Source organism: Eumetopias jubatus, unplaced genomic scaffold, assembly GCF_037043125.1.
Source record: "Eumetopias jubatus isolate StellerSeaLion01/CBP00866 unplaced genomic scaffold, mEumJub1_p1.0 scaffold_2, whole genome shotgun sequence".
In the NCBI taxonomy this organism is placed as follows: Eukaryota; Metazoa; Chordata; class Mammalia; order Carnivora; family Otariidae; genus Eumetopias; species Eumetopias jubatus.
Window position 1 is genome coordinate 147,099,094 of NW_028274808.1, and position 144,179 is coordinate 147,243,272.

Sequence of the window (144,179 nt, forward strand, 5' to 3'; positions counted from 1 at the left end):
GTAACATTTATAATGAGAAATCTGTGTAACCTCTCTTCAAACTTTTCCTTTTCGCCTCTCTTCCCAGCCGCCCTCCCGTCCTCTCCTCCTCCTCCCGCTCCTTCTTCTTCTCCTCTCTCCTTCTTTCCCTGAAAGGTTAAACGTTATTTGTTCTTGTCACCCTCAAAGTATGTTGCATCAGCTAGAGACGCAATAAACAGATATGGAAACAAATATATTAAAAACTTGGAAGTATTACATTTCCTGGATTGAGATACACCATAATTTTGCTGTCTCAGAGACAGCAACTACCAATCTATAATTATGGATTTGAGGTTGGAGGTGTAAAGCGAATGTGATAATACTATGCAAACAATAGCTATTCACATATTTTCCTCCTCTAACACATGTCATTTTTATCAACCAGAAATATTCAATGATTCAATCATTTAATGATGAATAACCTGAAACTTGGTATGTGTGTTAGCCAATGAAGAGAGCAGGAAATTAAGGCGAAAAGAGATACAAAAAATAATAAGGTAAGAGAAGTAATCCATGGTAATCTTTGAAAGTTCTAGTCAGCATTCTATGAAGACCATTTAACTATTTTGTTATAATAAGTTGAACTGCAGAGATGAACCCAATTGATGATACCATAATTAAAATTTGAATTGTGCTATTGGCCGAAAAATTTGCCACTCAGAATTAGGTTCTAGACTTTGTTGGGATGGTAGATAAACAGGAACAGCCCTTTAGTATTTATTTAAAACCAAACAGATACTATTTCACATGCATATACTTAATCCTAGAACTTGGAAGTAACAAAATAAAGGTGATAACCTTTGAAACATGAGTCCATGTGATCGAATCTATTCTTTCAGAAAACATTGTTTTACCCTGGTGTTAGATAGACTTAATTTTGCAGAAATACTCTGTTACTTGAAGTCGTAAATAAATTGGTAGCAAAGGGAATTACATTTGCCATTTGACAAATGCCTTCTGTGTGGCAGGTGCCTTATTCTCACAAGAGGCCTTCACAGCTTTCTTCTTCCCTGACCATCTTACCATACTGATCCCCACTAGCCTGCTTTATTCTTTCCTTTTCTTTTTTAAAAAGATTTAATTAATTAATTAATTTGAGAGAGTGCACGTATGAGAGGCGTGCATGAGTTGGGTGGGGCGCGAGGGAGAGAGAGAGTCTCAAGCAGGCTCTGAGCTGAGCAAGCGGAGTATAGAGCCCAACATGGGGCAAGGCGGGGCTGGATCTCACAACCCTGAAATCATGACCTGAGCCAAAATCAAATCGGACACTTAACCTACTAAGCCACCCAGGTGTCCCAAGTTCTTTTTTTTTTCCAACAGCCTGCACCATATTCTAGTGTAATGTATAATTTGTATTATGTCTATTAAAAGTTTATGTTCTGCTACATCCCTATAGAATTCAAGTACTACAAGATAGGCATCTTTGCCAGCGCTGTTCATTAATGTACCCTAAGTACCTAAAAAAGTGCTTGACCCAGAGTATATAGCCAATAAATAGAATTTCAATAGTTAAAAAAAAAAAAAACATGGTTACCAAATGGTAACTTAGCGATTCTTAAATAATATAAAGGCTATTTTGCCCTATACTAATATGCCATACCTTACAAGTCTACTCTTATTCTAAGAAATCAAATTTAGTTTTCCCTTTCTGACTTCTGCTATTGATTTAAATAGTGTTTAGCACTGGGCAATGCATGGAAGTGTTGAATCACTATATTGTACTCCTGAAACTAATAATAAACTGTATGTTAACTAACTGGAATTTATATGAAAACTTAAAAAAAATAAAGTTAGAGTTTATTTATTTTTTTTAAGATTTTATTTATTTATTCGACAGAGAGAGATGCGGCAAGAGACGGAACACAAGCAGGTGGAGTGGGAGAGGGAGAACCAGGCTTCCCGCTGAGCAGGGAGCCCGACCTGGGACTGGATCCCAGGACCCTGGGATCGTGACCTGAGCTGAAGGCACACGCTTAACAACTGAGCCACCCAGGTGCCCCCAAAGCTAGTGTTTAGATGTGTACATTTCAGGAATACACTAATTGCTTTGTGATCTCTAAATATGTTAAGTTTATGAATATTTCTTTATAAAATTATATGAGTTTTATTAAAAAGCATTAAAATATAGATAAATGATGAGGAAAATAGTGTACATTTTTTGGCACATAATCATGGCATGAGTTTGAAATAATAAAAAAGATTAAAACGAGGCACTGGGAAATTAAGATGTCACAGATAAAGTGCCTGGAAAATAAACACCGTACAATTCTGAGAAATGCTTTTTTTTTAAGGTTTTATTTATTTACTTGAGAGAGAGAGAGCATGAGTGGGCTGCAAGGCAGAGGGAGAAGCAGACTCCCCACTGAGCAGATAGTTGGATGCAGGGCTCGATCCCGGGAGTCAAGGATCATCACCTGAGCAGAAGGCAGACACTTAACCGGCTGAGCCCCTCAAGAAATGTCTTGAACTAACTGGCAACTATTTAAATAAAGGTGGACTTAGAACCAGGGAATTCTTTGCTAAGTATATTTCAGTGACATGAGGTCTATGGTGTCAAAATCTTTCTTCAGCCAAGATTAATGTGTAAATTTGACTAAGAACACACTAGTCTTTGACTCTATAACACAGACTAATCACACTATAATCAAAAGACAGACTGTAATCATTTCACATGTGCTCTTTAAACTTGGAATCTCAGAATATTGGAGAGGAAAGGACTAGAAAAGTATTATCTAATTGAATTATATAGTGTAATGGAATTCATTTCTCCTACTGATCTGCTGATATTGATATATCAGTTCTCACGATTAAAAATATAATTTGGCAACTTTATAAATACTTATCCTTCTCAGGATTTGAAGCCATATTGAGCTCAGAAAAAAAAATCTATATTTAATTTTTTAATATTTAGAAAAGAAACAGGCACAGAAAAACGTTGATCTTAATAGATAATACTATTATGTCTTATGACATAGAATATGGGCACTGATCAATGGCTTAGGTAATGGGAAAAAAGACATTTGCATTTTGAAAATATATTCTGAAAGTGATATTTATATTTATTATTCATAAAACAAATGTGATTGTTAAATATGGTTGAAATTTCTAATTAGCAACAATACATCATACCTAACCAGTAAATATCAAACCAGTAAATGGCTAGCATGGAACCACAGTAGCTACTGAGGCCCCTGGCAGTCTCAATCAGAAATTAGTTTCACCGAGTTTTTGATTTTGGACTTAGTTCTTTCTTTTTCCTTTTTTTTTTTTTTTTGAGATTTTATTTATTTATTTGAGAGAAAGAGAGAGATCGAGAGAGAGAGCACGAGCAGGGGGGAGGGGTAGAGGGAGAGGGAGAAGCAGACTCCCAGCTGAGCAGAGAGCCCCATCCAGAGCTCTATCCCAGGACCCTGGGACCATGACCTGAGCCAAAGGTAGACGCTTAACTGACTGAGCCACCCAGGAGCCAGTTAGTTCTTCATTCTTAAAATGTATTTTGTCCTGATCTCATTGTTTGGTCCGTGGGGTTCAAACCTATCCTTTCCCCTTACTAACCAGATGAAATTTGTACTATGCTTCATCCCCCCAATTCAGCTGATGATCCCAAGTCTTCCTTGATCCCTTGAGACTTCATCCTCAAATTACCCTTTTGTAACCACCTCTTTGCCTCAGGTATTTGATTTTGTGAGTGGCTAAATGGTCGTAATGATCCTAAATAGGCTTACCTATGCCTTTGGGCTCAAATTCCGAAAATATCAAAGATGGAAATAGAAGGGAATTTAATATGTTAGAGGTTGTGGGAATTTAGAAGAAAAGAACATCAGAAATAGGAGTCATGGGGGGAAAGCAGAAGGAGAGGAAATAGGGAGGATAAATTTTTGAACCTCTGCCTTACTCAGCATACTTTGCAGTATCTAATATGGCTATCTAGTATCCCAAAGGCGGAATATTTCCTTTCACCTAAAACATCTAAATGTTTGCAACATTAAAAAACTTCCATACATAATTCAGTAATTGTAGCCTCTCTAGATATAGCAGATAACTTGACAAAACTGGGTCTACATTCCCATAGGGCTAAATTGACAGAGACTGGGTTGTGAGTGTGTGCTTTATAGAGGGTATGCACTTTCATTTAACACACTTACTACTAGACCCTTTTAAGTTATATGCAGCCTGCTTCATTCATTTCCTTTTGCTGTTAACTGCCTAGACCCATAGAAATTTGAGTCTGCATAAAGTCCAACTAAAGTGCCATTTATTTACTTATGTATTCAAAAATTCTTATTAATGATCTAGACTGCAAATTTTTGTACAAATTATACAAAGATATTTTAAAATATGGGCCTTATTTTTGTAGAGCCTAGAGTATAGGAAGGGAGATAAATGAGTGCCACATCAGCTATAATAAAGGTCGAAGAAGATAAGCATTCCAAGAGATCTTATCACCATACAGAATAGAGATAATGTACTTCCAGTTAGAATAATCAGGAAAGACTGATGAACGGAATAGAATCAGAACAGAAACTTGATACATAAATGGTAGATAGATATTATGGAGTGAAGTTGAGAAGGTAAATCTTGTTATGTCTCTATAGGACTGTCAGTATTAGGCATTAGATGAAAGTAATTTAGGTTTATTTATATGATATGTGTATATGTATATGCATAGGTATGTAATTTATGTGTGTGTGTTATATTTAATGACACATTTGTATGGTCTATAGAGATTATATTGATATTAATCGCTTGTGCTTGTGTGTCTGTGTGTGTGTGTATTGGAAATTTTACTGGAAAATCTCCAAGGTTTTAATGATTATATTGTACTCTCTTCCATGCGCCTAAAAAAAAAACACCATTAGATTGTTTACTAAAATAATAATCCATGTTTGTTGAATAAAGTTCCAAGTATTTTACATAAATTATGCCTTTTAGTCCTTATAACAACCTATGAAATTATGTCTAGTTTGTGGATGTGGAGTCTGAGTCTAAGAGAGGGTGAACAATTTGTCCATGACAAGATAGAAAGTGGCAAAGCCAGGATTTGAACCTAGATATGCAGCCTCAGAGCTAACAGTACCATGATATATAATGACTACATTTGCAATAGCAACTTCTTTTGTCAGTGCAAAAGAGAAAACATTCAAATACAAGGCCATCACAATTCAATAACTCAAGGACACATACTTTTCTCATCTGGTTTGTTAATAACTCTTGAGCCTTCTTCTTAGAAATGAATGGCACCCTCACACTCACCTGAATTCTCCAGGTGACTGTGATTAAAAAAGAAAAAAACCAAACCAAAACAAAACAAAAAATGTAAAACATAGAAGAGTTTGAAATATTCTGGAACCTATCCTGTTAAACATTAAATTATTCGCTTGAAATAAGAGGAATTACATCTTAATACAACATAATATGACATGTTAAAAAAATAGAAATTTAAGGAAGAAAATCATGTATTTTATTAGTCAGCTGGGTTAGTAAAACTGTATCCTTTATGGTACTATTATTTTTTTAAATTTTATTTATTTAAAGTAATCTTTACACCCAGTGTGGGACTTGAACTCCCCTGAGAGTTCAAGACTCTTGAACCCGAGATCAAGAATCACATGCTCCTCCAACTGAGCCACCCAGGCACCCTCTTTTGATACCATTCTTAACAATGAATGTCCTCAGGAGGCCAAGGGATCTTTGAATCGTCACTTTTCAGTCACCCCTACATTCAGTTAAATACAAATTTATCAGACCTACCCGTTTAGTCTCTTGCAAATCAGCCTCTTTTCCATTCTCTTCAATGTAATCCCCACCTTCACACAGCCTCCATCTCTCTCTATTTGCTGGAGTAACCTCCTGACTGGACTTGACTTTATCATCCCGCAGCTTCTGTAATGTATCTAAAGCTTAAATATGAAAATGTGACTCTCCTGCCTAAACTCCTAAACCTTCCATAATCCCTAAGGCTATTTAGGTGCCTCTCCTCTGTACTCTTAACCTCTCGTGCTTATTCTTATCACAACATGTATCTCACTGTATTGTCTATTTACTTATTTTTCCAGGACTGTGAATTTCTTTGGAAGAAACAATAACAACAAAGGCTTCTTTAATCCCATATCCTACTGCTAGGGCTCCAAAAGTTTCTTGGAATAATGTCCTACACTTACACTGCTTCTATTCTTCCTCCCATTCCTTAGGTACTATAAATTTGCCCTTTGCCTCATTATCCCCAGAAACTGCCTCTTCCGGGGTCACTAATGACCTCCCAATGGATACTCCTAGACTATCCTGCTAAATTTCTGTTCAGTATTTGTGTCACTGATTCTCCTATTTTCAAAAACCACTCTCTTCATATGTCGTCCCTAAGAACACATCCTTCTAATTTTCCTCTTCTCTCTCTAGTTTCCTTAGCTGGCTCTATTTCCTCAACCATCTCTTAGATATTGATATTTTCAAGGTTTTTTTTTTTTTTTATGAGCCATTGTAGGAGATATTTCTTATGTGTGAGTGATACTCAACTTCTTTGGAATGCTATATATTTTGCTAATTTCTCATCTTATGACTCCTCATCTTCTCATGGTGGAAACTTAAAAATTTACTTTGTGAGCCTCCTTAGCTACTGCGAGGCATGTGACCTAGGTCCTGCCCATCAGAATCACTCTCCAGGTGCTACAGGTGGAAATTCAGTGAACACGAAGAAGCAGGTATCTGGGGAATTAACCTCTTAGTGAGGATGATGGCTGAGGGCTCTAGCTCTTTGCTGGCTGGGGTGGCAGACCTTCTGGTGTTTATTCTCCAGTATTGTCTACGTGAACTCTAAGTCCTCAGGGGGCTGACATACGCTGTGTGAGCTTCAGTGTTTTCCCTAGAAATGCCATGTTTGAGGTTTTAGCACTGCTCCTGTCTAGTGCTAGACCTGGATCTCCGAACCAAATTCTGTAAACTACTAAAAATCTTTCAATACATTCTTTTCCTTGCTTAAACATGTAATAGGTTTTTGTGTCAGCAACTGAGAATAGTGATCAATACAGCCTTGATTTTCTTCCTTCTTCCCTCCCTTCCTATCTTTCTTTCTTTCTTTTCCACTCTGCGTGCATTTCTTGAGTGATTGGATTCACTTCCATGACTGTGATTGTTATTTTTATTTTAAAGACACCTGAATCATATGACCCATGCAGACTTATTTCTTAAGCTTCACATCTGTACATGAAGTATGCTCTGCACCTCGCTGGTTCATTTCTCCATTCAACAAGTAAGAAGTATGTGTTCACCATCTGCCAACATCAGACTAGGTTCTGGAAACCCAAAGATGAGTTAAAGTCAGACTCAGTCTTGTCCTCATGAAAGCTGACACTTAGTGGGTCAGGAGACACGATCAGCATAAACATATGGAAAAGAGCAATTTTGACCTGTTCAGCAAAGGAGAGGTACATGGGGCTCTGGGAGCTGTGAAAGAGGTGCTTGATCTAGACAGGTCAGTAAAAGCGTCTTTCCTGGGGAACTGGCTTTTACAGCTGCAGTCAATAGAATGAGAGAATTGAAATGAGTATTGAAGAGCATTTCTGGCAAAAACAGAGCGTGATGTGCAAAGCCTGTTGAGGGAAGATCAAGAGGCAGCTGATGACCAACAGCACCAGCTGTTTGTTGGAGTGGAGGCGAATGGGGGAATGGGAAGCAGAAAGGTGATGTATGATATATGAGCTTGGCCATTCAGGGATTTGTAGGCCAATTTAAGGATTTGGCCTTAATCCTGAGAACAACAGGAAGCTATTGAAAGGTTTTAAGTAGGATTATGGCGGGAGATGACAAGATTTTAGCTCAGTCTGTTACACGCAAACAATGAATCATGGGACACTACATCAAAAACTAATGATGTAATGTATGGTGATTAACATAATAAAATAAATTTAAAAAAAAAAAAGCTCACTCTGGCTTCAGAGAGGCGTGAAAACAGGTAGACCAGTTCAGAGCCTTTTGAAGTTATCCAAATAAGAGATGGTAATGCTTAAATAAGAAGGTTGGTGGGGATGGAAAGAACTGGACAGATTAAAGAGACCTCAGAAAGGAATATGTACATTGAACTTTGCAGCAATGTTATGGAGGGTAAGGGAAATAACAACACGCATGGATGTTAGAGCCTTTCACTCACATAGCCAACTCTGAGGTAAAGATCAGGAAAGCCTTATGGGCATGTCAAACTCAGGGTCTCAAAGGAACATATCACCTTCTGCCTGAGCCTAGCTCTTGTTTCTCTAGATCCTTCCCTCGATTGCTCAGTTCAGACACCTCTATCTCTTTCCCCAACTGCCAATCTAGCTCTAAATGGTTTTGGGTCTACCTACCAAATGTCCCAGGTCTCGGTGAGCGTCATGTGCATGCTACGAAGGCGCACACACAACTTGTGTCTTTCCACAATGTCAGCTTTATTCAATTGTAAAGCAAAGTTAAGCACAATTACAAAGCAGGTTCAGGATTCCAAGCTGAAAAACATTTTACCATGTGGTTAAACTTGGCTTCTTACACAGCACGCAGAACAGGGCATAAGATAAACCACACAACCATCAAGATAACAGGAGGATGCAGGAAGTTAATGAAGCAAAGGCAGAGTCAGTCTGTGGGCCCACAGTTGAGATAAGGCCTCTGTCATCTTGGTACAGATCAGCTCTTGGCACTTACTGCTTCTTATGTTCAAGCAGTGAAGGATCTCGGTTCTGTTCAGAGAGCAAGTGGGCAGAGCCTTGGGCGGCAGCTGCCTTTTTTAAGTGGTCAGACATAGAGAGGTCACGTCTGACAGTTCGCTGCCAAAATCCTCCCCGTTTTAAAGGGATTTAATGGGTCTCAGGCCCCTACAGACCTCCTCTGGTTCTGCTTGGATGTGAGCTGATGCTGGCCCCAGCAATATCTTGTAGCTGCAGAACCTTTAACTACTTGCGTCATTGCTTGACACGGGACCCTACTTGACATGAGAGACTCCATTTTGCTCTCTACAGTAAGCCACCATCAACTCGCTGGAGCTCTCGTCTCTTCACTCTTCTCACTGTCTCTAATATTGTTCCTATCTGATCTGCGTGCCACTTCTAGGCAACAATGAGTCTCTCAATATGCAAAGCTGATCATGGTACCTGTTTTTCCACTGCCTCCCCATTGCTTATAGGATAATCGTTCATCACCTAAACTCACCTATAAATCCCTGCATGATATAAGCTAAAGAAAGCTCCACCTCTCACCAACCAGCACACTCAATCTTTTCTGAAGGACACATCCACAACAAACTTCTTTTGGTTTCAAAAATGCATGAAGCTTTTACTCCTCCATCCCTATGCATGTTATTTCCTTCACGTGGAATGTTTCCGTGTTCTATTACTACGCTACCTCCCTGCTTTTCCTCGCCTACCCCAGTTTTGTCACCACTTCCCCGCCACTGTTTAAGTGACCCTTCTTTGAGGTCTTTCGGACAGTGTTTAATTTCCACGGGATCAGCATATTCTATCAGCACCATATTTTAATTGCTTACTTACACTTTTGTCTTCCCTTCTTATTTGTGAAATCTTTGAGGGCAATGACAGACATCACTGGTTTATCAGCAACTTACAGCACTTGAAATATAAATTGAATTAGCTACTCATCCCTAACCCCATAGCCTTGACATAAACTCAAGGAAACAAATAAGGACATGCATGAAGGTAACAAATTCATTTGTGCATTTTGATGTCTAGTACCTAATGATTTTAAATATCTAGGACCCGATCCATTGATAATAGAAATATCTAGACAAATTCAAATTAGTAATGTTTATTTTCTAGCAAAGATAAAATAATTCACATGATTTGTAGAATTTTTAACTGAAGTATTCTGCTATGATCTTTAGTGATTGACAGGTCATATTTCAGGAAATTTTAATAAATCTGTTTAATATTATTTCAATCTAGTCCTGCCTGCCTAATTAAAGATAATTGATTGCAGGACCTGTTCCGCTTTTCTCCGACTTTACATTTATCTGAGTATATTATGTTGCTCTTTGGTGCCACCTAATGATCAAAGGGGGGAATCAAAATAAAAATAAATCTATTGTCCCTTCTCAAATCTGGAGGGTAGAGGGGAGTGTCTCCCTGTGTGTGTGTGTGTGTGTGTGTGTGTGTGTGTGTGTGTGTGTGTGTGTGTGAGAGAGAGAGAGAGAGAGCGCGTGCGAGAGAGATTGAGAGAGGGAGGGAGAGAGAAGATGAGAAGGAAGTGGAAGGGAGGAGGGGTAGTACTTGGTAGTTTCCCTTAGTCCATTCATGTAACATTGCTTTGCCACCACAACTCTTCCCCAGACACAAAACTCAAACATCTTCATTTAGAATGGTCAGAAAGCACCTAACGTAGAAAGCAAAACTCGGCACTGCCTCAAGACTTGTAGTATGTTTCACAAAGATGTGTGGAATTAAATCTTGAAGTCTGGGTTTCCCCTTAGCTTTCAATGTTTCTTCTGACGCTTGCATTTAAAATCCTTAGGTTTTACCTCCTCCTACTGGAACTAAAGAGAATATCACTTGCAACACCATCAGAATTTGAAGTATCAACAACTATTTTTATCTTTGAATATTTAGTAGACCTCTTCTGTGAAACTGTCAAATCTGATACTTGTTTTCTTTAAAGTACTAAATCGCTTATTAAGTTACTTTAAAGGCTATAGTATTATTTAATTGCTTATTAAATTATTAAATTTCTTAATGTGGTAATATAGTATTCAATAATCATTAAAGAAACGTAATCAAAACAATGTTTTTGATGTTTTCTTTGTATTTGTTGCTGATTAGAATCATATTTTGTCAGGGATGTCTCCATTTCATCTATTTTTTTTAATTTACTGACAAAAAGGTGTTCATAGATGTCTTCATCACTTTCATGTTATAAATCACTTATTCTCATTTCCAATATTGCTTATACGTGTGATATTTTTATCTTTGTCCATTTTGCTTTGATTTATTCCATTTTAATCTTTATCTTAAAGAGAAAGTTTGTGTGCCCTTGTTTCTCCCCCCTAAGTACACTTTCATTTTCTACTCTTGTTTGTAATTGGGTTCTGCTATTTGAAGTTTATTCTGATACATTATTCTTTTTTCTAACTTTTAAGTTGAATTATTATCTCATTACTTGTTTATGTTGTCTTTTAATTTTAGAACAATTTCATATTTATAGAAAAATTGTGAAGATAGATTTCTTACATAACCCAACCTAATTTTCTCTTCTGATAACATCTTGCATTACCATTGTGCATTTGTTACAGTGAATAAATTAGTATTGATACCTTATTATTAACTGAAGTTCATATTTGATTCAGATTTTCTTAGTTTTTACTCAATATGCTTTTTTCTGTCCAGGACCCGATCTAGGATACCAGATTACATTTAGCTCTTAAGTCTCATAGGCTCCTCTTGGCTGTAATTGTTTTTCTTGTTTTTGATGATCTTGATAATTTTGAAGAATAATTGTCAGGTAGAATGTAGAATGTGGGATTTGTCTGATGTTTTCTCATCGTTAGACTGGAGTTGTGAGTTTGGGGGAGGAGCACCACAGGTTAAGGACTATTTTCATTTCAGCATATCAAGGATATACACTATTAACATGATTTATCACTGTAGATGTTAACTTTACAAATATGACACATGCTTTGTGCTTTGGATCTCATCCCCTCCTGAGTTTCTGATTCAGTAAGACTGGGGTAGACTAACAAGTTTCCAAGTGATGCTGACACTGCTAGTCTGGGAACCACACTTTGAGAACCACTGTTGTAAAGAAAAAGGATGAATTATGGGCAGTGACTGGACCATAAAAGATGGTGAATTTCACTGTCTATGCATTATGCCTTGGCGCGAGCCAAGCTACTCATGCTGTTTGGGTCTACCTACCAAAGTCGAAGTATGGGGGAAAATCCTGAAAATCAGGAGACTCCACAGCTGGCTCCTGCTACTTCCTTTCATTTTATTTGTGGCAATCTTTATAATCATGGGATTTTTTTCTGGGGTTTCATGATAACATGATTTGTAAATTTAGTTATGCCTGTGTAAGCAATCACAATGAAAGTGATTCCAAAAAGGCTGATGATGGGCCAAGAAGTAAAAATACCCAATGTCCTCCAATCCGTAATTCATCTAACATGAGCAACGCGGAGTTCTTTAATAAGTTTCGCTTAAGGGAGCTGTTGGATCCAGGCCCAGTAAAAGTCCCTATTGATGAGATTCCTCAGGCACCTCTGAAACATCAGAGTTCTAGGAAAGGAAAATCTCATGTCATTCCCACAGTACAGGGACCTCCTTATGTTACTTTGATAGGATAGGGTGCACACATTGTAAGTTGCCTTGGGAGCAAGAATAAACTTTAATCTTTAAGCAAGAGTAAAAATATAACTTTTTCCACATTAGCACACAATAGCAGATAGGTTACGCTTCGTCTCGCACGGTCACACTCTGTCTAGTACCTTTGTTTTTAAATCCAAAATGATTTAAGATGATTGTAATAAGATGTAAAAAATAAAATCACGTGTTATGAAAGAATGGAAAAAACAAGGAAATATTCTAATGTATAAATAAAGTCCTCCGAGGCTATCAGTAGGAGATGCTTGCAACCTGATCCTGTGTCCGTGTCTCCTCACTCGCTGACGCCGTCCTTTCCTTCAAGGACCCTTTCCCTGATGGAGCTGGACTCCGGCAATGCCTCACTAAGCCTGATTTAAACAAACAAAAATAAATTTTAAATATGGATTCTGGAACAAGCATCCTGGCTCTCTTACCTTCTAGGTAAAGAATTTTGCATGCATTCTTTATCACTTCTGTGCCTCTGTATCCTTATATACAGAATGTAGATGATAATTCTGTTGACTTTATAGTGTTTTCCGAGGCTTGAAATAGTACGTGGCACATGGTAACATTCAATCTATGTTAGAGTAATATAATACAGTGGCAATGTCTCATTAAAACGAAAGGGAAAACTATTAGGTGAGTATGTTTTCCTAGTAAACCCCAGAAAAAGAATAAATCTGATTTCTTTTTATTTTTCAAATACAACCAGGGTTAATAAAGTGATAGAGCAAATTACTAACCATGGTTTTATTCTTAATAAAATAGATGTGGAAAAATGTAAATAAGATTCTATTTATAACTGAGTTGTATTCATGGAATTGATTATGCCTGAAATTGCAAATGGCAAGTTTTACTCAAGTTTGTCCTTACCAGAGCTGTTTGATGTCATATAATTTGACTTGATATATGATATAGACATTCACAAATAACTCTAATTGTGACACTGCTGAAAAAATATTATCATAATGCCTTGAGTGGATTGATACTAGGCCTCAATTAGTTTCTCCACTTAATTTACCTGTTGATGTGATCTTTGGAATGAGTTAGGCTGGTGGTTTTCAAACTTAACATGCTTTAGAATCATCTTGAGGAATTAAATAACCTCGAGCGCTAATTTAATTAAAACACAAATTATGGACCCCACTTTCGGAGTTTATGATTCACTGGGTTTGGGACAGGGTCCAAGAATTTGCATTTCTCAAATCGGTTGATGGTATTGATGCTGCTGGTCCAAGGATATCACATTTTGAGAACTGTTTGGTTAAAACTATGTGGGAAGACTATTAGAAACGTGTGGCATCAATAGCCAAACTGTGGAAAGAGCCAAGATGTCCATCGACAGATGAATGGATAAAGAAGATGTGGTATATATACACAATGGAATATTATACAGCCGTCAAAAGGAATGAGATCTTGCCATTTGCAACGACGTGGATGGAACTGGAGGGTGTTATGCTGAGTGAAATAAGTCAATCAGAGAAAGACATGTATCATATGACCTCACTGATATGAGAAATTCTTAATCTCAGGAAACAAACTGAGGGTTGCTGGAGTGGTGGGGGGTGGGAGGGACGGGGTGGCTGGGTGATAGACATTGGGTAGGGTATGTGCTATGGTGAGCGCTGTGAATTGTGCAAGACTGTTGAATCACAGATCTGTACTTCTGAAACAAATAATGCAACATATGTTAAGAAAAAAGAAAAAGAAGATAGCAGGAGGGGAAGAATGAAGGGGAGTAAGTCGGAGGGGAGACGAACCATGAGAGACGATGGACTCTGAAAAACAAACTGAGGGTTCTAGAGGGGAGGAGGGTGGGGGGATGGGTTAGCCTGGTGATGGGTATTAAAGAGGGCACATTCTGCGTGGAGCACTGGGTGTTATGCACAAACAATGAATCATGGAACACTACATCAAGAACTAATGATGTAATGTATGGTGATTAACATAACAATAAAAAAGAAACGTGTGGCATCTTATAATCCTTTAACAATTCATGAATGCCTTTTAAGGTATGGGGTCTTTGAATAAAATGCCATATCAGAGAGTTACAAAGACGTTTCTTATTCACCTACTTCCACAACCCTCTGGGAGAAAACCCGCAAGGTAACCATCCTGATGTGTTGTTACTGTAATGGGTGTGTTCTCTGTGTTCTCACTTACTCTTCAAGCTTCTCTTGCCATTGCTCCAAGGAAAGCCCTCTATCAAAGGCAGCCAGTGATCTCAGCTCTCTTTCCCTGAACTCACAGTCACATCACAAATGAGTAAGGGTCAAGCCTTTTGCCTCCTACCTCAAACTTCTCTATTCTATCCAGAAGTTGGTCCCAGGGTCACTTAAAATGTCAGTCTGAACATTCAACTTCTTGCTTAAGAACCCTAAAAAACCCTCCTGAATCTCCTGCCTATAGGATACACACAGACAACTTCACATTTTTGTCTTTGCCCATAAGACTTGCTAGCCTTGTCTTGCATTATATTGATCCAAGTTGTGTGAAGTTCCCTTTATGCCCTGGTCTATTTTCCTCACTGCTCCTTATTCACATTGTTTCATGGCCTGGGACGCTGTTTCTCTCTCATTCTCCATCCAACTGGTGAGGGCCTTGAATGCCGATTCTTGGCTTGGACTTCATCTACTGCATGATTCTCAATTCACCAGGGAGAAGTCACCTGACCTTGTGCATAGTTCAATCTTAGATCTGTAACACTATTTTATTTACGTGTGTACATGTCCTGAATATCTCTTCTGAAAGAAACATGGACACCAGGTAACAGCTGCAAAGAGGACTTCTTTCAGATAATAAACACTTATTTGTCCACATTTACAATTTTGTGAGCCTGTGTATCTTACTAATGGAGCATTTATGTAACTTTGGGTATGTTGAATGTTTTTGTTTCTTTTTTCAAATGCCAAAATTGAAGCTGAGCTGGGAGAATCTCTTTTCTTGTTCTTCCAGTCTGGATCCTTCAGCAGACTGAATTCTAGAATCATTTACCTATCCTGGGCTGAGTCATTGCAGCTCTGTCAGTCAATCTGCCTGAGGAAGAATTCCAACACCACCATTCCCCAAAGTTTTAGTTAAGTTATCCCAGCGCCAAATCTTACATTACAATGTTATACATGGGGCTTTACCCTTTACTGTGATGCCCACAAGGCTCTCTGCTCTGAATTTTTCTCCTTGATTACCTTCAGATGCCCTACATCTGTGTCCATGTTTATAATTCTTCCATATGCATTGCTATTTTTTTTTTAAATTTCACTATGGAAAAAACATTTCTGTGGGTGTGCTAAATGTGCATATACAGAGAGCAATTAACTTTCTACTTAGCCATTAGAGGAAGTTGAACAGACCTCTGCCTTTGGACGTCACAGAGTCTACAAAGTGACTTATAATTTGCCCTTCTGATTTCTTTATACCCATGTCTCACGTGGAGAGAAAGGTAAGACTTAACAAAAGATGCTTACTTATCAGCAAAAAGAGAGATGAAAGTCCTTGTGAACAATCTAATCAGTTTGTTTCTAAATATATTCATGAAAGTTTCTTGCTTAGCAAGATGTAGATAAGTTCTGTTTTGTTCTGCTTGTTTTTTTCATTTTTACTTCTTGTCACTCTAATGGCTCATTCAAAGAAACCTATTTTGTCCCGGTTTATTTTTCTATTTCCTTTGCATTGCATTTTCTCATGTCTAGCTTTCTGGAATACTTATTAAACAGGTTTTTGAATATCTAGATACATATTCAGTATAATTCTTCTCCTACATTTTATGTCCTCTTGACCTTTGCACTAATCCGTCCAAAAAAATTTCTCTTTCATCTCCTAGGTGGCTGATTTGATATTTTATTTTAATATATAGAGAATTTATTTCAATAATCATGTGATTAAGTTCTAGAAGTAATAATTTTTCCTTTTTCAAAGCACTCGATATTAAAATAGGTATAATATCCTACTGAATAATGATGAGCATACCAATTATTCATTTTCTAAAGTTTTTTTGAGTTTTCTGCATAAACCAGTTTCCTTCAGGTATTAATGCTTCTTTTTGTAACTTGGGGGCCTCTCCATCATGCTTTTGGTTGTCTGTTTATCCTAGAACACAATTCACTATATTGCATATCATTAGTCTCTATATTTAACAGTATTCTTGATGTATATCACACAATTAACAGCTAGAAAGAGTAAGACATATACTCAGTGTGCTTTTCTTTACAGTGTACATTTAACTTCTGTTTGACAAAGTCAGTTTGTTTTCCTTAGTGGTTGTAAGTTCCCAGGGTTGTACTTCTCCATCTATAGTATATGTTCTAGAAATTTCTGTTACTAACTAAAATTTGATTATTGTAAATTCTGTTGTCAATCGAAATTTGTGTTGGAAAATCCCATTTTAGATAGCTTCACTCTCAGCTTTTGTCCAGGAGGAATATCCAGAATCAGAAGCAGAGCATTAGGACTACCCATAGGTTAAATGCTATCTTTGAAGACTCTCGTCTCCAGGGGGTTGTAATTCTACTGACAATACAATCTCACTTGTTTTATATATTCCAGATAGTTGTCCCTATTTTGGTCATTTGGTGCTTATCAGAATTTGGGGGGATGTGTGCTTATAGTTTTTCTATGATTTCAATATTCTTTAGGGAAAGTGAATATGTAAAGATATATTTTCAATCAGCCTTCTTGACCCAATGACTGTTCATTCTTTTCCAGATGTTTAAATATTTTAACATTCTGGACATAAGACATACAAAGGCTTATAGGACTGATTTTTTTTCATTCTGCTTAAATACACTCTTCAATGGCTTTGGGACATAATGCATGCCCCTTGCCAACTGGAGCTACTACAAAAGAATTGGGCTGTAATAGTAATCATCCAATTTTATTTCTAAAAGGATTTGCCTTCCAGGTAATCTCTAGAAAGCTTAATCTAGAAGTTAGTTGTTTCAGCATTTAACAAACATCTTTATTACTATCTAGCTAAATACTGTGTTCTTTTTCTCTTTTTAAAACATGAAATTTTTTCCCCCTTACACACCACACCACAAATCATCATAAATATGTTCATGTCCTTCCTCCTTCCCATTTCAAATCTCATATTATTTTAATGCTTTGACCATGTTTTTTTTTATTCTAACTGATTCTACACTTTGTTCCTCAGTCTCCCCTAAACAAAAAACAAAACAAAACAAAACAACTCATAATATTTTTCTTCTTCTACATTCATACCTGGAAAAAAATAAAATTACAAGTGCCTCACATTGAGTATAGAAAACATCTCAGTATCAATCTTGAGAAACAGTCTCCTATTGGTTGCAAATTCTTTCATTTGGGACTGAATATATAATAGCACATCTTCAAGGGCTTTTCGATACTTGCAGATAATGTATTATTGTTCAGAATGTAAAGGATGTGATCTTTTCTTACCATTATTTCTACCGAAGGGCAAAGAATCCCTGATTCGAGCATCTGAGATGACTTTCTAGACAAATTTAGGACTGGGAAGGGTAAAGCTTACATATCAAGTTGATTTCAGAGTTCTGGGAAAAATGTTTAAGGAGGTTCGGTTACACCTTCTGAATTAAGAACTTTGTTAACAGATAACTGTCAGTGCAGTGGGCTCCTAAGCCTCCAACACAAGCTTAAACATGACCTAAAAAGATGTTCCAGAACATATAAAAATCTCAAATATAGGTATAGAATCAGGAAAGCACAAGGTTTGTGTAAAATTAAGAACATACCAAGTCAAATGGAGTTAAGATTTTTGCAAAGTGCATTGGAAGTAAAGTTGAGGTAATGACCGAAACATATTACAGAAAGAATTAAACACCAAAGATTTTTAAAAGTATTTAATATGAAATTTTAAATCATACTCAAAAGTAAAGATACAACAAGATCCATCTACCCATCACCCAGATTCAGCATCATTTTTCAAGGCTTGTTTCACCTACCCCATCCTCAGTTTGATTTTTCTTGGAGTATTTTATTCTTTTTAAAGATTTATTTATTTATTTTAGAGAGAGAGTGTGTGTGTGTGTGTGTTTGTGTGTGCAGGGAGAGGGGCAGAGGGAGATGAAGAGAGAGAATCCAAGCAGCTTTCCTGCTGAGCTCGGAACAGGTTGCAGGGCTTGATGTGGGGCTCGATCTCAGGACTCTGAGATCACGACCTGAGCTGAAACTAAGAGTCAGACACTTAACTGACTGAACCACCCAGGCGCCCCGATTTTTCTTTGAGTATTTTAAAGCAAATCTCAGATATCATACCATTTTGCCCCTAAACATTGTAGTGTGAATCTCTAAAAAGTATTTTCAAAAATATAACCACTACTATAGACTGAATGTTTATATAACTCCAAAATTTATATGTTGAAATTTTAATTCCTAACATGATGGTATTTGGTAATACCAAATCCCTAATATAATCACCTTTGGGAAGTGATTAGGTCATGAGGGGGAAGCCCTCGTGAATGGGATTAGAGCTTTATAAAAGAGACCCCAGGAGAGCTTTCTTGCTCTTTCTGTCACAAGAGGACACGACCAGGAGACAGCTATCTATGACAAGGAAGAGGGTTCTTGCCAGACACGGAGTCTGCCAGCACCTTGATCTCGGACTTCCCAACCTCTAGAACTGTGAGAAATAAATTTCTGCTGTTTATAAGCCACCCAGTCTATGGAAGTTCGTTATGGCTGCCAAAATGGACTAAGACAGCCACAGTACCATTTTTACACCCAAGAAAATTAACAATATTTTATTAATGCCATTTAATGTCAAGTACTTACTCAAATGTTTCTGATAACCTTTAAAAAGTCATTTTTTGAATCTATTTTTCAAATCAGGATTCAAATAAGTTCCATTTTTAGTATCTCAGTTTTTTTGAGTCCTTTTTTAAATCTAGAACAGTATCAACTATTTTCATCATTGTTATTGAAACATGGAAAAATATTTTTAATTATTCTATGGATTTTATTATATAGAATACAAATTTTTCCTTAAAAAATACTCTTTGAGTTCTCTGTCACTGATAACATGATTGAGATACTTATTTTATATATTCAAGTCTTCTTGTGATCTGGTACTATTTTGTTATAATGCATCCCAGAAATAAAAATAAAATAGTTTTAGGAACTCATGTATTTCCATCCACTAGTATATTTATAAATCATATGAGATACATATCTTCAATGATATCAGTTCATGACATTTTTACTAAGGTAAAGTGGCAAGAAAGATTTTATGGAAAAATAAAAATTGAAGGGGAAAAATTACTTTCAACTTAAATTTCTAATGTCTTAAAATAACATCAACTCTACAAATCACATTGTTCCCCTTCCAATCAGTCATGTTAATAATAAGACATAAAAATGATTCTGAATATGATAAATGGATTTGTTACACTTTAAACCATTTTCTTAAAATAAAGCATAATTTAAATCCTATTTTACATCTCTACTTAAGGTAATATCGCATTAAAATGATTTACATGAAAGACTAGTTCTATCATGGTGGTAGTGTGTCTAAGAAACTAAGAAACATTCTTTAGCATCCACATAACTATGTGACGGGTATTTCAAATTCACTTATGTTTTCTAGCATATACCAAACCTTCCAGTAACAAGGATAAAATTTGACAATGCTAATCTCTATCTTGAGAGCAAAGATATTTAATATTTATTATTACTGCCTTTGGAAAATACATTGACTTTCAAAAGCATATGTAAATCACCCATAGTAACTGGTAATAAATTTGAGTAATACTCAAAAACTTATCACTTGTGGTTGAATCTCTACAAAGCTACTTTTTGTTTGTTTAATGGACAGTTTTTCAAAAAGAATTCTTAGGTGTCCAGAAAAATTGCACAGAAAGTACATAGAGTTCCAATAAATCCTCATATAGTTGGAATCATGCAGGCTGCAGCCATTTCAGACTAGTTTCTTTCAATTAGCAAAATGAATTTAAGGTGCCTCCATGTCTTTTCATGGATTGATAGCTCATTTCTTCTTATTGCTGAACAATATTTAATGGTATGGATGTGCCACTGTTTGTTTATCTGGTCACCTATTGAAGGACATCTTGACTGCTGCCAACTTCTGCTGATTATTAATAAAGCTGCAATAAACATTCATGCATACATTTCTGTATGGACATGTTTTTTAATTCATTTGAGTAAATACCTAGCATTGTGATTGTTGGCTCAAATGGTAAGATTATGTAGAGTTTTGTAAAAAATTGCTGACCTGTCTTCCAAAATGACCACATTATTTTGCACTCCCACTGGCAATGAACAAGAGTCCCTAATGCTCTACATCCTCACCAGCACTTGGTATTGTCATTGTTTTGGATTTTTGCTACCCTAATAGCTGTGTAGTAGTATATCTCACAATGGTTGTAATTTGTAATTTCTTAATGTCATGTAATGTTGAACATTTTTTCATATGCTTATTTGTCATCTATATGTCTTGCTTGTGGAGACGTCTGTTCAGATCTGTTACCCATTTTTTTTTTAAAACCAGGTCATTTTTTTTTTATTTTGAGTTTCGAGAGTTTTTTGTACATTTTGAATAATTATTATTTATATGGCTACCTTTTATTTTATTTTATTTTTTAAAAGATTTTATTTATTTATTTATTTATTTATTTATTTATTTATTTATTTGAGAAAGAGAGAGAGCAAGCTCAGGAGCATGAGTAGGGGAAGATCAGAGGGGAAAAGAGAGGGAGAGGGAGAGAGAAAATCCCAGGCAGACTCTGCACTGAGCTGTGGGGCTTCCTGGCTGGATCTCACAACCCTGATCATGACCCTGAGATCATGACCTGAGCTGAAACCAAGAGCTTGGTGCTCAACTGACTGAGCCACCCAGGCACCCCTATGGCTACCTTTTCTTGTTTTTTTCTTAAAGCAATATTCACTTCTGTTAAAAATGTTAAAAATATGTTTTTTAAAAAGGTGTTCTCTTATCTAGTGAAGTATAATTATGAGAACTAAGAACAGTATTTCAATGTTAGTTTCTAAACTATGTTTTACTGAACTTAAAAATTCAGCTCTCACATTTTTTTGTTGATCAGCGCTCATATTTCTGCTGCAACACAACCAAACCTATTTATTTTCATATTTTTTTTTAAAGATTTTATTTATTTGACAGAGAGAGACACAGCGAGAGAGGGAACACAAGCAGGAGGAGCTGGAGAGGGAGAAGCAGGCTCCCCGCCAAGCAGGGAGCCCGATGCGGGGCTCGATCCCAGGACCCTGGGATCATGACCTGAGCTGAAGGCAGACGCTTAACGGCTGAGCCACCCAGGCACCCCATATAACATACAACATTAGAATGTTTTAAAAATTGTAACTATAATGAAAATCTTGGAATAACATTATTGGCTAACGGCAACACTTTGACATTCTACTTCCACATAGCACTTTAAACATTTTTCTCAAGAAAAAAAAAGACAAAACCCCTAGTTATCTGGCATCAGCTTAAGGATTTTTCATTATCCTAAACTGCAACTTATGGAATCAAAAAAAGTTTAGGAAATATGTTTGATTGGTGAGGAACAAAGAAAGGAAGAATAATAAGGAAAAAAACGAAGAAAAAAAGGACAAAAATAGCAGTGGTTCCTACAGCCTGGTAAATATCCAACTAAATGTTTCATCTAAATAACATCTTATAAAGTAACATCTTATCTCTCTCTCCGACAGTTTATTAACTTATTAACGGGGTGTAGGGGTGGGAGGCAGGATATTGTTTTTAGTCATGGTGAAAAAAACTGCTTCATAAGTTCATATGTTATTAAAAGCCAAGCTTACGAGGGAATGCCATGAATGTAATTAAGAGATAAACCAGGTTATAATCTTTTTGGGATTCCATGATCTCCACAGTCATAGTCCATTTGTTTCTCTCATGGTAAAACACTTCAGATTCTGCCAAACAGTTCCTAATTGCCTTCACCCACGTTTACATCAAATGCATAGAACACTGTCTGTGTTATTGCTCCAGCAACACCACACAGCAAATCATTCCTATTTTGGGGTGTTCCCCTTCCACTTGGATTGCTAGGTACCCTGACCATGGCAAGAAGATAAGTGTCATATCTCAGTGGATCCGGTGACATATCTGTGCCCACAACCAGAAACCCCCAGCTTTGTAGTAGTTAATGTTCTATAATGTTCAGACACCAGAAATTGCATTGAGCTATAGGGAAAGATTAGAATCATAACTGCTTCCTTCCCTCCATATGATGTCAGGTCCTGCCTTTTGGGGAGCAACTCACAATGCAGAAAACGCCAGGAGTGGCATCATGGGAGGGGGTCAGCTGGGGCTGCTGCTGACAGGGAACTGCAGTGGCCACGGCATGACCCAAGGCCATGGTTACAGGCTGCTTACCGCCTGATGCTCTAGGCAACCCACTTACCATTCCCAAATCCCATTAGCCCTAGGGTCACTTCTTAGCAAATCCCTCACTTTAATTTTTGTCTAAGTAAACGAACCATGGCTTGGATAGTTGCAAAAGCTCCAACTATTCTTTCTGCTCTTCTCTCATCCCACTTCCAAGCTCATCTTTGTTTTCGACACAGTGGCGAGGGTAACTCTTTTAAAATAGAATTTGGATCTCTAAGTCCTTTACTTAGATTCCTGTGATGAGTTCTCTCAGAGGAGCTGAAGAAGTTGCCCTGGGCTACAAAACTGCATCTGGCTTCCCATCTCTCCGACCTGACCTTGTGTCTTCCCTTCTGTCCCTTTTTCTCCTGCATCCATAGTAAGTGGTTGCTGTTCCCCACACATACTGGCCATTTCCTTGACGTGGCACATTTGCATTAGCTGTGACCTCTTCTCTGGAAATGCTCTTCCCCAAAATATCTGCAAGGCTCACTCAATTTATTTGGATCTCTGTTCAAATTGGACGTCCTCAGAAAGGACCTTCCTGGCCACCATATTTAAAATAAATTCTTACCCTACTATCCTGCCTTAGTTTAAAAATTTAAACTATTTTACTTTCTAAATGTTTGCTGGTTTATCTATTGTCTGCCTCATCCCCAAAGATTTATTTTTAGATTTAAGCCTGTTTTTTTTGGTGCCTACTAAGCCCTCAATAGATACATGTGAAATAAATCAAGTGAAAATAGTGTCTTTTAATCTCTGTCCTGAAAATGATGAGATTTAAAAAAACCAGCTGGGAGACAGCCACCTTCAACACTGCCACAAAAGTTTCACTCTTCAATGGAATGAATACTAGTGCTGTGGTAAGTTTTTGATCCCTATACTTGTTTGTGTTGTCTGAAAGTAAACATGAAATTCTTGGTGCAGGGGTCAGAGGTACTATTACAGTGACGATCTTACCAGTCCCCCGTGCCTGCTCTCTCTGCCTTTCTCCTGAAGCAAAGTGACAGATTGCGAGTGCAAAGGCAATTTTTGCACTATAGGAGAGGAACCCCAAAAAGGATACATTTGGGAGTTTATATACGCGTCATCCTTCTCTGGTGCCGAGAGACAGAAGGAAGCTTAATCTCCCCAATCTAAACAAACGATAACTGGGACATGAATAAGAGGGTTTCAACGTACTTACCCTTTGGAATGTAAAGGATTTCTAGGGGGAAATAGGCCAAGTCCCGCAGTTTTGCAAACCCAGGAAAGTTTCCTGATTCCAGACTTTACTCCCCTTTGAAATGTAAACACCCAAGTCCAAAGGAGAGTGAATCTCAGTTCTCATTCTCTATTTAGCCATTTTTCAATTTCCAAGCCTTGTTTGTTAACCTACGTCCTAGATTTATTTGTTCAGAAAGCCTTAACCACACAAAAATATAAAAATATTTTCTCTACCATCCTGCCATCCAGTCATCTTTTTTATAATAATATTTTTTTAAACTTTTTATTTATTTATTCATGAGAGACAGAGCGAGAGAGAGAGGCAGAGGGAGAAGCAGGCTCCCAAGGAGCAGGGAGCCCGATGCGGGACTCGATCCCAGGACCCGGGGATCATGACCTAAGCCGAAGGCAGACGCTTAACCATCTGAGCCACCCAGGCGCCCCATCCAGTCATCTTTTTATCAATGCTCTTTTCTTCTACTGAGTATGTTTCTTCTTCTCTACAAGTTGTTCTGAATTTCCCAAGGAATACACTAATACATACACACCCACACACATAATTCTATTCTATCACAAAATATAAATTCAAACAATTAGATAAAGCAAAGTCACTATTCAATCCCACCCAATTTCACATCTTTTTTTGGAGGTCCTTGAAGATCAATTTGCAAACCTTTGTTTGTATGTATACATACACTAAGACACAGATACATATATTAAGAAATACTTAGTATTTTGTTTATTTTACCTTAAGGAGAATACACTCTATGAATTGTTTTTCCCCCAGGTTTTGTCACTCAAGAATATCTTGGAGAAAATTTATTTCAATAGATACACATCATTACTTTTAAGTACTAAGTCATTAGATGTCTTGTGTCTGCTCTTCTCCCTCATTAGAATGCTATTTCTCATTTTCCTCTTTGCCCTTTTAAGAGATCTGAGTTGCCCTTTAAAGCCCCGCTCAAAGACTCTCTTTTATGAAGGCTTTCCTTACCAATCAGTCCACATTAACTCTTGTTTTAACAGCCTGGGAGGTGGGAGGAATAGAGGAATAACCACAGGATTAAGGGAACTGAACCCTGTGCCGGGTTTGCCCCCTGGATGAGTGTTCATAAATTAAGGCATAGTCTAGGGGAGTGTGACAAACTGGCAGGTGATTGTGGGCAGTATTCATACCCGTGGGGGAAAAGGGTTTTAGGTGGGGAAACTGGGGGAAGGTGGTGTGTTAGGGTTCTAGGTCTATCCTTTTTTGAAAAAGGATTTTTCCCACTAATAGGAGTGACTAGGGAAACTACACTTCAGAATCTCTTCCGGTTAATCTGAAATTCAGCACAGAATACCAGTTCCACTATAAGGATTATGGAAGAAGTAGTTTCTTGTGGATAAACGCACTTTTGAGGTTAATGGAAAAGGTTGCAGGAACACAGTGAATAAAAAAAAACTTTTCTGAGTGTTAAAAAGCAAAGATTTATTAATTGATTAAATTTGATGATGAAATTGGTTTTATTCAACAATTCATGAATCTAGCAGCATCCCATCTAGCAATGAGCTGTAGAAAACTGAGCTGTAGAAAAGGAGAGACTTTCAAAGGTGGAAAAGGGGCGGAAAAAGGAAATTAGTTGCAAAGAATGCACTGTTTCAGGCAAGGTTGCCTTCCTAAGGAGAATGGAGGGCCTATGGAGTGGGTAACCTTACTAGTGCTAACAAGGTAATTCCAGGTTGACTGGTTCAAGTTACATTCCTGGCTGGGTGGGTGGGGGGATTGAAAGTGCAATTAGCTTAGGTAGTTAAGTCTTGGTTTGCTCAGGTGGCTTTTAGTACAGGTGACTCCATTCTGAACCTGATATCTCCTTTTCAACATAAGGAATAACCTAAAATGAGAAAAATAATTAAAACCCTCTTTTCCTCTACCAAGCTCTAGCAGATTTGGTTCAAAAACTAGACATTGTTGATGAAAATCTTTTATCGGTAACTGATCAAGGATGAGGAGAGTGAAGACATTTACTCTTCTCTGTACTTCCTTTGTACTTTACCATTACAATAAATGACACTTTCTGATAGTGTTATTATAGTGTGAGCTTCTTGAAGGTAACATCTACCACTGATCAAACTATGTGTGTTCAGTGACCAACATGATGTCTGGTATTTAGTTGATGCTAAGAAATTGTTTCTTGAATTAATTTTTAAGTAATTATTTGAATTACATCAAAAAATGAGCCTTAGATTCATTTGCTCTCAACAGAGCTTAAAAAACAACAGAGAATTAATCAAATTGACTACCTTTAAACTTTCTGTTCATTTTTGGTTTTTATTGTGCCCTAAGCCTGAAATTCAAAAATGAAACAATGTTGCCTCGTCAATCTAGCTGCAGATGCTCTGTGCCACTTGAGAGCAGCATGATCCTATACTGCGAGTGACAAAGCCGCTCTCCCTGACCAAACTTTGTTCAGGCTCCTTTGAGCCCTCTGCTCAATGAGGCATGGTCTTGGGCTTCATCTCAGTGCTTGTGGAGTCTAGTTTAGACAAGAATCCTGCCAAGTCAGTTTAGTAAGAAACCCCCATGCTTTCTATCTGATCACCCTCAATATCTGACAAATTCCTTATGGCCAACTATCCCCCAGGGTAACATCTGATCTCTCTGGCTACCTTCAGCAAGAATCCTGTTTGGTCAGTTTAGCTAAGAATTGCATTCTACCCTCTTAGGAATTTTCCATCCATTGACCCCTTCCCCCATAATGTGCACCTTATAAATCCCCATCTTTCCTTGCTGTATTGGGAGCTCTCTCACCTACTGCAAACCCCCATTGCAGTAATCCCTATACCCACTGCTCTGCATTCGTCTGTGTCTGCCTTATAGTCTTTAACAAGTTTCACAAATAATTTTTTTTTAAAAAAACATCTTAACCTAAAGCCTCAGAAAAATCTAGAGTTGAATAAAAATTAATTAATGAGGGACTGTTTCTGGGAAGTGTGAAGAATGTTTACTTTCCATTGCATCTATTAAAATGTTTTTGGTTTGTATGTTTTTTTTTTAAATACAGTGACTATGTATATCTTTTTAAATTAAAATATAAATGAGGGGAAAATGATTATGACATTTGGTGCCAACTTGTTTAAGCTAAGATTATTAGCCAAATATGATAGTGAGGAAGTAAATAGAAGGGCAAGAAGGGTGCTCACTGGCAACTGCTAGTAACCACCATGAATGTTCTACCTTCTAAGATGAAAGGCTGGCTTTGAAATGCATCAGTGCAAACACTTGCAAATAATCATGGAACCACCTGTTAGAAGAGACAATGAATTAAACCGGCTATTCACATAGCAACAATAATAACAAGAACAACAAAGATGAAACATGCCTACCCATACTGCTGGAATCATGTACGGCTTTGTGAAAAAACCATGAAGCCTACAAAAGGATGCAAATGAAGACTTGAGTAATTGAAAGATTCTATGATTTTACACAGGGAGACACAAACTCACACTTGACACTTTTCCTAAGGTAGCTAATGAAGCATTCAGTCTAAAATAATTCAGTTTAAGTACATAGCTCTTTGATGGCCTGGCCTAATCCAAGGGTAACATTTTAAATATCCAGAGGAACAGATAGAATCCGCTCCCTTCAAACAACTCTCCATAAATACTGCTTATCATAACCAGACTCTTGATAAGTACTGGACATCAGAGAATTCAAAGTTACTCTTTCTGGCAAGTTAAACTGAATTTCTTTTCTACTTGAGCAAGAGGTGGAGGCAAACATAGGGAGAGGAAACAATGTGTTCTAACAAACTAGCAAAGAGAGAACACGGGGCTCTACTTGGCCTCTTCTATCTCTGCACTCATTTGTTCAGCCAATGTTCATGCTACACACATTAAAATAACATGTGCGATGTTTTTCAGTTTACAGAAATATCAATAATAATTACCCCTTTCCACTTAGTAGGGGAGGTAAATGTTGTAATCTTTTATATTAAGAAATACTAATTAAAGTAATTACCTTGCATCACTCAGTTCATAGTAAGCAAGGCAGGCAGCCTCATTATCAGGTCTGTTCTTATTCACTATTCTGTGTTGTACAGTTACTAGGGAGGGCACTGTGACCTCTTGAACATTTCATTCCTTATCTCAGTGTATTTACAGTTTTGTGACACTGCTGACGATATTGAACTTTACCAGCACCACATTCCTGGAAAAGAGGGGAGGTTGAAGAAATCCCTCATCATTTTGTGTCCCAGAAAAGGGCTTACTCCAAAGAAACGCCCTTCCCCGTAGTACTCAGATAAGACTCAGGGATGGCCCCTTGTTTGCAGACAAGGCCAGACACAGACATTCCAGTTTCCTATTCTTTGCCATGTAAGTGATTAGCTGAACTGGTGTCCAGCTGATCAATGGGAACAAAATACTTGTTAACTAAACTTTGGTTAAGATTCCTCCTTCCAGTATGAAATAATAGATAATATATATTGGTTTCTGCTCCTGGTTCCTAGAATAGAGCTCTTAAAACCTTTATTTCCTGAGTGATAGAAGCATCTGATACACATCTCCTAAATCCATTGGAATTTCCCGGGTGATTGGAGCATGTTTTGTTTCTAATGAGGTGACTCTGGGTGGGTCCTGGGTGGCTCCTGGATGGGGGCTGGTTACCAGAAAGACCAAGCCATGATTAGAAGCTTGGATCTTTCAGCTCCACCCCCCCCCCATCCTCTAGAAGGGGGAGTGGGGCTGGAAACAGAGTTAATAATTGATCACAGCTAAGTGATGAAGCCTCCATAAAAATCCCGAAAGCGAAGGTTCATAGAGTTTCCAGGTTGTAAACAAATTCATGTACTGGGAGGGGGGCGCACCTCAAATCCATGGGGACAGAAGCTCCTGTGCTCAAGACCCTTCCAGACCTCACCCTATATATGTCTTCATCTGGCTGTTCATTTGTATCCTTTAAAATATCCTTTGAAATAAATCGGCAATAGCAAGTAAAAAAAAAAAAAAGAAAGAAAAATTCCCCGCTTCCCCCAGACCGCTGAACTTTCTCTTACCCTCAGCTTGAATCAATTAACAACCCCTCCCTTAACAGCCCATTCTGAGAATAGATAGGCTGGCTTCAGGATAAACATTCTGTTACCAGCTATTCCCTCAATGCCACCCTCACACCCCACTTCTCCATACATGGTTCTTTCTAGCCTTGTTTACTTATTTGTATGAAAGAAAAACCCTTTTTGTGTTAACTCCCCCCATCCCCATTCTCAGCTTTACTGAAGCATAACTGACAAATACAAATTGTATATATTTAAGACGTGCAATGTGATGATTTGATGTAAGTATACACTGTGACATGATTACCACAATCACGCTAATGAACACTTGTATCACCTCACATAGTTATCCCCCCTTTTCTGTGTGTGTCGTGAGAACACTGAAGGTCCACTCTTCTAGCACATTTCAAATATACAATACAGTGCTATTTACTATAGTCACCATCGTGTATGTTAGATCCCCAGAATTTATTCATTTTATAAACTGGAAGTTTGTACCCTTGACCAATATCTCCCCATTGTCCCCTACCTTCCAGCCCCCTGATAACCACCATTCTCCTCTCTGCTTCTATGAGTCTGACTTTTCAATTCCACATGTAAGATCATACAGTATTTATCTTGCCTAACTCTTAAAATGCTTGCTAGTCTCATAGAACTCAATGTTCTCCCTAGTGCAATAGTCCCCCCACCCCACCAAGGCCCCCCAGCAGCTTGCAATACTTTTTCAAATAAAGTCCCTCCTTACTAAGTCCAGATCTGTTTTTGGTTTGGGGGTTTCTTTTTTGACAGTACAATATTACAATCTAGAAAGAATATTCTCCCTGACACTGCCTGGGTAAATTTCTTTTTTTTTTTTTTTGAAATATTAATCTGACCTTGATATTCTCACGTTCCCATGCTCTAAATATTGGATTAATTGCTGTCGCCCAATCCTCAAATACCAGCCCTGAACTTTCACCGTCTTTTATAGCTCCCTACTTCTAAGTACATATATACCTTACAATTCTTAGATAAAAGAAGAAACTTTTGATGTACTATAGAAGTACGTTTTCTTTCTCAAATCTGTGCAAAGGCATAAAAGTCCTAGATTACTTTAGTGTCTTCTGTAATATTTTGCTAAAATGCAGTGTTCTTCTCTTAATCTATATCACATATCTTGGCCTATGTTGCTGAAACCTTTATTTAATCAGATAGGTTCATTTGGAAAAATTTAACTTTATTTTTTAGGACTCCTTTTTTAGCTGGCATTTTTGGAAAAAACAGACAACTGCAAAACATCAGTGACTTCCACTGAGAAAAATTAATTTCTTGATCATGCTGCTTGAGGGCTGCCACTCAATTATGGCATAGCTGGGCTCTGCTGAATTTCACGTGTCTTCTCATTGGGGTACTGAAGATGAAGGAAGAAATATTGTCTGGGACATTATGTTCTTATTGTAAATGATTAGAGCAAGAGTGACAGCCAAAACACGCAAAGATATTCCAAGCTTTTGTTCAGACATAGCCTATTGTCATGTCTGTTCATATTCAACTGGACAAAGCAAGAGGTCAGTTTTAAGATTATTGGAGTAGAGAACTATATTCTACCTGCAAGTAGCAAGGGCAGTACATTAGTTTCCTTGGGCTGCCATAGCAAAGTACTACAAACCGAGAGACTTAAAACAACAGAAATTTATTCTCTCCCAGTTCTGGAGGCTCGAAGTCCAAAATCGAGATGTCAACAAGGCTATGCTTCCTTTGAGACTGTGGGCAGAATCCTTCCTTGCTTCTTCCTTCCTTCTGGTGGTGTCCATCAAGACTTGGTATTCCTTGGCTTGCAGACTGTAACTCCAGTCTTTACCTCTGTCTTCACGTAGAGTCCTTTCCTTGTAGCTTTACCATTGTCTTCTTATAAGGACATTATCGTATTGGATTAGCCCTCCCACCCCCACTACGGTAAGATATTATCTTGACTAGTTGCATCTGTAATGACCCTGAAGTACTAGGGGTTAGAACTTCAATATCTATTCTGGGGAGACACAATTCAACCTATAACAGGTAGGGAGGGGAATACTTTCTTATAAACGAATTATAAATCCACCACCATTTTTCTTCCTTCTGCCCTGTCTCTGACCTTTCAAGAGTATAAACTATAAAATTTGCCAGAAATTGAGATAGAGAGTGGGTTGAGATTCAAGATGGAATCCTTTCCTAAGAAGTGGCTGAAGTAGTAGAAAGTGGGATGACTACAGAGTGGAGATCAGAGCAGAAACCCACAGGTGCTGGGCACTGGCATGAGTGTAAGCTATTTCTGTGGCTTCAGATCTTCAGGACTTGCCCCTGGAGTACCAGTCCCCTGGTCTAGTTGTCACTAAGAAAGATTCTTGAGAGGGTGGGTGGGTGGGTCAGGGGTGGGGGGGGCAATTCAAACATGGGAATTATACCCAAGTCTCTGCACATGGAATCAAAAGCCCTTAAGTAGGTGAGAATGATTTTGGTGCTATGTCTTACCCCTTTAAGAACTGACTCAAGTCTAACTAGGTGATTTCATCAGAGATAGAACTATAGGGAATTGGAAAAAGATAAGAGACATGACGCAGCAATTCAATATTTTTAAATGTCACCAGGTGCCACCAGGTTTGAGAATTACTGGACTAGACAAAGCAACTGGGAGAAGTCTGATAAGTAATCTGCTCCCACCCCTCAAAAGGATTTCTTATGTTTCATCACAGAGAACAACAGAAATCTGATAGAAGTCCTATAAGGATACACCTAAATCCCAGTCCAAGTCTTTCTGGTTTCCAGAGCTGTGGCATCTTCCCATGCCCTGAGGCCAATCCTGCTAGGGCTGAGGAGGAAGTGAGAAGTGGAGGGACAAAGCTAGGGGTGGTGCAAAGAGATTAAGGGTATTTAGCTGCTACAGTCCTTTGGCACAGGGGTCTATGAATGAGTTCTTGGATTAGTTGATTTAGGTTCAAAACCCAAGTCAGCCACCTAGTGGCTATAAATTTGTGCAACATAACTAACCTCACTGGGCTTCATTTCTTTGTCTAAAATGAGGATAATAGCACTAGTTTGTAAGTCTGTTGTGAGGATGAAAAGAGATAATCTATGTACAGTACTTAGCAGTTTCTGAGAAGCAATAAGTCCTTGTGAAACGTTAGATATTATTATCATTATTTAGCTATTTAACAGTTTAACAAATCAAGTAAAGGACTTTTTCTTATGACCCCAAATCTGCTTTATATACCAGATTTCTCACATATTTTTTTCATGTATTTGGATCTTCATCTGAGTACCTTATTTCCTCTCAGATAGGAATCAGACTTTCTTTCTTTCTTTTTTTTTTTAAAGATTTTATTTATTTATTTGACAGAGAGAGACACAGCGAAAGAGAGAACACAAGCAGGGGGAATGCGAGAGGGAGAAACAGGCTTCCTACTGAGCAGAGAGCCTGACATGGGGCTCAATCCCAGGACCCTGGGATCATGACCTGAGCCAAAGGTAGACGCTTAACGACTGAGCCACCCAGGCGCCCCTAGTCTTGCTTTTTTTCTTTCAGTCTGGGAATTAGTCCTGCTCCTGATCTCCAGGCTTGTTGCAACACGTCTACCACCTGCTTAGCATTTTCCCAACCTGTCTGGAGGCTGTCAACGTACTGCCTGACACTTAGAATACCATAGATTCTTCCATGCTCCAATTCCTGACTCCTGACACCCACATATCTATTACCTATTACACCATGCTCTCTCCATTCCACCGTCCTAGCACCTTCTGCCTATCTGATGTCTAATTATTATTACTTATTTTTATCAAGATATCTAACTCAAATCTAAATCATTTTAAAGATGAAGAATATACCTTATTGAAAGGGTTTATGATTAGCCCATCTTCTCTCTCTCTTTACCCTGAAGCTTCTTCTTATAGCTGGATTCCAGTACCACAGTATCATCACTCCAGTATCCACCTGCTGACCAAGTCTCAGAATACAGTTCTAGGACATACCTCCATGTGATAAATGTGATGATCACAGGTAACTCTACATAAACTGCGTAGCACATAGTAGGTAAAACTGCATGGCACATAGTAAGGATATTTCTATTTCTTCCTCTTCCAGTCATTGTTGCTGCCACAGATGCATGAGTAAGGAAACAGCCCAGTAACTAGATGTAGGTTAACATGGTACAGTAACAAGGTTGAGTTATTACAAAATAAGTATACTATTAATATTTTCTCAAAATATTTTATATTTTGCCAAGGACTTGGAGTAGAGAGCTCGAGAAGGGTTCAAGTGAAAAAACAAACCTACATATTGGTATTGTCTTCACGAATTAGACTCATTGAGGAGGAAACGAATCAAAACAATAAAAGAAAAATATGATTTCACAATCTTCCCACCTGCTGATACTTGCTTGAATTCAAGAGAAAGAAATCTCCACAAAATAAATAGATTCACAAAAAATTAGGTGATAATATGAGGATTTTCAAAAGTCTTTACCGAATGATGAGTGCCATTTTTTAAAATATAGCAATAATACACTAATTATGTGATGGCACAGGTAGTAAAAGAATGAATTATAGTCTATTTTACATGCAGTTTATTATTTTTTAAGTGTACAAGGTTGTTAAAATAATTGGATAAGTCTAATTTGGAATTAACAAAGTAATTTATAGGCCAAAACTCCTGTTTTTAGCTTTAAAACTAACTCTAGAGGCACCTGGGTGGCTCAGTTGGTTAAGCATCTGACTTTGGCTCAGGTCATGATCTCGGGGTTGTGGGATCGGCTGGCATCAGTCCTGTGTCAGGCTCCAGTGGGGAGTCTGCTTCTCCCTCTTTCTCTGCTGCTCCCCCCACTCATGCTTTCTCTGTCTCTCTCTCAAATAAATAAATAAATAAAATCTTTAAAGAAAAAAAACTAACTCTAACAATTGGATAAGAAAACTACATCTGATAGGAATGACAATGAAAAGATAAACTAATAAATTTGACATTGACAAAATATGAATTCAAGATTTTCTTTTACTAAGATTAAACAAAGATGCTGAGTTTTGTAATTTATTTTAAAATTCATGACATTAAGTTATCTGGCATTTCGAAGTACCCATATGCTCAATTACATGCTACTAAAAAGTTAGTGGAACTGGAGATCAACAGTTCTTAGACTTATCAGAGAAAGGGGGTCACAGGGCAAACTGCAGCCCCCAAAACTGGAGAGGCAGAATACATAGAATGAAAGCCAATGAGAGTAGAAGCCACTGGAACCTTAAACTGGTAGGAACAATTAAATGGTAACTGGTGAAATGCTGGAGGCTGAGTGTGGTTGAGTTTAAGAGTTAAAAACTCCAGGGGGCCCAGTCCTAGAGCGGCTCCATGCTTTCTGTGAATTTTACTTCTGGGAGTCTTGCCAGCTTATCATGGTGAAGAATGAATGGAGAAAAATCCCCCTGAGCTTCAGGCAGAAGTGGGCCGGGGGGGGGGGGGGGGGGAGGAAATAACCATTTAAAAATAAACCTAGAGTGTTCACCACCACAAAGTCTTACTCACTTCTGAAAAAAGATGTTTATCAGAGATTTATCTAACCCGGAAGAAGGGAAATACTTAACTACAGCCCCTCTGGCCTTTCTGTCTCATAAATGGGGAGACGGAAGACAAAAGAGAAGATAAAACAAGGACATTAGATAAAATTGAGATCTGTGACGCTACAACACATATATCCCAAACTGAGAACACTGAATGCTGGTGATGATGTGGATCAATGGTAATTTTTATTCACTGCTGGTGGGAATACAAAACAGTACAGCCATTTCGGCAGTTACTTACAAAGCTAAATGTAGTCTTACCATATAATCCAGCAATCGAACTCCCAAGTATTTACCCGAGTGAGGTAAAAACTTCTGTCTACACAAAATCCTGCACATTAATGTTTATAGCAGCTTTGATCATAATTGCAAAAATTGGAAGCAGCCAAGATGTCCTTCAGTAGGTGAGGGGATAAGCAAACTGTGGTATATTCAGACAATTGGATGATATTGAGCAATAAAAAGAAATTAGCTATCAAGTCACCAAAAGACATGGAAGAACCCTGAATGTATATTGCTCAAAGAAGCCAGTCTGGGGGCGCCTGGGTGGCTCAGTCGTTAAGCGTCTGCCTTCGGCTCAGGTCATGATCCCGGAGTCCTGGGATCGAGCCCCACATCGGGCTCTCTGCTCCATGGGAAGCCTGCTTCTCCCTCTCCCACTCCCCCTGCTTGTGTTCCCTCTCTCGCTGTGTCTCTCTCTGTCAAATAAATAAACAAAATCTTTAAAAACAAAAAACAAAAAACAAAGAAGCCAGTCTGAAAAGCCTACATAACTGTTTGATTCCAACTCTGTAACATTCTGGAAAAGGCAAAATTACGGAGGCAGTAAAAAGATCCGTGGTTGTCAGAAGTTCAGGGGAGGGGAGGCAGGATTGATAGGTGGAGCCCAAGAGTTTTTAAGGGGATGAAACTATTCCAAATGATGCTGTAATGGTGGGCCGAAGACATTATGCATTTGTCAACGCCCATAGAACTTTACTATACAAAAAGGAAATCTTAATGTAAACTATGGACTTTATTTAATATTAATGTATCAAATATTGGTTCATCAAGTCTAATAAAGATGCCACACTAATGCAAGATATTAATAAATAGGGGAAATTGTGCAGGGGAGTAGAGCTGTATCAGACCTCTCTGTACTATCTGCTCAATTTCTTTGTAAACCCGAAACTGTTCTAAAAAATAAAGTCTACTAACAATAATAGTTAAAAAAACAGTCACCTATTTTTTCACAATTAATATTGAAATCTTGTCATTTACAAAACAGACCCTCAAACTTGACCCAAAAGAAATAAGTATGTGATACAGAAGAAAAAGGGAAAGCTCAGCAGTCTCACATAAGGAGCAACTGTTGCCTTAGGAACATTTCGTCACTCAGATAAGCCCATCTCGCATTTGTTTTCAGTGTTTTGGAGAATGACAATGGTATGATAGCAATTCTGCCCAAATTCTATGAGTCAAGATAAACATTTAAAAAAATAGGTCCTTATCTGGGTTTTCATTTTTTCCTAGAATGAGGGTACAAAGGAGGAAAGCTCAGACCACGGACCCAATCACTTTGTAACTTCTGTACTCATTGCTCATGGAGAAAGATGAAGGTTACATAAGATGGCCATTTTGCCTATTGTTTTATTTTGATCAGCAAGCGAATCTTCATCATTCATAAGATTTTCTAAGGCTGAATGTGTTTTGGCCTTTTGAGGTTACCAACATCACATGATTTTGAATTGTTTACAAGTGAAAGATAAGAGAGATGGTTTGAAGGTTAAACCTGCTAAGGTTAGCTGGTATTTATATCCTGACTTTTTGGATAAAAGATTATTTTTGGTAAACAATAAAGGAAGTCTCACAGATCCTTATTATTTAAAAAAAATAGTAAAAAGTTAAGCTATGCAACAGGGTTAAAAATGATCAACTATATTAAATGTCTATATTTAATGATTAATTTTTTTTGAATGATCAAGTGCTTCTAACACACATTTTATTTAACTAAAAAAATAATAAATAAATAAAATGACCAACTACAGAAAACCAAATAACATAAAATCTATATTCGAGCCTCTATTACTCCTGCTGTACCTTGATTTTTGTATCATGAAAAGTCTCATTTCTCAAAAACCATGCAACTGTTCGTTTTTACTTTTGGTGGGGCTGGATATTAGTGACTTCTGTAAATAACAATTATGTTTTTTTTTTAACTTTTGTCTCAAACACATCAGCCACTTTCATTCAGTTAGTATGCATTCAGTGCTTGGCCGGCTCCATGCCATGCAACATGCTAATTACTAAGTAAAACCCCTTTCTCTAAGTTATGTCCTGTTAGGAAGCTGCACAAGTAAATTTTAATTACAGCACAGTGGTAAGTGTTAATGAGTAGAGTGTAGGGTTTGAAGGTCACTCAGAGGGATGCTCAGTTCTGCAAGAGTCATGGCAGGCGTTTTAAAGGAAGTGCCATCTCATGAAAATCAAGAAACAAATGAGAAGGAATCAGGTCTGAAACTAACTGGGTTGGAGGTACTGATGAGGTTAGAGAGGTGGGAGCAAGGGAGAATTTCCTCAGCTGAAGACAGAGCAGGTGCAGAGGCCTGAAAAGAAGAAAGGTGAAGGATTCTTGGGCTCCACACATCTTTAGACTTTTATTTTTCATATTCTCTTATCTAAATTCTAATGGTGTCAATGGTTAACTTTACATGGAAATTCCATACTATCCTGTTATGCATGTGACTGGGTGCAGAGAGAAGTGAGATTTTTAAAATAATAATTCAAAGGTGAGTGATGTCTACGCTCTTTCCTTAGCTGTCATCTGTTTTTGATTTTCAGGGCTGCTTCAGAGTTCAAAGTGAAGATCTTAAGTAGGAGGTGTTTTCCAATTGCCTTGTTAGGACACAACCAGGCACTACAAAGCCTTCTTTGACAGCTCTCAGTAAACTGAGCTAGGTCTCCTGCTCCAGCGTCCTCACTGCCCTCCTATTGCTTTTCTCCCCCCTCCTTTTCTTCTCTCCTCTCATTCCCCCGGGGAAGTTTATTCCTTTGAAGGTCAATTTCACTGTATTATTCATCAGAGAGTAAATAAAAGAACCCCCCCTTCCAAGCTCTCTTATATTTTGCTCCAAACCCCTTCTCCCTCATTTCCGCTTCATTTCCTCTCCCTCCCTCTCCCCAACCCATTGATTGCTGTTGGCAAATTTGATTATGAGCCAAGAATGAAAAATAACAGCAGAGGCTTTTCACATCTCTGTATGAGTGAGCATGACTCTGTGGCTAAATGCATCAGCAAGTATGTGTAAGTATTTGTGATACTCCACTGCATCACAGACGCTAGAAAGCCAAGACCCACAAATTTCTCTGCCTCCTTCTCTAGCATTGGGAATGAAAGCTCACCAGAAAATTTCAAATGCTTAAGTGGTTCTCATCTTTTTTGGCAGCCTAAAACCTGAGAGGAGATTGAAGAAAACTAAATTGGATCACCCAGTTTTTTCCCCAGGATCATCTGGACAGGTTGTATTTTTACTATTATTACTGATGTTAACATTTAGATTTTAGAAATAGGAAATTTAGATGCAAATTATGTATCACAAAGCTGTTAAAAATGGAAATACAGAGAGAATAAAGTCTTTATTAATACTTTAGTTACTTAATAGAGTAAAGCATTTTGAAGCCTTTTTTAAATCACTTGTCATAAAAAATAAATCTTGCATTATATAGTGCTTTGCTATTTAAAGAATTTTAACATAAAACTATGGTATCATAGTGACTCTGTAAGTTCTGCATGCTGGACATGTTCTCCATTTCACTAAGGAGGAAACAGCAAGCAGGGTAGAAACAAAGTGGAGACTGACTTCTAGTGTGGTGATCAGTTCTGTGAAATATGACAGAAGTAGTCAAATACCACCATGGGCCTATATATATAACTGTTATTTTTAAGTGAAAAACATCAAATAAATATAGCAGAAATCCAAGTCCTCGGCCAATCATAGTCAGGTATATTATTGGCAAAATAGTCGCTATTTTATCTAGGAGTCCTTAATAGAAACGAGAAAGCTCAGAGAGATTCGATCTAGCAATTAAATTTAACAAGTATTTTTGAGCATCTGCTTTGTGACATAGTGCTGAAGCTGGATATTGGCTACTTTCAACCATTTTCCCCAAACCTGAGTAAGTGGAAGATGGTAAGGACTAAGTGAGCTCTATTCATCAGCATTCACCATGTATCTCTGACACTTAACACTGTGTCTGGAAATGAGGTAGGCGCTCACACAGAGTATTTGCTGGGTGAGAGGCAGATTAGGGGATGGAGGAGGGAAGGATAGAGAAAGGGAGAAAGAAAACAGGAAGGAAAGAAGAAATAAGGAGGAAAAAGAAAAATTCTTTTTGAATGCAATTGAATTTATAAAGAACAGTTATAACAATTTTTCTTGGTTGGTGTTTCTAGACAATAGTGACCTTTATACTCAGAAAATAAAATTGACAATTTCTAACTGAAATGGATCTTTTGAGAAAGAAGAGAGCAGCTAGAGGATGAGTCCATACATTGTGATACGAGATAATTTACCAAGAGAAGTTAATAAAAAAAGAGATTTTATTATATGCCACTCAGTTTAACTCTGAGACCAAAATTGACCATGAAGGGGCAGCCAGAAGTCAGCCAAGTGCTGAAGGATAAATCAGCTACTCCCAATTGACTGTAAGCTAATATTTGCAAACTTGGCAGAATACCAAGAAAAATTGTTCACATGAATAAACAAATCAAGAGCCTGGGCAAGTAACACCTGTTATTCATATTTCTTCTAGTGAAAGATTCCTATTTCTGAGAGCAAGGAAGTTTGAGGGAACAAGCTGATTTATTTTATTATTTTATTTTATTTTATATCTCATTTTATTTTATTTTCTAAGATTTTTATTTATTTGAGAAAGAAAGAGAGAACATGAGTGGGGGGAGGGGTAGAGGGAGAGGGAGAAGCACACTCCCCAGTGAGCTGGGAGCCCGATGCAGGACTCTATCCTGGGACCCTGAGGTCATGACCTGAGCCGAAGGCAGACACTTAACTGACTGAACCACCCAGGTGCTCAACAAGCTGATTTACTAACAAGACTAATTTTTAATCAATATCTCATAATTTTGGTGAGATTACATCTAACATACCTGAGAGGGAGGTCTTCAAAAAGTTGAGTCTGCCATTACGGACTGGGATTTTTTTCATTTTTAGTTAGAACATGCAAGACTAGTATTCTGTGTTTCCAAAACACGTTAAGCCTTTCTTTAGTCAAAAACAAACAAAGGAAAAACTCTCTTTCATTGTGTCTCTCTTCTGGTGTGTGATCTGAGGCCAAAATGAAGTAAGTATCAGATTGGGTTGTCCCAATTTAGAGAAGCAAATAGAAGTCATGTTATATAAAAATCATATTGGACATTTACAGATTTGTGTAAAAATCATATTGGACATTTACAGATTTTACCCTCTCCAGTGAGAAAACAGATTACTAATTATCAGTTTGTCCAGATAATTTTATATTTATGAAATATATTCTTGGGAATTTTTTTCTCCATTCAATACATGCCCTCCTTAATACCCATCACCAGGCTAACACATCCCCCCATCCTCCTCCCCTCTAGAACCCTCAGTTTGTTTTTCAGAAGCCATAGTCTCTCATGGTTTTTCTCCCCTCTGATTCCCCCCCTTCATTTTTCCCTTCCTACTATTTTTTTTAACATATAATGTGTTATTTGTTTCAGAGGTACAGGTCTGTGATTCAACAGTCTTATACAATTCACAGTGCTCACCATAGCCATACCCTCTCCAGTGTCCATCACCCAGCCACCCCATCCCTCCCACCCCCCACCACTCCAGCAACCCTCAACTTGTTTCCTGAGATTAAGAATTCCTCATATCAGTGAGATCATATGATACTTGTCTTTCTCTGATTGACTTATTTTGCTTAGCATAATACCCTCTGGTTCCATCCACGTCATTGCAAATGGCAAGATTTCATTTTTTGATGGCTGCATAATATTCCAGTGTGTGTGTGTGTGTGTGTGTGTGTGTGTGTGTGTGTGTGTGTGTGTGTCACATCTTCTTTATCCATTCATCTGTTGATGGACATCTAGGCTCTTTCCACAGTTTGGCTATTGTGGACACTGCTGCTATAAAAATTGGGGTGCACATACCCCTTCAGATCACTACGTTTGTATCGTTGTGGTAAATATCCAGTAGTGTAATTGCTGGTCGTAGGGTGAGCTCTATTTTCAACTTTTTGAGGAACATCCATACTGTTTTCCAGAGTGGCTGCACCAGCTCGTATTCCCACCAACAGTGTAGGAGTGTTCCCCTTTCTCCGCATCCTCGCCAACATCTGTTGTTTCCTGACTTGTTAATTTTAGCCATTCTGACTGGTGTAAGGTGGTATCTCATTGAGGTTTTGATTTGTATTTCCCTGATGCCAAGCGATGTTGAGCACTTTTTCATGTGTCTGTTGGCCATTTGGATGTCTTCTTTGGAAAAATATCTCTTCGTGTCTTCTGCCCATTTCTTGATTGGATTATTTGTTCTATGGGTGTTGAGTTTGATAAGTTCTTTATAGATTTTGGATACTAGCCCTTTATCTGATATGTCATTTGCAAATATCTTCTCCCATTCTGTTGGTTGTCTTTTGGTTTTGTGGACTGTTTCCTTTTGCTCTGCAAAAGCATTTTGTCTTGATGAAGTCCCAATAGTTCATTTTTGCCCTTGCTTCCCTTGCCTTTGGGGATATTTCTAGGAAGAAGTTGCTGTGGTTGAGGTCGAAGAGGTTGCTGCCTGTGTTCACCTCTAGGATTTTGATGGATTCCTGTCTCACATTTAGGTCTATCATCCATTTTGAGTCTATTTCTGTGTGTGGTGTAGGAAATGGTCCAGTTTCGTTCTTCTGCACGTGGCTGTCCAATTGTCCCAACACCATTTGTTGAAGAGACTTTTTTCCATTGGACTTTCTTTCCTGCTTTGTCGAAGATTAGTTGGCCATAGAGTTGAGGGTCCATTTCTGGGTTCTCTCTTCTGTTCCATTGATCTATGTGTCTGTTTTTGTGCCAGTACCATACTGTCTTGATGATTACAGCTTTATAATAGAGCTTGAAGTCCAGAATTGTGATGCTACCAGCTTTGCCTTTCTTTTTCAACATTCCTCTGGCTATTCGGGGTCTTTTCTGGTTCCATGCAAATTTTAGGATTATTTGACACTGCCCACTTGGAGAGAATGTCAGATCCCACAGGTTAAGGGCTCAGTCCCACAAGACTTCCCCCCACTTCTGATGCCAATCAAGAGTAGTAGGTCCCTGGTTACCCACAACTTCTGTCTGACTTGGCTACAAATTAGAGGTTCGCATAACCTCCCCCTTGGAGTTAATTATTTGCCAGAGAGGCTCACAGAACTCAGGGAAACACTTACTTATATTTATCCGATTATTAAAGGATATGATAAAGGAAACAGATGAAAGGCAGATGAACAGATGCATAAGGACGGTCTGGGAGGTTCTGGAGTTCAGAAGCTTCTGCCCTCCATGGAATTGGGTGGCATTACCTTTCTCATCAACCTGGAAGCTCTGTGAACTCTACACTTTGGGGATTTTTGTAGAGGCTTCATCACTTAGTAGTCATTACCTATCATTAACTTCATTTTGAGCCCCTCTCTTTTCTCACAGAGGATGGTGAGTGGAGCTGAAAATTCCAAGCTTCTCATCATGGCTTGGTTTTTCAGATGACCAGCTGCCACCCAGGAGCCATCCAGGAGCTCACCCAGAGTCACCTCCTTGGAACAAAAGATATTGCTGTCGCCCAGAAATTCCAAGGGTTTAGTGCCCTGGGTCAGGACCCAGGGTCAAAGACCAAATGTTAGAACAAACTGGCATCCATACATGGAAGGCAAGAAGAGACCAAAGAAAAAGGCAGGCCCCTCCAGGTTGCATTCCAGAGTTCCATTCAGCTAATATGCAAAAAGAAGTAGGAAGAGTATTAAATTAGATTGGAAAAGTTTAATATGGCTAATGATAGCTTTGATAAGAAAAGAAAGTTCACTTTTTTGGGGAGAGGGGAGTAATTGGAGGATTTTCGAGCAGGACCTTAAAAATGAGAGCCATATTTCTGTTTTTTTAAAGATTTTATTTATTTATTTAAGAGAGCAAGATAGTGAAGAGCCATATTTCTTAAAATAAATGAGAATATTTCTTTAAAATTGTTTGAAAGTGTAGAAATTTGAAGAGTTAAGACAAGCCAGTAAGCCAAACCAAATCCAGTAAACAGCGAAGAGTCATGAATAGTCTTCCCTAATGGCATTGATCAGGTGCCTGTGGGAAGGAGTGGAGAGACCACAGGGATTTGGAGTTTATTTCTGCAGATCTTTTCCTGCAGCACTCAGTATCAGACCTAGAAGAGACCATAAAGATCCCAACCCCACTTGTTTATTGGACAGAAAATTTAGAATGAAAATTGGTGCTTTGCACAAGATGATAGAACTTTTTAGTGTCACACTGGCAATGAAAACCAAGGCTTCCTGATTGCTATTTCTGATTGGTGCTTCTTCTGTATGTAATATGGAAGCTCAACCATGTTGGTGAAGATTATATTTTTACTGAGATAAATGTGCATTTAGGAGACCCTCAGTAAACATGTTTTTTCCTCTAAGATTGCATGAAATTTGTGACATTAAAATGAGTTGTTATATGTGAAAATGGCATGAAAAATGAAAAGTGAGAACTAGCCCTGAGCAACTGTACAAAAGATGCTGTCACTTCAGGTTACTGAAGAATTTTTCTTCTTTATAATTTCATACATTTCATACACTTTCTACAATGAATATGTATTATGTTTGTAGTTGAAAACCTAAGCGTTTTCTTTCTACATCTTGATGAGACTATGTTTGAAAAAAATTAAGAGATTTCATATATAATTTCACCCTTTTAGATGATCTATCTTTGCCGGAATGCCAAAGATGTGGTCGTTTCTTCTTGTTATTTCTTTCTAATGATAACTGTTCATCCAGACCCTGGATCTTTTCAAGAGTTTGTGGAAAAATCCATGAATGGACAAGGTAAGAGCAGCTTCTTTACTCTCAACTCTTTCAAGGTAAATGATACAAGACAAATGACATCTCTGAGAAAAAAATTTTGTTGTCTGTTCTGGTCTGTTATCTTCTCTGATCCTTAATTAAGACACAGAAATTCTAGAAGCCTTTGAACTCCAGAGCGAGCATAGAGTTTCCAGATGTGGATGGCAAATTGCAGAATTTGGACACTCCAGTTCAGTGCCTAAAAATAAATATATAAAAGTATGTTTGGAGGTTGGAAGGAACAGATTTTCCTCTCTATGACAGAGATTCAGTGTCCAATTTTCTCTCATTTCTTTTTATTAGAAAAGTATTTCATGGCATTACAACTCTACTGAATAAGGGGGCAAGGAAATAGAGAAGAGAGAATGCCCACTTGTTTCCAAGGAAAATTTCAAGTGCTTTCTGGGTTCAGAATTCACAAAGAAGTCTGAATATCTACAAAGTTCTTATTCTTTCCACCCAGGGTACAGTCTGAATGTTTCAACTAGATTTCTCAGAACCATGTAAGAGTTACTTGAGCAGAAAATCTGGGAGATTTTACCTTTTTACTTAACTCCAGACAACAGCAACTATTTAAAGTTGAGGAAGAAAGGGTTCAGGAGAGTCCACTATTATCTAAAGAAGGCCATTCTTATCCTGTAGTAATAATTGCAAGAAAAATGAAAATAATATCATCTTTATATCTATAGGAAATACCATGGACTTAATAAAAGTAGAATATATGTACTTTGTTGCATTTTGGAAAAAAAAATTATGCTAAACAGTTGCCTCAAGACCATCAAAACCCCCATTGTGAGGCAGAGAAAGATAATGTTGCATCTCTGCAAAATGGATGAATAAGGCACTATAAATATAATCATATAACTTTTTCTGTTAGGAACAACTGTCAATAGAATCAAAGAACAGAAGGGGTAGGCAATGACAATGCAAAGCAGAATACTTTGACATGGACAACATTATATTATTCTGTCAGCTTCTTATTGGGTGAAACACTGGGATATGCATGAGACAAGATAAGAGAGGCAAGAGACAGAGAGAGACGGCATTTTAGCATATCATGTCATCATCAGAATCTTCTAACTTTTTTGAGATGAGACGAACACTAAAGGTCCCTAACAAAACACTCCTACTATATAAACTGCAGGTAGTATAATAAAAAATTGTATAGTTACTGGCTTTAGTTGCCAAAGATAATTTGTAAACAGTCAATTTGAGACCTAGACTGAATTCAGATTATAAGATCATTAATAGTTCCACTCACTGCACTCTCTTTACTGACAGTTTGATTATACACACACACACACACACACACACACACACACACACACACACACTTCAAAAATGTTCTTATAAAGCTCTGAATCAAGTTAATGGGAGGATATTTCCTTCACTTTTTCTGTGTCACAAACCATGTCATAATGAAAATTTAGAATATGTTTCTGTACATGGATAACTCAACATACTTTGCCTCTCTTGCTGCAGAGAAATTTGCTTAAGATGTGTGACAGCAGGGCACCTGCGTGGCTCAGTTGATTAAGTGTCTGCCTTCAGCTCAGGTCATGATCTCAGGGTCCTGGAATCGAGTCCCGCATCCGCCTCCCTGCTCAGCAGGGAGTCTACTTCTCCCTCTCCCTCAGCCTCTCCTCCTGCTGGTGCTTTCTCTCTCTCTCTCTCTCCTTCTCATTCTCTCTTTCATGCTCACTCTCCCCCTCTCTCAAATAAATAAATAAAATCTTAAAAAAAAGGATGTGTGACTGATCTCTAGTTTTAATTCCTTGATCATTTATTTATATTTATTTATTGCTACTGTTGTTTGAATACTGATTTTCAAACTGTATAAAGATGATATTATGCCCTTACATTGTTTTTATCTCTAACTTTAGTGCCATATGGTTCCTGGTATAAACATGCAAAATCTTGGTGGGAAAAGAGAAATAATCCACATGTGCTATTTCTTTTCTAGGAAGACATGAAGGACGTGAGAAATTGAAAACATATGGGCTATTGTACACCTGAGACTAATATAACACTTTATGTTATTAAAATAAACACTTTAGAAAAAGAAAACATATGGGCAACTTAGTAATTTCTAAAACTTTAGCATTTGACAACACTCTAGATATAAAAATCTGTCTTTAAATAGATGATGCAGCCACCTCCAAAAGTTATAATAATCCAGATACTTTAGCATAGATTTGAAGCTAATAAATAAAACTCTTCTGTGAATGAATATATTGAAGCCCAAGTCTCAAAAAATTATCAAAGATAAAATTTAAAAGAACCTGAGTTCATAAAATAAAACAAGACAGCAGACAGACAAGTAAATAAAATGATGAGAATAAAGACTTATATGGGAATTTACAGGAGCAAAAATAGGGTCATCTTACTCAAATTGGAATAGTCAGGGAAATCATGCCAAAGAAGTTAATACTTAAGCTGAAGTTTGACAGGCAAGTTGTAATTTGTAGGACAGAAAATTTAAGAGTAGCATTCTTTGTAAAGGGAACTATACACCAAAACAAGCATTATAGTTGGTATTGCGAAAAGTTGCATTGAGCGATTTAGCTGGATAATAGGGCACACAATAGAAGTGATATAGGGATGGGGATGTTTGTAGCTATGGTTCATATACATTGGATGTTCCATGTTGAGTATTTGAGTATTTATACCTTTTCTTAATCTTTTTGGTTACTGTCTTTCTTGGCATGTGCACCAATAAATTAGAAGAAAAAATGAAAACTATCTACATATTTTCAGCCCCAAACTTATTCTTTCACAGGGGACTCTAGTCTTTGAGAGTATATATTCATATTCATAGATAATGGTTATTGAGCATTTGCTAAGCATCAGGGACTACAATAAATATTTTATAAACATCATCTCATTTGGTGTTCTAACACTCTTTGAAGCAAATTTTATATCCATCTTATGGTTATGGGAAATTATGCCTAGAGAAGTTAAAAAAAACCCACTTCTCCAAGAAGTGTTCTTCCTTGTTAGAAGCCTAATTCCAATACCAGTGAGGACAAAAGGGGAAATTTTTTTCTCTCTCTCTCTTTTTTTTAATCCAAATAGTAATGAATTTAACTTTAGTAATTGAGTCTTCAAAATATTTTTTCCTTCCTAGGATATCAGAAAAGAGGTGATCAAAGTGATACAATTTCTGGGAAGGCAGCCATCAGAGGAGTTGTGGACAAGATTGTACAACATACTTCTTTCCAGGAGATGAAGAACAATCCATCTACCAATTATACAACGCTACCAGATGAAATCATGAACCAAAATTTTCTCCCTTCATGAGAAAGGGTGAGATAGTCATGCAATTTGCCTCAATTGCTATAGGAAGTCACAAGTTGAAATAGTTATAGGCAAACACCTATTGAAGTCTGTTCTTGCTTATGGACCCAGTTTGTTTTCTTCAGAGTTGTTTCACATTTGAGCAATCTTTTTCCCGAGTTAACAGTTCTGTAGAGGCATTAAAATGGTATTGTTAATACTACTACTACTAACTAAATTGCTACTATTTGCTGATTACTTAGTATATGCAGCATATTAAGAATGGCCAGAAGCCACCCCAGCCTCACTATCAGCACTAATACCACATGCTACTAGCTGTCATTTTTAAACTCTGTGTGCCTTGGTGCTGCACCATGTATGTTAAATACATGTATATAATTGTGCTATGGTGAGCTCTGTGAATTGTGCAAGACTGTTGAATCACAGATCTGTACCTCTGAAACAAATAACACAATATATGTTAAAAAAAAAAAAGAAGAAGAAGATAGCAGCAGGGGAAGAATGAAGGGGGGGAAATTGGAGGGGGAGACGAACCATGAGAGACGATGGACTCTGAAAAACAAACTGAGGGTTCTAGAGGGGAGGGGGGTGGGAGGATGGGTTAGCCTGGTGATGGGTATTAAAGAGGGCATGTTCTGCATGGAACACTGGGTGTTAGACGCAAACAATGAATCATGGAACAGTACATCAAAAACTAATGATGCAATGTATGGTGATTAACATAACAATAAAAAATTTAAAAAATTAAAATTCTAATTCTCTTGAAATTCAAATGAGACACTCAAAAGAAAACTTCTATTATTATCTCACTTTGAGATGAGGAAACAAGCCTAGAACAATTGACTTTTCCTTGACCAAGTGGCAAACATTTTTCAAGACCAATTGGCAAATATCCAAACTCAGCACATTGTACAAATATGTACAGTTCTTTGTTTATCAGTTAACCTCATTAAAGCTATCTTAAAAAGATTAAGTTTCAAAGCACTTACTGCCAAATACAGCCTTGTTTAGCAAAATATCAAAATACAACGAGGTGACATTCTATTGGGAGGAGGAATGGTCTGAGGAGATGTGATCAGTTTATAAATCCAAAGCCATGTGGAATATGTGGAGCATTGGGACATCGGTCTATTGATATGTGAAGCAGAAACAGAATAGAGAAAATCTTGCTCTTCAAACTGAACTTTCAGTGACAGATCAGGAATTTTGAAGATAATAAGAATAACAAACCTGTCACTGGCACACACAGAAACCCCCTGAAAAGAGAGTTAACATACGGATTATATTTTAATTGTTTAGTTCTCAGATGATCTCAAGTCCACATGTATTTTTAAGATAATATAATGGACTTAAAATAGTTGTCATGCTTGGAAAGGGCTGCTTAGTGCTATTCTCTTAGACCCTACCCAATTCTCAAGATACACATTTTCTGTCTTTTGGGGTTATTTCACTGGGAAAGTTTAGAGCTCCTTGAACTAAGGAGGCAAGTGAACTGCTAACTTAAAATACTCCTTCTGCCAGGGGAAGTTTGGATGTGATGAAATGCAAAAGAAAAGGACCTGCTAGTCTTGCAATAACACAAGATGGGACATGCTGAGAAGCTTACCTGTCAGTGGCAGCAAAAAATGGAATGGAAGAAATGGATATGAAGAAATCTGAATGAGTATAAAATTCGATATTGAGGTTGAGGGACAACTTCCATATTTATGCTTTGGATACCTGGTGCTGCCATTAATCAGGTTATGGAAAAGTACACAAAAAACCCCTACAATTTTGTGGGGGAAGAAAATGGATTTAATTTTGAACTAGTTGAATTTGAGATAGGTGGCAATATCATGTAGGCAGTTGTCTATGGAGACTTAAGCCTGGATTTGAGTGTTAGTATGAAGATGATATTTAATATCTAGGAAGTGTGGCAAAATGTGGATCTTATCTTAGGAACTCCAACATTTCAGGGGCAAATGGAGAAGAAAAATTAAATAAAGTAGCATAAGAGGAAAGAGTCAGAGAAAGAAATTTGCTGAGTTTTGTTTATTTGTTAACAATCAGGACAAACCTTTCTTTGCAAGCATACCATACTATGGTATATATTTTATTTTTATAATTGAATATTATAAGAATAAAATTTGATTAGGTGTTAATGAAAGTAATGAATATTAGAAAATTTCATGATTCTGGCTGGAAAAATATAATTATTATTTTCTATTTAAGCAATGTTGTTTTGCTTATGTCTCCTATTTTTCTGTATTTTATTGGTGATTTTTTCTTTTCTGTACTATGTTTATTATAACACTCAGTGCTTCCTTTCTCTAAATCAGGAGACACACAAGATCATGAAAAATTCACTATGTGCCTTTAGCAGAATATTATATCTCTAATTACTTTAGTAGAATATTATATCTTTAATTATTAAACTAAAAGGTCAAATCTAGGGATAAATTGATATGATTTGTATTCTTACACCTTGGAGAAAAGTCTAGGGATTTCTCAGCACTCTATTCAGTAATTATGATTTTTCAGAATCAAAGCTATTTTTAAAAAATGTGTAACACAGTTACATATTATGCAAAAATTGGAGAGTCTTGAAAATTATTAAGATTTGGTTGCGGTGAGATGAGAAGTAGAATTTCAATCTCTGAAGGGAACAATTGTTTATTTTTTAAATACCCATTTTGTCATGATTTTTTTCATTTAACATTATAGTTTATAATAACAGCTTTTTAATTTTGTAGTTTGTAAAACTGATAGTTGGTGTTGCCTACATATAACTTAACAAGAATAAACTAATGTATCTTTCTGACTTTAGCTGTTTAGTGAATCGGTGTATTGCAAATTGGCCTGACTGAAATTTAGATCAATCGTATTTCCCCACAGCTTGTCCAGAAATCTTTGTAACTTTCTTGGAGAAAGAAAGAGACTAAGATTTAATTTAAAATTCAGACAAGAACTTCAAACCCTCTGAGATTCTTTGTCATCTTCCCTGAGCTGGGCTTAACATCTGTGTGAGCTGGAGACAATTGAGAGCCTTGGACAGCATCACGTGGTGGGGTCACAGGGGTAGCCACTGTAGCTTTGGTTCTGTGCTTCCAGGAAAGTTAGTGTTTAAGGTTTCCTAATAATTAAATCTCTAGAACAATGCCTTCAGAACAAGGGCTAGATATTTAGAAACACTAATCCTTGTTGACTGACTGATTGATACCATGTAAAGACCAGAAAGTGCTTAGTAAGCATTTATTTATGACAGTTGTAACTGCACATAAATTGAACCATGCCATGCAGTTCCTTTATATGACTAAAGGAACACCTGAGAATTCAGGCTGGGCAACAAAATAAATAAAATAGTACTAGATTATAACCCACTGTATAAAATAAATATCCACAAATCCATGCTGATATAAATTAATTGAATAAGTAATTAAGTGTAGGAACATATATAAATATCCCATACAGAAGAATTCCATCTATGTATAACTCCCCATTCCATCTCTTAAGTGTAGGAGTCAATAGTGACTTCCTTCAAAAGAGTATGGAAAGGATGAAGGCTAGAATGGGGAGGGAAGTGTAACTTTACAGTGGAGAAACCTGGCAAATACTAGCTCAGCTAGTTGATCAATCTTCAATGATAAGACATATTCATAGAAAATACCCTTGGTATATGATGAAAATGGCTCTTAACCTTGCTGATCTTTCCCCCCAAAACCTATAACCATTGTATAACTGTAGAAAAAACATCAGATAAAACCAAATTGAAGGAAGGACAATACAACAAATACCTGACCAGTACTCTTCAGTTTTATCAAGGTGATCAAGAAGAGAGAAAATCTGAGAATCTTGTCCTAGTCAAGAAGACTCTAAAGACACATGACTCCTAAGTATAATACGGTACCCTAGATGTGATCTTGGGACAAGAAAAGGAATTCGACTAACATTTATAAAATTCTAATAAAAAATGGACTTTAGTAAATAATAATGTATCAATTTTGATTCATTAGTGTGTAACAAATGTACCATGGGAGTATAAGAGGTTAATAAGAGGGGAAAATGGTTGCTGAACATACAGAAACTCTTTAGATCTTTCTTTCCTGCAATTATTGTTTTGTTTTTGTTTTTGTTTTTTCTGTAAAAGTCCAGATAGTAAATATTTCCAACTTGCAGGCTATATGGTCATCATTGCAACTATTCAACTCTGTCATTGTAGCTTGAAGGCAGCCATAGACAACAACACATAAATGAATGAGTGTGCCACGTGGTTAAAAGAAAATTTATTTACAAAAACAAATGGAAATGTAGATTTGGCCTGAGGGCCATAATTTGCCAGCTTCTCCTCTAGATAATAACTTTTCTTTCTTCCATTTTTAGAAGTGTAGTGACACGGTCTATTTTTAGAAAGCCTAGGAATGCACCAAATGGTGTATTTCATGCATTACTTACTTGCTCTTTGTTGACTGTCTTTCAAAAATATACAAAACCATATTGCTAGAAGCAAGTGTCTTCTAGCTTATATTAAGTATACAAGTATATTAAGACAGTGTTGGAAGTTAAAATCTTTATCTAGAGTTAATCTGTACCAAAATTAAAAAACACATTTTTAAAAATACAAGTACTAAAATTAGAATGAGTACTATAGGGATTTTTGCTATTCTTTTTAATCACAAATAAAAAAATAGCTCCTCCACCATCAACAACAACTATGTCTATTTCCTTAAAATCTGAATTTTTCTTTTCTACGGATGAACAGTCTTTGGTATCTGAGTAATGCTAACCTCTCTACTGTGGACTGGATTCTTCAACTGTTATCTGTTCTAGCAATTGATACTCCTCCTCTGTATCCTCATTATTTTCTCTTCTTACATGACCAATTCCCATCAGCAAAAATGTTATACTATCTTACAACTTAAAACAAAACAAGTATTTGCATCAAATATCTTCCAGATAGTCCTACATTTTCCTGTTCTTTACGTTGGAAACATTCGAGAGTTATCTATAATCACTGTATCCAGTTTTTCCCTTTACTCTTCTCCTACTGTGTCTTTTTCTGAATGTTTCATTAAATTATTTTACTAAGCATTTACAAATATGAAGAACATAATTATTCATACACACATATGCATTTGTATAAATATACATATATTTATTTATTTCTAAGTCTGAGTATATATGCTATAAAAAATACAAGTTTATATAAATACCTACAGTTTCAATCCAAAACCTCAGGGTTATTGTCTAGCCTTCTTATTTTCCAAAATTGTGAATTTGTTCCCACTATTTTTAATGTGCTTGTTTGTTCAATTCCCCCAACCCCATGATTATGCTGGCCACCTTCTCTGTCTTTCCCCCTGCTTGACCCCTGGCCTCACTGCCACTTTCTCATTCTCCAAGCATGCTATTGCCTGCTGGACCCCAGTAGCTTCTTAGCCCTTAGCATTGCTACCACTTTCAAGAGAAAGAAAGAAAAAGAGGAATTTGCACTTACTTTTATGGCCTAAGGTTTTCAGGATTCATTCAAAAACACAGCGTTATACAAGCCTTCCCCTCCAATCCCATCTTTTTCTGGGATCTGGAATCCAACTTTTATATTCCTAAACCCACAAAGTTCTCAAAAGCTCTGTTCAGCTTTTCAGTCACCTTTTAGAGAATCAGAAAAAGGCCCATGGTCCTAATTCTGTAGATTCTATTTCTTCTCTATTTTGGCCCTTGATTTTAAAATTTCATCATTAGTTCATCAAAATAAAATAAGCCCAAAAGAAGCAGAAAAAAAGAAATAATAAAAACTAAAATCAGAAATAAATGAAATTGAATCCAGGAAAATAACAGAGAAAATTAAGGAAATCAAAAGCAAGATCTTAAAAATAAATTACACTGATATCTCTCTAGGAAGAATGGCCAAGATGAAAAGATACAAGATGTAAATTACCAATATCAAGAATGAAAACAGGAGATATCATCACAAATTTTACAGCCAATAAAAGAATAATAAGGAAAAACTATAAATAATTTTATGCTCATAAATTTCACAATTTAGAAAAAATGAACAAATTACTCAAAACGCATAAAGTATAAAAGCTCACATAACATGATATAACCTGAATAGTCCTTAACCATTTAAAAAATTGAATTTTTAATTAAAATACTCTTGAAAAAGAAATGCCCATTTTTAGATGGCTTCAAGTGCAGAATTCTGACAAAGATTTAATGAAAAGTTAAGATGAATTTTACATAAACTCATCTAGGATATAAAAGAGGAGAGAATACTTTCCAGCTCATTATAAAACCAGCATAACCATGAAACAAAACCCAGAGAAAGACATACAGAGAAAGAAAACTACGGACCACTATCTCCCCTGAACTTACACACAAAATTCCTCAACAAAAATGAACTGAATCTAATAATAGAAAAAGAATTACACACTATGCCCAATTGGAATTTTAGTCAGATATGTAAAGCTGTTTCAACACTTGAAAATCAATCAGTATAACCCACTATGTTAATAAGCTAGAGAACAATTACCATATCATTTGGTGCAGGAAAAGCATTTGATACAATTCAACTTTTGGTGGGGCACCTGGGTGGCTCAGTCAGTTAACCATCTGCCTTTGGCTCAGGTCATGATCCCAGGGTCCCCGGATGGAGTCCCACATCAGGATCCCTGCTCAGTGGGGAGTCTGCTCCTCCCTCTCCCTCTGCCTGCCGCTTTGCCTACTTGTGTTCTCTCTCTGTCAAATAAATAAATAAAATCTTTTAAAAAAAATTCAATGTTCGGTGATGATAAAAACCGCAATTTGGGAACAGAGGAGAACTACAACAACCTGATCCAGAATTTCTAAAAAGAATCTACAGTTAACATCATACCTAATTGTTGAAGACTGAATCCTTTCATCTTAAAACCAGGAACAAGGCAAGAATGCTTGTTTCCATTACTGAAGTCTTAAACCTAATAGTAGAAGTTTTGGACACAGAAACAAGGCAAGAAAAAAAAAGAAAGAAAAATTATACATATTGCAAAGGCAGAAATAAAGCTGCCATGTTGATAAATGGTTTTAGAAAAACTGCACAGTCAACGTCATGCAAAAGGATGAAACTGGACCACTATCTTACACCATACATAAAAATTAATTCAAAGTGGATTAAAGATTTGAACATAAGATCTGAGATCATAAAACTCCTAGAAGAAAATGTAGACAGTAAGCTCCTTGATATCAGTCTTGGGGATGATTTTATGGATTTGACATTAAAAGCAAAAGCAACAAAAGCAAAATAAACAAATGGGACTACATCAATCTAAAAAGCTTCTGCACAGCAAGGAAACCATCAACAAAATGAAAAGGCAACCTCCCAAATGGGAAAAAATGTTTGCAAATCATATATCTGATAAAAAACTAATATCCAAAATATCAATAGTCAAAAAACAGACAATTTGATTAAAAAATGGTCAGAGGATCTGAATAGACCTTTTTACAATGAATGCATACACATGGCTAACAGCTATATGAAATGGTACTCACTAATCATCAACAAAATGCAAATCAAAACCACAATGAGATATCACCTCACATTTGTTGGAATGGCTTTTATCAAAAAGATCAAGACATAGCAAATATTGGTGGATGATGAGGAGTAAAGGGAACTCTTATACACTGTTGTGGGATGTAAGTTGGTGCAGCCATTATGTAAGACAGTGTGGAGTTTCCTCAAAAATTAAAAATAGAACTACCATATGATCCAGTAACTCTACTTTTGGGTATTTATTTAAAGAAAATAAAAACACTAACTCCAAAAGATATCTACACCTCCATATTCATTGCAGCATTATTTTAAATAACCAAGCTATGGAAACCCAACCTAAGTGTTCATGGAAGGATGAATGGATAAAGAAAATGTGGAGATATATATATATCTTTATATATCATATATGTGATATATAAAACATATGAGTAAGTAATCTCTTTTTTAAAATTCTTTATATTTATGTATATATATATATAATGTAGTTTTATCTATAAAAAATAACATTTTGCCATTTGTGACAACATGGATGAGGTTTGAGGGCATTATGCTAAGTGAAACGAATCAGACAGAGAAAGACAAATACCGTGTGATCTCACTTATATGTGAAACCTAAAAAAACAAAAACAAAAACAAAAAAACCCACAAAACAAACCAAAAAAACCTAGAGAACAGATTGGTGGTTACTAGAGACAGACCTGGGGGTGAGCAAAATGGGTGAAAGTGGTCAAAAAGTACAAACTTCCAGTTATAAAATAAATAGTCATGGGGATGTCCAGCATGGTGACTATCGTTAATAATACTGTATTGCCTATTTGAAAGTTGCTAAGAGAGTACATCTTAAAAACTCTCATCAGAAGAAAAAATTTTGTACCTATGTATGGCGACAGATGTTAAGTAGACTTATTGTGATGATTTTTGCAATATATACAAATGTTGAATCATTATGTTGTGTACCTGAAATTAATATAATGTTACATTCAATTTTACTTCAACTAAAAAATTACCCCTGGAAACCATCTGGAAATCAAAAAAATTAAGCTGCCATATCATAAGTATGCTAAGCTCTGTAGACAGACCCTCATGGCAAAGAAATGAGGTTGCCTGTCATTGACTAGAATGGAGCTGAGGCTTCTTGCCAACAACCATGCAAGTCAAGCATCTTAGAATTGAATTCTCGAGTCCAAATCAAGCCTTTAGATTATTGGAGTACCAACATTTTGACTTAAACTTGTGAGAGCCCTAAGACAGAACCATCCTGTTAAGTAATATCCAGATTCTTAACCTTCAGAAACTGTGCAAGATAATAAATGTTTGTTGTTTTAAACCACTGTATTTTAGGGTAATTTGTTACACTACAATATGTAACTAATCCAATGTGGAATAAGATATTGCAAATACTAAGTGTATCTCTCCAGAGAATACTAATTAATTACAAAGAAAGAGAAACGGTAAAATTAAGATGTAATTATGGTAAAATGGTAAAATTAAGACTCCAGCTTGACCAAGCAACCAAGGATAACATTTATTTTGTCTCTCTCTAACCCAAATCAAATTAAACTCCATGAAGGCAGGGAGTTTGTTATTCACTGATCAAAACAAAGGGCATGGAAAGGAGACTTATTCACTGTAGTATTCATGAGTATTTGATGAATGAATGAATGAATAAATGTCTACCCAGGTACATATGTATATCTGTTATCAGAAGAATTTAAAAACAGCAATTCTTTACTCATTTACCAATGAAGAAAATGCTATTTTTTTCATTTATGTCAACTCGTGAAACCATTGAACATTGTTTTTAACTGAATTATTCAGTACTTTTGTCCAAATCTCTGAATATCAAAACCAAATTTATTTATCTTTTTTCCAAGTTTTTATTTAAATTCCAGTTAGTAAACATACAGTGTTATATTAGTTACAGGTGTAGAATTTAGTGATTCATCACTTACATACAACAAACACCCAGTGCTCATCACAAGTGCCCTTCTTAATACTTATCGCCCATTTAACCCATCTCCCCACCCACCTCCCCTCCAGTAACCGTCTGTTCGTTCTCTACAGTTAAGAGTCTGTGTTCTAGTTAGCCTCTCTTTCCCCTCCACTCCATGTTTATCTGTTTTGTTTCTTAAATTCCACATAAGAGTGAAATCATATGGTATATTTCTTTCTCTGACTGATTTATTTCACTTAGCATAATACTTGCCAGCTCCATCCACATTGCAAATGGCAAGATTTCATTCTTTTTAATGGGTGTGTAATATCCCATTATATGTATATATCCATATATTATCCATTTAACTCTCTCCATAATTTGGCTATTGTTGATAATGCTACTATAAACATCAGGGTGGATGTATCCCTTCGAATCAGTATTTTTGTATCCTTTGGATAAATATGTAGTAGTGCAATTGCTGGATCATGGGGTAGTTCTATTTTTAACTTTTTGAGGAATCTCCATACTGTTTTCCATAAAGGCTGCACCAGTTTGCATTCCCACCAACAGTGTAAGAAAGTTCTTCTTTCTCTGCATCCTCGCCAACCCCCGTTGATTCCTGTGTTGTTAATTTTAGCCATTCTGACTGGTGTGAGGTGATATCTCATTGTAGTTTTGATTTGTATTTCCTAGATGATGAGTGATGTTGAGCATCTTTTCATTGCCTTTTAACCATCAGTATGTCTTCTTTGGTAAGATGTCTATTCATGTCTTCTTCCCACTTTTTAACTGGATTATTTGTATTTTGGGTGTTCAGTTTTATAAGTTCTTTATATATTTTAGATACTAACCCTTTATCAGAAATGTCATTTGCAAATATCTTCTCCCATTCTGTAGCTTGCTTTTTAGTTTTGCTGACTGTTTCCTTCACTGTGCAGAAACTTTTTATCTTGATGAAGTCCCCATAGTTTAGTTTTGCTTTTGTTTCCCTTACCTCAGGAGACAGACATTTTAACAATATTTGTTGTTTCAATCCATGAGCATAGAATGTTTTCTGACTTCTTTGTGTCATCTTTAATCTCTTTCATCAGTGTTTTATAGTTTTCAGAGAATAGATTTTTGCCTCTTTGTTTACATTTATTTCTAAGTATCTTATGGTTTTTGGTATAATTGTAAATGGGATTGATTCCTTGATTTTTCTTTCCTCTGCTTCATTATTGCTGTATATAAATGCAACAGATTTCTGTACATTGATTTTGTACCCTGTGGCTTTCCTGAATTCATGTATTGGTTCTAGCAATTTATTAGTGGAGTCTTTTGGGTTTTCTATTTAGAGTATCCTGTCATCTGCAAATAGCAAAATTTTGGCTTCTCTTTTTGCTGATTTAATGCATTTTATTTCTTTTTGTTGTCTGATTGCTGTGGCTAGGACTTCCAGTACTATGTTAAACAACATTGGTGAGAGTGGACATCCCTGTCTTGTTCATGACAGTAGAGGAAAAGCTCTCAGTTTTTCCGCATTGAGGATGATATCAGCTGTGGGTTTTTCATATATGGCCTTTATTATTTTGAGGTATGTTCCCTCTATCCCTAACAAACCCTCCCGTTGTTAAGGGTTTTTATCAAGAATGGATATTATGTATTTTGTTGAATGCTTTTCTGCATCTTTTGAGAGGATCATATGATTCTTATCCTTTCTTTTATTAATATGGTATATCACATTGATTGATTTGCAAATATTGAACCACACTTGCAGTCCAGGAATAAATCCCACTTGATGGTGGTGAATGATTCTTATAATGTTCTTTGGATTCAACTGGCTAGTATTTTGTTGGGAAGTTTTCTATTCCTTCCTGTTTCAGTTTTGGTAGTTTATATGTTTCTAGGAATTTATCCATTTCCTCCAGACTGTCTGATTTATAAGCATATAGTTTTTCATATATTCTCTTATAATTGTGTTTCTGTGTTGTTGGTTGTTATTTCTCCTCTCTCATTTGTGATTTTATTTATTTGGGTCCTTTCTCTCTCTCTCTCTCTCTCTCTCTCTCTCTCTCTGGTAAGTCTGGTTAGGGGTTTATCAATTTTATTAATTTTTTTTCAAAGAACCATCTCCTGGTTTCTTCGATCTGTTCTTTTTTTTAGTTTCTATATAATTTATTTCTGCTCTAATCTTTATTATTTCCCTTCTTCTGCTAGCTTTAGGCTTTGTTTATGTTCCTTTTCTAGCTCCTTTAGGTGTAAGGGTAGATTGTGTACTTTAGACTCTTCTTGCTTCTTGAGGTAGGCCTGCATTGCTATATACTTTCCTCTTATGACCTCTTTTCCTGCATCTCAAAGATTTTAGATTGGTGTGTCTTCATTTTCATTTGCTTCCATGTATTTTTCTTATTTCTTCTTTAATTTCCAGGTTGATCCATTCATTCTTTAGTAGCATGTTCTTTAACTTCCATGTATTTGTGATCTTTCCAAATTTTTTCTTGTGGTTGACCAAGTTCCATAGTGTTGTGGTCAGAAAAGATACATGGTAAAACCTTAATCTTTTTACTTGTTGTGGCCTGATTTGTAACCTAATACGTGATCTATTCTGGAGAGTGTCCCACGAGCACTTGGAAAAAATGTGTATTCTGCTGCTTTAGGATGAAATGTTCTGAATGTATCTGTTAAGTACATCTGGTCCAGTGTGTTATTCAAAGCCATTGTTTCCTTGTTGATTTTCTGCTTAGATGATTTGTCCATTGATGTAAGTGGGGTGTTAAAGTCCCCTACTATGATTGTATTATTATCAATGAGTTCTTTTTTGTTTGTTAATTGTTTTATATATCTGGGTGCTCCCAAGTTGGGGGCATATATATTTACAATTGTTAGATCTTCTTGTTGGATAGTCCCTTTATTATGGTATAATGAATGACCATATTTATTGTAGATATTTTAGAGCAACTGCTCATAGGAAAAATATAAACTAGTCTCCAACTTAGGAACTATTTAGGGATTTTCTGTGAGAAGAGATTGTATTAGTCAGCTTTACTAAAGAAATGAAACAATCTCAAACTTCTTGTTAACTACAACAAAGTTATAGTTCCTTGTTCATGTTGTTTTTAGTCTGCCATGGTTCCAGACTTTAGACAGGCTGAGATTCTGACACATGTGTTTTTCATTTTGGGTCTCAGGCTGAAGGAACAGCCCTTTTATGGGACATGTTCATTCTCAAGGTAGACAAAAAAGAACAAGAGATCCATGGTAAAATGCAATGTTTCTCAAAGCATCATCGGCAAGTTCTTACTTCTACTCACATTTAATTGGTCAAGGAGATCATGACCTAAATCCAAAGTTGTTGGGCAGGAACATAGGCAAAGTGGTATTCATTTTCTTCTGGTGAAAATGCTGAATTCATCACATAAAGGCCTGTGAAATTCCCAATACCATACTTTACCATACCATACCTTACTATACCGTATCTTACCATACCATACCTTACCACACCATACCTTAACATACCATACCTCTCTCCATACCTTAAAGATCATCAGAGTACATACTACATACATACTAACATAGGAATAAGAAACCAGAGATTTAAGCTTTGAGATATCTTGCCTTAAGTTTCAGTCTTGTCCAAGAGTGTAGGATAGGATGAAATCCACTGATGTGTTACCACCATCCCTCAAACACTTATAGTCTCATGTTTTGCATAATTCCTTTTTAGACTAAAGCATGTTTTTACATTTATTTCAATCATGATTTATGTCTGTGTATGCTTTGTGTATAGTCACACATGTTACGTATAGTCATATATATATATGCATATATATATATATATATAAAAGCATACATTCACAAAGTTCTGCAAATTTGTAAAATGTATTCCAAACAATATTTATTTATGAAATGTATCCCTACAGAAAAGAATATTTAAAATATTGTTTCAGCAATCAAATTGACAATGCTTTTTAGACAATAATTAGAGTTTGGGAAAATAAATCCTCTGAAAAGTGGGGCAAGTTTACTATGCTGGATATCTTTAGTTTATTCCTGCAGATTCCATCCTGTTTTCTGCCCTGTGAAGCTGATGTGTATGGATTACATCAACAAGATGCTGGGCTCTCCAGTTTCTATTTGGCAGGAGCTCTGAGGGAGGGAGGAGAATGACGTTCAGTTGATTATTTCCCTGGGTCTTTCCCTGGATACATTTCCTACGAGATCAAATTAAATGGGCTGCATCCTTCTTATCAAACTAACTTGAAGGGTCTCATTACTTAATTCCATTCTTTTCATTAATGACACATTTTCCTCAGAAGCATCTAGTGACACTCAATCTTGAATCCCTAAACTGCAATTTTTCTAGAACATAAATCTCCAATCTCTTTCAAGGGACATAACTAGAGACATAATAAGAGCCTGAGAGTCATTGTTTTAGCTGCAAAGCCTAGGGGAAGGGAAACTAGAAATATTTTTATTTATATTATATTATATTATAATATTTTATTTATATTATTATTATAAATTTTCTCTGTTTTTCAGACTAATGTGTAAAAAGTATCTAATTGTCTCCAGTTATTTTGCCTTCCTGTATTACCATAGCAGTGTGACATTCAGGTTGTTTCTTAGTTTCTTCCTGGAAGCAGACTACAAGATAAAAATCTTAACTTTCCACAGGAGTCAAAGATACTGTTTGGGATGTTCACAGAGGATGATAATATGTCTTTATACTTTACATATTTATACTTAATTACCTCTTTATACTTTGTTGAATGAGCGGTTTCAACTTCAAATTCCATTTTTGTACAGATTGATAAACTCACAGATTTAAATAACTTCGCCCTTTGTCAACAGCACGATATAAAGACCTAGAGACAAAAAGGCACCATGTCATAGATAATATTTTGATCATATGAAAAATGGCAAGAGTTTCAAACCAGTTTTTTTCTTTTAAAGATTTTTTTATTTATTCATTTGTCAGAGAGAGAGAGAGAGAGAGAGAGAGAGCGTGCACAAGCAGGGGGAGAGTCATGCAGAGGGAGAAGCAGGCTCTCTGCTAAGCAAGGAGCCCGATGTGGGACTTGATCCCAGGACCCCGGGATCACGACCTGAGCAAGGCAGACACTTAACCGACTAAGCCACCCAGGTGTCCCTAAATCGGTTTTTTTTTTTCTATTTTGAAACAGTTTTTACTACCATCACCACTATTACCAGGTGGCTTAAAAAAGTGATATATAGATCTGCCTCTGGATAATACAGGCATCATTTAAGGAACAGACTATATTACAATTTTTCTTGGCTTCACATCCTTTTTCCCTTGCTCCTGCACAAGGGAAGGAGCAAGGTCTTGCTGGTCTAACTTGCCCATGCAGTTCTAGAGGTACAGATAAATCACCTTCAAGTGAGGGTTTCTAATAAGAGCACTGGAGCCATGAAACAGCATGTGGCTGTTTTGTATGGCTTTTACAGCTGAAATCAGAAGCAAAAGTAAAAGTAAAGGGCCTCCATTTACTACACACAATTATTGGATAGCAGTTAATTCTGGATGCCAGGCTTAGGAGATTTCCATGGGCTCTTTGTTTCTATCTATCTACCACCACAAGTAACAACAAAAAGCCTTCCTTACGTATTTAAAACTTAAACGAATAATAGACTTTCTACAGCTAATCATTAACCTCATACAGCTCTACAGACTTCAGCATTTGCCTTCCTAATGCTTAGATGGATTGTCTTGGTTGACTGAACAATATGCAGAGGGAAATTTCCAGTAATCACATTCTGTAGAAACAAAATCTTGACCTCTAGTTCCTCAAGACAGGCATCTGGTAAGTGATTTATCAACTCTGTCAAGTGCACAGATTTTGTACAAAACTAAATTTAACAACTGAAAAATTAGAAAATGAGAAATGGAAAATTCTAGTGTGGATGTTTTGCTATAAAAAGGGAAATATTTGGGGATTCTTGGGTCTAGATTTTCTATCAGAAAGTCACAGGATTATTTTTTGTATTTAAAATTGTGTTGAGGGGGGCGCCTGGGTGGCTCAGTCGTTAAGCATCTGCCTTCAGCTTCAGGTCATGATCCCGGGTCCTGGGATCAAGCCTCGCATCAGGCTCCCTGCTCAGCGGGAAGACTGCTTCTCCCTCTCCCACTCCCCCTGCTTGTGTTCCCTCTCTCGCTGTGTCTCTCTCTGTCAAATAAATAAAATCTTTAAAAAAAAATTGTGTTGAGGTAGTCTACTAACTTTAGCTTTGTAAAGCTAGAGATAGTTTTAAAGGTTATTAGTCTCCCACCTTCTCAGTATTTCTGTTTAGTTCAAAGGAATATTCTTGTATGGTCCACTGCTAGGCAAAGATACAAGTCAGCTTTTGTGTACTTCTTGAGATTCCCAAAGAATTCTATTGTATAGATATTAGATAAATGCATTTTCCATTTATGACTGCTTTATTTCCCTTTTTCAAAACTAATTTGACTATATGGCATGTTTTTCACTACAATACATCTATGATCTTTTTTTATCTTTAGAGAACCGCTACAGTGATGTGTTCTTCAATTTCTAGAAATTTATTACTTCTTAAAAGGTTTTGAGATAAGATTTGAGCTATTTTTTTTTACATGCCCCCTTCTATTGTCACTTTAATGAATAATCACTTCAGAATGGTCTCTTCTATATCTCTTTGACTTTTACCTTGGATTTATTATCAAAGCAATATTCTAAGAACCCCACATCAGTAAAGAAGGTCCTAATGAACCAAGAGTTACTTGATATCATTAAATTCTTATTGTAGTAATGAGAATATTTAGCATTATATTTTAACAAGAGATGAAAAAGCTTAATATATTTTAAATCCAAATACTTCAAATTAAAGCAATTCTAGTAAGTTGGATTAATGTATTTAGGAGTTAATGTCTGTGATCAGTCAGTACAAGTTTTTCAATGGATAAATGTTTACAGTCACTTTCTTTTTTCTAAAAAGATACAAATATTTTCCTCAGACTCATGAAAAGTTATAAGCCAATGTTCTGAAAATGTTCCAAACTATATTTTTACTTTAATGTTATGTAGATTTGTTAGCTATCAACATGTATAAAGCTATACTGAACTTTAAAATCACTACATGTCCCACTGAAAATGGGGACAATGTAGTTGAAGCCTGTAGTATCATATGATACCAAAATTCCCAGATATACTAAAAGAGGTATTTTATGTGGTTAAAAAAAAAAACAGTTCATTTGCGATCACATGACTCATTTAGTATTTCATGATGGCTCCGAGTATGCAGAGGGTATTTTTCAACAACAGTTAGCCTCTTTGTTTTCTCTGGAATGTTGACAAATTTGTATCTTTCTTCACTTCATCTAAGAGCAACTTTCTCTTGTGTTCTGGAACTTGATAAAAATAAACTTAAAAGAGTTTGAAACTGATTTCAAAAGTCAATAGGAAGTAGCTTTCCAAAACTTTTATACATTTGCAGAATATTTTCAAGGATCTGTGTCCAGGCAGAACCTAACATGTTCCTGTCTAAGATGCACAAGTGAGCCAAAGCCATCTATTTCTCTGAAGAACTGAAGCTTTACTAAGCTTTACAATGTACATATCTCATTGCATCTCATAGCACCATATCCTGAGAAAAGATTTCAGAGAGAAGGAGGAGTAGAGAGAACACTAATCTTTCCTAGAGAAAAGAAATTCATTGTTTTGGAGATTTGGTGATAAGGGATCTGACATTGCTCAGATAAATTTCTTTAGGTCTGATTCAGCCCACTATGGACCACTGTGCCCTTGGCAACATGGATTTAAGGCTTGATCTAACTCCAGTCTGCTCAAGTCAGCAGAAATCAAATGCTTTCCAGCCTATATAAATGTCATTATTTCTCAAAGACACTGAATTTTGTATCCCAGCCTCCAAAGAAAGTTGTGCTATAAAAATTACAGTACTCATAGAAGTTGTAGACAGACAAGAAAGAAGGAAACATTTTTTATTATTTATTTATTTATTTGAGAAAGAGAGAGAGAGAGAGAGAAGGAGAGCAAGCACAAGCAGGAGGAGCTACAGGCAGAGGGAGAAGCAGAAGCTCCCTGCTGAGCAGGGAGCCCGATGTGGGACTCGATCCCAAGACCCTGGGATCATGACCTGAGCCGAAGGCAGACGCTTAACGACTGAGCCACCCAGGCACCCTAAGGAAACATTTTAAAGGAGAATGATGAAATACTTCTGTTAACAAAAGTGCTCAATTGGTTTAAATATTAAAACAGAATAAACATGTTTATACACATATACACATATATATACACACATATACATACACATATATACACACATATACAGAATAAACATATGGTTATACACATACACACATACACATATATATACACATATACATACACACACATATATATACACCAATATTTCAATACTCACGCATATAAATTTTTTAAAGGATGAGTTAAGAAACAGATAACAAATATAGGCCAAAAAAAAAAAGCTAACAGTGCTATTGTCTCATAAGCTAGGAATCAAAACAAAAGGACCAAGTGTTAGGTGAATCTATAATAATAAATATTATATTCCATAATAAACACAACCACAATTTTATATTTCAGAGAGCATGTCTTCAAAGTAAAAACAAAAACTCATATACTGCATATGTTAAAATTTTTGAGAGAAATTGATAGAAACATGTACAGAGGGAAATCTTACACAATATTAATCTATCCAATAGATTAAATTTAAAAAAAGATTTTGAAGACTTAAAAATATATTGATATTGAATTCATTTGTACATATACATATATAAATACACACATTTATGCTTATATTATAAGCATAATAGATAACATATAGATAATAGTTAACATAACATAATAATAGATAACATAACTTGCAGCAAAATGATCATTTATTGACACAAAGTCACAATCAGATATAAAATACAAAATTTATGATGTTTACATTCTCTAGACCAGCAAATTAACATAGAGAATCTAATTAGAAATTGTTGTAAAATGCAACAAATTAAATTAACAAATCAAATACATTTTGTTTAAAATAATCTATTGGGTTAGCAGTCATCATATAATTAAATACAAATATATAGTAAATAATAAGAACTGGAAATATTAAAGTCTCTGGGATTTGGCCAAAACTGACCAGGGACAAATTCAAAACTTTAAATGCTTTCATATTAAATTAAAGAAAAAAAAAACCTAATTATTCAACTGAAAAACAAAAAAACAAAAAAGGAACAGGATGGTCTTCAGAATCCATAAAACTAGTTATGATTTTTTCTGAGTATAGATGACACACACTGTTACATTAATATCAGTTATACAACTCAGTGATTTGACAAGTTTATACATTATGTTATGTTCATCACAAGTATAGCTACCATTTGTTCTGTTACACTATTAAAATATCATCACTTGTTCCTTATGCTGTGCCTTTAACTCTCATGATATATTCAGTCCATATCTAGAAGCCTGTATCTCCCTCTCCCTTTCACCATTTTGCCCAACCCCACACTCCTCCCTCTGGCAACCATCAGTTTGTTCTCTGTATTTATAGTTCTGATTCTGCTTTCTGTTTCTTCTTCTTCTTCTTCTTCCTTTTTTTAGATTCCACTTTTGAGTAGAATCATACAGCATTCTCCGACTTATTTCACTTAACATAATACACTCTGTTCTGTCCATGTTGTCTCAAATGGTATAATCTCATCTATTTTATGGCTGAGAAATATTCCACACCATCTTCTTTATCCATTTGTCTATTGATGGACACGTAGGTTGCTTTCATATCTAAGCTATTGTAAATAATGTTGCAATAAACATAAGATAAGCATATATCTTTTTGAATTGGTGTTTTCGTTTTCTTGGGGAAAATACCCAGTATGGGAATTATTGGATCATATGGTATTTCTATTTTTAATTTTTTGAGGAAACTGCATATGGTTTTCCACACTGGTTGTACCAATTTACATTCCCACCAACAATGCACAAGGGTTCCTTTCTTTCCACATCCTCACCAACACTTGTTTCTTGTCATTTTGATTTTAGCTATTCTAACTGGTGTAAAGTGATAGCTCATTGTGGTTTTGATTTGAATTTGCCTGATGATTAGTGAGATTGAGCATCTTTTCATTTGTCTGTTAGCCATCTGTATGTCCTCTTTGGAAAAATGTTTATTCAGGTCCTCTGCCCATTTTTTAAACAGTTGTTTTCTTTGTTTTGTTTTTGGTATTGAGTTGTATAAATTAGTTATGTATTTTGGATATTAACCCCTTATTGGATATATCATTTGCAAATATCTACTCCCATTCAGTAGTTTGTCTTTCTGTTTTGTTGATGGTTTTCTTTGCTGTGTAATAGCTTTTTATTTTGATGTAGTCCCAATAGTTTGTTTTTGGTTTTGTTTCCTTTGCTTTAGGAGACATATCTAGAAAAATGTTGCTACGGCTGATGTCGGAGAAATTACTTCCTGTGGTTATGATTCTTTACTTCACTATGTACATGTTGTTTGACTTTGGGAATTGCTTATAACATCTCCAAGCCTCAGTTTCCTTTTCTGAAAGACAAGGATAAATAATATCTATCTCATATATTGTTATAAAGGTAAATTATTATTAAAGTTATTTTTATTGTTAATATTTTATTGATCTTTACTCTGTGTCAAGCATTGTTCCAAGTACTTCACTTATTTAATTCTTTTTTTTTAAAGATTTTATTTATTTATTTGAGAGAGAGAGAGAGCACACGTGCATGCACCAGCAGGGGGAAGGGTAGGGGGAGGGGCAGCAGGTAGAGGGAGAAGCAGGGTCCTTGGTTTTGATCCCAGGACCCTGGGATCATTACTTGTGCAGAAGGCAGACACTCAACCAACTGAGCCACCCAGGCACCCCTACTTATTTAATTCTTACAACTATTCAATGGGATGGGACCTAAAATAATTCCCATTTTATAGATGAGGACAATATGGCAAAGAAAATTTGCATAAATTATTCAAAATCACACTTGAAACATCCTTTTGAAAACTGGCTCCAATCCATTGTAGGTGCTCCTTAAATGTTTATTTCTCTATCTTCCTCCATTTGCCCTTGCCTACTTTTGATCTTACAAAACAGGAAACTTTCGCTCAACTTTCTAACCAACTCTGCAGATATTGACTATTTCTCTGCAGGAAAAATCCAAATCTTCTACTTTTCAGGTAAAATCATACAGCACCACGGTGACAGAAGAACCAAATTTTAAAGAAAGAAACAAAGACAAAATAGAGGTAAAGAAAAAAACAACCCATATACAAACACACACAATGCAATTATATTTTTAAGACACATGTTTGTTATCCTATTCCTAACATATATTTCATTTAGACGTACAAACAAGCCAGCTCTCTTATAAAGCAGAGTTGTTTATGCTTTCAGGAACTGAGATGATGACCTCACCAATCTCTTCCATTGCTATTTTAGCTGTTTTCTGGATTTTATTAGGCCCTGGGGATCCCAAATGGAGAAGAGTATAATTAACTCTTCACCATCAAATACTTACATTAAAAGACCTTGGCTATAAAAGAGTGCCTGGTAGCAAATGGCATCCAGTACTTCCTGCCTATGTACAAAGAACTGCCTGAGAATATCAAGTAACAGGGTCCATCTAACTTGGGAATGTCTGTATGAGATGGAGGAAAGAGGCAGGTGCAGTTATCTCCACTTAAAGGCTAAAGTTGCCAAGCACTTTCAGGGTTAATGACTTGCTCAAGACTGATTATAAAGCATAGATTAAATATAAAAACTTCCACCCGCAATCTCTTTTCATGTGACTGAATCAAGGATGGAGAATAGTTCTCCAGGTGAAAGAGAATGTATTTTTTTTTTTCTGATTTGAGTCAAGGTTGAAAAAAAAGAGGATGAATTTTGAGATTATGATGGTATAAATGGTGATAATATGATAACATTTTTAGAAATACATGCCAGACTGCATGCGGCTTTTTCATACACATTAAATTATTTCATTTGTGAGATTTTTTCGAAGTTTTATTTAAATTCCAGTTAGTTTCATTTATGAGATTATAACACTGAAAATGACACAATGACAATAAAGTCTATGAAATGGATACTATCTGGTCAGATGAAGTATTCTATGCTCAAAAAATGTTCATTTGCCCAAAGTTTCATAGTTGGTAAGTTCTAGATTTTTCTAACAGTGGCCTTTCCAGCAACAAAGCTGAGTGCTTTCACCATTAGATGTGTTAATACCCAGGATTTGAAATCCAATTTTACCATATATACATTTTGTATCATAGGGCAAGTTGCTTAAACTCTGAAAATTTCCAATGATAATATGAATTTCAAAGCTAGTATTAAGCTGAAGTGGAAATATACAATGTGGAAATTATAATGACTATAAGTGCTCATAAATCTTAATATTCTTCATATATTATGTCTTAATGTTAATCCACGTTACTTTAGCCATTTAATTTGATAATATAAACTAAGGTCATTTATAAGATACAATGTGTGGGAAAAAAACATGGCCTCATTTGTACATACAAAAAAACAACAGTCAAAAGGCACATAATTGGATAATTTATTACAGAAATAAATTGCCAAGGTCATGTGAGAAATGCAATACACTGTATTATTTTTGAGATTTCATAAATGAGAAGCTTTTATAAATGTGCACGTTGAATTTTAATAGAAGTGAAGCAGCATTTTAATTAGTAGTATCCTAACAGAATTTTTTAGCAATAGAGAAGTGTTCTGTTAAATATCTCCTTCCTTTCTTGTTTCTACTGTTGTGACATAAAGCATATATTTTGGTAACCAGAGAATATTCATTTTACTTAGAATTGTGTAACGTTAGAGGTGAAACAAACCAGAGTGACCATTTTGTGCATTTCCCACATTTTTTAGACAGGTAAAACACGGCTCAGAAATATGAGGTGAGTAGCTCAGGGCTCTACTGCTGGTATAGAGAGAGCTCTGAGACAGCTGCACCCAGATGTCTCTCTTCAGGTTCCCAACACTGCACTGAGAAGAACCCCACGAATACAGCACATGTATTGTTAAAATAGTTGCGTTTTTACACATTCAAAAAGGAGTTAGTAAAATCTGTCCTGTTTAGGTCAAGAATCTGTTAAATATCAAAATATTGTCAATTTCCAGGAGAATAATGTATTGATTATTGTGAGTTTAATATTAATTTTTTATGATTAAGGCACAATATATCCTCAGGTACAATATTTCATTATTTTAACTCATTAATGGGCATGAGAGTCAATTGTTTTGTTCAAGTTAACATGGACTAACATTGGCTTTTTTTTAATTATTTTATTTTATTTTATTATGTTATGTTAGTCACCATTCCTTACATCATCAGTTTTTGATGTAGTGTTCCATGATTCATTGTTTGCGTATAACACCCAGTGCTCCATTCAATACGTGCCCTCCTTGGAGTACCCATCACCAGGCTAACCCATCCCCCCAGCCCCCTCCCCTCTAAAACCCTCAGTTTGTTTCTCAGAGTCCATAGTCTCTCATGGTTTGTCTGCCCTCTGATTTGCACCCCCTTCTTTTTTCCTTTCCTACTATCTGTTTTTCTTTTTTTTTTTTTTTAACATATATTGTATTATTTGTTTCAGAGGTACAGGTCTGTGATTCATCAGTCTTACACAATTCACAGCACTCACCATGGCACATACCCTCCCCAATGTCTTTTATCATGCGAAGAATATTAAGTAGGGCTTCCAAGGGCTTATAATGATCTTCCAGAGGAAGTTATATTTCAAGGGACGTTTTCAGACAAGTAAACAAAAGAGACCTAAGGGAAACAATCATCTTCTTTCAACATATCCTGAGCTCTCATCAACTCAATTTCTCTCACATAGTAAGTTATATGCTACTCAAAGTTACCATTCTTTTAATGATTTTTTGGCTCTGATTCTTAACTTGAGGATATCCATTTAAATCTCTCGGGAGTTTAAAGGTAAGTTAAATTTGACTGCATGTTTTACACAAATACTTTTGCTTGGGGCTTTTTAGGAGTCATGATGTTAATTTAGGATATTAAACTCATGCAAAATCTGAATTAGATTTAGGAAATATTAAAACACACCACACCCATTGATTAATTCACCTTTAATGTACGAGCTATAATAACCAAATATTATTAAAAACACAAATGTTCCAAAAATTACAAAAAACTGTATATAAATAAAAACATTTCATTATACAGTTTTCACACATGAAACAAAATTAAAAATGTACAATTTCTCCCTTTAGAAATGGTTCCAAATAAAATTTTATGCAATCAGGCAAAAATATGAATAAATGAGGATAAATGTTATTAAAACAAATCATTAGCATGATTCAGTTTTTCTAAAAATCATTTCATATGCATTTTAGTAGATGACATCTCTATGTATTTATAAAGTACTTTAGTGTGTGTGAGATATTGAGCAAAAGGAATACTGTGTTTTCTCTTTTCTACCTAGAATATTCTTCTGTATCTTTAATTAGCCAAACCTCATGGTCAAAAGCAAGTCACACCATTTGTACTATAGATTAGGTGACCACCTCCACATAATTCAGCACTTTTTTAAAAGTCATCTTGTATTAGGAGTTAAGTCTTTCAGTGTTTATACTTAGAAGGTAGTATAGAATAGTGATTAAGATCACTGGCTTTGCAGCCAGGACTATCTGGGTTCAAACCCAGTCTCGCCACTTACTGGCAGTGTGATCCTAAGTTTCTCTATGTTAATTTCCCCCTTGATAAATGGGTATAATAGGACTTAATTTAGAAGATTTTTATGAGGATTAAATGACAAAGTACATGCACTAAAATCAGGGCTGTGTGTGTGTGTCCATGTGTGTGTCTGTGTACATGTGCGTAAATGTGTGTGCATTTTGAATAATGATTTAAAATGTAAGCTCCTTGTTGATTGGGTATATGACCTACTGATACTTCTCAGCACATCCCAAAGTGCTGGCTTAATAATTATAATTACAGTGGTAAGATAAAATAATTTAATCCCTGATTATTCCACCTAGAATATTGCAGAAGCTTCATTTCATTTCAGTATATGTTTATTAACATCAATAAAGTAAAAGCTTTGGGATTACAAAATGAAATATATGTTCCAATACTGGGACAATGAATCTAAATTCTAATCAGGGAAACAGACATGGTAAACAGATAATAGCAACACACTGAAATATATAAAATAGTATCAGTCTGTTCAGGATAAGGAAATGGAGAAAAGATGGTAATTAATTTTGTCTTTAGGTCACTAGGAAGGCTTCTCAGAGGAGATGAAATTTGTGCAAGATTTTGAGGAATGAATAGGAGTTTTCCAGTTATACAAGAGAGGAGTATCAGCTCCAAGACAGAAAATGCAGGTGCAATAGCTGGATGTGAGGGGGTGGAGTTATCTATACAGATGTAGATATGGATATAGAGATAGAGATTTTTTTTTTCATTGCCTTGTTGCTGCAGGCTAACGTCCAAGTGAGGAAGAAATACTCAGAGTCACAGAGATTAAATGTGAAAACCAGGGAAAAGCTCTTTAACCTTTATCCTTTCAACTTTGGGGTTGTGATCAGGTTTTAGAGATCATACTGGTAGTTGGCAGGTGGAGGGGGAGGAACTGAGCTTGGAGATAAGAAACCAAAACTAATTTTAGGACCACTGCCACAGTACAGGGTGGATGATGAAAAGGACATAAATAAAGGCAAATTTGGGGGCAATCGTAATAATGTTAATATTAATAATGGCTACCTCTTACCAAATATGCCCCATGTTTTATCAATATACACATTATACCCATCATCTTATTTCACCATCAAGATAGCTCTATAAATTAGATAAATCATTACTTCTGTTTTAAGATTATGGAATTGAAACTTGGGTTTATGATTTGTCCAGAGTGACATTGGTAGTACATGACAGATCTGGCATATGAATTTGGAATCCAGAGATCTTACAGTCTAAACCACTAAGCTAGTTCATAAAGAGAAGCTGCTTCTCCCAGGAATACTTGAATGATAAAAATAATCAGATTTATGAGCCATCTGGATTTAGGAGAGTCAAGAAGAAGGCAGGATCTAAGATGGTTTACAGATTTCTGACTTGAGTGGCAGAATGAATGTCGTATCACTAGATTACGAGATACACAAAGAATCCAGGACAAGAACTGGTTCAGTGGAGAGCAAGGCTAATGAGTTAAACTGTGGTTACTGAATTTGAAAAGATTGAGGAACATCTGGAGAACTGAAGAGAGCCAACTACGGGACTCCGAAAAAAACACTTCTGGCCTAAATAGATAGAAATATTCCTTTGGGAAATTTAGAATTAACAAGGAGATAGGGGATCAGTCAGATTGTGATAACATGGAAATCAAGAGAGGAGAACTTCAGAAGAATATATGGATTTAATTATTTATATTGTGTTTGATCATTGCAAGGGCATTGACAAGTTATAAGGAGAATTATATAAATTTCTTTATTTACATTCATCACTCCTTAACCCTTCCTCACATTTCTATATTAGTTCAATTACATGATTCCTTTGTTCAGAATCTTAAATGGCCCTTTGTTTCTTTATTAATTGAATACAAACTTGGTAGCCCAACATTCACGGCTGTCCACAATAGGGACAATTTTTCAACCATGTCTTTCATTACCCACTAGATAGCAAATTTTATGAAGGAAGAAAGCTTTACTGTCTTTTGCCTGGTCAATTGTTGGTGCATGGTTGGCACTCACCGGGTATTATTAAAGGAGTCAATGAATGGATGAGACACCTTCCTAAACATGTAGTAACTTTCAGTCAATGTGATCTGCTCATCCTGAACATATCTCATACTTTTCTTCTCCTTTACCTTTGTTCATGTTTGTACACTGTCATGAATAATCCTAATGTCTATGCTCATTAAAATACCACCAACCCTTCACATATTATCTCAAATGTTATTACCCTTTTCCAGGTCTTTCCCAATGTCTCCCATTTGCTGTCTTTCTTTTTTGAATCTTTATAAAAAATTATTTTATGCTACTTATATTTATTCAGGTTTGAAATATAAACTTTTTTTCTTTTTAAATAGTTACCTCCATCCTTCCTTCCCCACCTTAGCGATGACCTGGGAGATACAGATGAGGGCATTATCATTCCAAGGTAATGTCAGAGTAAAGGAAAGGAAAAGGAGAAAGGGCTTCATTTTTAAAGTGTGAAATCTTGATTCGTTGTCTTGGGTGGAAGCAGTATACCTCAATATCAGCTAATTCTCTTCCTCATCAATTTGATTCTGAGGTCTTCAGCATCTCTACAGGAATAAGTGTCACACAGAACCTTATTTAGCTGTGTGATGTGTACCCAAGGCTTAATACCTTTCAGTTTTGTAGCAGTGTCAGTGGTCAGGAGCACTCAGTGAGGTCCTTTCTGATGGGGCTTGAGGGCTGTCTTCCTCTGATGCTGTTTCAACAATACCCAGTCATTAGGATCCAGACTAGGAACAGCAGGACCCTTTGAATTTAGATACAAAAGCCTTCTTTAACCTACTGATGATAGGCTTGAGCATAAGACATTAGAGACTTACAGTAGTTGGTCATACTGGCATAAGATGACAAGGGCCAGCAGAAGGTTGTATATTGAAAGAATTTTAAGAAGTTTGTAAGGTTTTTTTTTTTTTAAGGCTCATATGATTTGTCCAGTGAAGTGGGTGCCTCCATCACTGGAGATCATGCACAGTGTACCCAAGTGGACAACACTCTTTCTAACAGTTTCTTTGCTACCGTGGGGCCATTAGCCTTGCAGCAGGGGAAGGCTTCAGCCCATCTGGGAAACACTCATCCAATAACTAGAGCATACTGATAACCCACACTAGGTGGCAGTTGAATGAAGTCCAGCTGTGGGTGTTCAAAGGGTCCAGAGGGAGGAGTCTGAGGCCTCTGGAGACAAAAATTGTTTTTCCAGGATTATGGACCTGACAAGTCAGACATTGCTGATAGACTGTTTTTACAGTTTTGCAAAAGTCTCTCCACCAATGTCTGTTCCTAATTAGAGTCATCTTAAAGGCATTATGGTGGGTGAAAGAATGCAAAAACTGAAAAATAGCATTTGTCAGGGAGCTGGGAAGAACCAAACAGCTGTCTTGGGTTTCCCCCAGCCCTAACATTCTTTAATTTATAGCCGTTGTTTACTTATCTTAATTTCTGATTTTGGAACAGATCACTGCCATACTTCAAGGCCATCAGGATGGCAAAAGTCAGACAATGAGGGGTCAGTTTTTACAGAACCAGAATGGACTTTATCTACATGTGCTACAATTGTACAAATAAGAGTATAAAGGCTTAGTATTACTTATTTGACAATCCTTCTCATGTAATTTACATATCAAATAAGCCTGATTAATTTAAAAATCTTTTGAAATATTCCGCACAAAAAGACTTCATTTAGAATTTGATTCGAGGAAGTTTGTCAAAAATATTATAAAAAAATTTTATAGCACTCCCCTAAATTAGGTCACAAATTATTATGATCATGACCTGACCCGAAGGCAGATGCTTAACCAACTGATCCACCCAGGCACCCCTCTAGGTATTAATTTAACTTAACTCATCATTTAATTTAGCACAACTTTAAGGTTTTAGCTTACCAAAAGGATTTGGGAAAACTAAGCAGACATAAATACTGTTGAAAAGAATTGCCTCCAGAGCTGACTTTTGTTTTACAAGAGGGCGTGTAAGATAAGGATCGTTTTTTCTCAATTCCTCAAAGAATTTGGTGGTCACTCAATTGACATTATAAGCTGACCTACCTATCCAACTACATTATCCTTAATTTGCTTCTTTCCCTCTGCATACATATTTTTAATTTTAAATATTTCTGGCAATATTGAATAACCCCACACAGGTGTAAGATGGGTCCCCAAAGATGGTTCAAAAAATATTATCTTCTCAAAAGCCAGAGTCACTTACAAAAATAGCCAACAAAACAAAACAAAACATGAAAACAAAAAAACCCAACAACCTGCATGTTCCAGGCAGGCAAAAAGCCAAGTACAATTATGAAAATGAGACAAGCAAGAAGGCCATAGCTATCCCTGGGAAAGAAAAATTCAATTAACAATGGGTTTGGATTCGGAAAGGAAAGGTCAATATGACGCTTATTTTGTAAATCTCTACTGAACACTATAAACAGATTAGGAAGAATTGATTCTAAGAGAAATAAGAGAGAAAAACAAATGCCATATGATCTCACGCACATGTGGAATTTAAGAAACAAAACTGATGAACATAGGGAAAGGGGGCAAAAGAGAGTGAAACCATAAGAAACTCTTAACTATAGAAAACAAACTGATGGTTGATAGAGGGGAGGTGGGAAGGGGGATGGGCTAACTGGGTGATGGGTATTAACTTGTTACGATGAGCACTGGGTGTTATATGTAAGTGATGAATCACTAAATTCTACTCCTGAAACCAATATTGCACTATATGTTAACTACCTAGAATTTAAATAAAAACCTGAAACCAAAAATAAACAAATAAATAAATAATAAAAAATTACAGGGATTGCAATATTAATGTTAGCTTAATTTATGACATGCTCATTTCTGAGAAAGATTATTATACTACTGCCAAGTAGGAGATACTGGAATTTGGGGTCTTTAATAGTAATTTTTAAAAATACCATATACACCATTCATTATGCACATTTCCCCCTTGTCTTTATTTTTGTACTCAATATATTGTCATAGAAATTTGGAATCTATTTTTTTATTAAAATTATATGCAAATATCAAAAAAAAAAGAAAAGGAAGAACTCATTCTAGTAAGAATTTTTACTTTTTGCCACATGCAGAAGAATGAAAATGGACCATTTCCTTACACCATACCCAAAAATAGACTCAAAACGGATGAAAGACCTAAGTGTGAGGCAGGAATCCATCAAAATCCTAGAGGAGAACACAGGCAGCAACCTCTTTGACCTTGGTCACAGCAACTTCTTGCTAGACACGTCTCCAAAGGCAAGGGAAACAAAGGCAAAAATGAACTGTTAGGACTTCATCAAGATAAAAAGCTTTTGCACAGCAAAGAAAACAGTCAACAAAAACAAAAGACAACGGATAGATATTTTCAAATGTCTTATCAGATAAAGGGCAAGTATCCAAAATCTATAAAGAACTTATCAAACTCAACACCCAAAAAACAAATAAACCAAAAAAGAAACGGGCAGAAGACATGAACAGACATTTCTGCAAAGAAGACATCCAAACGGCCAACAGACATATGAAAAAATGCTCAAGATCACTCGGCTTCAGGGAAATAACAAATCAAAATCACAGTGAGATTCTACCTCACACAGGTCAGAATGGCTCAAATTAACAAGTCAGGAAATAGATGTTGATGAGGATGCTGAGAAGGGGGAGCCCTCTTACACTGTTGGTGGAAATGCAAGCTGTTGCAGCCACTCTGGAAAAGAGTATGGAGGTTCCTCAAAAAATTGAAAATAGAGCTACCCTACGACCCAGCAATTGCACTATTGGGTATTTACCTCAAAGATACAAATGTACTGATCCAAAGGGACACCTGCACCCCAATGTTTATAGCAGCAATGTCCACAATAGCCAAACTGTGGAAAGAGCCAAGATATCCATTGACAGATGAATGGATAAAGAAGATATGGTATATATATGCAATGGAATATTACTCAGCCATCAGAGAGGATGAATACTTACCATTTACATCGATGTGGATGGAACTAGAGGGTATTATGCTAAGCGAAATAAGTCAATCAGAGAAAGACAATTATCATATGATCTCACTCTTGTGTGGAATTTAAGAAACAAAACAGAGGATCATGGAGGAAGGGAGGGAAAAATAAAACAAGATTAAATTAGAGAGGGAGACAATCCATAAGAGACTCTTAATCATAGGAAACAAACTGAGGGTTTCTGGAGGGCAGGGGCATGGAGGGTTGGGGTAACTGGGTGATGGACATTAATGAGGGCACATGATGTAATGGGCACTGGGTATGACTGATGAATCACTGAACGCTTCCTCTGAAACTAATAATACACTGTATGTTAATTAATCGAATTTAAATTTAAAAAAAGATTTTTACCTTTTGCTGGCTTCTACTTCAACTTGTGCCCACTAATTTTTGCAGCTTTTTGGCCTCCAAGATCCCTCTAGCAATAGCCTTTATTTACACAAACAAGATAAATAAACATGTGCACCTTAACACACCTGCAGTAATCAAAACATGTCACTGTGGACTGGCCAAGGGAAGTCCCCATGGACACCACCAGCAATCCCCAATGTGGACTAAACCAGCAGACTCCATTCAGAGAGACTTTGGATAGGAAATGAGGAAAGGACCAAACCAGCAAACTCAAGTAAATAAGGACCTCGGACTGGAACTGGGAAGGGAGTCCAATATGGAATTGTAGACTGAACCAAGGGCTAGGGAGGTGCTCCATTAGAGCCTCCTGTGAGTCTAGACTGATTTGATAACTCTGGACTGGAAAGCCAATTAGATCAGTAGCTTGAATACAAGAACAGAGCTGAAACCAAGAGGACTTACCAATAGCCCTCCAAAAGGGCAAGAAAAACAGTGGACTCAAAAGGGCTTTCAGGTGCTGCACCTGTGTTTCTCATTGTCCCTGAATGTCATTCACTTTGGATCTCAAATCTGCTAGCAAAATTCAACTGAGCAAAACTTAAGATCTAATTTATTAAAGTATCCATGAAATCATGGTAGCCTCCCATCTGGCAAGTAGAGAGGAGTTCCCTTATGTTGTTACTGGTGAGTTTCTAAAGAGATTTATAGTTAAGGTAGGACTTCGATAACACAGTAGGAAAAACATATTTGGGAAGAAAGAAATGACCTCAGATTTAAGTGTTTTAAAATTTGTGGAACAGTTGGGACACTCATGGAAATGTTCGGATATGTAAGTCTTTGTCAGGCTAGTGATATTGACACTTATATGTGTAGATCAGCATATGGAGGGTGTTTACAGAGTAGCTGAGAAGGCTGAAGCTACATTTGAGGCTTATCACATTTAAGGTGTAGACACTCATTTATCTGTCCTTTCTATGTGAGTTCTAGTTATCATTTTTCTCTTACTACTTAACTCTTCATTCTTTATCATTTTACCATATTCTATTTTTCTTCCTGGTACTTATCTCCATATAGTATGTCTATTCTTCATTTATCTAACTCCACAGTGACTGTAATCTCCATAACAGTAGATATTTCATCTGCAAATTTTCCTGTAGCATCCACAGTATATTGGATAGTACAATATGGACTATACTCTAGTAAAAAAAAAAAAATACAAACACCAAAATACCAATGGCTTAACATAATGAAGAATTCCTTTTCACTGGCACAGTCTGAAGAAGGGTAGGAAGATCACCTCAATCTTGGATCTAGGAATCTGAACACACAAACTAGAAGTGTTCTGTGACCGTGGAAGAGAGGACTAGAAGGTCAAGGAAAGGATTTACATCACTCACAGTCCAAGGACCAGAACTTAGTCACATGCTCCCAATCCACTGCAAAGGAGACTGCAAAATATACTTTCTGTGCTTAGAAAGAAATAAAGGTGTTGTGGATGCATGGCATTTTCTCTGCCCCAGTCCTTGCCTGCAAACAGCATTTGTACTCAGTACTTCCCAGCAAATACTATTTAAAAAAATATCAGAATTTGTTATTTAGCAATTGGGGGGAGGAAGGGGGAATCAATGTCTAACTATGAGCTTTTAAAACTTTATGTTTTCTTTTCACAGGCAGATATCCATGAAAATTAGCAAATATTAACAAGAAATATGGAAGTAGCAATACCATGAAATCATAACCCAATGCTGTCATAAATTTACTTTTGAGGCATAGCAAACCCAAGAATCAACTTAATATTTATTACCTATTGTATTGGAACTCTACGGTATTTATAAATCCCAAGACTTTTGGTAAAAGCAAAATAATAATAATATTTAAGTATATACTCCTCCCCAGTGATGCTCACAAATATCCCAGAACCACTAATGTATCACTACCCTTTCATATTAAGACAGAACTCTTGTGGAAACTGCATGATGGCAGGTCAGTGGACTCCCTTGTTTGGGTGGAGAATAGCTAGAAACCCAATATATTTCAGACATACTTAATTACACAGAAAAAATCCTGAAGTCTCTAGTGTCTTACCACATAACTTGGCAAAGTATTTACACACTCCTCCTCATCAGCACTGCACGCTCAATAAGCCTTATTTCTCTCTCCCATTTTAGATGGTCTATGCATGTGCTTTTTCCTGGCTGGCAAGTTCACCTCTCCTCCAAATTAACTCTTACTTATTTCCCAGGGAAACATTTCTAAGCAGCTTGATTCTGTCAAGTTACCTCTATTTATGGATATATCTCTGCTTCCTAGCCCTGACCGCCAATGAAAATTTCAATTTATTAGTATGATTGTTGGTCGGTATCTGTCTTTCCCCCTCACTTCTAAGCACCATGAAGATAGCCACAAGTTTTTATATTCATTAGATTCCCCAGTGAACAATGTCAGATATTCAATAAATATTTTTGAATTAATTAATTAATTTTGCTTTCATGGCATTGTCCTTTACCTTAGTATGTACAAGTGTATTGAAAAACAAAACAAATAACAAAATCAGTAACAACACCTTGTTGTAGAAAACAAACAAAAACCTGGTAGCTAGCCAAGCAAGGATTTGAACATTGTCTTTCATTCTATGATACACTTTGACATAATGAAGACCATAGCTGGGATTACTGTGGGTAGTACGGACATTTTAACAATATTGATTTTTAAAATCCGTGAACACAGAATATCTTTCCATTTATTTGTGTCTTCTTCAATTTATTTTATTAATGATGTAAATGGATTGTCTTCTTAATTTATTTTTCTGATAGTTTGTTAGCGTATAGAAACACAAAAGATTTTTGTATATTGATTTTGTATCCTGCAACTTTATAACCTTTTAAAATAAAAAGTGTTTGTATGAGGCAGGGTAGAGGTGGAGTTGGGAGGTCTTGAAAAAAAAAGGTAAGAAATTGCACATCAGAAAAGGTGCAGTTTAAATTATAGCCACTGACCCCAGAGACCTCTGCTTTTAATTCTTGAAGAGAAGTTCAGCAAGTGCCAGAGTACCTCATGAAGTCTTGTAAACCTGAGCTTGTTAGATAGTCTCTGCTTTTCCAGAACTTCAGAGAAAGAAAAATAACCACTTTGGCTCCTGTGAAATTGGGAAAACAACAACATGTTTTGAAGTAGGATTTAGGATATATATTTCAAGCTCTTCCACTTCTTATATGATAGCTAAAGAGAAAGAAAAGTACCTTTATTAGAGCCATGCTCAGAATAGAAAATGACACACGTCACTAGTGTTAAAAAGTTAAAGTCAGAGCAATCTCCTATGCTACACCTACCTCTAGTTTGTTTCTTTTACCCAGCCTTTTTTGTCATTTAGTTACTCTTTTCCACACTCCCTCTATACATGGTCTGGTTCTTGTGGTCTGTTACATATAATTTAGATAGAATAATTTACCAGTCCCACCTAGTAATTTGAAGGAGGGAAGTACTATATTAGGTCACTCTTCAGTTTTCAGTTAAGAAGGCCCAGTGCAGTTACAGGGCTTATTTAAATTCCCTTGCAATGAATGGGCAGTTCTGTTGTTACACAACCCTTACACCAAAGTCCAAACTTTCATTATCTATCCCAGTAATCTTTGTTTTTTTAATTAACTAATTAATTATTTATATTTATTTTTACTAACATATAATGTATTATTTGTTTCAGGGGTACAAGTCTGTGATTAATCAGTCTTACACAATTCACAGCACTCACCATAGCCCATAACTTTCCCAATGTCCATCACCCAGCCACCCCATCCATCCTACCCCCCTCCACTCCAGCAACCCTCAGGTTCTTTCCTGAGATTAAGAGTCTCTTACGGTTTGTCTCCCTCTCTGGTTTTGTCTTGTTTCATTTTTCCCTCCCTTCCCCTATGATCCTCTGTCTTGTTTCTGAAATTCCTCATATCAGTGAGATCATATGATACTTGTCTTTCTCTGGTTGACTTATTTGACTTAGCATAATACCCTCTAGTTTCATCCACATCATTTCAAATGGTAAGATTTCATTTTCTGATGGCTGCATAATATTCCAATGTGTGTATATATACCACATCTTTATCCATTCATCCGTTGATGGACATTTAGGCTCTTTCCATAGTTTGGCTGTTGTGGACATTGCTGCTATAAACATTGGGGTGCATATACCCCTTTGGATCATTACATTTCTATCTTTGGGGTAAATACCCAGTAGTGTAATTGCTGGGTCGTAGGGTAGCTCTATTTTTAACTTTTTGAGGAAACTCCATACTGTTTTCCAGAGTGGCTGCATGAGCTTAGATTCCCACTAACAGTGTAGGAGGGTTACCCTTTCTCCCCATCCTCACCAATATCTGTCATTTCCTGACTTGTTAATTTTAGTGATTTTGACTGGTGTGAGGTGGCATCTCATTGAGGTTTTGATTTGTATTTCCCTGATGCTGAGTGATGTTGAGCACTTTTTCATGTGTCTGTTAGCCACTTGGATGCCTTCTTTGCAGAAATGTCTGTTCATGTCTTCTACCCATTTCTTGATTGGATTATTTGTTCTATGGGTGTTGAGTTTGATAAGTTCTTTATAGATTTTGGATACTAGCCCTTTATCTAATATGTCATTTGCAAATATTTTCTCACATTCTGTCAGTTGCCTTTTGGTTTTGTTGACTGTTTCCTTTGCTGTGCAAAAGCTTTTAATCTTGATGAAGTCCCAATAGTTCATTTTTGCCCTTGCTTCCCTTGCCTTTGGTGAAGTTTTTAGGAAGAAGTTGCTGAGGCTGAGGTCGAAGATGTTGCTGCCTGTGTTCACCTCTAGGATTTTGTTGGATCCCTGTCTCACATTGAGGTCTTTCATCCATTTTGAGTCTATTTTTGTGTATGGTGTAAGGAAATGGTCCAGTTTCATTCTTCTGCATGTGGCTGTCCAATTGTCCCAACACCATTTGTTGAAGAGACTTTTTTCCACTGGACATTCTTTCCTGCTTTGTCGAAGATTAGTTGACCATACAGTTGAGGGTCCATTTCTGGGCTCTCTATTCTGTTCCATTGATCTATGTGTCTGTTTTTGTGCCAGTACCATACTGTCTAGATGATGACAGCTTTGTAATAGAGCTTGAAGTCCAGAATTGTGATGCCACCAGCTTTGCTTTTCTTTTTCAACATTCCTCTGGCTATTTGGGGTCTTTTCTGGTTCCATACAAATTTTAGGATTATTTGTTCCATTTCTTTGAAAAAAGTGGTTGGTATTTTGATAGGGATTGCATTAAATGTGTAGATTGCTCTAGGTAGCATAGATATTTTCACAATATTTGTTTTTCCAATCCATGAGCATGGAACGTTTTTCCATTTCTTTGTGTCTTCCTCAGTTTCTTGCATGAGTACTTTATAGTTTTCTGAGTACAGATCCTTTGCCTCTGGGGTTAGATTTATTCCTAGGTATCTTATGGCTTTGGGTGCAATTGTAGATAAGATTGACTCCTGAATTTCTCTTCTGTCTTGTTGGTGTATAGAAATGCAACTGATTTCCATGGATTGATTTTATATCCTGACACTTTATTGAATTCCTGTATGAGTTCTAGCAGTTTTGGGGTGGAGTCTTCTGGGTTTCCACATAAAGTATCATATCATCTGCAAAGAGTGAGAGTTTGACTTCTTTGCCAATTTGGATGCCTTTGATTTCTTTTTGTTCTCTGATTGCTGAGGCTTGGACTTCTAGTACTATGTTGAATTGCATAGTGGACATCCCTCCCGTGTTCCTGACCTTAGGGGGAAAGCTCTCAGCTTTTCCCCATTGAGAATAATATTCACTGTGTGTTTTTCATAGATGGCTTTTATGATATTGAGGTATGTACACTCTATCCCTACACTCTGAAGAGTTTTAATCAAGAAAGGATGCTGTACTTTGTCAAATGCTTTTTCTGCATCTATTGAGAGGATCATATGCTTCTTGTTCTTTCTTTTATTAATGTATTGTATCATATTGATTGATCTGCAGATGTTGAACCAAACTTGCAGCCAAGGGATAAATCCCACTTGGTCATGGTGAATAATCCTTTTAATGGACTGTTGGATCCTATTGGCTAGTATTTTGGTGAGAAGTTTTGCATCCATGTTCATCACGGATATTGGTCTGTAGTTCTCCTTTTTGATGGGGTCATTGTCTGGTTTTGGGATCAAGGTAATGCTGGCCTCATAAAACAAGTTTGGAAGTTTTCCTTCCATTTTTATTCTTTGAAACAGCTTCAGAAGAATAGGTATTCATTCTTTAAATGTTTGGTAGAATTCCCCTGGGAAGCCATCTGGCCCTGGGCTCTTGTTTTTTGGGAGATCTTTGATTACTGCTTCAATTTCCTTAGTGGTTATGGGTCTGTTCAGGTTTTCTATTTCTTCCTGGTTCAGTTTTGGTAGTTTATACTTCTCTAGAAATGCATCAATTTCCTCCAGATTATCTAATTTGCTGGCATATAGTTCCTTATAATATGTTCTTATAATTGTTTGTATTTCTTTGGTGTTGGTTGTGATCTCTCCTCTTTCATTCATGATTTTATTTGGGTCCTTTTCTTTTCTTTTTGATAAGTCTGGCCAGGAGTTTATCAATCTTACTAAATCTTTCAAAGAACCAGCTCCTAGTTTTGTTGATCGGTTCTACTGTTCTTTTGGTTTCTATTTCATTGGTTTCTGCTCTGATCTTTAGTATTTCTCTTCTCTTGCTGCGTTTAGGCTTTATTTGCTGTTCTTTCTCCAGCTACTTTAGGTGTAGGGTTAGGTTGTGTATTTGAGAACCTTCTTGTTTCTTGAGAAAGCTTGTATTACTATATAATTTCCTCTTAGGACCACCTTTGCTGCATCCCAAAGATTTTGAACAGTTGTGTTTTCATTTTCATTGGTTTCCATGAATTTTTTAAATTCTTCTTTAATTTCCTGGTTGACTCATTCATTCTTCAGTAGAATGCTCTTTACCCTCCATGTATTTTAGTTCTTTCCAACTTTACTCTTGTGATTGAGTTCTCATTTCAAAGCACTGTGGTCTGAAAATATGGAGGGAATGATCCCAGTCTTTTGTACTGGTTGAGGCCTGATTTGTGACCCAGGATGTGATCTATTCTGGAGAATGTTCCATGGGCACTAGAGAAAAATGTGTATTTTGTTGCTTTGGGATGGAATGTTTTAAATATATCTGTGAAGTCCATGTTGTCCAGTGTGTCATTCAAAGTCTTATTTCCTTGTTGATCTTTTGCTTAGATGATCTATTTCAGTGACGGGGGTGTTAAAGTCCCCTACTATTATTGTATTATTGATGTGTTTCTTTGATTTTGTTATTAATTGGCTTATATAATTGGTTGCTCCCATGTTAGGGGCATAGATATTTAAAATTGTTAGATCTTCTTGTTGGATCAACCCTTTAAATATTATATAGTGTCCTTCCTCATCTCTTATTATAGTCTTTGGTTTAAAATCTAATTTTTCAGGGCACCTGGGTGGTTCAGTCATTAAGCATCTGCCTTCAGCTCAGGTCATGATCCCAGGGTCCTGGGATCAAGCCCTGCACTGGGTTCCCTTTTCAGCAGAAAGCCTGCTTCTCCCTCTCCCACTCCCCCTGCTTGTGTTCCCTCTCATGCTGTCTCTGTCAAATATTTTTTTTAAAAAGCTTATAAAAAATTTATAAAATCTAATTTGTCTGATATAAGGATTGCCACTCCAGCTTTCTTTTGATGTCCATTAGCATGGTAAACAGTTTTCTACCCCCTCACTTTAAATCTGGGGGTGTCTCTGGGTCTAAAATGAGTCACCTGCAGACAGCATATCAATGGGTCTTGTTTTTTTATCCAATCTGATAGTCTGTGTCTTTTGATTGGGGCATTTAGCCCATTTACATTCAGGGTAACTATTGAAAGATAAGAATTTAGTGCCATTGTTATTGCCTGTGAGGTGACTGTTACTGTATATTGTTTGTGTTCCTTTCTGGTCTATGTTACTTTTAGACTCTTTCTTTGCTTAGAGGACCCCTTTCAATATTTCTTGTAGGGCTAGTTTGGTGTTCACAAATTCTTTTAGTTTTTGTTTGTCCTGGAAGCTTTTTATCTCTCCTCCTATTTTCAATGACAGCCTAGCTGGATACAGTATTCTTGGCTGCTTATTTTTCTCATTTAGTTCTCTGAATATATCATACCAGTGCTTTCTGGGCTGCCAGGTCTCTGTGGATAGGTCTGCTACGAATCTAATGTTTCTACCATTGTAGGTCACAGACCTCTAGTCCCAAGCTGCTTTCAGGATTTTCTTTTTGTCTCTCAGAATTGTGAGTTTTACTATTAGAGGTCGGGGTGTTGACCTATTTTTATTGATTTTGAGGGGGGTTCTCTGTGCCTCCTGGATTTTGATGCCTATTTCCTTCCCCAAATTAGGGAAGTTCTCTGCTATAATTTGCTCCAATGTACCTTCTGCCCCTCTCTCTCCTTTTTCTTCTGGTATCCCAATTATTCTAATGTTGTTTTGCTTTATGATATCACTTATCTCTCAAATTCTCCCCTCGTGATCCAGTAGTTGTTTCTCTCTCTTTTTCTCAGGTTCTTTATTTTCCATCATTTGGTCTTCTATCTCACTAATCTCTCTTCTGCTTCATTTATCCTCACAGTTAGAGCTTCTGCTTTTTATTGAACCTCACTAATAGCCTTTTTGATTTAGACTTGGTTAGATTTTAGTTCTTTTATTTCTCCAGAAAGGGGTTCTCTAGTATCTTCTATACTTTTTTCAAGCCAAGCTAGTATCTTTATAATCATCATTCTGAACTCTAGTTCCAACATCTTACTAAGGTCTGTATTGATTAGGTCCCTGGCAGTCAGTACTGCCTCTTGTTCTTTTCTTTCTTTTTTTTTTTCTTTTGAGGTGAGTTTTTCCATGTTGTCATTTTGTCCAGAGGAGAATAGATGAATGAGAGAACAAAATGCTAAAAAACATGCTAAAAGGGTAACAACAACCCCAGAAAAATATACACTAAATGAATCAGAAGAGACCGGAAACCAGGGGGAAAAGGAAGGGAGGAAAAAAAAATATAATCAGACTGGTGAATATAACAGAGCCACACACTAGATTTTGGGTGTATTTTTGTCTGTTATGAGAAATTGCCTCCCAAAATTTTAAAGAAAGAAAAATTATATATATACAAAAATAAGGGTAAATATGATGAAGGGATGGAATATGACTGTAAAGATGAAAATTAAAAAAGATTTTTAAAAAAGGAATTCATAAGAAGTTAGTTGAAAAAAGAATGAAAAAAATGTAAAAATTAAAATTAAAAATTAAAAAAAAAAGGATGTGATCAGGCAGGAGACTAGGACAATGTCATACTAGATTTAGGGTATATTTTGGTCCTTTAAAAGAAACTGCATACCAAAATTTTAAAGAAAGAACAACATTTGTATATATATATATATATATATATATATATATATATATATATAATATACAAAAAATAAGGTTAAATACAATGAAAAGATAGAATATGACTGTAAAAATGAAAATTAAAAAAGATTTTGAAACAGGAATTGTAAGATGTTGGTTGAAAAAGGAAAGAAGAAAAATTCAACTAAAAAAATAGAAAAAGAAAAAAATAAAGAAAATTTTAAAAATTAACTTTGAAAGACTAAAGACTATGTGCTGTTTTCCCCTAGCACTGGGGTTTTGCCATTTTCATTGATTGGTAAACTTGGTCTTGGCTGGCTATTCTTGCTGATCTTCTGGGGGAGGGGCCTGTTGCAGTGGTTCTCAAATGTCTTTGCCAGAGGTAGAATTGCCCAGCCCTTGCCAGTCCAGGCTAAATAATCTGCTCGGGTTTGCCCCTGGGAGATTTTGTTCCCTGAAAGCATTCCGAACAGCTTTGGAGCACAAGTGTGAAAATGGCGGCCTCCCAATCTGCTCCGGAGGAGCCGAGAGCTCAGGGCCCCACTCCTCAGTGAACCCCCAGAGAAAAGCAGTCAATCACTCCTGTCTCCCCAGTCTCTGGCCACACTCCCTGCTCACCTGGCCCGTGACCAGCATTTCTATCTCTGGCACATGGCCCCGTTTGGAATCTCCAAACTCAGCAGATCCCTGTGGTGTGCTCCCGTGCCGCTCCTCCTTGGGGAGGAAGGGGAGTCTCCTCAGATCTGCCTCTTGTTGGGTCCCTCCTGGAAGAGCAGTGGCCCTACTGTGCCGCAGATCATGGTTTATGGCAACCCCGAGCTAAGAGCCCACTCCTCGACTCTGTCTCTGCAGCCAGCTTCCCCGCTCTGATACCTGGGAGCTCTGCCCCACTCAGGCACCCCTGGCCTGTGACCCCGAGGGTCCTGAGACCACACTGTCCCAGTGAGGGTTCCACCGCCCCGCTTAGCCACTGGAGTGACGTCCCTCAGCGGAGCAGACTTCTAAAATTTCCGATTTTGTGCTCCACTGCTCTATCACTTGCCGGGAGCAGCTGATGGAGGCCCCCTCCCCCCGCCATCTATCTTCCTAATATGGCCTTGGATTCACCTCTCTGCACATCATACCTTCCATAAAGTGGCTGCTTTTCTGTTCAGAGAGTTGCTGCTATTCTTTTCTTTGATCTCCTGTTGAGTTCATAGGTGTTCAGAATGGTTTGATAACTATCTAGCTGAATTTCTGGGACTAGATGAAATTTAGGTCTCCTACTACTCCACCATCTTGCTCCTCCTCCCCAGCAATCTTTATTGTATACAATTCAATATACCAATATAAAGTGTTGATATTTAACATATAAAGAGTATATATGAAATAAATCCTGCAAGACCTTATTAGTTTTTATACTCTTTCTTCTTCCACTGATTCATAATGCACAGGAAGGTGATCTAGTGCTGTTGGATCTATAGTAATGAAATACTAATTTATTTAATAAAATATCAATTTATTTTTATTTTTTAAAGATTTTATTTATTTATTTGAGAGAGAGAGGAGAGAGAGAGAGAGCACAGGCAGGGGAGAGGGGCAGAGGGAGAAGGAGAAGCAGATTCCCCACTGAACAGGGAGTCCTTATGTGGGTCTGCATCCCAGGACCCTGGGATCATGACCTGAGTGAAGGCAGACGCTTAACTGACTGAGCCACCCAGGCACCCTTTCATTGTATTTTAAATATACTGTGTAAAACATTAATATTTTATTATTTTCTACACTTTATAAATGCATTTAGAAATATTTTGTTATAAAGTTAAATAGCTGCTGACCTCAGTATATGATCTCGGAAAGGAGTTAAGATGCCTCAGTAAGAATCAATAATTTTAATTTCTTCAGACCTTTTTATGACAGAGTCTTCCAATTTACTCAGTGATAGAGGTAAAGGGAGATATCAGAGAATGGGTTTTCTCTTGCCTTTTATCCACTTAATTAACTTGAGCCCATAATCAATCAACTATTCCAATTGTTAAATTCCCTAAAGTCAACTTTCCTTTATATTTCTGCTTAATTTCTTAAAAGACTTAAGGACAAGAAGTTTTTAATAAGTACTAATCTTTTTATATGATAAATATTGAAATTACTTCATAGGGATATGTAACAAAGCCTGGGAGGAAACATCTAAATTTTTGGAGATTCTAATGTCAAGATTATAACATTGTATGAAAACAAAGAGATCCTCTCAGGAAATAAACAAATGTACAATACAGACCTTTGAAGTAATAGAAAACAAGCTTGTTTTGGCAAAAGCTTATTTTTTTCTTTCTTTTCTTACTACATACATTGCTCTATGAGCAATTCACCAATCCCAAATTGTTTGGAACCAAAACTATTCTGCATCTCCTTGTTGAGATACAAGTTTATAAAAGGTAGGGCAGGGGTGTCTGGGTGGCTCAGATGGATAAGCATCTGCCTTAGGCTCAGGTCATGATCCCAGGGTCCTGGGATTGGGCTCCCTGCTTGGCGGGGAGACTGCCTCTCCCTCTCGCTCTGCTGTACCCCCTGCTTGTGCTCTCTCACTCTCTCTGTCAAATAAATAAATACAATATTTAAAAGAAAAAAAAATGTTGGACAGTTATTGAAAATATATATGCTCTTTTTGTCTTTGCTATTTTAAAAAATATGTTCACAAGCAGAAAACCATTAAGATCATCTTTGGAAGGTACAATTTTACAAATAGTTTATTTATGAAAGTGCTCTTTGAAGCTGGATTTCTTCTGATACAATAAAAGCTAGGTGGCTAGGTGGCTACACATAAAGTAATTATATACTCTTGGTCATTGTTTTCTTTGATTTTTTTCTCTTTACAAACTGTTAAGAACATGTCTTAAAGTTATTAATATATCAGTTTCCTGTGAATTTTGTTGTAAAGGATCTAAGCTGACTTGCTCCATATATATGGTAAATCATGTGGGTTTTTTTTCCCCAAAAATTATGGAAAATAAACATTTCCAATTCGAAGCATAGCTAAATGGTATTTCTTTCCATCAGATTTCAGTGGCCGTAACTTCAACCGTTCACTGACAGGAAATGAAATATGTTCTGTTGTACTTTGGAACTTAGGTCTCTTTTTTCCCCATGAATCACTGCTTAAGCCTAAGCCAGATGGGGCACCAAAATCTTCAAGGATAGTATTAATTTGACTCACCTTTTTCTTAGCACCGTAATTGTCTGTGTTAGAGGGATGAGGAAGACAGTCTCATATTCATGATTTAGGGATGAAAAGTAGGAAGAATTGTCCACAAGAAAGGAGGCCTAAAGTACTCTAATTTATGGAACCAATCCAAAGGTACATCCTTGTGCAGGTCATTGGCCAAAATCTATGCTGTGCATAGATTAATTACTTAATTTAATTTTTTAGTTTCCACCCATGATTATTCAATTTAGAGACTATCATTCATTACATGTTTGATAAAGAGGAAAGGGATAGGAATAGTTAAGAAGATATTTTTCTCCTATCATTATAATTGCTTTTTCAGCCCAGCCTCAATAACCTGATCATTGAACACTGTAGACAGTTAAATAAGCCATATCCTTATATACAGACTTATGATGATGTTACCTCCCTATAAACTCATCAGAAGTTGAAAATGTATTTAATACTGAACATCATAGCTTAGCGTAGCCTACCTTAAATGTGCTCAGCATACTTATACTAGCCTGCAATTGTACAAAATTAATGCAAATCCTATTTTATAGTAAGTGCTGAATATCTCATGCAATCTATTGAATACTGTACCATAAGTGAAAAACAGAATGGTTGTGTGGGTACAGACTGGTTTTAAGTGTACCAGTTGTTTATCTTCATTATTGCCCGGCTGACTGGGAGCTGCCTCTTGCTGCCACTGCCTAGCATCATAAGAGAAAGCTTCATATTGCTTATCACTAGTCCAGGAGAAGAACAAAATTTTAAATTTGAAGTTCAGTTTCTACTGAACGCCTATGAGTTTCACACCATCATAAAGTCAAAAAATAGTAAGTTGAACCATTATAAGTAAGGGACTATCTGTACTTTAGTTCCATTTCTCAAGACAAATGAGACACAATCTCATAAAGACCAGAGTGACTCCATCTTTTCTGCTCACTTAGGATCTATGGTCTCTTGTTTGTGAGTAGCACCTACTCACCACAGATGCAATCACGAAGTTCTCTTTGTATCCTTTCTTCAGACCTCCACCGAATGTTTTTGCCTCAAGTACTCTTCAGTCCCAAAGCCTAATCATATTTTTGATATTAATAGAAACTCTACAAACTGCTAGTTAGACTCCTTGAAATTGTCTGCTTCCCTCTGCATTCCATTCAGGAGTGTTTGATAAATGACTTACACACTGTCTCTTAAATTACCCACGTTTTACTTCTCCTTTATGACTTACTTTATGATTACTTTAATCAGATTTACTCCCACTCTCACACACAACACATATGTATATGTTCAAGATAGATAAGGATGTTTCCTTAGAAAAGTGAGAAGAGAAAAGGGGGATGGAAAGGAAGAGCACCTTTTTGTTTTTGGTATTATACAATTTCTCTACCTATATTGACCCTCTTATACCCTTTTTGACAGAAAAGTTTATAGTTGTTCCATTTTTTCCCCCTTAGGAACAACCTGGGTCAGTGAAATATTGGATTTGATCTATAATAATGGGGATGTGGAGAAATGTAAGCAGGATGCAATAAACAAACGAGTGCCGTTCATGGAATTGATTATTCCTGGACTCCAGAATGGTATTTTCCCTGAATGTTCCTTTTTACCATAAGAATAAATCCCCTTATCATTTTGTGGTGTTTCAAGGAATCATGATGGAATTGCTATAGACAGAGCTTGGACAGATGAATCCTAAGTGTCTATAATAGAAGAGTAAGAATCTGGTTTTACTAATAACCATATTATACTACTCTTGCACCCAAACATAATATCGACATAAGAGGAGATTTGGATGAGTATATATTTTTTCTTTTTTTTTTAGATTTTATTTATTTGACAGAGAGAGAGAGAGAGAGAGACAGTGAGAGAGGGAACACAGCAGGGGGAGTGGGAGAGGGAGAAGCAGGCTTCCTACGGAGCAGGGAGCCCGATGTGGGGCTCGATCCCAGGACCCTGGGATCATGATCTGAGCCGAAAGCAAACGCTTAATGACTGAGCCACCCAGGTGCCCCAAGTATATATTTTTTCTTAATTGCACAGATGGAAGTCTTCAACATTTAAATGTATGATCATTATATACAAAAAATTCAGAGTTTGATCCAATATAAAATCATGCCTACTGCTTGTTAGCTGATGTTCACAGACTCAAGAAATAGAATTATGGATGGTCATGCATTATTAAAATTTTAAAAATTAATTATGAGCTTCATGGCTTAATTGATCTTATAATTTGAATATAAGAAAGCTGGAAAGGGATTTTGAAATCTTCCAGTTCAACTTCCCCATATAGTAAATGAGAAAAAGATAAATGAAGGAAAAATTTGGATGTCTTGACATTGGCCTATTGTTGTTTCTGCCTCAGCAAGGTGTTATATCTGAAGATTTTACAGACACTTATTGTCTGTTCTACATAGGAAATAAAACAGCATCACTAACAAGAATTTATCATTTTTTAAAAGATTTTATTTATTTATTTGTCAGAGAGAGAGAGAGAGAGCGAGTACAGGCAGGGGGAGAGGCAGAGGGAGAAGCAGGCTCCCCGCTGAGCAGGGAGCCCAACACAGGACTCCATCCCAGGACCCCGGGATTATGACCCGAGCCGAAGGCAGATGCCTGACCGACTGAGCCACCCAGGTGTCCCAAGAATTTATCATTTTTGATCTCATGGTAGATTTTATATGTATCTGAAGCTATATATAGTTATTTCAAGACATATAGTGGGGTTAATGTTTACAAAGTCTTAGAGTTTATTGTAATTGACCTCTATGATTCCACATTTATAATACAGATTAGCTTTTGTGCTTGTAGGTGTGGAGGAGTTGAAAAAAATGCAGCCTCCTTGATTAGTGAAAACAGACCTAACTGTTCAACTTCTCCCTTCTTCATTTTGGGAAAATACCTGCAAGGTAGCAACATTTAAAGAAAAAAAATCCTTATTTGTGTTGAAATTTCTTTTATTCATCATTCAGAAATTACAATGAGATATTACAACCCCTGGGTAAATCACTGTGAAAATAGTAACGTGGTCCCTATATCCAAGGGTTGAAATAACACCAATGGACACCAGTGTTATAGATATATAGGTATAGACTTAGTTCCCAAACACTGAGAATCTCTCAGGTATTCTGTTCTCTAAAATGCCTGTCTTTCTGTGTAAATCCCTTTACTCAGTATCCACTTTTAAATATTTCGTATCTAAATATTTAAATAATGCTAGAACTGCTTTTTCATGAAATTACAAATATAGATTTATAATTATATATATTTTATATTATATATATGGGTTCATTTTAGGCTTCTTTTTAAAATAACCATTTTAATTCAAGTATAACATATGTGGAGAAAAGTACATAAATCTTAGGCATACAGCTTGATTAATTTTTACAAAATGAGCATTCCCATGAAACTAGCACCCAGATCAAGAAATTGAACATTACCAGCACCCCAAAAGCTCTGTTTCTTTGCACTCTGGGCAGCAATCCCTATTTTCAAAGATAACCACTATCCTGAATGTTTTTATTATTAGTTTGTCTGCAATAAGAAAGTATATAATCTTGCATATTTAACTTACTTCATTTAACATAATATTTATGAGATCAATTCTTGTCATGCTGTCACCTTGTTTTGGTTTTGGTTTCTTTAATGTAGCCTGTGGATCACAAAATGGGGTACCCTGAGCAAAAGTAGCCATGTGAGAGAAGCAAATCTTAGGCCCAATTCAGACCTATTGAATCAAAGATTATGGGGATGAGGTCCAGAAATCTGAGTTTTAATAAAACCTCCAGGTGAATTTGAGTCATGCTACTGTTTGAGAATCACTGATATAAGGAATTCCATTAGGTCTATGTGAATATTTCACAACCAACTTACCCACAGTACTATTAATAGGTAGTTGGGTGGTTGCTAGTTGTCAGTAATTAAAATAGTACTTCAATGTACGTTCTATCTACACTGAGGTAAGTGGAAATAGTCCTCACTAAAGAACTTAGAGGTGATGACGATAGAGGAAAACAGTTGGCTCATTACCATAGTCTCTTGATATTGAAATAAGAAGTTATTGGAAATGTTATCTCAAGAACTCTCTCAACTCTTAGAGCTCTATACTCAGTCTTTCAAAAAAACCTCTTTCCACACACTCCATTCTTATCCCAGAATATGAGAACTACTATCAGTGGCTTGGGGATATAAAACTTCCCATTTCCTTTTCCCATCAATTGGAAGAGAAGAAAGCTGTTTCTAATTAGAGGAAAGGAGATTTCTTCCTGAATGCATTTTCCCTTAGGGATTTATTTACTGCCTGGGTGGGTGGGGCCTCCGTATTATTAGATGTACTTCAGGGGAGAAGTAAGCTTAATGGATTTCAGTGGACTTGCCTGGAAACCTAATTACCACTGAGACATAACAATGTCATTTCTATTGGAAAATATGCTCAAAATTTCTGTTTCTAAGCAATCTTTAGGGTTCTATACATAAAATAAATTTTAATCCCACACCAAATCTTATAAACAGCAACGATTTTTATGTGATCGTGAGCAGAATGAAGAATGTTTAATCCTTATTGATTAAATGTACCTGAATAATAATTTATTTTCAGTTAAAAATAGGACACTTTTCAGCTTTAAAAATTTTACTTTAGAGGCGTCTGTGCAGCTCAGTTGGTTAAGCATCCAGCTCTTGATTTCGGCTCAGGTCATGATCTCAGGACTGTGAGATAGAGCCCCACACTGGGTTGTGCATTGAGCTTGGAACCTGCTTAAGATTCTCTCTTTCCCTCTCTCTCAGTCCCTCCCCCCACCTCATGCACGTGTGCATTCTCTCTCTTTCTCAAAAAAACTAATAGTGAAAAAATGAAAAAAATAATAAAAAATGTTTACTTTATCTTTTTATGTTTTGTAACTTTTATGTTTCTTTTTATATGTTTAATAAGTGACACAGAAAAATATTTTAAATTTAAGAACAATGTTAATTTAATATTTGCTGTAATTCTCATGATACTCATTTTTCTGTTTTAAGAGATGTTCTTTTCAAAGGCTAAAGAGAAACAGGGTCTGAAAGTGCAAGCCTTTATGTTAAAACAATATATAGTTGTAAATACTCTATGTCAGGAAATACACGTAAATGCTGAGATCAGGAAATAGAAAAGAGAAAATAAGCATTCTTGCAAGATAAGCAAAAGTTTACAAACTGTTAAATAATATAAATGAAATGATGATTTCCCATATCTCCCCACAGATGGTCTATGTGGCATGAAATGCTAAGGATGTGGCTGTGTTTTACTATTATTTCTACCAGATGGCAAAATTACACCCAGAACCTGGCACCTGGGAGGAGTTCCTGGATAAATTCATGACTGGGAAGGGTGGGTTCAACTCTTATTTTAATCAAAGAGTTCTATAGTGAAAAGTCTTTTTTCAAGGAGATAGGTCAAATGTAAATCTGTGTTTATTATAAACCTAATATGTGCCCAGCACTCTACTGTTTTAGGAAGACTATAGAGGAAGCAGAATACATAGTTGTCTCTTCCCTTTCAGAAATTTTGGGGAATAGGTAGCACAGATATTTCAGTTCTTAGTCTTATTATTTCATTAGTATTAGTGGCAACTGGTTTCTTCTCTTGCTGTGCATCCATTTTATTGTTTTGATTTTACACGTATTTCTTGGACTCTTCTCTATCATTCCCTTATTTTTATTATATAAACTGAAAATTCTTGGGTAAAGATTTTATCCTCAAGGCTCTGTTTCTCTACCTCTGCATTCTCTCTTTCAGGGAAACATATTTATGCCAATAGTAGTAGTTCTACTTAAAGTTCTCATATAAACATTCTTCTATAAAAACTCTCTTTTCAAGGCAAGAACATCTCAATGATATCTTGCAAATTTTTACTCCTGCTGCTACCTGGACTATTCTCTGCCCATAGAATGTCTACTCATTTTATCATTATTAAAACCCAGTTATTCTTAGATCCAAATATACTCTTCCTCGGCAGCTCTTCCTTAACTCTCCATCCCTATGATTTTCTCTCCCTTTCTCCTTCTTCTATGAACTCCCCTTCCACTCCTTTCCAGGTAGATTGCAAATTCATTGAGAACAGGGGTAATTATCCTACCATCCCTCTTTCTTGAACTAATAAGTGTGTTTGTGCTGATAACGATGACTTGGATTAATATTTAACAATTCTTTATGTAAATAGTTTTAATTTTCCAAAGATTATATCTTTCAATTTAGTGGCTTATGGTTCTTGGTATGACCATGTGAAGGGCTGGTGGGAGAAGACGAATGATTATCATATCCTTTACCTATTCTATGAAGACATGAAAGAGGTAAGCAACAATTATAATTTCTTTTTTATTTTTTAAGGAAACCCAAGATTCATCTGTTTTTGTATCACATTTTCCTTTCTTCTTGATCTATAAATATTACTAATCCACTATCCTGCTAACTCTGTCTTGAAAATCGAGCTTTCACTTAATTTACTTTTTTCTACCACTACTGACTCCTGCTCTAGTTTAGGCACCTATCTTGACTTATTTGGAGTATCTCATTTTGCTTCTATTGTCCACTCAGAGAAAATGATCTTGAAACCTAAATGAGAGTATGCCCACTGCCTTCTTCAAATATGTCAATGATTTCTGTCTCTACATGAAATACAAAATCATTGATAATTTAGAGTTCAACATTATTTAGTTCCTGTCTATCTCTCCAACCTCTTCTGGTGTCACTCTTCATCTTCTTACTAAGTGAGCCTGCCTGAAATATTTTTTCCCACTATTTTCAAATTAACTTTTTCTCATCCTCCATGTCTTAATTTAAATGTTAACTCTCCACAGAATTCTGTTCATGTCCATAATGTCAAATAATTCACCTTATTATTATCCATTAAAATCTCTTTTGCTATTGTTCTTTTCATAGCATCTACCACCACTTCTAATTATTTTATATATGTGTTTCTTACATTTTCTTGGTCTCCTCTAGTATAATGTGACCTCCTTGGATATAGGGATTAAAATTATCTTATTTGTGATTGCTTCCCCAAGGGGCCAGCACAGTGGGGAAAACATGTTATTTAATTTATAGAACATCTAGTTTTTATTTTTTCATCTTCTATCTGGTTATTAGCATGAAAATTAATTCACTCTCCAATTTGATCAAAAACTTATCCTTATCTGATTATTTAAATAGTCCATTTAAGAAATGTTTCATATCTCTTAAATTGTATGTGTTTCAGAAAGCTTGTCCACACCCAAATTCCTTTAGATAACTATGACTACCCTTCATCTCTTATTTGGGAAATCTGTTCTATAGCCTCTAGGGAATTAAGTCCCAACTGCCTTACCCAGCTAAGGTGATCCCCTCTGGCAGATTCATTAGTTAAATTCCCAGCTTCTTCTACATCCTGTTTAAACCACTTTTTACCTGTCACTCTGGATTAAGGGGTGACATATTACCCTAATTATGTGTCTAGAAGCAACAAGTAGGGATTGGGGTGGATCTTGAAGAGGATAGGTGTTACCTGGAAAGAAAACTACCCACCTTAGGTATAATAAGGTCTTTAAGCAAAAGAAGTTTAGCCTCCTCAAATATGGGAGGAGACTCTACATCTGCTGGTAGAAAAGGCTGAAAATTACCCAAGGGTTCTAGAGTCTCTGTGCCATCAAATCCACCCCAAATATTCCCATTCCAAGCCTGAGCAGTGTACCTTTTCCCCATCACTCTTCCATTTAACTTTCACAGGATATACCTGACACAACTGGGACTTCATTGTGATTCTTTCCCTTGAATAATTAAGTTATGTGTCTGATTTCCACCAAGTTCATTACCGTTTCTACAATAAACAGATTCTTTTAGAGCCACTACAAAGACTCTCTGGTTCTGTTTCCATGAATTGAGATGGGTAGCTCAATAAAGCTAAACAGATCACCTTTCTGCCTGATCTCACCATGTCACTAACATTATGGCTCTCAGCCTCAGTTTGGTTTGGACCACCAAGAAGATCACCTCTCCAATGGGTAACAGGGCACAAACAATTTGGCCTGAGTGCTACTCTTTCACTGTTCTTATATGCTATCCTATGGAGTCTGAAGCATAGAGAAGTGAAATCATAAGAAATACATCAAATATATCTCCTCTTCATCATCGCCTCTTTCTCTTCTCCACCGTTCCTTAGGCTGGAAATGGACAGGATTTTATTTACTTTTCTCCTCATATATTCATACTATCAAAAAAACTATGTAGAAGTGAGAGGTAGAAAGAGTATCTTCTTTCCACTATAGCTCTAGGGAATAGGTAATCTGTTCTTTTTTTTTTTATTGTGACATAATTGACATATAACACAATATTAACAATATAATGATTCAATATATGTATATTTTATGAAAGGATCACAGTAAGTCTAGCTGATATCCATCACCACACATAGTTATTTTTTTCTTGTGATGAGAACTTTTAAGATCTACTCTTTCAGCAACTTTCAAATATACAATGCAGTATTGTTAACTATAGTTATTGTTGACTATAGTTCTTGATCTTAGAGGAAAAGCTTTCAGCTTTTCATCATTGAGTATATTAGCCGTGGGCTTGTCATATACGGCCTACTGTTGTGGTATGTTCCCTCCATACCCACTTTAAGAGTTTTTATCATAAATGGATGTTGAATTTTTTCAATGCTTTTTCTGCATCTTTTGAAATGATCATATGATTTTCATCCTTCATTTTGTTAATGTGGTATATCACATTGGTTGATTTGCTGATATTGAACCACTTTTGTATCACTGGAATAAATCCCATTTGATCATGGTATACAAACCTTTTAATGTGCTGTTGAATTTTGTTTGCTAATATTTCATTCAGGATTTTTGCATTGATGTTCATCAGAGCTGTTAGCATGTTACTTTCTTGTGTTGTTCTTATCTGGTTTTGTAGGCCTTGTAAAATGGGTTTGGAATTGTTATTCCCTCTTCTACTTCTTGGAAGAGTTTGAGAAGAATGGGAATGGGTATTAATTCTTCTTTAAGTGTTTGGTAGGTAGGGTTGCCTGCATGGCATCTGCCTTCCACTCAGGTCATGATCCTGGGGTGCTGGGATTGAGCTCTGCATCTGACTCCCTGCTCAGCAGGAAGCTTGCTTCTCCCTCTCCCTCTGCACCTCTCCCCGCTCCATTCATGTTCTCTCTCGCTATCTCTCTCTCTCTCAAATAAATAAATAAAATCTTTAAAACACATTTGGTAGGTAATCTATTCTTTATATTAAGTATGATTTAAAAATGGAGGTCAAGGGAGCACCTGGGTGGCTCAGTCATTAAGCATCTGCTTTTGGCTCAGGTCATGATCCCATGGTCCTGGGATCGAGCCCCGCATCGGACTCCCTGCTCTGTGGGAAGCCTGCTTCTCTCTCTACCAGTCCCTCTGCTTGTGTTCCTTCTCTCGCTATCTCTCCCTCTGTCAAATAAATAAATAAAATCTTAAAAAAAAAAGGAGGTCAAGGATTTTGAAAATTATACCTTATGATAATAGTAGGTTGCTTTATTACCATTTGTTATTCTACAGGTTAATTCTATTTTTGAGTGTGAAAGGTTGAATATCAACACTTTTTTTTGCATTTTTTTGAAACAAAATTATGGGTCGTAAGGAGGGCACTTGCTATGATGAGCACTGGGTATTATATGTAAGAGATGCATCGCTAAATTCTACTCCTGAAACCAATATTACATTATATGTTAACTAACTAGAATTCAAATAAAAATTTGAAAACAGACAAAATTTACTCTTCCTTTTAGTAGATGGTTGCCTGGCCAAAAATAGGACATGTAGGGTGCCTGGGTGGCTCAGTCATTAAGCATCTGCCTTCAGCTCAGGTCATGATCCCAGGGTCCTGAGATCAAGTCCCACATCAGGCTCCCTGCTCAGCGGGAAGCCTGCTTCTCCCTCTCCCACTCCCCCTGCTTGTGTTCCTGCTCTCGCTGTCTCTCTCTGTCAAATAAATAAATAAAATCTTTAAAAAAAAAAAAAAGGACATGTACTTTGAAAAGCAAAATGAAAAATGCACATAAAAATATAAAATCATTTTCACCACATTGACATATGTAGAACCTTATTAAATGCATTGCCTATTTCATGACTAAATCTACCTGAAATAATTATTTTTGTTTGTAATTTTTTTAGGATCCAAAGCATGAAATTCAGAAGTTGTTAAAGTTTCTAAGCAAAGATCTGTCAGAAGAAACTATGGATAAAATCCTCTATCATAGCTCTTTCAATGTGATGAAGCAGAATCCAAGTACAAATTCTATCACTGTAGCAGATTTTGATATGGATCATTCTGTATCTCCCATCATGAGAAAGGGTGAGAAATCATATACTAGTTTCTATACAGTTTGCTAATTACAGTCATGGAGAGTGTAGTTGGGAAGCAAATAGCAATATTATAGGAAATGGAAAGAGATTGAGCTGGCAAGAAAAAAAAATAGGAACAACAACAACAACAACAACAAAAACCTTAGGGGAAATAATTTGTGGCAAATAAACTATAATTTCTGTAAGCCTGACATGTAAGACAAAACTTCTAATGAAAAATGTTTACTCAAGAGCCTATGCATTGATAAGCATGCGTCTTGGCATCTTTTGCTGTATCAAAGAATGTCTTTCATTTGTCTGAACTCTCTAGATATTCTTCATATTCCTTTAAATTTTTGCTGTAGTGGGTAGCCAGCTTAAATGATGTTAAGCATACCAAATGAATAATGAAAAGTGTCAATTCCTTGAGGTTGTTGTTATGATATGGTAAATCACTGCATCCTCAACATTTATCTCAATGTAATAGCTAGCATCTTGCAAAAATTAGTCCCTTAATAAAGATGTGTTGAATTGAATTGTGTGTATGTAAGAAAGAGAGAGAAAAAGAGAGAGAAAGAGTGAGAAGGAGAGATTCTGTTAGTTGTGTATGTATGAGTTTTGCTATGAAACAAACAACTCCAAGGGGCGCCTGTGTGGCTCAGTCAGTTAAGTGTCTGTCTTCAGCCCCCAGGTCATGATCCCAAGGTCATGGGCTTTTGGCTTGGTGGGGAGTCTGCTTCTCCCTCTCCCTCTGACCCTCCCCATGCTTGTGATCTCTCATTCTCTCTCTCGCTCAAATAAATAAAATCTTAAAAAAACAAAAAACCCACAACTCCAAGCATCTCAGTGGTTTAAAACCACAAGTTTTATTTTTTGTTTAATGTTGCTGAATGTTGGCCACCAGTGGCTGCTGTAGTTTTACTTTTACTCTTTTTGATTCTGATCAGTTTTACTTTGACTTTCATAGTCTCAGCCTCTTATGTCTTCTTTTTATGAAACATAGGCTGAAAGAGCTACCCACTTGTGGGATATGCCCAATATCATAATAGACAGGAAGAGCAAGAGAGGCGCTGGAAACTTACAATGTCTTTAAAGTTTCTGTTTAGATGTGGTACATATGACCCATATTCAAATTCCATTAGCATATCCAAAATCCAAGCCCTAAGTTAATGAGGCAAAGAGGAATCACAATACAGGCAGTGGGCAGTGGGGTAAAATCTTAGAGTAAAGAGTGAATAATTATTAATATAAACTAAGACAGTTTTGGAGAAACAAGTATTTGGGTCAGCTTATATAGGGACTGTTAAGGATAATTTCATTAATTATAATGTGCCTTTGTGCATCCCAGAGATTTTTTTTTTTTTTAGAAAGTTAGAAAGTAGGCTATGGATAAATCTTTCTAAGAATATCTGGATCTCAGCCAGGAATTATTTTGCCTTCCAGACAATGTTTGGCAACATCCAAAGACATTTTTGAGAGTCATGACTAGGGGTATGCTAGAGGCATCTAATCTGTACAGGCCGAGGATGCTGCTAAACACACAATAATACACAGGACAGTCTCACATCTGCCCAGCCAATGGTCTGGCTTTGAATGTCAACAGTGGAAATATAAACAAATAAAATAACATGCCAAAGTTGGGAAATCCTGGGACAGATTAACAAAGTTATTTTGGCATGTTTTCTTCCCTGCTCTTTTTTTTTTTTCCACCTAAACCTTGGCTTGCAAATGACTTCTGGATTACCTGTGAGAAATGGCATTGTTTTTATCAGATATTCTTTGGAAGTGGATATATGAATATATCTGTCTTTCCTTCAAGGTCTTAAGATATGGTTAGTCTTTGGAAAATTGAGAAATCCTGTGATAATACATATGTTTAATTACATTTAACCCAGTCATTTCCAAATCTTACTTGATCATAGAAATTTTTTTCATAAATTATCACTTGACATTGAAAAATATAGTTTTAAAAGGACTGAAAAATTATTTTTTTGTTTACAAGGCTCTTGAGGCCAAAGAATAAAGATTTTGAGACATTGGATTTTCTCCCAGTGACATTTCTTGAAATATTGAAGGGATTACTTCTTTATATAAGATACTGGAAAAATCCATGGGATTTTTTGGAAAACTCAGAAGTCTTCTGTTATAGTTTATATATTAATGATCTTAAACAGCAACAAGAAAGTAATCAACAAGTTTACTGACTAGGAACTTTTCCCAGTTTTCCTAGTCAGTAAACTGGCAGTGCACGCAAGAGTTTGGGAGTGAGGAATGGAGTTATGGAGCAGATATGAAAAAATTAAAGGTTTAAGAATACACGTGTGGAAATTCAAATGAAAACTGATTTAAGAAGGAAATTTTGTAGTAGTCTCAAATGTACTATTTTATCTTTCTTTTCAGGTATTTCAGGAGATTGGAAAAACCAGTTCACTGTAGCCAAGTATGAAAGATTTGAAAAAGATTATTAAAAGAAAATGAAAGGGTCAGGGGACAGAGCAAGATGGCGGAGGGGTAGGAGACCTGAATTTCGTCTCGTCTCAGGAATTCAGCTGAATAGGGATCAAACCTATGAACTCAACAGGAGATCGAAGAGAAGAATAGCAACAACCCTCTAAACAGAAAAGCGATCACTTACTGGAAGGTAGGACGTGCGGAGAAGTGAATCCGAGGCGATATTCGGGAGGATAGACGGCGGGGGAGGGGGCCTCCGTTGGCCGCTTCTGGCAAGTGCTAGAGCTGCGGAGCACAAAATCGGAACTTTTAGAAGTCGGCTCCGCTGAGGGACGTCGCTCCAGTGGCTAAGCGGAGGGTGGAACCCTCGCGGGACAGTGTGGTCTCAGGACCCTCGGGGTCACAGAAAGACCGGGGGAGCCTGAGTGCGGCAGAGCTCCCAGGTATCGGGGCAGGGAAGCTGGCTGCAGAGACAGAGCCGAGGTCGGGCTCTCAGCTTGGGGTTGCCATAAACTGTGATCAGCGACACAGTCAGGCCACTGCTCCTCCAGCAGGGACCCAACAAGCAGTGATCCGGGGAGACTCCCGTTCCTCTTCTGGGAGGAGCGGCGTGGGAGTGCACCGCAGGGATTTGCTGGGTTTGGAGACTCCACACTGAGTCGGGTGCCAGAGATAGAAATGCTCAGCCACAGGCCGGGTGAGCACGGAGTGTGGCCATAGACCAGGGAGACGGGAGTGATTGACGGCTTTTCTCTGGGGGCTCACTGAGAAGTGGGGCCCCCAAGTTCTGGGCTCCTCCAGGGCGGGAATTGGGAGGCCACCATTTTCACTCTTGTCCTCCAAAGCTGTACGGAAAGCTTGCAGGGAACAAAAGCTCCCGGAGCAAACCCGAGCAGCTTGCTTAGCCCGGATGACAAGGGCGGGGCAATTCCGCCTCCGGCAAAGACATTTAGGAACCACGGCAACAGGCCCCTCCCCCAGAAGATCAGCACGAACAGCCAGCCAAGACCAAGTTTACCCATCAAGGAGAACGGGAGAACTCCAGCGCTAGGGGAATACTGCACAGAGAATTCATGGCTTTTTTACCATGATTCATTAGTTTTTCAAAGTTAATTTTTTTAAATGGTTTTTTTTTTTTTTGAATTTTTCTTTTTCCCTTTTGCAACCAACATCTTATCAATCCCTTTTGGAAAAAAAAATTTATTTTTCATTTTTAGAGTCATATTCTATGCCTTCATAGTAGATACCCTTATTTTTGGCATATATATATATATAAGTTGTTCTCTCTTTAAAATTTTGAGATACAGTTTCTTCTAACAGATCAAAATATACCCTAAATCACTAGTGTATGGCTTTGTTCTAGTCTCCTGCCTGATCACAGTCTCTCCCTTTTTTTTTTTAATCTTCTTTCTTTTTTCAACTTCTTATCGTATCAATTCCTTTTATAAAATCTTTTATAATTTTCATCTTTAAAGTCATCTTCCATCCCTTCATTGTATCAACCCTTATTTTGTACATATATAAGTCTTTGTTTCTTTAAAATTTTAGGAGGCACTTTCTCCTAACAGACCAAAATATACCCAAAATCTAGTGTGTGGCACTGATCTATGCACTAGCCTGATCATATCTGATCATATTCTGTTTATTTTTGTTTTGTTATGTTTTTGTTTGTTTTTATCCTTTTCTCTTTCTTTTTTCTTTCTTTCCCTTTCTTTTCCCCTGATTTTAGGTCTTTTCTGGTTTGTTTAGAGTATATTTGCTGGGGACGTTGTTAACCTATTAGCATTTTGTTCTCTCATTCATCTATTCTCCTCTGGACAAAATGACAAGATGAAAAAAATTACCTCAGCAAAAAGAACAAGAGGTAGTACCATCTGCCAGGGACCTTCTCAATACAGATATTAGTACGATGTCGGACCTAGAGTTCAGAATCAGGATTTTAAAGGTACTAGCTGGGCTTGAAAAAAGCATGGAAGTTATTAGAGAAACCCTTCCTGGAGAAATAAAAGAACTAAAATCTAACCAAATCGAAATCAAAAAGGCTATTAATGAGGTGCAATAAAAAATGGGGGCACTAACTGCTATGATAAATGAGGCAGAAGAGAGAATCAGCTATATACAAGACCAAATGTTGGAAAATAAAGAAGGTGAGAAAAAGAGAGATAAACAACTACTGGATCACGAGGGCAGAATTCGAGAGATAAGCGATACCATAAGACGAAACAACATTAGAATAATTAGGATCCGAGAAGGAGAAGAAAGAGAGAGAGGGGCAGAAGGTATACTGGAGCAAATTATAGCAGAGAACTTCCCTAATGTGGGGAAGGAAACAGGCATCAAAATCCAGGAGGCACAGAGAACCCCTCTCAAAATTAATAAAAATAGGTCAACACCCCAACATCTAATAGTAAAACTCACAATTCTGAGAGACAGAAAATCTTGAAAGCAGCTCGGGAGAAGAGATATGTAACCTATAATGGTAGAAACATTAGATTGGCAACAGACCTATCCATAGAGACCTGGCAGGCTAGAAAGGACTGGCATGATATCTTCAGAGCACTAAATGAGAAAAATATGCAGCTAAGAATACTATATCCAGCTAGGCTGTCATTGAAAATAGGAGGAGAGATAAAAAGCTTCCAGGACAAACAAAAACTAAAGGAATTTGCAAACATGAAACCAGCCCTACAAGAAATATTGAAAGGGGTCCTCTAAGCAAAGAGAGAGCCTAAAAGCAGCAGAGACCAGAAAGGAATACAGACAATATACAGTAACAGTCACCTTACAGGCAATACAATGGCACTAAATTCATATCTTTCAAGAGTTACCCTGAATGTAAATGGGCTAAATGCCCCAATCAAAAGACACAGGCCATCAGATTGGATAAAAACACAAGACCCATCGATATGCTGTCGGCAAGAGACTCATTTTAGACCCTAAGACACCCCCAGATTGAAAGTGAGGGGGTGAAAAACCATTTACCATGCTAATGGACACAAAAACAAAGCTGGAGTGGCAATCCTTATATCAGACAAATTAGATTTTATTTATTTATTTATTTATTTATTTATTTATTTATTTGAAGATTTTATTTATTTATTTTAGAGAGAGAATGAGAGAGACAGCATGAGGGGGGGAGGGTCAGAGAGAGAAGCAGACTCCCCGCTGAGCAGGGAGCCCAATGTGGGACTCAATCCCGGGACTCCATAATCATGACCTGAGTTGAAGGCAGTTGCTTAACCAACTGAGCCACCCATGCATCCGACAAATTAGATTTTAAAACAAAGACTGTAATAAGAGATGAGGAAGGACACTATATCCTACTTAAAGGGTCTATCCAACAAGAAGATCTAACAATTGTAAATATCTATGCCCCTAACGTGGGAGCAGCCAATTATATAAGGCAATTAATAACAAAAGCAAAGAAACACATTGACAACAATACAATAATAGTGGGGGACTTTAACACCCCCCTGACTGAAATGGACAGATCATCTAAGCAAAAGATCAACAAGGAAATAAAGACTTTAAATGACACACTGGACCAAATGGACTTCACAGACATATTCAGAACATTTCATCCCAAAGCAACAGAATACACATTCTTCTCTAGTTCCCATGGAACATTCTCCAGAATAGATCACATCCTAGGTCACAAATCAGGTCTCAACCGGTACCAAAAGATTGGGATTATTCCCTGCATATTATCAGACCACAATGCTTTGAAACTAGAACTCAGTCACAAGAGGAAAGTCAGAAAGAACTCAAATACATGGAGGCTAAAGAGCATCCTACTAAAGAATGAATGGGTCAACCAGGAAATTAAAGAAGAATTAAAAACATTCATGGAAACCAATGAAAATGAAAACACAAGTGTTCAAAATCTTTGGGATACAGCAAAGGCAGTCCTGAGAGGAAAGTATATAGCAAAACAAGCCTTTCTCAAGAAACAAGAAAGGTCTCAAATACACAACCTAACCCTACACCTAAAGGAGCTAGAGAAAAAACAGCAAATAAAGCCTAAACCCAGCAGGAGAAGAGAAATAATAAAGATCAGAGCAGAAATCAATGAAATAGAAACCAAAAGAACAGTAGAACAGATCAACGAAACTAGGAGCTGCTTCTTTGAAAGAATTAACAAGATTGATAAACCCCTGGCCAGACTTATCAAAAAGAAAAGAGAAATGACCCAAATCAACAAAATCATGAATGAAAGAGGAGAGATCACAACCAACACCAAAGACATAAAAACAATTATAAGAACATATTATGAGCAACTCTATGCCAGCAAATTAGATAACCTGGAAGAAATGGATGCATTCCTAGAGATGTATCAACTACCAAAATTGAACCAGGAAGAAATAGAAAACCTGAACAGACCTATAACCACTAAGGAAATTGAAGCAGTCATCAAAAATCTCCCAACAAACAAAAGCCCAGGGCCAGATGGCTTCCCAGGGGATTTCTACCAAACATTTAAAGATGAATTAATACCTATTCTCCTGAAACTGTTCCAAAAAATAGAAATGGAAGGAAAACTTCCAAACTCATTTTATGAGGCCACCATTACCTTGATCCCCAAACCAGACAAAGATCCCATCAAAAAGGAGAATTACAGACCAATATCCTTGATGAACATGGATGAAAAAATTCTCACTAAAATACTAGCCAATAGGATCCAGCAGTACATTAAAAGGATTATTCACCATGACCAAGTGGGATTTATCCCTGGGCTGCAAGGCTGGTTCAACATCCACAAATCAATCAACGTGATACAATACATTGACAAAAGAAAGAACAAGAATCATATGATCCTCTCAATAGATACAGAAAAAGCATTTGACAAAGTACAGCACCCTTTCTTGATCAAAACTCTTCAGAGTATAGGGATAGAGGGTACATACCTCAATATCATAAAAGCCATCTATGAAAAACCTACAGCGAATATCATTCTCAATGGGGAAAAGCTGAGAGCTTTCCCCCTAAGGTCAGGAACACGGCAGGGATATCCACTCTCACCACTGCTATTCAACGTGGTATTAGAAGTCCTAGCTACAGCAATCAGACAACAAAAAGAAATAAAAGGCATCCAAATTGGTGAAGAAGAAGTCAAACTCTCACTCTTTGCAGATGATGATACTTTATGTGGAAAACCCAGAAGACTCCACCCCAAAACTGCTAGAACTAATACAGGAATTCAGTAAAGTGGCAGGATATAAAATCAATGCACAGAAATCAGTGGCATTCCTATACACCACCACCAAGACAGAAGAGAGACAAATTAAGGAGTCGATCCCATTTACAATTGCACCCAAAACCATAAGATACATAGGAATAAATCTAACCAAAGAGGCAAAGGATCTGTACTCAGAAAACTATAAAATACTCATGAAAGAAATTGAAGAAGACACAAAGAAATGGAAAGACTTTCCATGCTCAAGGATTGGAAGAACAAACATTGTGAAGATGTCAATGTTACCTAGAGCAATCTACACATTCAATGCAATCCCCATCAAAATACCATCCACGTTTTTCAAAGAAATGGAACAAATAATCCTAAAATTTGTATGGAACCAGAAGAGACCCCGAATAGCCAGAGGAATCTTGAAAAAGAAAAGCAAAGCTGGCGGCATCACAATTCCGGACTTCCAGCTCTATTACAAAGCTGTCATCATCAAGACAGTATGGTACTGGCACAAAAACAGATACATAGATCAATGGAACAGAATAGAGAGCCCAGAAATGGACCCTCAACTGTATGGTCAACTCATCTTTGACAAAGCAGGAAAGAATGTCCAATGGCAAAAAGACAGTCTCTTCAACAAATGGTGTTGGGACAATTGGACAGCCACATGCAGAAGAATGAAATTGGACCATTTCCTTACACCACACACAAAAATAGACTCCAAATGGTTGAAAGACCTAAACGTGAGACAGGAGTCCATCAAAATCCTAAAGGAGAACACAGGCAGCAACCTCTTCGACCTCAGCCACAGCAACTTCTTCCTAGAACCATTGTCAAAGGCAAGGGAAGCAAGGCCAAAAATGAACTATTGGGATTTCATCAAGATAAAAAGCTTTGCACAGCAAAAGAAGCAGTCCACAAAACCAAAAGACAACCGACAGAATGGGAGAAAATATTTGCAAATGACACATCAGATAAAGGGCTAGTATCCAAATTTATAAAGAACTTATCAAACTCAACACCCAAAGAACAAATAATCCAATCAAGAAATGGGCAGAAGACATGAACAGACATTTTTCCAAAGAAGACAACCAAATGGCCAACAGACACATGAAAAAGTGCTCAACATCGCTCGGCATCAGGGAAATCCAAATCCAAACCTCCATGAGATACCACCTCACACCAGTCAGAATGGCTAAAATTAACAAGTCAGGAAACGACAGATGTTGGCGGGGATGCGGAGAAAGGGGAACCCTCCTACACTGTTGGTGGGAATGCAAGTTGGTGCAACCACTCTGGAAAACAGTATGGAGGTTCCTCAAACAGTTGAAAATAGAGCTACCATATGATCCAGCAATTGCACTACTGGGTATTTTCCCCAAAGATACAAATGTAGGGATTTGAAGGGGTACATGCACTCCAATGTTTATAGCAGCAATGTCCACAATAGCCAAACTGTGGAAAGAGCCAAGATGTCCATCGACAGATGAATGGATAAAGAAGAAGTGGTATATATACACAATGGAATATTATGCAGCCATCAAAAGGAATGAGATCTTGCCATTTGCAACGACGTAGATGGAACTGGAGGGTGTTATGCTGAGTGAAATAAGTCAATCAGAGAAAGACATGTATCATATGACCTCACTGATATGAGGAATTCTTAATCTCAGGAAACAAACTGAGGGTTGCTGGAGTGGTGGGGGGTGGGAGGGATGGGGTGGCTGGGTGATAGACATTGGGGAGGGTATGTGGTATGGCAAGTGCTGTGAATTGTGCAAGACTGTTGAATCACAGATCTGTACCTCTGAAACAAATAATGCAATATATGTTAAGAAAAAAAAGAAGATAGCAGGAAGGGAAGAATGAAGGGGGGGAAATCGGAGGGGGAGATGAATCATGAGAGACGATGGACTCTGAAAAACAAACTGAGGGTTCTAGAGGGGAGGAGCATGGTGGGATGGGTTACCTGGTGATGGGTATTAAAGAGGGCACGTTCTGCGTGGAGCACTGGGTGTTATGCACAAACAATGAAACATGGAACACTACATCCAAAACTAATGATGTAATGTATGGTGATTAACATAACAATAAAAAAAAGAAAATGAAAGGGTTTACACTGCAGCTTTGTTCAGAGATTTAAAAAAAACCTGCTCTTTCTCTGACTCCCTTAGCTGGCACTTAAATTAAAAGAAAAACAATTCCTTTAAACGTTTAGTGACAAAAATTCTGTATGTTAATATTTCTGTATTTACTAATATGTGTGATTTGTAATAGAATATTCATAAAATTTCAAAGTCCACATATGAAAAACCTATACTCTCTATGATTTTAATTACCTTCCACAATGTTCTTTCTATTCTTAAAGACAAAATAATAAAATGAAGTTTAAAATCTATAAATATACCTGCTTTATTTTTTTAAATTCAAGTTCTGGGTCATTGGACTTGAAAAGAAGATTATTTGGGGGAGGTCTTCAAGATGAGTGGATTAGAACCAAAATATTCTTTTAAAAAGACTTTAAAATCGGGGCACCTGGGTGGCTCAGTCATTAAGTGTCTGCCTTTGGCTCAGGTAATGATCCCAGGGTCCTGGGATCAAGCCCCGCATCCAGCCCCACGTCCAGCCCCGCGTCCAGCCCCACATGGAGCCCCCCATTGAGTCCTGCATTGGGCTCCCGCAGAGCAGGCTTGCTTCTCCCTCTCCCACTCCCCCTGCTCGTGTTCCCTCTCTTACTGTGTGTGTCTCTCTCTGTCAAATAAATAAGTAAAATCTTTAAAAAAATAAAGGCTTTAATTTCTCTTTGTTATATGCTTAGAATGATACCAGTGTAATAGAAGGTTGATGACATTTTTGTACAAGGAGTTCACTGAAAATATTACCCTAGAATGGCTTATTGTAGATTACATTTTGGATAATTTATCAATCAATCTTAGTCTTCTGTTATAGTTTATATGTTAATGACCTTAAACAGCAACAAGAAAGTGATCAACAAGCATGTTACCAAATTATTAGAGAAACCAAATCATCAGTTATCATATCAAACTAATAAATTGTGTATAAATAATGTGCTTAGAGTTAACAAAGTATAAAACATGGATCTTGAATTCAAAGAACTTTAAGCCAGGTTAGCAATAAAAAGAATATACACAGAAATAATTGTAAGAAGAATGTAAGAAATAGCCACAGTACCAAGAGCTGATATTTACTGAGAGCTTACTACGTGCCAAACACCGTGCTATACAATTTACATGGCTTTACTTTCACTGATCTTCGTTCAATTCTTTAACGGTATTCTAATTTTTCCCGGTTTACCTAGTCAGTAAACTGGCAGTGCACCTAACCACACATGTCAAATATTGAGTAAAATCATAAAAAAAGGACAGTTTGGTTTCTAATCTTGTTTAACAGTCATTCACTCTTATCCCCACATTCCTCACTCATTTATCCTGCATTCTCCCTCTTCCATGTTCTCAAATCCCTGCCATTGCATGTTAATCATACCTCATGACTTCCAGCTAATCCAGATGTGGTTACATTTACAAAGGTCACTGAAAATCTTCTCTGATGGGGAAACAACAGATGTTCTCAAGTTTCATGCATTTTGAGACAATAAGAGAAACTGTTTTGTTTCAAAAATCTTCAATAGAGTAAATAATAAGTATTCTTGGATTTTGTTTTTATTTTTTCTTGACTATGATATATACACATAGTAGAGATTTAATAATAAAAGAATCTGTATTAAATGCTACAAACTGACTTTTCAAACTTCTTTTAATCCATATTTATTTCCTATTTTGACTTACCTTAGATCTTGAAGTGTCCTCACTTTTCTTCACCTTGTAGATATTCTTAATAATCATAACAGGGGTGCCTGGGTGGCTCAGTTGGTTAACCACTCGAGTCTTGATTTCGGCTCAGGTCACAATCTCAGGGTTGTGAGATCGAGCCCCATACTGGGAGCCCCACATTGGGCTTGCTTCTCTCCCTCTCCATCTGCCTCTCCCTCTGCTCTCTCTCTAAAAAAAAAGTAAATAAATCTTTTTAAAAAATAATTAAAAATAATATTAATTATGACTATTTTAAATATCGAGAACAATCACAAAGAATTTAAATGATTTTCCCCAAATCATAAATTTAGGAAGTGTTCTGTAATACAAATAACTGACACTATTAGGAAATAGGGTAGTTATACCTTGAGTACCTTACAGTCACCTAAAACAAATAAGACAGTTGCTGTGATACTACTGTAGACAGAGCCATGTAATATTTTTCAAAGTAAAATGAAAAAGAAAAGATATTCGAGATTAAAACTGTAGGTGGTTGCTTTTAAGTTGCAGTAAATGATGTGTAGTCACTTTTCTTATGATATTAATTTAGCAGACTAATAACCTACTGATGCATAATTATAAATAGACCTAGTTGATTACATAATTTTAAAAAGTGTGAAAAGCATTTCGTAAATTCATAAATTTCATAAATTCAGTAACTATATAAGATAAGATAATGTTAATAATTATATTAATTATACAATTATAATACCGTATTATTATATTACATAATGTTATAATATATGTGTACCAACCTAGGTAATATCTTGGAAGGTTTATTGCTTATACAGAGCCCAAAGAAAGAAAGGAAGAAATTGGAGCTGCTCCTAGGGAAGAAGAATATGAATAAAAATATATATGTGATTCAAATTCATGCATATTCTATTCAGAATGGCAACACTTAGAAAAATTAAAACCAAATAAATAGAATTCTTAAGGGATCATTAAAAGGGACTGTTTCTCTAAACCACAATTTCCTATACTTGGTTTTCACTGGTTTCCATCAACCAATTAACGAACACATGGATCTATGTTTCTCTCACTACACTAGTCAGCGTTAGAAACAAACAAAGGCAGAGCACATAGCTTCTTTTTTGGGGGAGCTTACAAATAAATAAGTCAAAGAGAGATATGGGACTACATATTAAGTGTTAAATTGTCTTGTTCAGACGTGAAATATCTCTGAAATTCTGATATATTTCTTTCAGCTGTGAGAGACAGAGTATATATTACCTGTCAACATTGTTTTTGTCTCTAGGAGGAAAGGGGGAGCATTTTTCTTTAGAATTTTATAAATTAGAACTTCCTAAACAATTAAGTATCACTGGTCTATATGCAAAAGATAGGGACCGGGAAGATGTGGAGAGAATTATTAGAATCGAAACAATAATAGATATGGACCAGAATTTTCATATTAAATGTTAAAGAAAACAAAGGAAGAATTCATTAAAATAGTTTTAAAGAATTAGTGAGATAGGGAGAGAAGGAGCAGGGAAAAAGGAAAGAGAGAAAGAGAGAAGGAGAGAGAGAATTCCATTTTATACATGTGGTCTCTCTCCTGTTAGACTACTGCATCCAAAAAGGGAAAGAAACTGACCTTCCATTGCTTCCAATTCTTTAGGAAGATAAAATTTTTCAATATGAAAAGTCAGTATTTCTCTCTAAATCTTTCTAGCAAGTATAGAATCACATGTGATTCTTTGAACAGTTTAAACCAAAAATAAACTAGCTTTATGAATCCTCTCCATTAGTATGCCCTGTATTTTTATTTTTCAAAGTGGAAACATATAAATACTATGCTGAAGAAAGTGGAAAAATATTAATTTTTTTATCTCAACCAAGAACTTTAAGAAAGTCCTTGTGAAAATATAAGGGTTTATAACTTTAACCAAAAGGCATGGGGGAATCTCTGAAAAATTTTAACCAATATTGTCACAGCCAGATTTATTTTTTTACGATAACTTAAAAAAATGGATTGTATTTTATATATAAACTTGGTATAATATTTACATATAAAATATATGAGACGTATATAATTTATGTATATAATTATATGTAAACATATATTAATGTATCTACCTTTCTCACACAGAATAGTTTTACTGTCCTAAAAATCCTGTTTTGCCTATTCATCCCCTCTCCCCCACTAACCTCTGCCAAAAACCAATCTTTTAACTGTCTCAATAATTTTGCCATTTTCAGAACGTCATGTAATTAAAATCGTATAATAGATAGCCTATTCCCATTACCTTGCTTCACTTCATAATAAGCATTTAGTTTTCCTCCATGTCTTTTTGTGGCTTGGTAGTCTATTTCTTTTGAGTGCTGAATAATATTCCATTGTCTGGAGTTTAATTATCCATTCACCTACCATAGGGATATCTTAGCAGTTTCCAACTTTTGGTCATTATGAATAAAGCTGCGATAAATATCCCTGCACACATGTTTGTGTAGACATAAATATTCAACTTTTGGGGAAAATGCCACAGTGTGATTGTTGGATCATAAGATAAGAGTGTGTTTAGTTTTAGAAGTAACTGCCAAACTGTCTTCTACAGTGGATGTGCCATTTTGCATTCTCACCAGCAATGAATGAAGAGTTCCTGTTGCCAGGATTTGATGCGGTCAGGACTGCAATTTTGGTCATTCTAATAGATTTTTTAGTGGTATCTCACTGATGTTTTAATTTGCATTTCCCTGATGATATATGTATGACGTGGAGCATCTTTTCATATACTTATTTGCCATCTGTATAATTTCTTTGGTGAGGTGCATGCTAAGGTCTTTGGACCCTTTTAATTGGGTTGTTTGTTTACTTATTTTTGAGAGGTTTTTTTGGTTCATTTTAGAGAATAATCCTTTATCAGATACGTCTTTTGCAAATATTTTCTTCCACTCTGTGGCTTGTCTTTTCATTCTTTTGACAGTGTGTTTCAAAGACCAAAACATTTTTTAGTTCTAATGAATCTAGTTTATCAGTTCTTTCTTGCATGGACTGTACCTTTGGTGTCATAGCTAAACAGCTGTCACCATGCCCAAGGTCATCTAGATTTTCTTCTTATGTTATGTTCTAGGAGTTTATAGCTTTTCCCTTTACATTAATTTTTGTAAATGGTATAAGGTCTGTGTCCAGTAGCTTGCAGTTTTTATTTTATTTTATTTATTTATTTTTTGCAGTTTTAGAACAAAATTTATATCACTTTTCAGTGACTTGCTTTTCTTTAGAATTGGTATGTGTCTTCAAGTCTGTTTTAACTGATCTTAATGTGTCTAATAATTTTTTTCTGATTAGTATTTTGCAGGTATATCTTTAACATCCTTTTATTTTTAGTCTTACTCTTCTTTATGCTTTATGTATTTTCTTGTAAAAGACTTCTGCTGCATCTTTTTTCCTAATCTAGTCATCTGTATTGTGATGGTAAATTTAACCCCTTTTTTATGACATCGCAGATACATTTGGATTTATTTCCGCCATTTTATTTTATACTTATATTTATTCTCTTTCTCATCTTCCTTCTCTATCTCCTTTCACCTTTTTTCTCACTTCTTGCTTCTTTTGGATTGATTTTTCCCTATTCATTCTTCCACTTCCACTTGTTTGGAAATTATGTGCTTTATTATAATTATTATTAGTTTAGTAGCTTCTCTCAAAATTTTTCCTGGATAATTACCAAGATTTACAAATAATCAAAATCTTGAACTTTCCCTTCTAATTAATAAGAGGAACTTAGAATCCTATATAACAATCCACGCATCTCCTCAACCAATATGCTGATTTTGTCTTGTATTTAAGTTGTGCCATATATTATTAATCCTATAATTCCCAGGTTGTTTTAGTTTTACACAATTATAATTTGTTTATATTTACCATCATGCTTTCTCAGCATTTCTTTTTTTTTTAAGATTTTTATTTATTTATTTGTCAGAGAGAGAGAGAGAGAGAGAGCACAAGCAGGGGGAGCAGCAGAGGGAGAGAGAGAAGCAGGCTCCCCGCTGACCAGGGAGCCCCACGTGGGGGGCTTGATCCTGGAAATGGGATCCCATCCTGGAAATGGGAGCCCAAGGCAGACGCTTAACCAACTGAGCCACCCAGGTGTCCCTCAACATTCCTTCCTGAGCCTCAGAACTTTCTACCAGGATTGCTTTCTTTCTTCTTGAATTTTATTCTTTAACTTTTCTTGTAGTGAAGTTCCACTGGTGGTAAACTCTTAGCTTTTAGTTAAAGGCATAAAATGTGTTTAATATAGCCTTGCTCTTAAAAAACTTATTTTGCTACACATGACTCAAAGTGCACAGATATTTTTTCATGGCACTTCAGCATGTTATTTTACTGCCCCTGGCTCTTATCATTGCTTGTGAATTTGATTGACAGTCCAATTGTTATTGCTTTATGGTTCCTTTTTTTCTTGTTTTAAAGATATTTTCTTCATTTTGATATTTGCAGCTTCACAACTGGATTTTTTAAAAATATGTATCGTGTTTGCAACATGTATATCCTGAGGCTAGGAAGCCACAGAAGAAAAGATTTCATAATTTCTGGAAATTCTCATCCATCATTTCTTTAAATAACCTATCTCCCCTATTCTTTCTATTTTCTCCCGCTGGAACTTTAATTACACATATGTTAGGATTTCCCCTCTTATCTTATTTTCTACATCTCTGTTCTCTTACTCTTTCCTTTCATATTCTCTCTTGCTGTCATTGCTTTTTAGGACTGTTCAGTTTTTTAGTGTTGTTCAGTTGTACTCTTTTGTTGTATGCCCATCTATTAAACTTTTTAGTTCTGTGATTTTAATTTTTAAAATTGTGTTTCAGTGTTTTCTTGCAACTGCATAGTCATTTTAATAGTTTAATTTTTATTGATATCTTATTTCTTAAAATATTTTATCATAGTTAATTTAAACTCTGTATCTGATAAAACCAACACTTCACTTATTGAAAGACTTAGATCCATCATCTTTGTTTCCACAATCTCTTTTTTGTAGTGGATTACTTCTTCCCATATTATGCAATTTTATTGTGAGGTAATAACTGGGTGAACTTTACATCTTGGAATCCTGAGAGACCCATATTTAAGGCAATATTCTTTAGAGAATATTTGTATTTGCATTTCTCAAGCATCAGTGGCTACTACTAACCTGGAATCATTTTACTGCAGCTTTAATAGCCAGGCTTTAATTTGCAGGTCTATGGAGATAGTCCCCATTTGATCATAGACTCACATGAAAGCAGGCTTATGGTAACAAATTCTAGTGCAGTATTATTAATATTATCAACACACAGTCTTACCAGAGAGAGACGTCTTTCATTGTGGGTTTTCCCTGATTTCATTAGCTCTGTAATATTTGTTGTGATAAATTCTATTTTATTGTGGAGAGATTTTTTTTTTTGAATGTTAGTTTGTCACTGTTAAAAATCCTGCTTTGGGTTTTCATTCTTTCCTTCTGATTTCTAACAACTCCTGGTGACTAGAGGTTACTACATAATGGCACAAAAGAAAAGATTTTATGCATCCTTTGCCAAAAAATTTTTAAAAAGGGACCACATAAAAATTTAAAAATGCAATTTGAAGCAGCACTGGCTTCGGCACTGTGGAGTTTAGTGATAGATTGTGGTGGTTTTTATTGCAAGCAACACTCCCAGAAATATGCCCATGAAAGGCACCTGGATGGCTCAGTTGGTTAAACATCTGCTTTTGGCTCAGGTCATGATCCTGGGAGCCCCACTTGGAGCTCCCTGCTCAGGGGAGAGTCTGCTTCTCCCTCTCCCTCTTCCTTTCCCTTCCCCTCCACTCCTGCTCTCTCTCTTTCTCACAAATAAATAAAATCTTAAAAAAAAAAAAATGTGCCCATGAAACCAGACTATTAGTATTCAGCTGGAGCGAAATTGGGAAGAGAAAAGAAACAGTTTTGTATTAAACAAGCTTTAATAATTATGAATTCTTGCTAATAAATATGAAGCCATATGTTCTGTTTCACTCTCAGACTACAAACACTCCTCACTGAAGGCAATGTTAAGAAAAGAGTATCATCTGTGCCAATATGGTTCTGACAGTCAAATAATTTGCACTGATATGCATGCTCCACTTACATTACCTTGTTAGATATCTGCTAAAGATTTGAACATGAGGCCTGATAAATCAAAACCATAATTTAACTCAACAATCCATGGTATGTTTTGCTTTGGAAAGCAAAAAAAACTTCTGGAAAACAGAAGTTACAATTTTTATCGCAGTGTCTATAGTAAGAGTTTCTATGTCCAAAGCACTACGAGGGCTATAAAATTCCTGAGAGCAAATTTGGTAGGAGCAAATGTGAACAGTGTAGGGAGCAGCGTATGCCTATGGTGTCTGAGTTTTGGGGGTTGGGTTGTTAAAAAAAAAAGAAGACAGTAAGAAAACTGGAGAGGGGAAAGAATGCAGACATGCATTGACACTTTGATGGCACATATCGATACATAGTAGCAATGCTGGGTGTCCTGATGGAGCTTCCTGAGACAATGGAATGGAAAACCCTAAACATAATTTCTTGTAGTTTTAGCAGAGTTGAGAGGGAAGCCAGCTGTGGATGGCAGTTCTATGGGAATAAAGTTACTCCTGTTGTGGACAAAACTCTGAGCAGAACTGCATCTGGCTTATAAAAAATTCAGTGAAATAGCTCATTTCTGCTCATAAACCATATCCATTGCTCCAGCCTATCCTGCTATTGAATTAGAAAGTGAATACAGGAAGAATAAGGATAAAAAGTTCATACTCGCTTAGTGTTGCCTACCATTGGAGCATGGTAAAAGCGCTTCACAAACACTTTTTGAAATTTGCACATTGTCTTTACGAATTTAGTACAGTATGATCCCCTTTTTTATATAAGACATGACTGAAATATAGAGATAGTATGTAGCTTACCTAATGTCCAACAGAACTGGTATTTGAATCTAGGCAGTTCTGCTTTGCTACACAATCCTACTTCATTCTAACCAAAGTTAGTGCTTTATAACTTAGAAAAATGGCACTGGACAAATTAAGGAATATTTCCCAGGCTATCCCGACAGCAAAGTGACAGAGACCAGGTTAGAAAATATCTTCAGTTCTGACCTTCAGCCCTACACCTCTAACATAATTGACTGAAAATGGTACAGACCAGATAGTGAAGTGGATTTATTTATTTTTTAAAAAAGATTTATTTTATTTATTTGAGAAAGAGAGCAGGGGGAGGGGAAGAGGGAGAGAAATCTCAAGCAGTCTCCCCACTGAGCACAGAGCCTGACATGGGGCCTGATCCCACAATCCTGAGATCATGACCTGAACTGAAATCAGAAGTCCAACATTTAACCAACTGTGCCACCCAGGCGCCCCAGTGAAGGGGATTTAAAAAATGAAGTCATGACACAACAATTTAGATTATATCCTGGACAAAAGAGACACAGACAATGTGAATGAGGTAAGGGTGTGAGTTGTAATACATGATTCTACACTTTCTATACCTTTATGCCTTATAGATTTTCTGTGTAGCGTTACAGTTCTTCAGGGAAAGTTAAAAATGATACCAGGAATAGCAAATACATAAACCATGCATATTTACAGAAGTTTGAATCACCATTCTGTGTTTACTTCCTGGTTAAATTTCTTTATTATTTTCTGAGTACTTTGAGATATTTGTAGGGTGTATATTCAAATTGCTACATCAATTAATATACTGTATGGTCAGGTGACATGACATTAAGCTCTATTTCCTTAGAAATATACAAAACCATAAAAGGCCTCACAGATCTCAAGTGAATTCAAACTTTGGAAAGTTCAATAACTATAAGATATATTATCACCTTGATTTTACCAAAAGCAAAATGAAAATTTTATTATTATACCTTTTAAAGGAAAAAATATATTTTATTTCATGAAGGTAAAATAAAAGCAACCATTTGTTCTGTATTTCAAATAGTCATAAAGTGAACATCTTAGACTAGCTGCTCTTTGATATGTTTACCTCATCAAGTTATGAAAGTTAAAATTCCTAAAAGCATTAGGAATACAACTTCTTCTAAAACAGTAAATGAGGGAAATTATTTGCAAAAGCAATTTGAGTAAAAATCTAGAAGGCAGGTGATTAAAAGACAGCAGAAAACTTTTTTTTTTTAAAGATTTTATTTATTTATTTGAGAGCGCGAGAGAGAAACAGTATGAGAGGGGAGAAGGTCAGAGGGAGAAGCAGGCTCCCCGCTGAGCCGGGAGACTGATGTGGAACTCAATCCCAGGACTCCGGGATCATGACCTGAGCCGAAGGCAATTGTTTAACCAACTGAGCCACCCAGGTGCCCCAGCAGAAAACTTTTCTAAGAAACTTCTTCAGCTATGAAATTATAATTTCTAAAGATATCTTTAAAATTGGTTATATAGTATTTTTGATTCAGTTACTGATGTATGTCCAAAAAACTACTACTCAATCTAAAACACAAATTATTAAATATACATTTAAAAAAAAAAACTTATACCAAGCAATGTCTTCAACAGGGACTCTTGCCCAACCACACACATCCGGAGGCTGAGAGTGGACAAAATTCAGATATGGGATGGGTGTCTCCAAAGCTATAGAAATCAGAGAGGCAGAAGCAGTGGGGCAAAGGTTGAGATACTAAAGTGCAAATTAAATGTTAACAGAAAACATAATTTCCATGTTTTGCTGAGATAGCTATAAGGTCTCAGGCCAAAAGCTCCCTTCCTGAAAGGAGCTTTTGTTGTTTCTTTTTCAGGAAATGGAAGCCACAGGCAGAAGTATGGACGGTGGAGGCAGCTTTTTCCCAGGTCTGCTAAAAGAGAGAAAAAGAGTCAACCTGTGTTTCTACTTGCTTCTTCCCCCACTTGGAATACGAGGAGGGAAGATCTCCAAATCAAGCCCTTTAACATTATGTTGAACAAGAGCGGGATTACGCTCCTTGTATTTTTGTGAGTCAGAGTGTGTGTGTGTTGGGCTGGTTCCCAGGAAAGCAGCTTTCTTGTCCTCTCTTTCTGCCTAGAAAGGGAATGTGTGTGGGGGGGGACTAAGGGGCCGGGGGGGGGGGCGCTGTGGATAAATGGGAAGGAGACCAGATATCAGGTAGGAGGTTTCCTTGTTTCCTTCTCCGGGGGAAAGAGAAGGCCAGGGTGATATACAAAACCACAGCTGTCAAATGGGGCTTTTCTCTTTGGCAGCTAAAAAAGTCAACACTCCTGTAACACCCAAGATTGCAACTTTTGGTGCTGAGACATCCACTGTCTATTGTTCTATAAAATCACTTTTACTAACAATGAGAAAGAAAAAGGAAATAATACATATCCATACACACAGCCCCAAGAACCTTGTCTTGCCTAACCAAAAAAAACCTCCCTTTCTTGAGGAAGAAGAGAATATATGTGACTGGTGGTAGGTATATATGAGAATTTACTTCTGTGCTCATTTTGGTTTCAGTAGGGTTTACCCAATATGTGACAAGTAAGTGGGAGAATTTAAACTCGTTTACCTTCCAGATACAGAAGTTTATGATCTCATCACTGTACTATGTTCTCACTGAAGGCTAATTACTTGGACTTTGGAACAAATTAACAATTAGAGGTAAAAGTAATTATGAGATTAATTACATGCTAGTATTTAACAAACACAATTGTCTAAATAAAATCAATCTACTTCCTATATTTAGGACTAAAAGCTCCTATTAGTATATCATCTAACTATAGTTATTAACATAAATCTAAAAGCCTTTCATCCATCAAAACATTTAGCAATGTATTCTAAGGGTTGGGATTAATGCTAGTCTATAGCACCAGCAAGTACAGTTGTGTATGTTGCACACTCTGCAATTCCAGTTCTTTCATATTGCAGTGCACAACCTGGTGTCCCTAAGTGACACCTTGAAAGATGATTAGTGTATGAAGAGGAATAAGCTCCAGGTTTTGCCATTATCCAAGGACTTTGAGTGTTTGACTTTTAGTGTTAAACAAGTGGATGCCTTTGCTTTTGAAGACATCTAAAGAAAGAAGATCCAGATTCTGTCAAGTCCACTTTTGGATATTTTCACTTAGTTCCCAATGTCAGTAATTTTTATTTCTTGTGGATACTTCTTATCCAATAATGACCCTTCACTGCTATCATTCTTCTTGCTCATTAAAGATGACTGAGGTATACAGGGATGTCAATATTCAGATGAGGGACTTCTCCAGTTCTGAAGAGGGAAGTGAGGAGAAAGCATTTTGGTGACACATGTCAGTGTAACCTGCCTTCAGAGAGGGAAGTAGATTCATCTCCATCATAATCCCTGCCTTCTCAGGTAGGTGAGCTATGATGACACAAGGAATTTCAAGGAAGTGACTCTTACCATTATTTCTATCATGGAAAGAAAAAGATGGCCCTATGCCCAATAATTTACAGGGAAGCAAAAGTTGCACAAAAGACTGGCTTCTCCTTTGGACTCACATTTGTAAGAAGGGTAACAGAAAAATATACATGCAGAAACCACTAGTATTAAAACAAAGAAATTGGGCGCCTGGGTGGCTCAGTTGTTAAGTGTCTGCCTTCGGCTCAGGTCATGATCCCAGTGTCCTGGGATCGAGTCCCACATCGGGCTCCCTGCTCAGCAGGAAGCCTGCTTCTCCCTCTGCCTCTCCCCCTGCTTGTGTTCCCTCTCTCTGTGTGTCTCTATCTGTCAAATAAATAAATAAAATCTTTAAAAAAAAAGAAACTGAGGAACATAGATATTAGAATATTAAATTGCACACTCTTAGATAAGGAAAATAAAAACAAATGTGGTCAGAATTTAAAAGGAAACTAGGAAAAACATAATCTGAGAAAAACTGTCATTACCCTGAGTTAAGTATCATGAAAATAGCATTTCCAGTTCTAACATTTCCTCTCACTTTCCATTTTTGAACTTGCTCTTTAAAAAATTTAGAACATTTAGGGTGCCTGGGTGGCTCAGTCAGTTAAGCATCTGCCTTCGGCTCAGGTCATGATCTCAGGGTCCTGGGATCCAGCCCCTCGATGCCTGGGGGCTTCCTGCTCAGCAGGGAGTCTGCTTCTCAATCTCTCCTTCTGCCCCTCCCTCCTGCTCAAGCTTGGGCACTCTCTCTCTCTCTCTCTCTCTCTCAAATAAATAAATAAATAAATAAATAAATAAATAAATAAATAAAACCTTTAAAATTTTTTTTAAAATTTTGAAACATTTATTCAGTATTACTAGGTTCACAATTTGAGAATATTATCTTTTAAAATATGCAGTAAAGAATACCATGCACTGTGGTCATTATAAGCTTGTGTGGCTACAATTTAGAGGCTCTTTTCCTTACTGATGCTGATATATAAAAAGCAAGTATGTATTCAGCATTTCTTTGTAATTACCTTGCATATGCCCTGCATATGCAATTTTTTAAAGCATAAGACACATTCTTTGTCTTCAAGGAACTTACCTTCTTATAAGATAAGTAACAAAAAACTGAAATTTATTAATAAATACTAAGGTATTATGCAAAGGTAGATTGCATGCCACAATTCCTGTCAAGAAAAAAAATAATTAAAATAACAAGTTTGGGAAATATTTGTTCTATTTATGGAAGAAAGATGATTACGGTCCTTAATATATGAAGAGCTCTTAAAATGATTAGAACATAAATATTTTAATAGAAAAATGGGAAAAGATTAATTAAGGTTACCCACCCCCTTAAAAACAACATTAAATCAGGATAGCATAAAAAAAGTCAAGCTCTGATATAAGTTAGGAAATGCCAACTAAAACAATGAGATAACTGACAATTTTTGTCTATGAGATTACACAATCCCATAAAGTTTTGCCATATCAAATGTTGGTCACTAGGATGGATAAAAGGTGCATTGGTATTCTGCTGATGAGTATTTAAATTGGTACAAACTTTACAAAGTATATACCTTTGATTCTGCTTCCAAAACGTTTCTGAAGAAATAATTTTTAATAGTAAAATTAGGGGCACCTGGGTGGCTCAGTCAGTTAAGCGTCTGACTCTTGATTTCAGCTCAGGTCATGACCTCAGGGTCCTGAGATGGAGACCAGTGTCAGGTTCCGCGCTCAGCATGGAGACTGCTTAAGATTCTCTCCCTCTCCCTCTGCCCCTCCCCTCCCCACCAGACATGCACTCAGTCTCTCTCTCTCTTTCTAAAAAAAAAAAAAGTAAAATTCAACTTAAACTGCTGTGAATAATATAATTTCATTGGGGGGGAATTTAAATTTAAATTTAATTTTTTTAAGATTTAATTTATTTATTTGACAGAAAGAGACACAGCAAGAGAGGGAACACAAGCAGGGGGAGTGGGAGAGGGAGAAGCAGGCTTCCCGCGGAGCAGGGAGCCTGATGCAGGGCTCGATCCCAGGACCCTGGGATGACTGAGCCACCCAGGTGCCCCTAGAATATTCTTTAAATACCCAAATACTAATAGTGATTGTTTCTGTAGGTGAAATTTAGAACAAATTTAAGTCCATATTTTCTGTATCTTCTAGAATTATTTTGCAATATGCAAATCTTATTTTCATAAATAGAAAAAAGCAAATATTATAAAATGTTAAGTGATTCTCAAATTTTTTCTTTCCCACCTGCGATAAACAAATTTCCTAATATTTATAATACCTCATAGAATTTATTTACTTACTTACTTACTTATTTTATTAGGCAGTGGCACTGAAAGAATCTAAACTTCTCAAATACTTCTGTTTAAAGTGGTTGATGTATACACAGGAGCAATTTCAAGGAAAAAGGAATGCATTCACTGTGAATCTTTTCCACAAACCTTTCTTAATCTCTCTTCCATCTCCATTACTTAAGCCTACATGACTTGGAAGTCACAAGTTGTTTTCTGAAGTTGATTTGTTACCCAGTATTTGTAAGACCTTAGCCAAATGATTTAGAATCTCTGAACCTCATAGGTAAAATTTGAGTTACTAACAGATTTAGAATGCCCTAAATCAATAATTATTTATAAATCAGCAGGGCAAACACAATGTCTTTCTTTTTTTCCTAATAATAGTGTCCAGGACATGATAGTTTTGGAAACTACATAAATCAATGAATGGATAGATGGATTAATGAGTGAATTGACCATAGAATACTAGTATCTCCTTTAAAGAAAGAGCAAATTTTTATTCATGGTTCTTAAAGTATGGTCTTCAAACCAGTAGCATCAACATCAATGGAGTTTGTTTGAATTACAAATTCTCAGGCTCCACCCTGGAGACTGGGGACTGGGACCTAGTAATCTGCATTTTATCAAGCCCTCCAATATTCTGAAGCATGCTAAAATTTAAGAATCTCTGAGTTAAGTTGCCTTTCAATTGTTAGTATGTACTGATTGGAGTTTGATGAGTTCATTGATAATGTAGCTGCTAGGCAACCCATGCACATCTAAGTAGAGTTCTTCTGAAATTAACACCTAGTGCCAAAGTTTGCAAATTGCATTCTTTGCCACGTGCCATACGAAAGCGTTTATTTATTTGGTGCGTGTGGCTGGTTGTCAGTACTTGAACATTTAGCATTTGGACATTTTAGAGAAAGAGTCTAGATCTCAAAAAATGTTGCCCTCTTTTTCTTCATGGCAAGACATGCTGGACCTTAGCTCCTCCAGCAGCATCATCACATTATTCTCCCACTCCAGAGATCAAGTATTAGTTTATTATCTTGCTTGAACTGTTGTTTTTCTTAATCTCAAGCTGTTTCACAAACTGTCTATGAATGCATGGGTGACTCATTTTTCCAATTTGTCTGGGACAGACTCAGTTTATACCTTTGTCCCACCTAATTATTCATAGTCTTCCCTTTGACTCCAAAGTATCTTGGTTTGGATGATAAATTATAGGTCATCTTATTCATAGGTATTTGCTTTTGCAATTCCAGACTTACCATCCCTTTTCAAAGTTAACATTGAAGATCCTCTTAACAAAAGACGAAGGTAAATGTGATCCTAGGTATGGGAAGAGGAAAGAAGGCAAGTTTAGAAGCAGAGCCCAAATCATGTATGCTAAGAATAAAATGTCTTTAAATATTATGTTTTGTCTTAAAATCTAGGTATGTGGACGTTGGTGCAGTGTGCATGTGGTTTTGATGAAAGCTCCCACTCACAGAGTTTAGTTTCTGTACAAAACCTCATTACATCAGTACAAATGTACACACACTTATTGGTTTGTACACTTTTATGAAAATAAACATACAAACAAGAATAACAAAATTCTCATATATTTGACACAATAAACTAAGCTAATTACCACACCTTTCTCTTTGCTGTCCCACAGTGTGGCCCATGTCTACAGCATGGAGCCTAACCATTTCCTTATAATCCTATGATGCATGAACTCATAAGATAATTCTAATGTGGACTTCAAGTTAATACTTAAGCAACTTTTAATTTGTTCTTTTAGAATGTGTTTTCTCTTGTATTGATGCTAAGCCTGAATTCTCTTTTACATTACAAAAAATTCAGGTGATTTTTTTTTTCCCTTTAAGCTTCATATGATTGGATTTTATATGCTGCTGGTAGTATGATTATATTCGGTATTATTTAGAAATTTCTCACAGGACAGATACCAAGCTTTCAACTCATTTGTATCTCTGTAATAACAAATGCTAAATTTTTAACAAGCATGCTAATAATAATAAAGTTTTTTGGAAAGATGTCATTGCCAGGATTGATTCTAAGCATGTTGATTGTGTTAACTCATTTAATAATCAGCAGAACTATATAGAGAAATTAGAACCCCTGTGCATTGTTAGCGGAAACGTAAAATGGTATAGATGTTACTGAAAATAGTCTGGTGGCTCTTCAAAAACTTTTAAATATTTATTACCATATGATCCAGCAATTCTATTTCTGGGTATAGATCCAAAAGAATTGAAAGCAGAATTTCAAAGAAAAATTTGCACACCCATGTTCATAGCAGCATTATTCATGGTAAGCAAAAGACAAAAGCAGACCAAGTGTTCATCAATGGATAACTTGATGTGGATATCGATAACAAAACGTGATTTATACATACAATGGAATATTACTCAGCTTTAACAAGGGAGAGAATTCTGACACATGCTACAGTATAAATGAATTTTGAGCACATTATACTAAGTGAATTAAGTCAATCACAAAAAGACAACTATTGTATGATTCCACTCACATGAAGTATCTAGAGTAGTCAAATCCATAGAAACAGATTGAAGAGTAGGCCAGAACCTTAGGGAGGGGGAAGTGGAGAACTGTTATTTCATGGGTATAGAGTTTCAGTTTTGTAAGATAAAAAAATTCTGGACATTGGTTACACTGCAATGTGAATATACTTAATGCTCCTGAACTGTATATTTAAAAATGGTTACGGGGTGTCTAGGTGGCTCAGTCAGTTAAGCATCAGACTCTTGGTTTACATTCAGATCATGATCTCAGGGTCATGAGATTAAGCCCCACATTGGACTCTGCTTGCTTGAGATTCTCTCTCTCTCTCTCTCTTGCTCTCCTTCTGCCCCTCCTCTCTCTCATAAATAAATAAGTAAAGAATAAAGTTAAGATAGTAAATTTTATATGATGTGTATTTTCCTACGATTAAAGCTAAAGAAGATGGCATTCTCCATCCCAATGGAACAATGGAGGCACAGAGAGGTTGAAATTGTGGCCTTATTCACAAAACTGGTGGATTACTAAACTAGAGATTTAAAGCCCAGGGAGTCTGGGTCTGTAGACCAACCTCTTGCTCCTCCCACTGCTTACCATGTTCCTGATGTTGTTTTCCATAGCTTCACTAATTGCAACTGGGATAGTGCAATCATCTATTTCACCTATAAGTTCATTTAAGAAATGAAGGTATAATTCCTGTAATTCCTGAGGTATAATTCCACAGTTCTCTAAATTTTGCCTGATTCCAGGCAGTCTAGATATCCATTATTATCTTGCCTATGTAGTTGGTTTTTAACTAACAGCAAAAATTCATTTTCAGTCATGGATCTGTATACCTAATTGAAAGTACAATGACATGAGCTTTTGTTTTTGGTGGTCCACTGCAGCACGTGGAAGAACTGTGTTGATCCTGTACCTTTGGAACGTGTCACTTGATTGCAGGAAGCTTGGCAGGAAGGGAAGGTGATTTGTGGGAGTCAGTGGCTTTATGGGCGTTATGTGTCATCAAAAGGAAAAATAAAATCCCAACCTTAGTTTAGAGTCATAAAATCATACAAAAATGGACAAACTAGCTCAGAGAACATCTCAGAAAAATCAACAGTTCAGGATCCCTAATCAAAGAGAATCAGATTAGCATTACTGTGCTCAGTCTGGATGTTCTCCAGATTTGTGAACCTGATGCACTATACCCCGTACACATAAACCGTTTTTCTCTCTGTTCTTTCACACACTCCTATCGTCCACATAGACCGAAAATGAAACAACACGAGCTCTCAGAGAAAACTAGGAATTCGTTGGCAACGTGTTTTAAAGACACAAACACGTTTTTAAAATATCTTTAAAGATCTGTAAGTAAAGTGGAGGGTCTTAAAGAACATGCTGGTTTCCTTCTGGGCTTTTTTGTATCTCCCAGCTCTGCATAGGTATAATCTCCACGGCAAGGGCTTGGCAACCGCCGCGTACGGCGAGCTGTACCCGTCTTGTTAAGGGCCCTTCCCTAACGGATTGATTACAGCAACTAGACCATAGGACAATCTCACAGGGTGGCTGAGGTAACAGGGGTAGAGAACAGGAACATATTTCTGGGGCAATGTTTCTTCCCCTCCACACACAAGCTTCTTGTTTAATCTTTCTTTGTGTATATGTGACTCAGCGTACAAAAAAAATAAAAACAACAACAAAAAACCACAACATACTAAGAGGTTGTAGAAGTGATCAGAGTGACAGAAACCATCAGTTCTACCCTGTTTCTGCTTGCTGAAATGGAAATTGTTTAGTATTAGCTTTACTAAATGTCTGTGTATATTTGCCCTTTCCATGACATTGGAAACTTAGGTTTCTTCCGGATGAACACACACACACACACACACACACACACACGCACACACACACGGTGACTTTTTATCATGATCAAAATTATTAGAAGACATTCTTATAAACTACAGAGAAGCAACAGGCTTCCATACACGGATGCTTCAGATCCTTCCCCTATGCATTTCTCTCAGACCCTTTGAAACCCTGGGGAAACCTTCAAGTCCAGGCACTCTGACTGTGCTTACTTCTGGCCACCACCCTGATCCATTTCCTTCTCAGGGCTTCCTGGCTGCACCAGCTGTTGAAACAGCAGTGCCTGCCTCTGTGTGCATGTATGTGTGTATAGGTCAACCTTTTTATATCTTAACTGCCTGTAAAGTCACTGACTAATACATTCAGATCAAATCCAGTACTTACTTTTCTCCCGGAGACAGAAGTGAGCCTCCCCAGGCTCCCCTGGCCCTGCCCTCCTGGGACTACCACCACCAGCTCCCAGGGTTCTTGTCAGCACCAGTACCACTGGCTGAAAATAAAAACTGAAAGCGGAGACTAAGTGTGAGGTAAAATTTGCTTTTTAAAATCTCTTTTCTTGAAGTTTTTGTCTGGCATCTGCAGAGCATTTTGGGCTTCTCCAATGATTTCTGCTTTGAATACATGCTTGCAATTTAAATGCTTTTGCCTAATTCCAATTTTCCCACAGGAAACTCGGTATTGTTGTTTATGCTGTGCACAATCTATCAGGCTTTCCGTGATCACTTTTATTTTTCTAGGTTCAGTTGGACTCTTCTGAAGCATGCCAGTATTGGGGGTCTTCTTATGAAACTTATGAAACAATAAGCCTCATAAAGGAACAAACTTGGACTTTATTAGAGTGAAATAAATGGAAGAAATATTCTTTTCTCATTAAAAGGACCATTCAGTTTTATTTTTTAATTTATTTTTATAATTTTTTTAAAGATTTTATTTATTTATTTAAGAGAGAGGGAGAGAAAAAGAGAGAGAGGGAGCACAAGCAGGGCCAGGGGCAGAAGGAGAAACAGACTCCCCACTGAGCGGGGAGACAGACATCGGGCTCAATCCCAGGATGCTGGGATCATGACCTGAGCCGAAAGCAGACGCCTGACCCACTGAGCCATCCAGGTGCCCCAACCATTAGGTTTTAATGTCAGATATCTCGGTTAGTTTCTCCTAAGAGGGGTGTTATTTTTCATTTTTCTCTTTTTTTACCGTTGATCTTTTTAGAAGCCAATTCTAGACATTGTAATTTTCAGCCTATCACTCAACTAGGAAGACCTGTGGTGTCATGTAGACTGTCATATGTAACCACATAAAATTGTCAGTTTTTGGTGGGATTTAAAAGATTTTTATAAACTAATTTTTATGATTTTAAGTGTCACTCTTCCAGGGTATCTGGCTCAGTGACATTAGTTATGTTATGTCTTCCAGCTTTACCCGCCTGCATCCATCTTCCCGTGTGATTCTGAACTCATCATCATCCATGGGTCACAACAAGAAGTGCAATTCAGGACTACTACTCTCAGATTCCTAAATTGGTTACACCCACTTCCTAGATGTGACTAGGATGTATTCAGAATCAGCTGCCTTATTTTCATTTTGTTACTCATATCCATGCTTCTCTGACAACATTTTTGCAGCATGAAAAGCTTGAGGTTTTTGTCAGAGGAAGTTTGCTTTGTCAAAGTAAAATTTCCTTACAAATTGTGAACACCCTGATTTGGGTGAGAGAAAATCACAGACACTTCGACTCTGGTGCAGGCCCACCCACCATAGATTTGCGATATGACCAAGCGCTCAGAGCTGGGGAAACTCATCTATTTCTGGTTGCCACTCACTTGTCATGTGTCTTTGAGCAGACTCTCTGAACTTGTTCCTTAATCTCATCCACAAAATGAAAGTAAGACTTATCATCAGGGTGGGTAACACAGTAAATACCATTTATTTTCTAGAAGATGTTAATTAATTTTGATAAATCATTTATATACACCCTATACAGAGTAGATGAAAAGTGGTTTAAAGTCATACTTCCCACTTTTCTTGAGCATGCCAATTACTTGGGGACTTTGTTAAAATATAAATTCTGATTCTGCTTTGGGGCCTGAGATGTTGCACTTCTAACAAGCTCTCAGGTAATGCCAATAGTACATGGTGCTTGTACATGAACTGTATTTGAATAGCAATAATGAATTGATTATATAAATATAAAACAATAGTACAAATAAATCAAAATTAATAAAGAAATGAAAAAGGATGAGTGAAGACATGAAGGGACCCAGGAATGATGTTATAAATGTATAAAATAATGTTAACCCCCCACTAAGTGGGGAACAAATTTGTCCACATGATTTGTAGCAGACAGTATAAAAATGGGAATTGTGTCCTCAATATTTATTTGCTTTCCCCTAATAATCTGTATGTATAATAAGAGTTAGTTAGTGCAATTATACCACTGCTAAGTTTTATATTCTGGAGCCAAAGAAGAAAAAGAGAGCTTCACTTATTTTCCTCAATTAAAAAAAAAAAAAAAGCATCCAAATGATATTTGGGATCAATATTTACCCTTATATTACCTGGGAAGAAATAATTAGCTAAGAAATTAGTAGAACAAAATGTTTCAAGGAAAACTGTTTCATTTATTGTATGTAAGTCAGGTCTAATACCCAATTATACTATGTTGACTTCTGCTGTCACTCATTCCTATATATGTACATTCAAACTGCGAAGTAACACTATCCCCAAGATCTTAGAAGATTCTGAGTGGGACATGCAGTTTCAATCATTCACTCTTTCAGTTCATTCAACATCTGCTTCATTCCAAATACAGAGCTTACAGACTTAATTTCACTTCTTTCCACTTCCTGCTTCTGCTGGGTTCCTGACCAACCATATCATTTATTCCTTTCCTGAGGCTGCTGAAATATTCCACAGTAACTCATGCTGGAGAATTTCTTCTACTGGACTCTGCCCCTTCACTAACAAGGGACTGAGAAAGCAACCACATTTACCACAAAATAGAAGATAATTAAGAAGCTTACAGAAGGCAACAATTTAATATGGAATACTTAATATAATTTTCCTAAAATGCCCTGGCCACTCAGCTTTCATCAGCATTTTACCTCAGGATCTTGCCTTCTCTAAATTTATGTGTGTCTACCCATGCTGAGAGTCTGCTTTTCCATCAATATACTCTTCTTCAGGCCTCTGAAGGACCCACCTCCTTTACTTTATGAGGAGTAATAAAGATGCAAAATTCCAACTATTTTTAATGTTTTTCTAGCATAAGATGCCATATGTTTAAAGACAAACCCATGATTTAATAACTTTTACTGGGGGAACAAAAAGACACACATTTTTGTGTACATACCTATTAACTATAAGATATAAAATTATGATATATAATGCATGTCTTACAATGTAAAATGAAGAAATCTTTGTCCAGATTTCTCTCTTCTAGACTGTTTTTTAGAGGGTGTATGGAAGAGTTACCTCTAAAACATCAGGTTGTTGTATCAACAAGGTTTTCCTAATAAAAAACATACCTCTTTCTATACAAACTTATTTTAGGGATAACAGTTTAAGCAGCAGCTAGCTTTTAAATTAGTGATTTTGTTTGTAGCTCCCATTATACAACTAAATATTGAAAGCTTAATAAGTACAGTCACTGTTTAAAGTACCATGAAGGAATTTTGGAATCACCAAATTACTCACAACATATTTATGTGATAAAACCTCTGGTTGGCAATCTTTGAAGTCCAGTTATAGTTATTTTACTTGCAGCAATAAGAGTTCATCTAAGATATTATATCATTCAGATGGTTATTAATTAAAACGCTATTCATATGTAGTATATATTACGTATTATTATTGATAGATTCTCTGAAATAAATGGAACAATAGATTATGAAGGATCTTATAACTTCTACATTTTACATTTCCATCTATTTCTAGGATGTTTACATTCTGTGTGGGGGGGAGGGTTGTAAAATGAGACACAGTGGTTAAAGCAGTTAGAGTTTCACTTACAAAGTTCAGTGGAGATGAAGTGGAAAAAGTAAACAATGAATAGTTCTCCGAGATGGCCAATTTTATGTGTCAACTTGATTGGGCCACAGGGAACCCAGATATTTGGTAAAACATTGTTCTAGGTTTGTGAGGGTATTTCTGGATGAAATTAACATTTAAATTAGTAAACTGAATAAAGCAGATTGCCTTTTCTAATGAGAATGGGCCTTATCTAATCAGTTGAAAGCCTGAATAGAACAAAAAGGCTGACCTTCCTGTGAATGGGGGAGAATTCATCTTGTCTGACTGTCTTTGAGCTGAGACATCAGTTTTTTTCTGCCTTCACACTCAAACTGAAGAGTTGGTTGTTCTTGGGTCTCAAACTTGCTGGCCTTTAGATTAGAACTAAACATTAGCAATCCTGGGTTTCCAGTTTGCCATCTACAGAGCTGGGGAATTTTCAGTCTTCATAATTTCATGAGCCAATTCTTCATAATAAATTCTCTCCAAACATATATATAATATTGGTTCTGTTTCTCTAGAGAACAGAGAATAATAATATAGTCTCCTCCCACGATGCAAAAATTTTGGAAGATTTAGAAGAGCAATGAGATTCTAATTCAGAGTTAGTATTATTAGTATGATTAAGATTAGAATAGTTACTAATCAAAGAGTTTGCAAAGGAATTTTTATTTTATATACATATGTACATTATAATATAATGTATATAATGTACATATGTACATTATATATGTATATATAAAGAGATTTATTATACCTAATTGGTTCATGTAATTTTACAGGCAGGCAAGTTGGAGATCCAACACAGCTGATGATTTAGTTCCAGTCTGAGACTAAAGGCCTAAGAACCAGGAGAGCTGATGGTGTTTTAGTTTGAAAGCTGTCAGGTACAAGACTCAGGAAAAGTCAATGTTTTAGTTCTACTGTGAAGACAGGAAAAAGCTTGATGTCAATTCAAAGGTTGTTAGGCAAGAAGCATTCTTTCTTATTTGGGGGATGGTCAGCCTTTTTGTTCTGTTCAGGCCTTCAACTTTAAGAAGGGCAATCTGCTTTAGTCAATATACCAATTTAAATATTAATGTCATCCAAAAACACTCTAAGAATACTAGGAATACTAAGAATAATATTTAAGCAAATATCTGGACATCTCATGGTACAGTCAAGTCTATCCATAAAATTAACCATTGTAGTTTCTAAGCAAGATGGAGTAACAGGAACTAGATTTACTCTTTTGCATGGAGCAACCAAATGAAAGATAGTGGATAGGAAACAAACAAACAAAAAATTGAACCATATGATTTCCCCAGATTACTGCCTTGAAGGAATTCCCAGGCCACACTTCAAGGAGACGATAGCAGACACCCAATAAAAAAAATATCAAGCATGCAAAGAGGCAGAAAAAAAGAAACCATAATTTTAAAAAATTATTCAATTGAAAGCAACCTAGAACTAACATGATGTTAGAATTAGCAAATAAAGGCCTTAAAACTGTCACTATAACTGTATTCAATATGCATCAAAAGTTGAGACAATAAAAATATAATCATTTCCAAAATGATATTCTAGAGGTGGAAACTACATCTGAGGTAAAAATGCAATAGGTGGGATTAACATCAGATTACACATTGCAGAATAAAAGGTTAGTGAACATGAAGGCATAGCAATAGATGTTATTCAAAATGAAACATAAAGGGAGAAAAAGATTTTTAAAAATGAATAGAGCACCGGTGAGCTATGAATAACTGTATGTGACCTGGGGTCTCAGAAGGAAAGACAGAAAAATTATTTGAAGAAATGATTGGAAATCCACAATTCCAAGAAGCTCAATAAATCTGAAACATACACACACACACACACACACAAAACTTGTGAAAATGACCACACCAAGGCACATCGTAATTCCATTGCTCAAAATCAGTGATATAGCAAAAAAGAAAATCTTAGTCACAGGAATATAAGGCCCAGCACAGGGAATATAATCAGTGATATTATAATAATGTTGTACAGTGATAGATGGTAGCTACATCTCTGAGGAACATAGCTAAGTATAGAGAAGTTGAATCACTATGTTGTACACCTGAAATAATGCAACATTGTGTGTCAACTACACTCAAATAAAAAAAAATTTAAAAAGAAAATCTTAGAAGCAGACAGATAAAACACATTGTTATGTACAGAAGACAAAGGTAAGAAAGAATGGATTTCCTAAAAAGAAAAATGAGGTATAACTAAAGTGTAATGATGAGTGGCAGTTTCATTTTGCTTTAAGTCCAGCTAATTCTTAGCATATTTCTGTAAAATCTGATTTTCAATTCTAAGATGTGTAGTTTCATTTCTGTTAAAAGCTTCCAGTAAAGACCTTTGTACTGCTTGTCACTGAGCCAGTTGCTGCACCTGCAATCTACAACTTCATACACACAAAAATGCCCTTTGTATTTAGATCTCTGCTTGCTGACAAAGGTCAATTTCACTTTGTACCAAATAACAGTGTCTTAAGAATAGTATTAGTTATTCAGCTTCTGATTTTGATCTTCTTTATTTTCCCATGATTGGATTGTCAGGAAATATTCTATTAAGTACTTGTACAAGCTGGTACAAAAATGATTTCCCCAAAAGATCTCCTGAGAAAAAATCTGAAGATGATTCATGGCTATCCCATGATCTACGCTTTTGCAAACAACTGGGAAAGGATTGAAGAATTCCACAGCAGGCCAGACGACATTGTGATAGCCACTTACCCCAAATCAGGTGAGTTTTGTGGACTGACAGATGCAGATCTGGCTTCAGTCTTTGTTCCCTGAAAAACAGCTTCTCTCTATAAAATCATTATCATCCTATATAAAATTAATATTCCTATCAGTCTAGCCGTGTACTTTTGAGTTTATTTAAAATGAGCATTTGGGGCACAGAAAGGGAAATTGCAGAATTAAGTTTCTAATAGAATGTATTAAGATTGCAGACTACCTGTAGGGACTTTTGCCCCCAGATTCCAGTGATGGTTACAAAAAAATGTTGTCTTTCACCACAGGTACCACTTGGGGTAGTGAAATTGTGGACATGGTTCTAAATAATGGTGATGTTGAAAAATGTAAGCGGGATGTTATAACAGTTAAAGTTCCAATGTTGGAAATGGCCATCCCTGGACTAAGAACTTCAGGTAATTTTAAACTACTTGAGAATTATAATTTTTAATATTATTATTTTTAATTTTTATTATTTTTTAATTCAAAACCAGATTTTCTTTTTAATTTCAGCTAGCCAACATATAGTATAACATTAGTTCTCGATGTAGTGTTCAATGATTCATTAGTTGCTTATAACACCCAGTGCTCATCACATCACATGCCCTCCTTAATGCCCATCACCTAATTCCCCCAACCCACACCCACCTCCCCTCCAGCAGTCCTGTTTGTTTCCCTGAGTCAAGAGTCTCTCATGGTTTGTCTCCCTCTCTGATTTCCTCCCATTCAGTTTTCCCTCCCTTCCCCTGTCATCCTCTGCACTACTTCTTATATTCAACATATGAGTGAAACCATATGATAATTGTCTTTCTCTGATTGGCTTATTTCACTTAGCATAATACCCTCCAGTTCCATCCACGTCAATGTAATTGATAGGTATTCATCCTCTCTGATGGCTGAGTAATATTCCATTGTATATATGAACCATATCTTTATCCATTCATCTGTTGAAGGGCACTTGGCTCTTTCCACAGTTTGGCTATTGTGGACATTGCTGCTATGAACATTGGGGTGCATGTACCCTTTCTTTTCACTACATCTGTATCTTTGGGGTAAATATCTGGTAGTGCAATTGCTGGGTTGTAGAGTAGCTCTATTTTCAACTTCTTGAGGAACCTCCATACTGTTTTCCAGAGTGGCTGCACCAGCTCGCATTCCCACCAACAGTGTAAGAGGGTTCCCCTTTCTCCACATCCTTGCCAACATTTGTTGTTCCCTGTCTTATTAATTTTAGCTGTTCTAAATGGTGTAAGGTGGTATCTCATTGTGGTTTTGATTTGTATTTCCCTGATGACAAGTGATGTGAAGCATTTTTTCAAGTGCCTGTTGGCCATTTGCATGTCTTCTTTGGAGAAGTATCTGTTCATGTCTTCTGCCCATTTCTTGACTGGATTATTTGTTTTGTGGATGTTGAGTTTGATAAGTTCTTTATAGATCTTTGATACCAGACCTTTACCTGTAATGTTATTTGCAAATATCTCTTCCCATTCCATAGGTGCCTTTTAGTTTTGTTGACTGTTTCCTTTGCCATGCAGAAGTGTTTAATCTTGATGAAGTCTCAATAGTTCATTTTTGCCGTTGCTTTCCTTGCCTTTGGTGATGTTTCTAGGAAGAAGTTGCTGTGGCTGAGGTCGAAGAGGTTGTTGCCTGTGTTCTCAAGGATTTTGATGGGTTCCTGTCTCACATTTAGGTCTTTCATCCATTTGGAGTCTATTTTTGTGTGTGGTGTAAGGAAGTGGTCCAGTTTCATTCTTCTGCATGTGGCTGTCCAATTTTCCCAGCATCATTTATTGAAGAGACTATCTTTTTTCCATTGGATATTCTTTCCTGCTTTGCTGAAGATTAGTTGACCATAGAGTTGAGGGGCTATTTCTGGGCTCTCTATTTCTGTTCCATTGATCTATGCATCTGTTTTTGTGCCAGTACCATGCTGTCTTGATGATCACAGCTTTCTAATACAGCTTGAAGTCAGGCATTGTGATGCCCCCAGCTTTCATTTTTCTTTTTCAACAATCCCCTGGGTCTTTTCTGGTTCCATACAAATTTTAGGTTTGTTCCAGCTCTGTGAAAAATGTTGATGGTATTTTCATAGGGATTGCATTGAGTGTGTAGATTTTTCTGGGCAGCATAGACATTTTCACAATGTTTATTCCTCCAATCCATGATCATGGAATGTTTTTCCATCTCTGTGTCTTCCTCAATTTCTTTTATAAGTGTTCTGTAGTTTCTAGAGTACAGATGCTTTACCTCTTTGGTTAGGCTTATTCCTAGGCTTATTCCTAGGTATCTTATGGTTTTTGGTGCAATTGTAAATGGGATCGATTCCTTAATTTTTCTTTCTTCAGTCACATTGTTAGTGTATAAAAATGCAACTGATTTCTGTGCATTGATTTTTTTATCCTGCCATGTTGCTGAGTTCCTGTATGAGTTCTAGCAATTTTGGAGTGGAGTGTTTTGGGTTTTCCACATAAAGTACCATGAAATCTGCAAAGAGCTAGAGTTTGACTTCTTCTTTGCAAATTTGAATGCTTTTTATTTCTTTTTGTTAGATGATTGCTGAGGTCAGGACTTCTAGTACTATGTTGAACAAAAGTGGTGAGAGTGGGCATCCCTGCCGTTTCTGACCTTAAGGGAAAAGCTCTCAGTTTTTCCCCATTAAGAATGACATTTGCTGTGGGCTTTTCATAGATGGTTTTTATGATATTGAGGTATGTTCCCTTTATCCCTATACTTTGAAGAGTTTTAATCAAGAAAGGATGCTGGATTTTGTCAAATGCTTTTTCTGCATCAATTGAGAGGATCATATGGTTCTTGTCTTTTCTTTTATTAATGTGATCTATCATGTTGATTGATTTGTGAATGTTGAACCACCTTTGCAGTCCAGGAATAAATCCCACTTGGTCGTGATGAATAATCCTGTTAATTGGATTGGATCCCCTCGGCTAGTATCTTGGTGAGAATTTTTGCATCCATCAGGGATATTGGTCTGTAATTCTGCTTTTTGATGGGGTTATTTGTCTGTTTTGGGGATCAAGGTAATGCTGGCTTCATAGAACAAGTTTGGAAGTTTTCCTTCCATTTCTATTTTTTGAAACAGCTTCAGGGGAATAGGTATTAGTTCTTCCTTAAATGTTTGGTACAGATCCCCTGGGAAGCCATCTAGCCCTGGACTCTTGTTTTTCGGGAGGTTTTTGATTACTGCTTCGATTTCCTTGCTGGTTACTGGTCTGTCAGTTTTTCTACCTCTTCCTGTTTCAGTCCTGGTAGTTTATAAATTTCTAAGAATTCATCCATTTCTTCCAGATTGCCTAATTTGTTGGCATATACTTGCTCATAATATGTTCTTAAAACTGTCTGTATTTCCTTGGTGTTGGTTATGATCTCTCCCCTTTCATTCATGATTTTATTAATTTGGGTCCTTTCTCTTTTCTTTTGGATAAGTCTGGCCAGAGGTTTATCGATCTTATTAATTCTTTCAAAGAACCAGCTTCTAGTTTTGTTGATCTGTTCTACTATTTTTCTGGCTTCTATTTCATTGATTTCTGCTCTAATCTTCATTATTTCTCTTCTCCTGCTGGGTTTAGACTTTATTTCCTGCTCTTTCTCAGTGTCCTTTAGGTGTAAGGGTAGCTTGTGTTTTGGGATTTTTTTAAGTTTTCAGAGTGGCTTGTATTGCAATGTCCTTCCCTTAGGACTGCCTTTGCTGTATCCCAGAGGTTTTGAACTGATGTGTTTTCATTCTCATTAGTTTCCATGAATTTTTTAAGTTCTTCTTTAATTTCCTGGTTGACCCACTCATTCTTTAGTAGGATGATCTTTAACCTCCAAGTGCTAGAGTTCCTTCCAAATTTTCTCTTGTGATTGAGTCCAAGTTTCAAAGCATTGTGGTCTGAAAATATGCAGGGAATAATCTCAATCTTTTGGTATTGGTTGAGAACTGATTTGTGAACCAGTATGTGATCTATTCTGGAGCAAGTTCCATGTGCACTGGAGAAGAATGAGTATTCTGTGTTTTAGGATGGAGTGTTCTGTATATATCTGTGAAGTCCATCTGGTCCAGCGTGTCATTCAAAGCCCTTGTTTCTTTGTTGATCTGTCCATTGCTGTGAGTGGGATGATCTGTCCATTGCTGTGAGTGGGATGTTGAAGTCCCTACTATTAATGTATTATTATCAAAGTGTTTCTTTATTTTGGTTATTAATTGGTTTATATGATTGGCTTCTCCCATGTTGGGAACATAAATATTTACAATTGTTTGATCTTCGTGTTGGATAGACGCTTTAAGTATGATATAGTGTACCTCTACATCTCTTACTACAGGCTTTGGTTTAAAGTCTAATTTGTCTGATATGAGGATTGCTACCCCAGCTTTCTTTTGAGGTCCATTAGTGTGGTAAATAGTTCTCCACCACCTCACTTTCAGTCTGGAGGTGTCTTTAGGTCTGAAATGGTCTCTTGTAGACAACATATGGATGGATCTTGCTTTTTTATCCAACCTGATACCCCGTGTCTTTTGATTGGAGCATTTAGCCCATTTACATTCAGAGTAACCATTGAAAGATATGAATTTAGTGCCATTGTATTGCCTGTAAAGTCCCTATTTTGTAGTTTGTCTCTGTTTCTTTCTGGTCTGTTACTCTCGGGGTCTGTCTTCACTTACAGTATCCTCCTTAATATTTCTTGTAGGGCTGTATTGGTGGTCACATATTCTTTCAGTTTCTGTATGTCTTGGACACTCTTTATCTCTCCTTCCATTCTGAATGGCAGCCTTACTGGATAAAGTATTCTTGACTGCATGTTCTTCTCATTTAGTATCCTGAATATATCATCCCATCTCTTTCTGGCCTGCCAAGTTTCTGTGTATAGGTCTGATGTTATTCTGATGTTCCTGCCTCCATACGTAAGGAACCTCGTCTCCCAAGCTGCTCTCAGGATAGCTTCTTTTGCTCTAAAATTTGCAAGCTTCACTATTATATATCGGGGTATTGATCTATTTTTATTGATTTTGGGAGGGGTCCTCTGCCTCTTGGACATGAATGCTTGTTTCCTTCCCCAGATTAGGGAAATTCTCAGCTATGAGAATTATATATACTATATATATATACCTATGAGAATCAAATATACCTTCTGGCATCCCACCCCCTCAGGCACCCCAATAATTCTAACTTTTTTTTCTTTTCAGGTCATCATTAAATTCTTGAAGACTTTCTTCATGAGCTCTGAGTTGTCTTTCTCTTTTCCTCAACTTTCTTCCTTTCCATCAGCCTGTCCTCTGGAACACTTATTCTCTCTTCTGCCTCATTTACTCTAGCTGTTAGAGCATCCAATTTAGATTACATCTCAGTTATAGCATTTTTAAGTTCGGCTTGATTAGATCTCATTTCTGCCCTTAGAGATTCTCTACTGTCATTTATGCTTTTTTCAAGCCTAGTTATTAACTGTATAACTGCTATCCTGAGTTCCAACTCTGACATCTTACTTATATCCATATCGCTTATCTCTATGCCAGAGAACATTGCCTCTGGTTCTTTTGTTGTGAATTTCTCCTTCTAGTCATTTTGCCCATGCCTAGGATAAGTGAGTGAGCAAAGTCCAAAATAACCATGACCCAAGCAAAATACACTCTAGACAAATCTGAAGTGGTTGGAAACCACAACAGAAAAGTAAACCAAACCAAACCAAATCAAAACAAAACAAAACAAAACCAAAAAAAAGGAAGGTGGGGAGAGAGACTATAATCTCATAGGGTGGGCAAAGCAGGGTGATCCACTTGTTCCTTATTGAATATTGATCTGTGTGTTAGAAGACACTACATCCCAAAATTGCAAAGAAAGCAAAACTTATATATATACAAATAAAATTGAATAGAGTGGGAAAAAAGGACTAAAATGAAGCATATATCTATAAAATGTAGATGTAAAAGATAAAAGTTAAAAAGTGACTTAAAAACATAAGTTGGTGAAATAAGAATCTAGTTGAAATGGGAAAAAGGTAAAAAAAAGAAATGGAAAATTTTAGACCGAAAGATAAACGAATTGTGAGAAAACATGGGGAACTTAATATACTATTTTCTCCTGGTACTGGAATTTTACAGTCTTGTGGGATCCATAAACTTGTCCACCTGTTCTTCCAGTCTGTCTTCTGGGGGAGGGGCCTGCTGTGCTGCTTTTCAGGTGTCTTTACCTTGGCAGATTTGCCCCACCCCTTGCCAGGGGCCTGGGCTCAGTGTAAGCTGGTCCTCTGTGTGGCTTTTGTCCCTGGAGGCTTTCTGCCCCCGTTTAGAGGATCAGAGTAAAAATGGCCATGCCCAGATTTCTGGCTCAGAGCTGAAAGGTCACATTCCCACTTCTTCAATAAACCCTCTGGGACAAACAGTTCTCACTTTTGTGTGTGCCAAACTCTGCAGACTCTTGTGGTACAAGCCCACTGTAATTCACCCTGCCACATCGGAGGGAGTACCAGGGACCTGCAAGCATCACTACCTTTTGGGACTGCGAACAGTTGCGGGCTTGTACATGTACCCTGTCCACTGCTCCCAGGTCACGGCTGGGTGTCGCCCTACTGTCCTTTCTGGGGCCACTGCCACCCTGAGAGCTGTTGCCCAGTTGTGGGTGCAGCCATTTCACCCCTCCCAGGAAATGGTAAATGGCCTGCGAGTCCCAGTCCTTTTCAGGGTGTGCAGGCAGAGAGCGGTCACTCCACTGGCCCTGCTCAGGGCTTATGGCGACCTGAGCTGAAAGTCCCCTCCTGGGCTCGCTGACCAGAACAGTTTCCCTGCTCCACTGCTTGGGCCATCTACTGGTTCAGGCACCCCTGTTCGTTCTGGCATCTGGAATCCTGAGACCACAATGACCTACCTAGAATTCTGCCCTTTTCATCCCTTGAGGCCCTTTCAGAAAGGGATGTCTCTCACTGGAGCAGATTTCTAAGGGTTCGATTTTGTGGTCCAGTGTTATATCACTTTCCTGTAGCCAGCTTATGGAGGCTCCCTTCCTGCTCCATTTATCTTCCAATATCTCCCCACAGATTCATGACTCCACACCTCCTACCTTGCAAAAAGCAGGTGCTTTTCTACTTGTAGAGTTCTAGATATATTTTCTTACATCTCAGGCTGAATTTGTGGGTGTTCAGAATGATTTGATAGATATCCAACTAAATTCAAGGGACTAGATGAAACGAGGTCCCCTACTCTTCTACTATCTTGCCTCCTCCTTATATTATTTATATAGCATATTAATTATTGTGTTTGTGTTTTACATTCAAAGAAAATGGAGTCAATTTGGTAACATAAAATGGAAGTTTGTAAGCAGTACAATCACCAAGATGTATAGAGAAACTGTAGTTTAATTCATTGTATATCCAAGTATGATGACCTAAGATGAAAGAGTTTTGCTGTAGAAAATAACTAAAAATTTGGTTAATAAGTTAAAAAATATTCCTTATTTTTTATTGACTTTTATTGTATAGAATGTAGTAGATTAGATTAATAAGTTCCTAATTTAGGACATTACTGTAGTTAAGTAAGTAAGGAAGTACCAACACATCTCAAACATAAAATTTATTATTAATACAATTCATATTTCATTCCACAAATATTTATTGAGTGCTTCCAAAGAATTATGCACTGTGCTATGGGCTAGATATAAAATGATTAGTAAATTCAATGATTAGTAAATTCAAGGAGTTTACAGTAATATCATGCCATTAAATAAGTAAATAAACTAATAATATGTGAATATTTTTAGGTTCATGTACCCAAAGAATAGGGAACAACAAGAGAGTTTACTTTAGATTGGATATTTAGGGATATCTACTCTGAACTGAGATGTAGAGCTATGCACATAGTTAGAGAAAACATATTTCATGAAGGTGAGTATTAGGTATGAAGGCTTAGATAAAGAAAGACACTAGTGTAGTCTAGGAACCAAACAACAACTATGAAAGGGGAAAAATTAGATAAAAAACAACTGGAGACTAGACAGGGACAGATCATGTAGGGTGTGTAGTTTTCAAGAACTACTCAGTGATCTAAGAAAGAATCAGGAGTATGGTGTCCTGTAGGCAAGTGAGAAGGACACAAGAAGTGAGACCTGGCCCTCAAATGCTGCTGGAAACCTGGGATAAGAAAACAGAAGTATGGTGGTGAATGTTATCTCAATTTAAAGAGCAGGATCTAAATTCCCTTCCCTACCAGAGCTCGTTACTTCCATAGACAGAGAAGAACAAGCTGAGAGGGTGTCATTCCTTCCATGTGGTTGCCTGAAATCAGAGCAAATGATGAATCTTGGAGCTAAAATAATTATTCTGGGATAAGCAAACAAAGTGAGTGCAAGAATGAGATAAGACTCCAGAGCCATTAAAAAAGTAGGAAATGAAAAAGTGATAGAATCAAAGTAATTGGGGTGGGAGAGTCAGGGATGACTGGTGGGAAATGGGAGTTAAAGGTGCAGAGTGAGGCTGTGTAGCATCACCAGAGAGTGAGTGAGGGTCAGCAGGTGAAAGAGGGTAAATTGTCACTTAGATTTATTCTGGAGCCTGAATATGAATGTGTGTAATGTTATTACGTATTCCTAACATTCATATTTGTGCAATAAAGTGTTGACTTAAAGACATGGCAAAACAATTACATGGCAAAACAATTACAACCTA

General features: G+C 36.6%; 2 protein-coding genes across 2 annotated transcripts in view; both read left to right on the forward strand.

Moving 5' to 3' along the window:
- Nucleotides 1–22,824: 22,824 nt before the first annotated feature.
- LOC114206702 (sulfotransferase 1 family member D1-like) lies at nt 22,825–102,801 on the forward strand. Its single transcript, XM_088021341.1, is given in 7 exon segments — nt 22,825–22,918; nt 91,459–91,584; nt 92,813–92,910; nt 95,237–95,363; nt 96,231–96,325; nt 100,163–100,343; nt 102,734–102,801. Coding segments are annotated over 7 exon segments (789 nt in total).
- A 32,588-nt stretch (nt 102,802–135,389) lies between these two features.
- The window catches only part of LOC114206800 (sulfotransferase 1B1), a 26,360-nt gene continuing 17,570 nt past the window's right edge, over nt 135,390–144,179 (forward strand). The window contains exons 1-2 of the mRNA XM_028100710.2: nt 135,390–135,537; nt 135,818–135,946. Of these exons, the coding sequence (XP_027956511.1) occupies nt 135,390–135,537; nt 135,818–135,946 (277 nt within the window). The remainder of the gene's footprint in view (nt 135,538–135,817; nt 135,947–144,179) is intronic.